The 107,071-nt window shown below is 43.2% G+C and overlaps 3 protein-coding genes across 5 annotated transcripts; all 3 read right to left on the bottom strand.

Moving 5' to 3' along the window:
- Nucleotides 1-38,522: 38,522 nt before the first annotated feature.
- ccna2 (cyclin A2) lies at nucleotides 38,523-45,166 on the bottom strand. Of its 2 annotated transcripts, none has more exons than XM_084331625.1 (8): nucleotides 44,497-45,166; nucleotides 43,795-43,957; nucleotides 43,540-43,646; nucleotides 42,912-43,135; nucleotides 42,394-42,598; nucleotides 42,142-42,255; nucleotides 39,777-39,910; nucleotides 38,523-39,533 (listed from the first exon to the last, which is right to left on the bottom strand). In XM_084331625.1, the coding sequence occupies exons 1-8, from the start codon at nucleotides 44,737-44,739 to the stop codon at nucleotides 39,482-39,484; spliced, it is 1,242 nt and encodes a 413-aa protein (XP_084187751.1). In that variant the 5' UTR covers nucleotides 44,740-45,166; the 3' UTR covers nucleotides 38,523-39,481. The 2 variants fall into 2 exon arrangements, with proteins under 2 accessions (XP_084187751.1, XP_084187750.1); XM_084331624.1 differs by having other exon boundaries at nucleotides 38,525-39,533; nucleotides 43,795-44,044.
- Nucleotides 45,167-48,433: 3,267 nt separating this feature from the next.
- bbs7 (Bardet-Biedl syndrome 7) lies at nucleotides 48,434-73,347 on the bottom strand. Of its 2 annotated transcripts, none has more exons than XM_084332544.1 (19): nucleotides 72,948-73,347; nucleotides 72,628-72,693; nucleotides 70,912-70,974; nucleotides 70,617-70,792; nucleotides 69,568-69,748; nucleotides 69,373-69,445; nucleotides 64,624-64,731; nucleotides 64,001-64,131; nucleotides 63,810-63,894; nucleotides 63,297-63,399; nucleotides 62,619-62,811; nucleotides 62,104-62,178; nucleotides 61,456-61,524; nucleotides 57,513-57,652; nucleotides 56,759-56,923; nucleotides 53,644-53,753; nucleotides 50,960-51,063; nucleotides 50,700-50,823; nucleotides 48,434-48,713 (listed from the first exon to the last, which is right to left on the bottom strand). In XM_084332544.1, the coding sequence occupies exons 1-19, from the start codon at nucleotides 72,981-72,983 to the stop codon at nucleotides 48,580-48,582; spliced, it is 2,136 nt and encodes a 711-aa protein (XP_084188670.1). In that variant the 5' UTR covers nucleotides 72,984-73,347; the 3' UTR covers nucleotides 48,434-48,579. The 2 variants fall into 2 exon arrangements, with proteins under 2 accessions (XP_084188670.1, XP_084188671.1); XM_084332545.1 differs by having other exon boundaries at nucleotides 61,456-61,521.
- A 1,512-nt stretch (nucleotides 73,348-74,859) lies between these two features.
- tmem33 (transmembrane protein 33) lies at nucleotides 74,860-91,998 on the bottom strand. Its single transcript, XM_084331630.1, has 8 exons — nucleotides 91,851-91,998; nucleotides 90,997-91,088; nucleotides 88,744-88,838; nucleotides 80,011-80,198; nucleotides 77,645-77,712; nucleotides 76,946-77,079; nucleotides 75,613-75,696; nucleotides 74,860-75,490 (listed from the first exon to the last, which is right to left on the bottom strand). The coding sequence occupies exons 2-8, from the start codon at nucleotides 91,066-91,068 to the stop codon at nucleotides 75,361-75,363; spliced, it is 771 nt and encodes a 256-aa protein (XP_084187756.1). The 5' UTR covers nucleotides 91,069-91,088; nucleotides 91,851-91,998; the 3' UTR covers nucleotides 74,860-75,360.
- Between the last annotated feature and the right edge of the window lie 15,073 nt (nucleotides 91,999-107,071).

The raw sequence follows: 107,071 nt of genomic DNA, 5'->3' as shown, positions 1-107,071 counted from the left end.
AGTTATCTCCCCAACACATTAATGGTTAAGGTTAGCATTTGGGGAGGGAAACCTGATCCCAGAGGGAAAACTTCACCCTATATAGAGTCAGACCTCCCCCTAACGACAATGTTACAGTGTGACGAACGAAGAAACAAACAAACTAACAAACACACAGAGATAGATCCATACAATAAAATGAAGGGGAAAAAACACACAAAAACAGATAAAATCAGTTAAAACAATAACACAGTGTATCAGGAAAATGTCAGAGAATACATTTTCAGTTTATGCTTAAAATCATTCCAGGGAGGCTGACTTTCCACGTACAGACTGTGCACGAGGGACCTTAACCTTAAGCCAGTCATTTGAGCGGGTTAGATAGGGTCCAACATTCCAATCTAGCATTGTTGCAATAATATAAGGTGGTAGCTTTCCCATAATGGCCTTACAGAGAAACAAATACCAATGATCATTACACCTCTCTGCCAGAGAAGATCAATCCACCTTATCATAGAGGACAGAGTGGTGAGTGTCCTAGCTATCATCACCAGTAATACATCTTAGGGCAGAATGATAGACCGTGGCCAGAGGTTTAAGAGTAGAAAGAGCAGCATTTCTATCAAATACCTCCCCATACTCCAACACTGATAGGAAAACTGCTTCTAAACATAGGGAAGCTGGCTCTATTTCTATAGAAGAAGCAACATTTTGTATACAATTAGCTAACAAGATCATCTATATGGTATTTAAACTTTTCATCAAGCCAGATACCAAGGTACTTATATTCAGCAAGCAAAGACTATATACCCTACAATAAAAAGTAAAACCAAGAGAAATACTCACCATCCTTCTTGCTGAAGAACCAACCAGATACAACTCAGGAGATGTGGAAAAGATGCTATAATTGTAATCATTGGAAATTGTATGAGAAATTAAAGCAGCTTTTTACAACAGCAAATTAAGTCAACAATTTACACACCACATACATTCAACTCCACAACATCAACAATGAGGGTACAAAATCCACCCTTAATGGTAACAAACCATGCATGCCTATGTTTTGTGAGGCTCAATACAAGACGGTCTTACCAAAAGGTATTTCCCTGCAGTGAAGTAAGGCCACGGCTGAATTGACTTTGAAGGTGTTAAAACTGGTCTCCTCTGTACACCAATTCCTCTGTAGTAATTGTGGTGAAGTCACCGGGGAACACTTATAGCTGGAGTGCTTCCCCTGTCCAAACGCAGGGTTATATTTCACCTGCTGTCCGTCAAAAAGAAACCGTGACCTCATGCAAACAGAACAAAGTCCTCTCACACCTGTTGATTCATCCGGGTATTGGCGTAAAAATGTATCCCGTGGGGTTTTCAAAGGGCATGGGATTCTTTTTGGGATAAGTTTGAGATATACCCTCCTTTAACCTTGTCAGGCCGTGCCATCAGCAATGGCTAAATCATCCTCTCCTCCAAGTTTGAAACATTTGTAAAGAGAAAGAGTAAACGGTGCATGAAAGAATGAAAGGGGCCGCCTGGGTGCCGTATGGGTTCTAGAATATCTCATGAATACTTTATTGCTTGAAGTCTGCGCTCTACACTTGGATGAAAAAACAAACTGCTGTGCAATTTGTTATCTGATTGACTTTGACTTTTTTGACTTTGGCATTTTCTTTTTCCCAGCGTTTCGTTTTTAGATCCTGGCATCTAAAGATAAGTCTATGTCAATGAAAGCTGAACAGGCAAAAGGTACACAGTGAAAATATTTGTTATACGCAAACAAGCATTGCTCTAAAATTAAATCTAAAGAGGCAAGGATGATGAAAGATAATTTACCATGTAAAGTCTATGTAAATGTCACAAGTTAAGGAAATCGAACCTGGACTAGTATAGGTTCCCAACAAAGTACACAGATACAGTGTACAACCATCAATTGCCAGAAGGGCCCTGCTAAACCGCCCTGGGCAGGCACATGCATACATAGACCTCAAAGGGTGCACCTGCCATTTTGCCTCCTTTTTTATAAATAAAATAAATACATTCCTGTTTGCGCACAGCCAGCTCTGCCTAACAGATATATTGATTGAATCAAAATATCAGGTCGGGAGATTGGTGCTCCGAATCCAGGGCGATGCCCTCTATGTGGCCAATTGGTATTGAAGTCCTTTGGGAATTGCTTGACACTATTTGCAAGTATTGTAGGGTCTATCTATGAAATGTGCCAACTAGCTTTCTTCAGCTTTCATTGGTACCTTTTGCAAGTAATGTGGGAAATCAGTGGAATATGGTTGAGTTCTTGTGTCGCATCCACTGAACATAGCCATCCCACTTCTATCTCTCTCTTTCACACTCTCTTTCTCTCACTCTCTCAGCCCTATTAAAGAAAATACATCTTCTCTTATATCATAATCAATGATTAAGATCACACATGTTGACTGGGGTTTTCTATAGGCATACAGGCTAATGGACTGTAAACAGTACAGTAACTGCATCATTTTGATAGTAGGCTTCTAACTTAATAACCATTCTACTGGATTGTTGTAGGGTATGCTCATAGATATTCATCAATCACCTACAGACCTGTGACCGCAGACAAGAAGGCATAGCAGGTCAATTAAAAATAGAATATCTAAGTCATTGTCATGCAGTGATGATACCATTTTGTCTGCTGGCTTACTTTAGGGTGCGCTGAAGGTCCTCATTAACAGACAGCCTACAGTGTATCTTGTCACCATCAGCTAATTTTCTTTTAGTTTTAGTTATTGTGGGTGACTGGGTGCGTGTGCGTGTGCGTGTGCGTGTGTGTGTAACCAGGCAGTAATGATACCATTTTGTATAATGGCTTACTTTAGGCTTCATTACTTAATTTCACAATTCTCTTATATACTCACATACATGTATATGCTTACTACATGTATCTATTCTATTCACATATATATTTGTGTTTCATTACATGTATATGTACATACTTAACAACTGTTTCGCCTGTTTTATAGCAACACTACTATCACCGACATCTAAGAAGGAAGATCCCCCTTGAACGGCCCTTCTCCCCTCTACATTGCCTGTGGTGCTTTTTTCCTATTGCTAGGTTTTTAGTGAGTTTTTCCTTACCTTCACATGGGGTATGTCTGGGAGTGTTGCATTCATTTATTTTACATTTTAAGGAAATGTAGGATCGAGGCCTCTGCCAAGAATCTTCACAAACTGCATGCTACCATGTCCTCCCTCCTCACCCCCCCCCCCCCACCCCCCCCTCCCTCATCTTTCTCTGCCGAAGACTTTGCGATCTTCTTTGAGGAAAAAGTGGAGAACATCCGCAGCTCCTTCTCCCAACCCCCACCCATTCCAAATGCTGAATCGAGAACCTCATCCTTCACTCTGTCATCTTTCTCTCCCATTACAGAAGCCGAGACCCTGACACTGGTAACGTCGAACCGTCCGACTACATGCCAGCTGGACCGGCTACCCTCCCCACTCCTCCAGACCATAGCACCAGACATCCTCCCATTCCTAACTGCAACCATCAACTCCTCACTCAACTCGGGGGTGGTCCCCACCTCCCTAAAACAAGCCAGAGTCACGCCCCTTATAAAAAAAACATCCCTGAACCCTACCGTCATAGGCAACTACCGTCCTGTCTCTCTTCTCTCCTTCCTTTCTAAAACACTTGAACGTGCTGTATCCAACCAACTTACTGCTTATCTCTTACAGAATGACCTCCTAGACCCTAATCAGTCAGGCTTCAGGACTGGTCACTCCACAGAGACAGCCCTCATTGCAGTCACAGAGGCACTTCACTTAGCAAAAGCGAAAGGCCTCTCCTCTGTCCTGATTCTCCTAGATCTATCTGCAGCCTTCGACACAGTCAACCACCAGATCCTCCTCGCGGCCCTCGCAGGAATGGGAGTGGCTGGCTCTGCGCTGACATGGCTGTCATCATACCTCAATGACCACTCCTACCAAGTGTCATGGAGAGGGACCCTGTCGGCCACCCGCCCCCTGCGGACGGGTCTCCCCCAGGCTTATTGCTTATTGACAGCGGAAGAGTGCGCCCGAGTGCTTCCGCTTTTCCCTGATTGGCTGCGACACGCCCAGCGGCAGGCGCGGCAGCCGCAGAGCAGAGCGGCAGAGCTTGCGGCATTATGTAGGCGTAATCGCCGATGATTTTCATTCGAAGGTTAGCTCACCTGGCAGCGCTGCGGTCCTGCGGTCCTGCAGTCTGTTGGTTACAAGTTTGAATCCCTTCAATTTTTTTTTTTTTTTTTTTTTTAACATGTATTCTTTCGCCGGTTAAGGTTAGGCATGGTTAAGGTTAAGGTTAAGGTTAGGCATTGTTTCGGAGTTGGTTAAGGTTAGAAGGGTTAAGTTTAGGCGCTGTTAAGGAGCTGGTTAAGGTTAGAGTTTGTCTTAGAGAATGGCAATATTCTTTCTATGGTTAAGGTTAAGGTTAGGCATGGTTAAGGTTAAGGTTAAGGTTAGGCATTGTTTCGGAGTTGGTTATGGTTAGAAGGGTTAAGTTTAGGCGCTGTTAAGGAGCTGGTTAAGGTTAGAGTTTGTCTTAGAGAATGGCAATAGACAGCCTATTTCCGCACTGCCGCTCTCTCGTGCTGCCGCGGTCACATGGTCACATTGTCACATTCTTGCACTCTTCCGCTGTCAATAAGCTACACGCGTCCCCCAGGGCTCGGTTTTAGGACCCCTTCTCTTCTCCCTCTACACTAAATCACTGGGTAACATTATCACGTCTCATGGCTTCTCCTACCATTGTTATGCCGACGATACTCAACTCTTCCTCTCCTTCCCTCTCTCGGCCTGTCTGTCCGACATCTCCGCCTGGATGACGACCAACCACCTCAAACTGAACCTAAGCAAAACAGAATTGCTCCACCTGCCGGCCAAATCCTCCCCCCTGACCGACCTTTCCATCACAGTCGAGAATGCAGCTGTGACCGCGACCCGACCGCCAAGAACCTTGGTGTTGTCCTCGACGACCAGTTGAACTTCTCTGCTCACATCGCAGCGACAACCAGAACCTGCCGATTCCTCCTGAGCAACGTCAGAAGGATCCGCCCTTTCCTGACAAAAGAAGCCACCCAACTCCTCGTCCAATCAACAGTCATCTCCCGCCTCGACTACTGCAACGCACTGCTCGCTGGCCTCCCGGCCACTGCCACTAAGCCTCTTCAACTCATTCAGAACGCAGCGGCCCGCCTGATCTCAAACCTACCGAAGTCGGCCCATGTCACCCCACTTCTTAGGGACCTGCACTGGCTCCCCATTGCTGCACGAATCCGGTTCAAGGCCCTCGACCTAGCATACCGTGCGGCAAAGGGAACCGCTCCCGCATACCTCCGGTCAATGGTCTCTAACTACACACCCTCAAGACCCCTACGCTCTGCATCTTCTGGCCGCCTCAGACCTACTCCTATCCAAGCTCCGGGAGGGTCATCAAAGAGAAGTCGCCTATTCTCAGTCCTTGCCCCACAATGGTGGAATGAACTACCCACCCCAGTTAGGACAGCCGAAACACGTCCAATCTTTCGCCGTCGACTAAAGACGCACTTCTTCAACCATTATCTGAATAAAAAAAAAAATCTAAATCAAATCTAACCCTAACTAACCGTACTGTCATGCACTTGTCCTAATAAACTAACCTACACTGTAGCACTCAACACTTTGATGAACATTGTTGCTCAGCTGATAGAGTTGTGCCCTTCCTGATGGCTTGTCGTACAGAACTTGTAAGTCGCTTTGGATAAAAGCGTCAGCTAAATGACTAAATGAAAATGAAATGAATTGTGATGTTTCTTCTTGACTTGTTTAAAGAAGACGTGTCCGGCCCATGGGGACATTAACTTGTGTTGTCGGGCCTTACAAATAAATTTGATTTGATTTTGATTTGAATAGTAATGATAGCAGTAGTAGTTTTAGTTGTTATATAAATACAGATACACAGAGCAATTACATTCTTACTTGCTTATAAGTAAGATGAGGAACAACAACAGTAGGCTAATAAAACAAACTATAACTAAAACAATAATAATAATAATAATAATAATAATAATAATAATAATAATAATAATAATAATAATAATAATAATAATAATAATAATAATAATAATAATAATAATAATAATAATAATAATAATAATAATAATAATAATAATAATAATAATAATAATAATAATAATAATAATAATAATAATACTGTCACGTACGTGGGTTGTTCATTATCATTATTGCCATATTTTTAACACCATGTAAACATCAGGTTAGTATATGTAGTATGTGTTATTTTGTTTGTGTGATGTGTGTCATCTCCTAAACCCTTTCTTCTTTCTCCCCTTCCCAGATGCCACTCGTCTCACTGATTGGGCTAATTGCACCTGCTCGAGTGCACCTGCGGGCAGTCAGTTGGGATGAGTGGGATATAACCTAGAGGCTGACACACATCCAGGGCGCCTCATTCTGTCAATTGCCAGTGACCAGAGTGGAGTGGGGTTTCCATTGTTTGCCACTGTTGTGGAACGATACTGTGCTTATTTACCACTTTGTGTGGACCAAGTGTGTGGACCAATTTGTGTGTTAATATATATATATATATATATATATATATATATATATATATATATATATATATATATATATATATATATATATATATATATATATATATATATATATATATATATATATATATATATATATTAACACACAAATTGGTCCACACACTTGGTCCACACAAAGTGGTAAATATATATATATATATATATATATATATATATATATATATATATTAGGGATGCTCGATATTGGCTTTTTTACCGATACCGATATTCCGATATTGTCCAACTCTTAATTTCCGATACCGATATCAACCGATATCAACCGATACCGATATATGCAGGGTTTCCCCGTCCAAAAAACTGAATAATTTCAGGTAACTAATAATTTCACTCGATATATATATAACAAATATTGTTATTGTTTTTTTTTGTTTTTAAACCGATACCGATATTTTCCGATATCACATTTTACTGCCGATATCGGCCGATAATATCGGTCGGCCGATAATATCGGACATCCCTAATATATATATATATATATATATATATATATATATATATATATATATATATATTGTTGGCCTCTGTGCCACTTCTCTACTTGAGTGAGTATTCTCTTGTTGGCCTTTGTGCCTATTTCCACTGAGTGTGGAGTGATACTCTACTGCCATTTTGCCATTGTTCCATTTAAGTGGAACTGTATATATATATGTATTTGTAAACTGTATGCCATTGCCACTTTGTGTGGACTTGTACCTTTGGTACGTTTTGCTGGGTGGTTCCCAGTACCAACCTCTGGCTGGTTGGTTAGTGTCTGTGGACGCTGATTTAGTTTGTTTATTTATACCTACCTTGTTTGTTCTCCCCTTACCCTTTTTCCCTTTGTGTGTGCTATGGGTTTAAATCCCCACTAAAATAAACATAATTTTCCCCTTGGGAAAAGCAGTGGGTTTCAAGTCCCGCTACAATAAATATAATTTACCTTTGGAAAACGCTTTGTTTATTTCTTGCCTGCCGGGACCAGTGCTTAAAGCACCTGACTGGACGGGCTGGTGTTCACATACAGCCCGCTCCAGGTATATTCTATATGGTCTTCAGACCTTTGTATGTGACATGGGGGCTCGTCCGGGATGACCTAGTATTTGGTCACGTGTGCGTGGTCCATTGAAGATGCTCAAAGAGAAGATGTTGTCTGGTTCTCCTCCTAAATCAACTGTGTTTGATTTTGTCTCCCGGTGTAAGGAGCGTCTCCACTGTGTGTCCTCGTTGGCTAGGGAAGCCCTCGCCTCTGCCCAGGGGGAAATGAAGGTGAGGTTTGACAAAAAGGCGGTGGGGCGGCGATTCCAGGCGGGCGATGAGGTGCTTGTCTTACTTCCGATGTCGGGGTCATCGCTCTCTGCCCGGTTTGCAGGGCCCTATAAAGTGGAGAGGAAAGTGTCAGACACTAATTATGTGATATGTACGCCCGAGCGGCGCAGGAAGACACGGTTGTGTCATATCAACATGTTAAAGAAGTATCTCACCCGAGCTGGTGGGAGTCCGCAGGAGGGGCAGGCTGGCAGCCCAGGAGCTGTTCCAGCTGTTTTATTGACATGTGTGAACCCCCTGCCGGATGATGATTTGAAGGTGCTGTCCGAGGGTCAGCAGACGGGGCGACTGACTAACTCCGAATTCATGAGTGACGTCTCTGCTCGTCTGTTGTACCTGCCCGAGTCACAGGGTAGTGATGTTAGACAACTGTTATTATCGTATCCAGTCTTGTTGTCTGATGTGCCTTCTAGAACGACCGTCCTGGAGCACGATATTGATGTGGGGAGTGCGAACCCCATTAAACAACACGCATATCGGTGTCCGGTGGTGAAGAGGGAGGTGATGAGGAAAGAGGCTCTGTACCTGCTGGAGAATGGGATGGCTAAACCTAGCCGTAGTCCCTGGAGCTCTCCTTGCCTTTTAGCTCCCAAGGCTGATGGGTCTCCCTGTTTCTGTACTGACTACAGGAAGGTGAATGCTGTAACGGTGCCTGACTCATTCCCATTACCCAGGATGGATGACTGCATAGACAGTATTGGTCCGGCTGTAGTTATCACGAAGCTTGACCTCTTGAAGGGGTACTGGCAGGTACCCCTGACAGAGCGAGCCTCGGATATTTCGGCGTTCGTTACACCCGACCATTTTCTGCAGTACACCGTCATGGCCTTCGGGATGAGGAACGCGCCGGCCACGTTCCAACGTTTAATGCACATGGTGTTGGGGGGTGTGCCTAAGTGTAATGTGTACTTAGATGATGTGGTGGTGCACTCTGACACGTGGGCGGAGCACATTGCTAACTTACGGGTGGTATTTGCACGTTTAGCAGAGGCGTCGTTGACCCTGAACCTCGCTAAATGTGAATTTGGTAAAGCCACTGTGACTTACTTGGGGAAGCAGGTGGGTCATGGACAGGTCCGCCCGGTGGACGCAAAGGTCACAGTGATCCTTGCATATCCAGCCCCTTCCACGAGACGCGAGCTACGTCGCTTCCTGGGAATGGCTGGATACTACCGTTGTTTTTGTACAAACTTTTCGGTGGTGGTAGCTCCCCTCACCTCATTATGTACCCCTATTGTGCTGTTTGTGTGGACCACGGAATGTCAGTGCGCCTTCGAGGCTGCTAAATCCCTCTTGTGCAGTGCACCTGTTCTGGCAGCCCTTGACTTTGCGTCTCCTTTTCAGCTGGAGGTCGACGCGAGTGCTGCTGGGGCTGGAGCTGTGCTGTGCTGTTGCAGGCGGGAGAGGGCGACGTGCATCACCCGGTTTGTTACTTCTCGGTGAAGTTCAAGCAACATCAGCTGAACTATTCCACCATCGAGAAGGAGACGCTGGCGATGCTCCTCGCCCTCCAGCACTTTGAGGTGTACGTGGGGTCCAGCTCCATTCCGGTGCTGATTTACACGGACCACAATCCGTTGGTGTTTTTAGCCCAGATGTACAATAGCAACCAAAGGTTGATGCGTTGGGCCCTGCTGGTGCAGGGCTACAATATTGTCATACGTCACAAGAAGGGCGTGGACAATATTGTGGCCGATGCCTTGTCCAGAGGGTAGGTGTTATGGTTTGAAACTGACCCCAATCGCACAACACAAGACAGGTATTAGAGTAAGCCAAAACAGGGCAATATTTATTAAATAACAAAAAGCGGCACAGTCCCTTTAAGGGAGAACACAAAAAACACAAGAGTCCATGAAATAAGAAACTGCGGCACTGTGCCTTTAACAGGCAAACAGGCTAAGGGACCAGGGCTAAGGGCCAGGGCTAAGTGTCAGGGCCAGGACCAGAGCTAAGGGCCAGGGCTAAGTGTCAGGGCCAGGACCAGAGCTAAGGGCCAGGGCTAAGTGTCAGGGCCAGGACCAGAGCTAAGGGCCAGGGCTAAGTGTCAGGGCCAGGACCAGGGCTAAGTGTCAGGGCTAAGTGTCAGGGCCAGGACCGCTTACAGGGATGAGGACAGGGTTATGACGGCGGAGGCCTGGCACGGGGACAGGGGCCCGACAGCGGAGGCCGGGCACGGAGATCCTCCTCCCGTCCCTACACCGAGTAGGGCTCTGCTGCTCAGGAAGGAATCCTCCTCGGATGCTGCAGACGGGCAGCGCAGAACAAAGGGGGTCCGAGGGGAAACGGGATGGGCACACGCCATCCTCCCGTGGAATACTAGGGAGCGACGACGAGCCTGGGTCCGAGGGGGAACGGGATGAGCACACGCCATCCTCCCGTGGAATAATAGGGAGCGACGACGAGCCGGGGTCCGAGGGGAACGGGATGAGCACACGCCATCCTCCCGTGGAATAATAGGGAGCGACGGCGAGCCTCACCCCAGGAACGAGGATCACGAAGAGACGCCTTCCTCCCGTGGAATCGGGAGCGATGGCGAGCCGGCTTGACGTCTGGAGTGGGAACACTGGAACCTCCCGTAGAGAATTAGAGAGCGAAGGCGGTGTCCCACTCCAGGCAAACGGCGACAGGTGGTGATGGCTGGCACGTCGTCTCACGCCGGAGACGCGGCAGGTGATGGTGATGTACAGAATACAGAACAAACACAGAGTCCAGAACACAGAACGACCCGACAAGGACTGGAGGGGAGTCTGCAACCTAAGTACTCTCCAGACCTGATTGCAAACTCCCAACAGGTGCGTCAAGGTAGAGGAACAAGAATGTCCAAGGGTGGGGGCTGTTGAGGAGAGTAGGAGGGAAAAAAGGTCCAGGGACAGGCGAATCCTCACAGTAGGTCTGGGGGTACTAATCTGATGTTGGTTGATAGGTAATAATGTTTTGCTCACCCAATAGGTTCGCTTCTATGGGGGGAGGTGTCACGTACGTGGGTTGCTCATTATCATTATTGCCATATTTTTAACACCATGTAAACATCAGGTTAGTATATGTAGTATGTGTTATTTTGTTTGTGTGTGATGTGTATCATCTCCTAAACCCTTTCTTCTTTCTCCCCTTCCCAGATGCCACTCGTCTCACTGATTGGGCTGATTGCACCTGCTCGAGTGCACCTGCGGGCAGTCAGTTGGGATGAGTGGGATATAACCTGGAGGCTGACACACATCCAGGGCGCCTCATTCTGTCAATTGCCAGTGACCAGAGTGGAGTGGGGTTGCCATTGTTTGCCACTGTTGTGGAACGATACTGTGCTTATTTACCACTTTGTGTAGACCAAGTACTGTGTGTTAATATATATATATTGTTGGCCTCTGTGCCACTTCTCTACTTGAGTGAGTATTCTCTTGTTGGCCTTTGTGCCTATTTCCACTGAGTGTGGAGTGATACTCTACTGCCATTTTGCCATTGTTCCATTTAAGTGGAACTGTATATATATATATGTATTTGTAAACTGTATGCCATTGCCACTTTGTGTGGACTTGTACCTTTGGTACGTTTTGCTGGGTGGTTCCCAGTACCAACCTCTGGCTGGTTGGTTAGTGTCTGTGGACGCTGATTTAGTTTGTTTATTTATACCTACCTTGTTTGTTCTCCCCTTACCCTTTTTCCCTTTGTGTGTGCTATGGGTTTAAATCCCCACTAAAATAAACATAATTTTCCCCTTGGGAAAAGCAGTGGGTTTCAAGTCCCGCTACAATAAATATAATTTACCTTTGGAAAACGCTTTGTTTATTTCTTGCCTGCCGGGACCAGTGCTTAAAGCACCTGACTGGACGGGCTGGTGTTCACATACAGCCCGCTCCAGGTATATTCTATATGGTCTTCAGACCTTTGTATGTGACAAATACATACATTATACATTATGTATACGATTACATTCATTAATAATGTAGTAAGTCAATTCAGCATTCTGATGCATGGGGATAGAGGCTGAAGGAAACGTTACAAAGCAATTAAACAGGATTCATTTGAATCACGCCTGCAGCGCAATGGCGAGAAAAGAAAATGAGAAGGAGAAGGAGCCCCCGGGGTGCCGCCTTCTCTGCTGCTCAGCCTATAAGCTTATTGATCACTTTAAGCAACTCATATGTGGTCTGTTGTCTCCACTTATGTCATGCTTTTGACAATAATGTAGACGTTGAGAGCTCAATACTGGAAGACAAATTGCAAAGGAGAGTAAGGGAGATGGGGAGAGAGAGAGAGAAAGAGAGTGAGAGTGAGAGAGAGAGGTTGATTACGAGGAAAACTGTTGCTGATTCCTAGTAACCACCAGAGATATATTTGGGTGTCGTCGGATGCTCAAGTCAATCTACTCAAGTCTATCTACATTATGCAGCCGAAAAAGGGGGGAAATATCTTGATTTGTAATGGTCCATGAGAGAGAGAGAGAGAGGGAGAGAGAGAGAGAGAGAGAGAGAGAGAGAGAGAGAGAGAGAGAGAGAGAGAGAGAGAGAGAGAGAGAGAGAGAGAGAGAACACTCACAGGAGAGAAAGAGGGAAAGAGCAAGAGAGCTAGTGCACATGAGAGGGTGGAGGAGAGGGAACATTTGTCTGAGTACGTGGGAGAACTGTGTAGGAGTCTAGTGTTTAAGGTCAGTCCAGCTTTAGTAGCATGCAGACAGGCATGTAAAGGACAAGCAACAGCCAAGCCCACAGCAGTCATCAAGAGAGAGAGAGAGAGAGAGAGAGCAGAGAGAGAGAGAGAGAGAGAGAGAGAGAGAGAGAGAGAGAGAGAGACTAATTAAGATTATGATGAATTGAAAAAAAGTATTCAGTGCCATTTATCTTTGGTGCCTGGTCCTGGGTAACAGGAGCCTTGGGCAGCCCAACCTATACGCTAAAAGGGGGAAACAAGGGGAGACCACAGAGGAATGCTGACATATACTACCTGTCATTTACCATAAAACCAACAACGGTGATTGGGAAAGAAAGGCACAAACAATGGAGACGAGGAACTAAAGTGGGAAGGGGTAATTAACCGAGCTGACCCCAATCAGCTAAATACAGCCGAAGGCGAAAATAGCCACACAGCCAAGCCCACAAGGAAAAATGTCTACCGTCAGAGACTGAGGTAGGGGAGACTGAGTGTGTACAGGGAGAAAAGCCACCGTGTGGGTTCTGCATCCAGAACCAATCTTCTCCAGTCTTTAGTAGGGAATATAGGTCAACCTGTAGGAGGAGAGCTGAACAAGTAGGCACATTTGTTCACAGTTCAATATCCAACACCAAGCAGAGGAGAGTGTTACTTAGCGTGTGTGTGGGGGGGGGGGGGGGGGGGGGGGGTGGTACAGTGGTGCTTGTTCCCAAGCCAAGTAGGCATTCCGTTGGTTTCTGCTCTGCAGTGGCTAGGTTGGGGGAAAAGAGAGTGGCCTTGTCGAGAACTGTTGCAGATGATGTAGAAGGGGAAACATCGGTGCAGCGTGAGACTTGTGTGTCGGAACTAGTCTGTCACTCCATATTGCCTTCCTGGTTTTATTTCCAAGTTTAGGCCCATGGTGTCACCATCTTCCTATAGGGTCAGGCATGAAAACACAGCAACCAATCAAAACAAAGCAGCCCCGCAACCTCCCTCCAATCAGTCTACTTACACAGACCAGCTGCCTCTCATCATAGCAATCAATAGCAATGTTCCTAGTGGGGTGTTCACACGCCTCGGGCAAACGGCAGTTCACACAGTCTGGTCAAAAACAATAAAAACACGGAAAATACAATGTCCACCTGTGACATAAACTTGAGAGGTTTGTCCAACCCCCCTAAACTCCAACGTACTCGTACAGTTTCATAAATAATTAATTGGAAGAGATGAAAAAGCGGCTCAATGTTTTTCCATAATGTCAGTCCTTTGTTGTCCATTGAACTGCTCCAGGCTACAGATTCGTAACACAGCACAGATTAGGGTGTGTGCAGTTCCATATGTATCACCAGTAGCCTATTAAATTGAGTGGTGCAGTGGTAAACTGTGGACTCCTGTTTGAGATCCCACCTGTAAGCACCAATATATCATGCACTTTGAATTAATAAATTTCCAGAACAAATATACCCTGTATTCATGTAGTTCACGTCAATCTGATACTACTTGTAATCTATACAGTGGATTGGAATAAAGATTTATATAAAAAGAAATATATATATGGGGAAAATCAGAGCCAGCCTCCAGCCACACAATGCATTTTTTAAGCTATTAAGTATTTTTGCTTATTTTTGTTTACCTCTTAATTAGGGATGTTCGATATTGGCTTTTTTACCAATATCCGATATACCGATATTGTCCAACTCTTAATTTCCGATACCGATATCAACCGATACCGATATATGCGGGGTTTCCCCCCCCCAAAAATCAGAATAATTTAAGGTAATTAACATTACATATCTCTTGCCGTGGAATTAACACAACATTATGCATACTTTTGACAATAAATAAAATAAGAATTTGTTCTTACTTACTTACCTGGGTAAATAAAGGTTAAATGTAAAATAAATAAATAAATAAATATTTTGAAAACAGATACCGATGATTTCCGATATTATATTTTAATGCAATATCGGCCGATAATATCGGTAGGCCGATAATATCGGACATCCCTACTCTTAATCTCTCTCTCTCTCTCTCTCTCTCTCTCTCTCTCTCTCTCTCTCTCTCTCTCTCTCTCTCTCTCTCTCTCTCTCTCTCTCTCTCTCTCTCTCTCTCTCTCTCTCTCTCTCTCTCTCTCTCTCTCTCTCTCTCTCTCTCTGTGCGCATGCGTGTGGATGGTGGGAGCGTTTGGTGAGTGGTGTGGTGCGAGAGTCTGAGGAGGTACGCGTGAGTCTTTCTAAACTTTTTCTATCTTTATGTTGTTTGTCAAATTGTGAATTGGACTGTCAAATTGTGAATTGGACTGTGGTTTATTTGACTGGCTGTGTGTTGATGGTGGGCTGGTAGCGTTGTCAGTGTTCGCCTGGGCAGCTGTCTGCTGTCACGGTGACATGGAGTTCGCACAGCTGACCAGGAGACATGGTTTTAAGGTCGCGCCGGCATTTCCGTGTTCAGTGGAAGAATGCAGTCTCGCTGTTGCAAGAATAGTAGGCGCTCCGGCCGTTAAGTCTGCGGCAAGGACGAACGGGGGAATTGTTTTCTTTGTGGATGATTTGATTAAAGTTAATCGACTGATAACGGACGGTTTGGTCATACATGATACTTTTGTGTCTGTGATGCCACTCACAACACCGGCAAAAAGGTGACATTGGCAAACGTTCCTCCGTTGGTGGGTGACGATCTTATATTAAGGGAACTCGCAGGTTTGGAAAATTGTAGCTCCTTAAAAAAATTTCTTCGGGGTTTAAGGCACCTGAACTACAGCATGTGTTTCTCACAGAAGGCAGACGTTCATCATAATGAACAAACGTGATGATGAGTTGGATCTTAATTTTAAAGTACTAATAGACGGGTTTGAGTATATTATTTTGCGTCGACACAAAACATGCGCTGTTTTGCGTGTGGAAGGGAGGGCATCAGAGACAAGCGTGCCCTGGGGAGGGCCGAGCAGGGGGGATATTGATGGGGAGAGTGCATTGAAGAAAGGGAGAGCAGCTTGGGGTGTGAATCGAGGGATTGAGGGGGGGGGGACAGGGAAAGAGGGGTGGTGGGGAGTTTTCTGAGAAGGTTATTGTACCAGGTAGGGGTGATAAGGGGATGGAAGAGTGGGTACGGCTGGGATTGCGGTACGAGGACAGAATGGGGGGGATGGAAATGTGGGGGGGGGGGGTAGAAGGAGCTTGTGTCAGCCGGGACACGTTAAATAGCCAGGTGGAGAGTGGAACTGTTGACGTACAAGGGACAGATGGACCTGTTGAAATACGAGGACAGATGATGGGGATGAAAATGAGGGGGGGGGGGGGTCGTGGCAGGAAGGATTACAGAGGTGGCAGGTGGACCTGTTGTAATACAAGGGATAGATGATGGGGATGAAAATGAGGGGGGGGGTCGTGGCAGGGAGGGTTACAGATGAGGGGAGAGTACCTGGGGTGGCTGTAGCTGTTGAGGCGACAGGGTCAAGGACTCAGTTGAGGGGGTCGGGGTGGAGGACGTAGAGGATATTGACATGGAAGAGGGGGACGGTGGGATGAAGGTTGTTAGGCAGAAGAGGAAGATTGAAGTAGTTGGGTTGTCAAGCTCTCAAGCTAAGAAGACAGGTGTGACGGAGGAACTCAGCAGTACACAGAGTAACAAGGGAGTACATGGGCGGAGATGTGTATTGATGATGATGAGGAATATGGGAGCGATGAATCTGTAACTTCAGATGATGTTTGCTATTCAATGGATGCAATGAACTGTTTTTACAGGTGACAAAGAACAGGAAGGGAGTAGAGGTGGAGAATTTTTTCCAGATAAAGATTTGTTTGTTTTGGCAGCAAGGAAACATATGAGGTTTAAAGGAGATGGTCGTTTTGTTGACACAGATATATACAGGATGAGAAAGATTGTGCAGAAGGTGCTGCGGGGCCCCAGTATGGTGGCGGATGGAGTGGAATCGGTGTAGTTTTGTTGTTTTATTTGTTTTGTTTGTTTTACCTTTTTATTTCTAAATGAGAGTTTTTTTATTGACGGGACTGGTGTGTTATCACTTAGGGCTGGACATTTCAAGGTGTCCCGATACCGGGGCGAGGAGGCTGAGACATTTTTTGTTCATCTCATGTACTCTTATACATTTGTGGAATTTTATAAAGACTGGGACTATGGAGGATTCAGAGACAGGAGCGGAGCGTATCGTTTTTATGCCCGATGGGAAGGCCACGCCATACTACTTCGGCAGACCTTTCGTCAGAGTCGTCATGGGGGATGTTGTCTCTTCCGTCTTTTTATGTTACCGGCACCGTTACCTTGTTCAAGGGTTGGAAGGTATGACTGTGGGGCTCATCACGTTCTACGCCGAAATAAACGGTTTCCTGATTCAGCCTCGGAGGATGATGGTAAAGCAGACTTTGCTGGTTAATTTTTACCCGATGTTCGGAATGGTTTTGTTTGTTTGTTTTGTTTTTTGTTTTGTTTGTTTTGTGTTGAGTTGTAGAGTATTTTTATTTTTGAACGTTTTGTTGCATCTTGTGCAGTTTTAGTAAAAAATTAAGTTTTTTATAAAAATCTAAAATCTCTCTCTCTCTCTCTCTCTCATGGACCATTACAAATTAAGTTTCATCCCTATTTCGGCTACATATAATGTAGATTGACTTGAGTAGATTGACTTGAGCATCCAACGACACACAAATATAGCTCTTGGCAACATCAGATCAGTTTATATATATATATATATTCATGTATGATATGAATCATCTCCCTGTGAGTGGATGTCTCGTGGTGATGACCGGAGTGGCGGACGTCCCGTGGTGATGGCCGGGAGGATGCGATCCTCTCTACGCCGCCCCCATACCTCACATGGATCCGTCAGTCATCAGCTCTATTTTTCAATCTTTCAAAATGTTCTTATGTACCCCAGTTGCTATTGCATGTACTTATTTGTGTTTCATTACACATGCTTACCAACTGTTTTGCCTGTTTTATAGCAACACTACTATCACCGACGTCTAAGAAGGGAGATCCCCCATTTGATTGATTGATTGATTGAAAAGTTTATTAACAGATTGCAGAATGGGTACAGTACAGTACAGGTCAATACATACAATTGTTAAGGGGATGCAGACCAGAGAAAGACTTTCGTCTTGTTTACATCAGGGTCCCCCATTTTCAATTCATCATAACATATATGACATACATGACATACAGATAGACAGTACTGCTACATCTATACATTTATGACATATCAGATTTGCAAATACAGTACTGTTTGTGATACAAAAAGAGTTTAAAACAGAGAGTATATACATTTGACGAAGAAACTGTACATTGGAGGAGGTTGGGTGGGTGGGGTGGGGTTGGGTTGGTGGGTTGGGGCTGTACATTGGAGGTGGGGGGGGGGGGTTGGGTAGGGGACACACACACATTTTACACTGTACATTGGAATACTGACAAAGCCTTACTTGGTCAGTTACTGTACAACTAGGTTAGGACATTTGTAGGGGCCAGTTTCGAATTGCAGTCTCACGTAGGTGTTTTTTTAGAGTGTTTTTGAAAGTGGGTAGTGATTCACATTCCTTTACAGCTTTAGGTAGGGCATTGAATGGCCCTTCTAAGGTTTCTCCCCTCCACATTGCCTGTGGTGCTTTTTTCCTATTGCTAGGTTTTTTGTGAGTTTTTCCTTACCTTCGCATGAGGTATGTCTGGGAGTGTTGCATTCATTTATTTATTTTACATTTTATTTTGGATTTCATGGTGTTTTTGTTTTGTTCTTGATTTATTGTGATGTTTCTTCTTGACTTGTTTAAAGAAGCCGGTTAACCTGCAATGGCCATGTTGGCCATTTCAGTTTTCGTTTTTGAGGACTGCATACTTTTTTTGCAAACCAAAACAACATACTTTATTCTTATAGCATTCACTTTTAGTGCTAACGTAATAGAGTTACATAGATCTGAACTTGAGTTGTAGAAAAACTTGCTACTCAAGTTTTTCTGTAGTAGTTAGTATAGTCCAGAAGTAGTATTTCCCCAGAAGGTGCTATGGCTTACATCCATACGGACCCATAGCCTGAAGCCTTATGTAGTACATGTCCAAATTTCATAAAGATCCATTCAGAAATGAGTGATTAGGAGTGATTTTGGTAAACTGTGTACAAAAGAAAAACGGAGTTTTCTAATAGACTTCAATAGACCTTTTTTCGCTCGTTCGTTTTTTTTTGTTTTTTAGATTCATACATCCCCACGTGGGGTATTATTGGAAAGCCACACTCATTGGAAAGCCACCTCCACAGTCATTTTCGAGATCGTATCTAGAGTCGGGAGTGGTATTTTGCGCAATACCGTGTACGTTGCACAAGCCTCAAATACCGGCATGTAACTCAAGAACCGCTGAACGGATTTTGTCGGATTTTGTCGGATTTTGTCGCTATCTACAGGCAACAAATATGCCTTCAATTCGATATACTGTATTACAAAATATGCACACCCGAGCCACTAGGGGTCGCCAAAGTGCCGGTGGGCAAATCGTCCTAAAAACGTCCCATATATGGGACGTCGCATGCTTGATTGATTGATTGATTGAAAACTTTATTAACAGATTGCAGAATGGGTACAGTACAGTACAGCTCAATACATACAATTGTTAAGGGGATGCAGACCAGAGAAAGACTTTCGTCTTGTTTACACCAGGGTCCCCCATTTTCAATTCATCATAACATATATGACACACACGACATACAGATAGACAGTACTGCTATCTATACATTTATGACATACCAGATTTGCAAATACAGTACTGTTTGTGATACAAAAAGAGTCCAGAAAGACGTGTCCGGCCCATGGGGACATTAACGTGTGTTGTTGGCCCTTACAAATATATTTGATTTGATTTGATCTGATTTGATGAATGATATGAGTCATCTTATTCTATATGAATAAGTTGATTTGGTCTTGGGATGGGGGGGGGGGGTCTGTGTATGGGGTGTCCAATCTATGTTCAATTAAATTCAACCAAACACAAAACACATTGATTTATGTGCCCTTTTGTAAAAGAAAGGTAGTGACTATATGATCTGATCTTTCAACTACTATGGTATCAATAAGAAATATTTTGGAAAATATTGAATGGAAAAACATTTTGTCTTGCAGCAAAGGAAACATCCTTATCACTTAAAGGTAGTTCTTAAGTTGTGTAATGCAACGCTGATGATGAGCTTGGCAAGAGTTTACTTGATGAACTGAGATACTTAATGAACTGTCCTAGACCAGTGCAGTAACATATACACTTTAATTACTTAATTACACTTGAATTACTCAATTTCACTTTAATTACCCTAAGTGCTGTTAGCTATTCCCCTTTAACATATGGCTAGGAAAGAAGAAAATAATCTCTATCCTTCATATTGAATTCCATGCTTTTTAGTATCCATAAAACATGGTCACCCGAAACATGTAGGCGTGTATTTTGAATGTTCCATAAATGAACTAGCTGAATAATAAAGGCTTTTTAAACAAGTTTGCTACCAGAAGAGCTGCCTTAGTGTTAGACGTTTTCTTCCTTTGTGATATTTGCAACTTCGTTTTGTTTGCTGTTTCTCCATAAAGCAGCTTTTTGTGATCCCCTTATCTTAAAATAAATTCAACAGGAGGCGTGTTGAATTGTGGCCCAAGAGGGCCTCCTGATAGGAGGAAGATGTTTTGATAGGAGAGGTGGAATCAACAGAGCATGGCTCTGGCTGAGGCCGGATCTCGCATGTTGCCGTTCCTGTCCTGCCCGCAAACCTTAATTAAAGTGAGCGTTTGTGAGAAGACGAGAGTGTGTCGGTGTCTCCAGTTGCAGCGGAGCTCTCAGTTTCATCTCGGGGCTCAGTTCAGTCACGTTGACACGAGGGGCAGATTTTTTGACACAAACAAGCACACGGCAACAATCAACAGCCATGCGGGATAAATGGAGATTTTCTTCCACGCGACTGAACATCCCTGATGCTGTCACAGACACAGAGGCCAATTATCTAATGATTCTGTTGTCTGGCATGGGTGGGTGGTACCCTGCGGTCATGTCGTCTCTACATACAGACACCTCCTTTCAGGTTGAGATTAGACATGAGCAGATGAGGTATCGGTTGTCGTTTTGATCGTGTGATGGAACCAGCGCAGGGTTGGCATCAGTTCACTTTCAATTCAATCAATTCTAAATCTGTATTTTGCTATGAGGCTCATGGAATGAACTCCAACAGTCCTTAACCCCTTAAGCCTGATCAGTCTGGTACTTTTTCAAATGTTGCCAAGAGTAAAGACCCTAACCCTATCAAAACAGCAGTCAAAGTGTATATTTTCAGCACCACGTTTGTTTACCAATGATGAAGTGTTATTAGCTAAATATGAGTTTATAAATATCTCGGGTTCTCTGCGCACTAAAACGGAAACCGGATGATTTCGACGCGAGGAAATAATGCGTCATGAAACCGTTGTAATCCTAAGAAAGAGGAGACCCAGGGCTTTCGATGGACATTGAAATTTGAAATATGAGATTATCAATATCTCAGCGCATTCAAACGGAAACCGGATGATTTCGACGCGAGGAAATAACGTGTCATGAAACCGTTCAATCCTAAAATAGAGGAGACCCAGGGCTTTCGATGGACATCGATATTTAATAAAACTACACTACCCAGCTCACACCAGCCTCTGTCAAAGCTGCTGGAAATATTCTATGCAAAAAATCAATTTCATGATTATATCTCACGGGTCGAACAAACCTGAATGTTATTGCCATGAAATACAACGTATTGTTTCTTTACCTTTCTGTGAACGTCACAAAAAAGAAATGCGTTGCAATCTGGTGAAAGATGCCGGAGCTATGGACATTATAGAAAAGTAACTGTACTTACAGTAGATTTCATTCACGTTCTTTGCTGCCCTGTAACGGGCGCCTGGTGGTACTAGATCCAGATTTATCTCTGCCATTGGGAAGAGGAAATTTGGCCCGATCCATAGATGTATGACTTGGCCACAATAAGGTAATTTATAGGCCTGATATTCTATATTCATATTTCAAAATGCATGTGTCCGGATGGCAAAATTCAGTACTGTATCTACAGAACCCCCTGTAAATCATCTGCTGTTTATTCATTTGTTTAGATTTGTAGTACACTTGATCTTAAGAAGGTGCTGAATGAGGTCAGTGGCAATTGTTCACGTCTGGTCAATGTTAGCATGGTGTTATTCACCGTCAAAGAAATGAAAAAATTCAAATATAAATTCTATTCTCCTTTGGTTCATTACTATTTACTCGGGCATAGTAACAGACACAATATTTCTGACACTGGTGATACATTTCCTGATGTCCATAGATGTCCCTAGATACCAAGAAAATGCAAATGGACCTTGTGGAAGTGGAGCAATCTTCCATTTGCTTGGGTATTTGAGTTCGAGTATTGGAGTATTAGAGTTCGCAGATACTGTTGTTAGCTTCATAGCAACCTTAGCTGATAGTATCGTCCCCACAAAAAAGGCGAGGGTGTTCCCGAACCAGAAACCGTGGGTGGACAGTACTATCAGAGCAGCTCTGAAAACTCGCACCACTGCTTACAACCTGGGCAGAGAGACAGGAAACATGGAAGAGTACCAGGCAACAGTCTATACTCTGCGCAAGGCTGTTAAACTTGCTAAGAGGACGTATGCTGACAAAATGGAGGCACAAATGGCACAGAATGACACAAGAGGCTTATGGCAGGGACTGCGGACGATAACTGACTACAAAGTCAGCGCCCCCTCAATGGGGAGCGACGACGCCTCTCTCGCGGACAAACTCAACTCCTTCTACGCACGGTTTGGGGCAAACAGTGGCGACGCTAGCTCACCGGCTAGTGACGTCACTGACGCGCCGGCTGTTGTGGAGGGGAGGGGGGGGGGGAGGGGGGGGCGGGGGCATCCGGGGCGGGGACGCTCTCTCATTGACGGAACACAGTGTGAGAAGAGCATTTATGCAGGTGAACACCAGGAAGGCTGCTGGCCCAGATGGGATAACAGGACGCATACTTAAGTCCTGTCCTAGCCCCTGTATTCACCACCATATTTAATCTATCCCTGGGAGAGTCAGTGGTCCCTTCCTGCTTCAAGTTGTCTACCATTATCCCGGTACCAAAGAAATCCTCCCCAACAGGTCTCAATGACTACAGACCGGTGGCACTCACCTCTGTGGCCATGAAATGTTTCGAGAGGCTGGTTAAGGATCACATTTGTGCCTCCCTCCCCAGTGATATGGACCCTATGCAATTTGCATACAGGCCAAACAGGTCCACTGATGAGGCGGTCTCCCAAGTACTGCACAGCACCCTCTCTCACCTAGATCGCCAGAAGGGGGGGCTATGTGAGACTGTTGTTCATTGACTACAGCTCAGCGTTCAACACCATTGTCCCCACCAGACTGGTGGACAAGCTGATCGAGCTGGGTCTGAGCTCCGCTCTGAGCGCCTGGATACTGGACTTTCTGAGTGAAAGGCCCCAGGCGCTCAGGGTGGGGGGTCAGACCTCCAACACCATCACCCTGAGCATTGGGTCCCCCCAGGGCAGTGTTCTGAGCCCCCTGCTGTACTCACTATACACACATGACTGTGTGGCCAAGTTCAGCTCCAACTCCATAGTGAAGTTTGCGGACGACACAGTGGTGGTGGGGCTGATCTCGGACAACGACAAGAAGGCCTACCGGGAGGAGGTTGAGGTACTGGAACGCTGGTGCCAGGACAACAGCCTGCTCCTGAACATTGGTAAAACCAAGGAGCTGATCGTGGATTTTAGGAGAAGACAGCAGGACACACACACACCACTGAGGATAAACGGGGCTACCGTGGACAGGGTGAGCAGCTTCAAGTACCTGGGGGTCCACATCTCAGAGGATCTGACATGGACAATACACATAGACTCAGTAGTAAAAAAGGCGAAGCAGCGCCTCTACCACCTGAGACAGTTAAGGAAGTTCAGAGTATCTGGGAAGATACTCCAGTCCGTCTACTCCGGAGCTGTAGAGAGCATCTTGACTGGAAACATCACTGCCTGGTATGGAAACAGCACGGCACAGGACAAGAAGGCCCTACAGATAGTGGTACGCTCAGCCGAGCGTACCACGGGTATTGCACTACCACCCCTGCAGGCAGGGCCGGACTGGGGAAATAATTCATACCGGGAGATATAACGCGAAATATAGCCCCAATCAGGCCACTTTTTAAGCGGGGGGTCTGGGGGTCCCCCACCAGGAATCTTTTTGTTACAAAGACTTAATTTCCTGCATTCTGGTGAATTTTAGTGCATGTGAATCACAAACTAATGAGCCAACAATTGCTTAGTACAATGTACTGTTATGGACCTCAAATAAAACTGTTGTGGCACTAGCAATGCTACTCTCTCCACCTTCAAAAAGAAAAAAGCAAGAGCACAACATATTTTTCTATTTACTATTATAATACAGTTAACCACTCTCTCCTGTAAGGGCCTTTCTTTTTCTTTGTTTTATCCCTCTCTCCTCCACCCTTTCTCTTTCTTCCACTGTCCATCTTGACATCAACGTTAATTGACTTTCGCTCTACTGTATCTCTCCCGAGTCCCTCACTACCTGGCTCATTGCCTGGCTGTTATTCTACATCTGAGTGCCGTCTGCCATTCCATTCGCCGCCTCCGCTGTCAATCAGTTGTATCGCCTGGTCCCACCTCCACCAATCACAAGCGGCAGCATGGCTCCATTGTGTGTGTGTGATCCGCGTGAGGGAGAGAGAGAGTCAGATAGTTCTCCAACTCTGTCGCAGACAGTGAAATCCTGGTTGTTCCCCACCCACCTAGGTTATCTAACTATCGCGCCGCGCCGCCGCCACAACTAGAAACAATGGCCTGGCAAAAAAATTATAATAATAATAAAAAAAAGATTTTATTTTTTTTATATTTTTTTTTTTATCTGTGCAGGCCAGGCCACGGGAAAACTCCCGGTGCTCCCGATGGCCAGTCCGGGCCTGCCTGCAGGTCCTATATAACAAGAGGTGCAAATCCAGAGCCTGCAGAATAATGAAAGACCCTCACCACCCCAACAACAGCCTGTTCAAGCTGCTGCGGTCAGGCAAACGCCTGTGAACACCAGCAACTAGGACAGAGAGACTTCGGCTCAGCTTCTTCCCTCAGGCCATCAGAGCCTTGAACACTGAACTCTCCACACACAAGCACACATGAGCACACACACACTCATTCTGCAGACGCTCACACTTATGGTCACTTTACAAAAGGAAAGGTCACTTTAAGAATAGTATAGTATAACTTGAGATTGTATAATATAGCATTGTATAGCACTGTACATAAAGACCCAGTGCCTCATCCGTAGCTAACAGTGTATTGCACTATCACAGGACCTAGCATGTCCTACCATGCTCTGTAAAAACTCATGTACATCTACCGATATGCCCTACTTTGATTACTTGTATTATTGCACAATGTCGTTCTATTGGATTTTTATTATATTATTATTATTGTATTATGCACAATCGTTGCGGGCAAGACCCCCCGCATTTCATTGTATACTTGTATGCCGTGACAAATAAAACTCTTGACTTGAATTGTATGTACTTTTAGGCAGATTTTCTGAAAATATGGCTAGGGCTTTTAGGCTGATTTTCTGAAAATATGGCTAGGGTTAATGACATGACATCTCTCCATGGGGGAACGACAAGGACAGGATGATTTATTTTGTTTTATTTAAAGTTGTTGTCTTCTTTCAGATTATTCACACGTCTTAGTAAAATGTAATGAATGTAGCATCATGAGTTATTAAGTCATTGTCTTTTTCCTTTTTTAGACTTGGGTATCTTTACTATTCATATATATTCCATATTCCATTTGGAATGGCCTTGATGTAGCAATAAAAACAAGTAATACTATTGAAATGTTTAAATGCAGATATAAACAGGAATTCTTGGACAACTATAAGTTAGAGGAGCTTGAAAATAACGTGAACTAGTATTTTTGTAATTATTTATCTTTTGCTGTAGTGGATAGGTTTATTATTTTTTTATATTGATAAATAACTTGTTACATATTAATATGATATTGTAAGGAAGGGGCAGGACCAGATAAGCTTTGCTTCTTTCTGTCCCTTCTTGAACAAAACCATTTGTCTTGAGCTATGTTGATTATAGCTTCCATGTCTAGGAAGATATATTTTATTTTATTTGTATTTCATTTTATTTAGTTTTTTATTTATTTAGTTTGTTATTTTTTGTTATTACACATTTGTGTGTTTATGGTTGTTCGAGATAAATAAAGATCAAATATATACCACTGTGTTATCTCTAGCTCTGCACAGGTTTCAAACAGGTTCTCGTTTTAATACCTCATAAAAGGCTCGGCCATTGGGAAGAAAGAGGTCACTAATGGATCCCATGACAGTGTGTGTTACTGATGGGACCATCTTTCACCCGCCGTGTTTACACTGAACAGTGTCACGGTGGCTGATGATGGGATCTGGGCAGCCCTGGAGGAAATATGCAGAGAGAGAGAGAGAGAACGTTAAGGTGACAAATGTCTTCTGCCACCACTTGGTCATCTGCAGGGTTTAATAAACCACCCATGTGACCTTTAGCACTTCTTCTAACACACACACACTCAGACACACTCACACTCACACACACACACACACACACTATACGCACACACACATGCACGCACACCTGCACACACATGCACATACACACTCACACACACACACATACCCCTCCTCCGCTCTCTTAATCACTGCCAGGTTTTTGGTTGCTCTGTAGATTCCCTGTAGTGTGAATGCCACAGTGCAGTTGAGGTGATGAAATGCGGAGCCAATGAAAACACAGATGTGGGGGAGTTGAAAGACAATAAAGTAAAAATTGGATAGAAGGAAGGACGGAACCTGTTACTGCTTACCTGAAGAAAGGCAAGAGAGAATGGAGTTGTATGATTAAATGCTTGTCATTATTCCTACATAACATATATTACATACATGACATACAGATAGACAGTACTGTTACATCCAGACATTTATGACATACCAAATCTACAAATATACAGTACTGTTTAAGAGTACAATGCCTGTCATATAGACCCTGGCGTTGGAAACTCTGATTAATAGACAGAGTTTCTAAGAAGAGAGTATATACATTATATACATTTGAAAGTATATACATTTGAGGGGGAAGAAACTGTACATTGGAGGCGGTTGGGTAGGGTAGGTGGGGGAGGGGGGGGGACTGTACATTGGAGGGGGTTGGGTTTGGACATTTACAGGGGCCAGTTTCGAATTGCAGCCTCCCGTAGGTGCTCTTTAAGGCCATGGTTAGACTAGTGTTTTTGTGGCGTTTTTTTATACGTTTTTGAATACGTTTCATGTCCCTATTACACAGAAATGCGTTTTTTGGCGTTTTTTTGTGGATACGGCTGAAACGCTAAATTGTTTTTGCGTTTTGGAGAACCGCTAAAAAACGCGCCGACAACAGCGTGTAGTCTGCACGGAGCCGTTGTTGCGAAAACGCCCATGCGCAGTAGATACCATCTGCGTGCCCTTCCGGTGACAGCAGAGCTGTCCCAAACCAAATAGCTGCAGCTACTATGTGTTGTCAAGTTATTGTTATAAGGACCCCAGTCCAAGCTACAACAGTCTGCATTCCCTTAACAATTGTTTGTATTGAGCCGTATTGTATTGTACCCATATGCAATATGTTAAATAAAGTTTACATCCATTCATTCTGCTAGCATTACCGATTGGCACTGCCACTGGATAACATGAGCTAGTGTTAGCCATCAAACCCTGTTAGCTCAAAGCTCCTCTTTCAACTTAACAAGCATTAAACAAAATGGCCCAGTCATCTATTCACCTTTGTTTAATACACACAGCGTTGTTTATAATGTTATCTAACCACTGATAGCTCCCGATATCATCAGTTTGGTGCTGGCTAAGTAGCGTGAGCTAACGTTAGCTTCTAGCCACAATGCTATACTGTTATAATGGCAAATTCCATTGACGTTAGCATGCAGCTAACAATGCTACCGATCTTTTTTTAGACTAAACTATCCGCTCTTGGTGGTCACTTGTGTTGATGTTAGTTTTGTTTCATCAACAAATGACAGGCAGAACACACAGTGAATGTATCCGTTTTGTTTATTGCACTTTTATTAGGCTTTGCTGAAAAATAATTGCTGCATTGAGTAAATAGGCAAGATGGTGGCGCGGCATAGGCGCCTGCCTTGTTGACATTTTCTTTGCTGGAGCTTCCAGGAAGTGTATTGGCACATTCAAGTTCTGATTGGTTGAAATTGCCTTCATGTTTGCCACCTACTGCCACCTACTGCTTTGGCAGTGTACTACATCAGTGTGCTCAGGTGACAAAAACGAAAAAAAAACGAAAGTGTGACTCGAGGCGCACAACGTTGCGGCGAAACGCATATGACAATGATACGAAAATGAAACGAAAGGTGTAACCGCAGCCTAAGAGTGGTTTTGAAGGTGGGTAGTGATTCACATTCCTTTACAGCTGTGGGAAGGGCGTTCCACATTGATGTGGCATAACTGCGAAACATGTTTAGTCCCTTGTTTGAGCTGAATCTGGGTTTAACATGATTTGTGGAGCTCCCTCTGGTGTTGTGGTCGTGGTATTCACTGACCTTTGGGAAGTATTTTGACATGTACATGGGTACCTTAGTGGTGTAGTCGTGTATCTTGTATACCAGGCCCATTGCAAGTTGCTGTACTCTATCTTCTACTCTAAGCCATCCTAGGTTGTCAAAGTGGGCAGGGGTGAGGTGGGTTTTAGGAGTGAGGTTAAGCAGTAGTCACACCAGTTTGTTTTGTGATGTTTGTAATCTTGTTTTTAGTGCCTTTGATGTGCTTTGGTACCATGAGGTGCAGGCATAGTCGTAGTACCCTTGAATGAGTGCTCCCGTTTCTTCAGGGTATTCTTCTTTACCAGAGAGGAGATCCTGTACAAGAATCATGTTCGTTGGTTGACTTTTTTGATTACATTAGTTGCCATTTTGTCACAGGAAAGATTTGCCTCTATGGAACCCAGGTATGTAATTTCATCTTTGCTTGTGGCAATATTGTCACCCACTGTAACAGAGAAGCCGTTGGTCTTGCTGAGTTTGTTATTTGATCCGAAGGGAATGGACTCCGTTTTGCTCAGGTGTAATGATAGTTTGTTATCAGTTTGTTATGCAGTTACAGGCTGATGACATGTCATTTGCATAAATTAGGAACAGTAACGGTCCTAAAATGCTTCCTTGTGGAACACCGCAGCTCACTGGGAGGGGGTGGGATAGTGTACCGACCGTTTACCTCCACCATCTGTTCTCTCCCCTCCAGGTAGGATTGCATCCAGCTCACTGATGTGCTATCAAAGCCAATTGCTTTTAGCTTGTCAATCAGAATGGAGTGATTGACAGTGTCGAAGGCCTTTTGGAGGTCCAGCATGACCATGCCACAGTATTTGCCTGCGTCCACCTCTTGTTTGCTGTGGTCGTTCAAATATAGAAGGCATGTGTCAGTGGGGTGGGATGTTCTGAAGCCAGATTGGAATTCGTAAATAAATTTAAAAAAAATCCCCGGAAGGTACTTTTCGACCTGTTCGTATACTATTTTTTCCATGACTTTCGAGATGGAGGTAAGAATAGAAACAGGGCGGTAGTTGCCTGGGTCCAATTTGCTGCCCTTTTTGTGCGCAATTTTGAAGTCTTTGGGTACGTGTCCCTGTTTTATGGAGAGGTTTATTATGTGTGTGATGGCTGGGGTGATGGCGACTGCTGAGTCTCTGAGGAATTTGGAAGCAATGTTGTCATGGCCAGTGGCCTTGTTAGGTTGGAGGGCGCTCAGTTTTTTGTGTACCTCAGCTGTTGTTACCATTTCGAGTTTGAAATCGTCATTGTGGACCCCTAGGTTATAGTAGTAGGATGTGTTCTACCCCAAAATGCCCTGAGTGGGAGGGTAGTTTGTTTACCAGTGTTGTGGCTATGTTTGTGAAGAAAATGTTTAAGTAATTGGCCACATCCAGCTTGTCTGTGATGAGCGTGTTTTCTGTCTTTATGTTTGAAAATCTGGTTTTAAGTTTTTTACTGCAGCCTAATTGATTATTGAGTAATTTCCAAAGTTCACAGGGTTTATATTTGTTTTCCTCAGTTTTGTCCAGTTCTTGGTTAAAGGCCTCTCTAGAGTAGGTTTTGAGGTCCCTAGATGTGACTGTTTTGTGACAGCCGGCCTTTTGCTTTAGCTTTTTGTGGGTACAGAATATCATATAATGATTTCTTAACCCGCATGCTATAACCCCTTTACTGGAGATCTTGGACTTGTCAGAGGTCAGAATGAGATCAATGTCTGTGTTGAGTCACACACTTGTGTGGGTTGTGTGATTAGTTGGCTGAGGCTGTGCAGATCACAAAACCTACTGAAGGATTTGGATATGGGTGCTTCCTTATGTTGCATATCCATGTTCCAATCCCCAATAAGAATATTTTCTACATCCTCAGCTCCAGCTAAACACACATCCAGAGTATCATAAAAGCCATTTTGTTCTGGCGGTCTGTAAATTGTGCCGACTAAAACAGATTTAGCCCTTCCATATACTTTTCCATCACATCGTCATGTTAGTTGAAGTATCCCCCCCGACAAGACCTTTGCAGTCTGCAGCGGTTACTTGGTAGAGATCTGTTTGTTGTTTACGAGGTACTGAAACGTTGTACTGAAACATTTATCAGTGTGAAACAAAACATGCGCATTCATTATTTCAAAGAAGCCTCAAGGCTCCGTTCAAATATGGTGATGCGGTTTTTTCGGGGAGAGCTCTCCTGCAGGAGGGCCGGTCAATATCTATGGAAATGGACCCCCTCTCCATTTGGGTTGAGATTAATGGTCTGACTTTATTGTCCACAGGTCATCGGCTGAGAAGTAAGTTGTCCACAACTTTTGAAATAATGCCGTCCCAGCTCAGCATTCAATACCATAGTCCCCTCCAAACTCATAGCCAAGCTCAGGGACCTGGGCTTGAACTATGACCTGTGCCAGTGGGTCCTGGACTTCCTGACGGGCAGACCCCAGGTGGTAAGAGCCGGCAACTGCACCTCCTCATCCATCACGCTCAACATAGGGGCCCCCCAGGGCTGTGTTCTGAGCCCCCTCCTCTACTCCCTGTACACACATGACTGCGTAGCACAGCGGAACAACAACACCATCATCAAATTTGCTGATGACACAGTAGTGGTGGGCCTGATCTCTGCCAACGACGAAAGGGCCTACCTGGAAGAGGTAGAGAACCTGTCACAGTGGTGTCAGGAGAACTGCCTCTCCCTGAACGTCAGCAAAACAAAAGAGATGATTGTGGACTTCAGGAGGTCGGGGGTCAAGGACTACAGCCCCCTCAGCATCGACGGGGCACCAGTTGAGAGAGTGAACAGTTTCAAGTACCTCGGAGCCCACATATCCGAGGACTTGACATGGACCACACACATTGACAGTGTTGTGAAGAAGGCACGACAACGCCTCTACTTCCTCAGGCGCCTAAGGAAGTTCCAAGTCAGTCAGAAGATCCTTAGGAACTTCTACTCATGTACAATAGAGAGCATCCTGACCGGCAACATCACCTCCTGGTTTGGGAATAGCACTGCACAAGACCGTAGCAGACTACAAAGAGTGACACGTTCAGCCGAACGCACAATTAGAGGGGGGCTTCCCACCCTCCAGAACATTTACAACAAGCGGTGCAAGGGGAAGGCTAAGAGAATTATTAAGGACTCGAGCCACCCGAACAACTGCCTCTTTGAACTGCTGCCGTCAGGCAAGCGATACCGGAGTCTTATGGCGAGCACAGAAAGACTCAGAAGGAGCTTCTATCCCCAGGCCATCAGGCTGCTAAACGAACAATAATCGCTAAACGAACAATAATCACTATGCAACAACCATCAAATGCACACAGCACACACACCCACACGCACACACACACTCACTCAAACAAACAACACACTGCAGCACCCACTCTCCACACTTTAGATCACACAAACACACTTACACTTTATATTTATTGATAAAGGATTTGCACTACAACTCGTACACCTACTGTGAATTGTACCTAAACTGCACCTCGTCCATTTATGCCTTGCACTATATAGTATTGTATATTAGTACACTGCACAGTATTGTATATTGTACGGTAACTACGTCTACGAACATTGTACATATGTCTAAACTGAACACTGTGACCTCTTTTTTTTCTCTAATTTTTACTATGTTTTTATTTCATACTTATCTTGTCATGCACAGTCTCTGGAGCGCAACAGTAAGAAGCATTTTGTACAAAAGTATTCTGTACTTCTGTATGACAACTATTAAAGAAACTTGAAACTTGAAGCACGGGTCATGAATATAAATGTCTCATTGATTCTCATTGAGGCTGAGTCGTTGCTCCAACAACAGGTGGCAGTGTGCAGGGCCACTGGCTGGCCCCCGGAGACTGGAGGTTCAGAAAGCAGTGTTCTGTAGGGGTTGGGAACTTGGGATCAACTCACGTTCAACTGAATGAACTCAGTATCATCCGATCTATTCACAAATAAGTGAGAATGAATGCTCCTCCATCATCAGCAAGTCAACAGCAATTTCTGTTCAACATTTCAATTTCAATCGAATTTTCAATTAAACTAAAAGATACTTTTATTTAAACTCAAACGGCAACTGAGGTTTCCCTCATTTACAGTCACGTCGAGTGTACATACAGAAATAAGCAAAAAAAATGAAACAAAGAAAAGGCATATAAAATCATAACATGAAGACAACAAGGCAAGGCAAAAGTAAGGATAACAAATCAATTAAAACACAAACAATGGTTGGAGATCGAGGTTTTAAACTTTGCAATAGAGGGGAGAATCTCTTTAAAAGCCATGTACAATAGAATTGATTAGATTAGATTAGATTCAAATGTATTGTCATCATACAGCACAAGGAAAATAAGTTTGGCATCCAACCAGAGTGCAAATGTAACAGTAAAGTGCAATAGTAATATACAATGTAAAGGTGGTTAAACTGGGTGCAAAATATACAAATCAGTACTACTACGTGTAGTGCTAATCAGATGTTTGTACAGAGTTGTATTATATAATGGCATTGGTTTGCTATGTCATATAACCATCCTGTGTCCCACGGAAGCCTAAGCTTGTTGTTGTTGTTGTCTTGTAGTCAAATAGTGGAAACAACTGAGGAAACAAATTAACCTTTTAACACAGAGGTTGGACAGCTATTGATCAGCCTCAGTCCAGTGCCTGGGAAGACGGCTTCACCACTGGCCGAATGGGGGGAACTGAATCTAGGAACTGCACAATAACCGTGATAGTGAATAGCACAATCTCTGGATGTGTGAAAAATGCAGTATATGTGTACAAATGCTGTATGTCTGCATAGTAGACAGGTTATTATTTTTAGTACTTAACATAATACTTTACCCCTTGAGTTACAAATGCAATATTTGTGAATTATTAGTTGATTAATCAGTACTTTCCCCAAGTTTGAGATAAGATAAGATAAGATATTCCTTTACTGATCCCCTTTGGGAAATTTAGGCAGTGGGGGAGGGGGGGGGGGGGTTACAGGTATGGGCAGGTAATTGAGGAAAGACATAAATAATATAGTCAATCAAATGCAATCTGAATATGGAAATATGAGAAAAATAAACATCAGATGAGGGTCTGTATGCCCTATCGGTCATGATATATGTTACAGTAAATATAGGCAATAAATAAATAAAAATGATCCAAATTATATACTATGAGTGAAAGTAAACTGTATACACATTTTCAGGTGAGGGTCTGTACCCTAACTGGTATAATATGTTATAATCCGTGCAGGTTTTTGTGGTTAAGATTCAGACACACGTTTAGTGGGGGACCCTGATGTAAACAAGACGAAAGTCTTTCTCTGGTCTGCATCCCCTTAACAATTGTATGTATTGAGCTGTACTGTACTGTACCCATTCTGCAATCTGTTAATAAAGTTTTCAATCAATCAATCAAAGACATTCCTAATAGTTCTCAAGTTCTGCAGCCGTAATTTTTCCAGCTGCTGGCAGCAGTCCATGCCCCCAGTTGTGGAGCCACTGGCACGAAGGACAAGGCGGTTAGTGGAGTGTCAGGGGGGGTATGAGTATGTGGCTGACCGTACAACATAAACCAGTGGTAAGGAGATAAAACTATTTCAGTGCAACATAAACCAGTGGTAAGGAGATATAACAATTTCAGTGCAACATAAACAGTGGTAAGGAGATAAAACTCTTTCAGTGCAACATAAACCAGTGGTAAGGAGATCAAACTCTTTCAGTGCAACATAAACCAGTGGTAAGGCGATAAAACTCTTTCAGTGCAACATAAACCAGTGGTAAGGAGATAAAACTCTTTCAGTGCAACATAAACAGTGGTAAGGAGATAAAACTCTTTCAGTGCATCATAAACCAGTGGTAAGCAGATAAAACTCATTCAGTGCATCATAAACCAGTGGTAAGCAGATAAAACTCTTTCAGTGCATCATAAACCAGTGGTAAGGAGATAAAACTCTTTCAGTGCATCATAAACCAGTGGTAAGCAGATAAAACTCTTTCAGTGCAACATAAACCAGTGGTAAGGAGATAAAACTCTTTCAGTGCAGGCCGTCTGGGTAGTGTAGGTAAAAGCACTTGCCTACCACCGCAGAGACCCAAGTTAAATTCCCGGTAGCGGTACTTCTGTCTTGCTCATACATTCCAACTAACACAATTGGCAGTGTTTGCAGGTGGGAAGCTGGTGGGGTATGAGTCCTCGTCGTTGCACTAGCAACTCCTACTGGTTGTTCGGGGTGCCTGTTCAGCAGGGAGGGGATCTGGCAAAGATAGCATGAACTTACGTGCACGTTACACTCTCCCAGTGAAATTCCTTGCTGTCAAGTGAAAAGAAGAGGCTGGCAACACCACATGTATCGGAGGAGAGACATGTGGTAGTCTATACCCTCTCCAGACTGACCAGGACCCTGACACACATGACTAAATTGGGGAGAGAATGTGAGAAAAGGGAAAAGATAGCAATAAAAAAAACTATTTCAGTGCAACATAAACCAGTGGTGGGGAGATAAAACTCTTTCAGTGCAACATAAACCTGTGGTAAGGAGATAAAACTCTTTCAGTGCAACATAAACCAGTGGTAAGGAGATAAAATTCTTTCAGTGCAACATAAACCATGTGGTAAGGCGATAAAACTCTTTCAGTGCAACATAAACCAGTGGTAAGGAGATAAAACTCTTTCAGTGCAACATAAACAGTGGTAAGGAGATAAAACTCTTTCAGTGCAACATAAACAGTGGTAAGGAGATAAAACTCTTTCAGTGCATCATAAACCAGTGGTAAGCAGATAAAACTCTTTCAGTGCATCATAAACCAGTGGTAAGCAGATAAAACTCTTTCAGTGCATCATAAACCAGTGGTAAGGAGATAAAACTCTTTCAGTGCATCATAAACCAGTGGTAAGGAGATAAAACTCTTTCAGTGCAGGCCGTCTGGGTAGTGTAGGTAAAAGCACTTGCCTACCACCGCAGAGACCCAAGTTAAATTCCCGGTAGCGGTACTTCTGTCTTGCTCATACATTCCAACTAACACAATTGGCAGTGTTTGCAGGTGGGAAGCTGGTGGGGTATGAGTCCTCGTCGTTGCACTAGCAACTCCTACTGGTTGTTCGGGGTGCCTGTTCAGCAGGGAGGGGATCTGGCAAAGATAGCATGAACTTACGTGCACGTTACACTCTCCCAGTGAAATGCCTTGCTGTCAAGTGAAAAGAAGAGGCTGGCAACACCACATGTATCGGAGGAGAGACATGTGGTAGTCTATACCCTCTCCAGACTGACCAGGACCCTGACACACATGACTAAATTGGGGAGAGAATGTGAGAAAAGGGAAAAGATAGCAATAAAAAAAACTCTTTCAGTGCAACATAAACCAGTGGTAAGGAGATAAAACTCTTTCAGTGCAACATAAACCAGTGGTAAGGAGATAAAACTCTTTCAGTGCAACATAAACCAGTGGTAAGGAGATAAAACTCTTTCAGTGCAACATAAACCAGTGGTAAGGCGATAAAACTCTTTCAGTGCAACATAAATCAGTGGTAAGGAGATAAAAGTCTTTCAGTGCAACATAAATCAGTGGTAAGGAGATAAAACTCTTTCAAGGCCATAGATCCATAAGCTGATGCGCCACTGTTACTGCCCCCAGCATTCTCATGTCGATATTAACCTTTTGTCATGGGTCTCATTTGCTCTCTTGACGTGAACATGAACAGCTCCCTTCGTGTTTTTAATTTCCTCAATAGCCATCCCCTCCATCCAAATGCAAGATGAGAGAAGTGCAAATTGCCTTCCTGAATGCATTGCTTTAAAGCTGCAGTAGGCAACCTGAGAAATTAGCAAGCGTTTACCTGCCCAGCAGAAATAGAGCAAGCTCTGCAACACTAACATCTGATTGGCCAAGTGGTGTTCCTATAGGGTCGCATCAGAAAACTAAGACCACGTGTTCTTCGTCAAAGGTACACACATTGTGCAAAACCACCTGCCAATCAGAGGCTGGGAAATATATATATATTCAGCTTAGAGCTGAATGGGGAGTCTGCGGAAAACCTTTGTTGCATGGGCATGAAAAGTGATGGGAGTCGGAGAGCTTGTTCTATTTCTGCTGGGCAGGTAAAATCACTCTTGCTAATGTCTACTGCAGCTTTAATCAGAATGAATCACCAGCTCCAGACCTATTCTGGTTTTGTGCACATTTTATTCTTAGCATTTGCTCTTTACTCTGTGATCTAGATGTCATATGAGTGGCTATGAATTTTTTTTTTTGAATTGTGTAGAGGAGTAGTGGCTCTTAGTGTCAGAGTAACAGTATTTATTTCAGTGTGTAATGGATGACAATCCTACAATTCTAAATCCATAAATCCCAAATGCGTGCCTGTTCAGAGAAGAAACCATAGTACTCTTAAATAAGAATATGAACATTTATTTTATTCAAACCTTAAACCAATGTGAAGGCATACATCTGGGGAAATATACATTTGTGTCATCAAAGCACAATCAAATCACAATCCAATAACATTATGTGCATGATCACCTGCAAGGCACGTTGAAACCTTCCTCAGAAAGCATCCTTCAACAAGCTCTAGTCCCAGTCTTTTGGCATGTGGAGACAAACTGTCCCCGTCTCACCCATTTCCACAGCACATAATGGTACCCGTGGCATGGTCCCAGTCTTTTGGCATAATATGGCGACCGTCCTCGTTTCAACCAATTTCACTGCTGATAATGACCCCTGCGTGAGCAGCGGCCGGGCTGCAGGGTGGAGTTGGCCACGGAGTTCCTGAGCTGCTTCAGGAGCATCCAGAGGAGGAGAGTCATGAGCAGAAACAACACCAGCAGCATCCCCACGTAGAAGCTTATGTTCCATCCCCAGCCCAGCGCCAGGGGCAGCGAGGTGGACGCCACCAGGAACCTCCTCGGGGAGGGCATGGGGTTTAGTCAGAGACCCCCTCTCTCACAATGGGCCATGACCGGAGGGCTTCCCAAAAAACTGGACCTTCAAGGGTTGGACCGTGGAGCTGTGAGCCGTCTTTGTATTAGAAATCCATGCACGGTTGGCTATGTGATAGAATTTCCCCTTGCTTCCATGGTTCTAGTCATCTCACGGTGTGTTGTCAGTGATGGAGATCAGCTGTAGGGAGGAGGGAGTCCATGGTCTCTAAGCAGTGCATTCCTGTGAGGAGAGAAATCTGAAATCTCTGTTGCCGAGTTCTCCACTCCCTCCTGTCAGACTCCTTGAACAAGCCAGACTCCCAATTTATCAGAGTACAGAGCGAGGGGGTGTGAGAGAGAGCGAGAGAGAAAGAAAGAGAGGCCCCCCCTCAAGGCTATTGGTTAGCAGAGGAGTGGGGAACAGAAAACATCAATGCAATTCATTTGGTCATACATCATGATTTGACAGTTTAATTCCACATGTAGGCAACAAATAATTAGGTTGTCCAATAACACACTACTTGTGTACATTAGATAGTACATAACATTTCTCTGACGAAAAGAGACTTTTTTAGGTTCATTGCTATGCAAATAGTTATTTGTATTTTATCGTGACAGTAACGGACATTCTTTCCTCGTGTAATAGAATACAAAGAAATGTTAAAGAAATATGCATGTACATCAACCAGCGTCCAGTTTATCAAATTATCACATTGAGAATTGTAATGTGACAAGGCAACATAAATATTTGCTGTGAAGCATTAAATATATAAATAATGTTTATTTGCTGTAAAGTATTGAATAAACAGTTTTGCTGATGCATCTTTTCCAGGGAGAATGAATTCATTACTCAACTTCACATGAATTTAAAGACTCCTTACCAGGGACATTCATGGTTTAACTCAAAGGACAAATCCATGAGCATATAGTATAGTTCTGTTCTACCCATCAATAAAAAAAAATATTGTTAATGTTAATAACATTGTATTATGTATGTATGTATTGTATTGAGCTGTACTGTACCCATTCTGCAATCTGTTAATAAAGTTTTCAATCAAACATGGCAGACAAGATAGTTTCCATTAATCTACATCTCAAGGGGAAGGCAGCCTCGGATCAGATCAGGTTTCATACAAACACACTTCCAAGGTCCCAAGACATCAGTATTCCAAAAACACTTCCATGAACAATAAACTTGTCAGAGTTGAAATGTAATTAATTTGAAGAATAGCTCATTAGGAGTTTTATTTTTGGATAGTTACAAATACTTTCAAAAGTAGCTACAGCCCTGCAACCATTAGACTGCAAATATATTACTTTACAAGGTAGTTCCATAATATACCCGTTTGTAATTTAAGCTGGATGTCGTAGTAGTTGACAAGTCAATCACTACTTGTGTTGCAAAAATAATCAAGCCTTTTATGACAAAACAGTACACCAATTAAGCTTTAAAGCATTTTAACAAAGAGGTAGTTTGAGAATGTTACATGTTGATAAGGCCTCAACAGCAGTAGTTTGCTGCCCCCATGTGGCTGAAACAAGACATTGAAAGATGTAGAAATAAGCAGCAAACAGCCATTTAAGAATGAACCTTTAAGTTTATTTACAAAAGCCACACTTTTACAGAGCAGAAGATACCTTGATTGATAAAAACTACCTTTTAACGAGGCAAGTGATTGGAAAGTACAGATAAAATATCAGTTATTTGTTCTGGGGGGCTATGCCTCTCCAAGACCATAACTAGTATAAAAATGTGCTGATGAGATCACTTTCATAGAGCCCTTATAAAATAAATTGGGTGCAAAACCCAAGACAGTCGATGTGGGTCTGACAGAAAATATTCACAGGATCTCCATGTTAATAGCTGGGAGAAGAGTACAAAAAATAAAATTAAGCCTGCTGAGAAGATGAGATTTCTTGATGAAAAGCAGTTTAGCGGCAAAGTCATTAACTCTTTCACTTGTTAAGGCCCCGTTAGCCACTGCCCCTTCTGGTAGCTCACGGGAAATGCACTTTGTCATAGATGCGAAGCTTATTTACAGTGTGCCGTTTACAGACCACTAGGTGCTAGTTTGTCTTGTGATGGGGGGGGGGGGGGGGGAGAAACGGGACAAAGACAAAGATTCATGTTGCTTGATTAACTAGGTTACAACGCTTGGGGTTGCATCAGGCATAAACGCAGCAATCCTTCAGGACTGCACATAAAAATACAATCACATTAAACATTCACTAATTGTCCTCTCCCTAAAAGGAGGCTAGTGGTGCAGTTATTGAAACGCTGGCATTTGAGACACTGTAAAAATATATCTAAAGGTGCAGGAGGAAAATCCTCCAAATGGACACATTTGTAAAAAAAAAAGAAAAAATATATATCTAAATGTGTTGGGAGGAAAATCATCTGTATGGACAGAAGAAAAAAGTATATATATAAGAAATCAAGTCAACTGCAGTTTCCCAGGAGGCTCGATGAGAGAGACTTCGTGGTATCTGAGAAGAAACAAAGTACAATTAAAAAAAAATTCCACCCCACATGGAGTTGACCCAACAAGGAATGAGTAAATATAAAAACAGAATGTTGGAAAATGAGCCATTACTGGTAGCAGCAATCCAATTTGTATTAAGAAAAAGCCATTTCAAATGAGCACTTCCAAACCCACCCACTAAAATGTCAACATATTACTCTACAGCCAACATATGGATTTCAAGTAATATTATTGGCAGCCCACTTACTTTGAGCCCTTGTACTTCTCCCTGACGGACTGCTGTGCATGCTGAGCGGCGCTGAGGTAGATTTGGTGCAAATCCTCTATGCATGGCATCAGGTCCTCTAGGGCATAGCCCGTCATTTCTGACAGGGACTTGGGCTACAGGAAAAGAGAAAATACATGAATACACCCAATTGCCACTGGGAAAGTTGTGGGAAAAGTTTCCAAATTAAAAAACGAGTAATGCAAATGGTATATTTTTGGGTAAACAGCTCTACAATCCAGCAGCAATGACCCGATAGCACGGTTAGTAAGATAGACCTCAGTATCCAATCACTGACCCTCTGCAGTTAAACAGAAAATCACCTTTTTTCCCCTTCCAAGTTTTGAACTGATTTCCAGAGTGATATCACACCATGAATACAGAACATATGAATTAATGTTGAGTTTTTTTCAAATGAAAAAAAAACCAAGAGTAAAGACCCTAACCTTGTCAAATTGTATATTTTCAGCACTACATTTGTTTACCAATCATTTTAAGTGTCATTTGCTAAATGAGTTTATAAATATATCAGCGCAGCCGACGGAAACCGGATGAATTAGACTGAAGTAAAGCAAGCCGTGTGTAGTCTTATGAACGAGACCCAGGGCTTTCAAATCTCATAAAGAACTTTTTATTTTCAGGATCACATCTTACGGGTCGAACAAACCTGAACGTTATTGCCATAAATAGGGGCGGGGCAATTTACATAACAAAAAAAACTATACGTGCAGTAGATTTCATCACGGTTTTTGATGCCCAGGTGGTACTAAATCCAGATTGAACTCTGCCATTGGAAAGGAGAGATTTGGCTCCATGCATATGGTAATTCATAAGCCCGATATTCTATATTCATATTTCAAATTGCATGTGTCCGGATGGCAAATTCAGTACTGCATCTACAAAAACCCCAGTAAAGTCTGTTAGCATGGTGTTATCTCCTGTGGTTAATTACAATTTACTCAAGCCTAGTAGACAATATTTCTGACACTGGGAATACATTCCCTGAGATCCATAGATACAAAGAACATGCAAACAGGCCTTGTAGAAGTGGAGCAATCTTTTTTTTTAGCTAATTTTGTGAAAATATGGCTACAGTTTAAGGGGTTAATAGTTGACTCATTTAATTTGATACACATGTTTGTTATGACATAAAAGATCTCCTAGTACACATATGTATAAATGAGGACAAATGTAAATGAAAAACCATTATCCAATCAGGAGACACATCTCCAAAGTGGGGAGCAGGAAAGATGGACTTGCACGTAAAATCTTTTTCCACTAACTAGTTAAAATATGTTTGACAAGTTTAAGATACCGGAGACCTTCTCCTATTTGTACCTAGGTAACTTAACTGAGGAATTGGTAGGAGACGGATATTTGATAAAAATATTTTTAGCAGCAAGTAAGAAAGCGATCACGCGTCTCTGGTATCAACAAGAACCTCCAACAAAAGAAAAATGGTTGGCCATTATAGGTGAAATATACACAATGGAAAGACTTTCTTTTATTCTCAAATTACAGGAAGAGAACGGTTTGAAGTACTGGGAAAAATGGGACTTTTATATGTTAATTAAGACAACCAGTGGATGATGTCTAGTTGTAAAGAATATTCACCATACCTATAGGGAAAGTAAGAGAATTGAGAACTCAGCATGTGAAAAGTATATTTTTGTAAAGTGACACTAATAATGCAGCCCGGGATTGTGTTTGTTATGTCTTGTCGTTTGTGATTGTTTGCTTACTGTGACATTTTTTTAATAACGTTATAAAAAATATATATATATATATATTAGACAAGAAATGGGATGAAATTGTTAGATCTTAATTAATATTTAATAGGGATGGGTACCGAATTCGGTACTTTTGAGGTACCGAATCGAAACACGTCGGTACTACCGAGTATCGATTAAAGTGATGGAGATTTTTTTAACCTTTTTTCTTTACGTGTCAACGTTCACGCACAATATATGCTTACCTAGGATTTGACTTTCAACAACAAAGCAGTCGGAGCAATGGCAAGCCGAAAACGGTCGAAATTGTAGTTATTTGAAGTTTGGATTTTTTTTTACGACTTGAGGTAGGTAAATTAAATTTCTTGAGACTAAATTACAGAAAAAAGGTACCGATTCACAGGTACCGTATCGGTTCAAATGTGAAGGTACCCATCCCTAATATTTAATCCAAAATTGTTTACAGCTCCTTTAAGATTACATTTGAAACTAACTGCATCCACACTGATGGAACAGTGAATATTCAGTTGAAATTAGCTTGGCCACAAGTAAGAGGAAAGACACCAGATTGCGTATCGCAGTCCAGAAAACACATTATATCACCACATCAGACATACCCATGAGCCACCGGTGATTGTGTGATTCGCCACAACGAGGGCTGCAGCGGCTGTCTGTGATGGTAGGTATTTCAGGAAGGGATCGGAATCAACCAGACTGAGCTCACCCAGGAACTGGGAAGACAAATTTACTCACTTTTAGGGCAGTCATACAATACACAAATGAAAATGTATTCTGATAAGTCTGTAATGAGGGAAAGATATGGCTGGCATTTTCCCACCCCACTCCATGAACAGAAGACGTGAGCTCACCATGGCCAGGCTCTCCACCTGCTTGTTTGTAGACTGCTGCAAGAAGTACTGCGTGAGAAACTGGGTGATGGTGGGAGAAGCCAGATCAAAGGAGAGCACTTTGAGCACCAGATGCTCCATTCTCAGCACTTGCTTCTTGGTGTAGGTGTCGTCTGTGATGTAAACGAATTCCGCCACCTCAGGGGGGTAGATCTCTTCGAATTTCCTGCCATAAGGAGGGAACAAGGAGTATATTTAACTCAATGACTCCCAAAACATATATATATACACAACGAGCTATGGTTTTCTGCTTACAATATCTGAAAACGGTGCATACGCTTTTAGGAGAGATTTAATACTCAAAAAAAACAAAAACATGGGCCATGCCTTTAACTACCACCATAACCGTATGTCGTGAAAGGGTTAACATTCTGTAGTGCGGTTGTGAAAGTGTTAACCCTTTTGTCGTGTGGTAGTGAAAGGGTTAAGTTAAAGGCCAAATCTAGGCCACCATTAGGGAAAGTGGTTGAGACACTTACGAAGCCAGCAGCATGGCAGCAGTTCCGACCAGCTGTAGCTTCCCCCTCAGTACAGACATGGACGAGAGGAAGCGATCAATGTAGTTCACCGCCAAGTACAGAGTCTCGTTCTGGAGCTTGTACTCCTCTCCCACCTCCACTAGCCAGTCCACCAGAATGGCCCTCATGCTGTTGGTGATATCTGGCTGCTTCTTCATGTAGCCTGCTTTTGGTCTGAACTTGACCTGTTGGGGAAAGGATATCAGTTCATGGACAAGTCAAGGCAACGACAGGACAAGTTTAGATTGGGCAACAGAAACAGTTGCTTAACAGGTCCGGTGACCATTTTCTGCAAATACCAATGCCTGGAGGCAGAACTTATGTTAAACTGAAATTATACAATACAGTCATACATGCATGCCTTAACATGCAAATGCCAATAAATAAAGTGATAGCATGGGGCAGTCTTCCTCCCACACCTTCAACCCAACCCAGTCCAAGTAGTAATTCATTGTGAAGCCTGAATGTATCCCCTCTGAAGTTCATGTACCGACAGTCTTGCGGAGAGAGGTACTAACCATAAGGCAAAGCCGGCACCTCTACCTTCTAGGTTCACTTTCAGCACGAGAGTCCATTCATGAATTCTCACCTCCATTTCCCGCAGGTAGGTGTGAATTTCTGCAGCGTAGTCAGAGACCTCGTTCACGTTGGCAGGCTGTTCCTCTCCCTCAACCACAGACATGTCCATGGGAGAGTCTGTTAGGGGAATGAAAAATAATATGCAATGAGATATTTTTCCAAACGCATGTTGTATCTTAGGTCATCATGTCACAGATATTGCTAAATTAAGGCAACAGAAATGTGTGCCACCTGTAGTCCTGATGAAGGAGCCACCAGTACCTACCAAAGCAGACATCCATTACTGGTGGTACATCCAGGGTGGAGAGGGGCTGCCTGAGGCAAGTCATGGCAGGATTGAGCTTCAGGGGAGAGCCCCCTGTCGTGGGCTTCGCTTTGGGGGCCACATGCTTCTTGGCGCAGGCACCGTCATGCTCATCCACATGGATCTGGAAAGCAGGTTGTTTAGTTGCCACTTTGTCATTGCTTTTGCCAGACTCTTCATTTTTACAAGACAGCACCTGTGACGAGGAACCCTGGAAACAATACAATATTTCAGTGAGTGTTAAGAATGTAGGGTTGGATTTCACTGTATGGAGATTAGTCAGATAGACAACAACAGTCATAAAAGTGATGGCTACACTATTAGCTTCCAATATGGCGGCAACTGTGGACCAAGACAATGATTATGTTACAAAAGTGCATCTTCCTAGTAAACAGTACAACTCTTGACATCTTAAAATGGCGGATAACGTGGAAAGGAAGTTCAATAATGTCAGAATCACAGTAGCATTAACGCATGTCAATTTAAAATAAGCTAGCTTAGTTAGCAGCCTTCACATGACATGCATGGGGGAAATGCAATAATGAATGAAATCATTTCACTGAAAGGAAAGCAGCAGACATGCATAATTAGCTTAACGTTAGCCTAGACTGGGTCCAAGCTAGACAGTTAGCTGCTAGGCTAACATGAGCCACAACCACCAACCTGTTTCGTGCCGCGCTGCTGGTTCTGAGGTCTGCTGCCCTGGTTGTTCTGCTGCAAGGATTTCAGAACATTTCTGGCCCCTTTAGGAGCTACGTTCTCCTGGTTCTCCGTGGCTTGTTGAGCGGCTCGGGGCTTCGTGGTCCCCCTCAGTCTGGAGAGCATGTTCTCTTGGTTGTGATATTCAGGCTGAGAGGAGGAATCAACCGCGCTTCCTTGTCCACGATTCGCTCCGAGTCCCGACATGTTCTCTCTCCAAACAGTCCACAAACTACGTCCCACTGGCTCACTTAAACGTTACTCAAGTGCTGTTCTGTGGCTTTTTAATGTAATGAAACAAACCGTAATGAACAACGTTAAGCGGCTAATTGAGCGGCAGCTACGAATGTTACAACAAGTTAGACTAGCTAGCACTAACTGCTAGCCGGGGAGCTAACAACGCTATCACACTCAACCCACTGTTGAGATGGCAACGTCCGTCGGGGATGCGATTTCAAAACTTCACATTCAAACTCGGCACAATGAGCCTCTACAGTGTGATATATATAAAGGTGGGCTAAGTAGTCATAACGGTTAGGAAGTTTTCCAAGCGAACAACCGACGTACAGACAGTGTAGCAGCTTACTTGGCAGCAGCGTCCCCGGGTCCCTTTACAACAACAGACGTGCAGCAGAGTTGCATCTTCCCAGTTCAAGTAGCCCGCGACTATTGAAACGGACCAATCAGAGGCGATGTTGTGAATGACGCGATTAGTCTACGGAAGCCGAAAAAGCGCACAACTGCTGTCCGATGGACAGACAATGCCAATTCAAATTCGGAATCACAAGATATACCGTAGTTATGTTTTGGTTTGTAACATTTCATGGACATTCAAATTATACACAGTACATGTATAGCTTTGATTTGTCCCTGTACACTGTTTTTATTTGTATTCTATTTTATTTTTATTTTTATATATAGATGCACAAAATGCATTGATTGATTGATTGATTGAAAACTTTATTAACAGATTGCAGAATGGGTACAGTACAGCTCAATACATACAATTGTTAAGGGGATGCAGACCAGAGAAAGACTTTCGTCTTGTTTACATCAGGGTCCCCCATTTTCAATTCATCGTAACATATATGACATACATGACATATAGACAGTACTGCTACATCTATGACATACCAGATTTGCAAATACAGTACTGTTTGTGATACAAAAAGAGTCCAGAAAAAAAATAGTATATACATTTGACGTAGAAACTGTACATTGGATTGGGTAGGTGGGGGGGGGGGGGGGCTGTACATTGGAGGTGGTTGGGTGGGGGGGGGGGGTTGGGTAGGAGGGGTGGGTGGGGGACACTGTACAAGCAAAACTGTACATTGGAATATTGACAAGACCATACTTGGTAATTTACTGTACATTGGAGGGGGTTGTGTTAGGACATTTACAGGGCCCAGTTTCGAATTGCAGTCTCCCGTAGGTGTTTTTTGAGAGTGTTTTTGAAAGTGGGTAGTGATTCACATTCCTTTACAGCTTTGGGTAGGGCGTTCCACATTGATGTGGCATAATTGCGAAACGTGTTTAGTCCCTTGTTTGAGCCGAATCTGGGTTTAACATGATTTGTGGAGCTCCCTCTGGTGTTGTGATCGTGGTATTCACTGACCTTTGGGAAGTATTTTGACATGTACATGGGTACCTTGGTCGTGTAGTGTATCTTGTAGACCAGGCCCATTGCAAGTTGCTGTACTCTGTCGTCTACTCTAAGCCATCCTAGGTTGTCAAAGTGGGCAGGGGTGAGGTGGGTTCTAGGAATAAGGTCAAGCAGTAGTCTGACCAGTTTGTTTTGAGATGTTTGTAATTTTGTTTTTAGCGCCTTTGAGGTGCTTTGGTACCATGAGGTGCAAGCATAGTTATGCATAGGGAGCTATGCATAAAGAAATCCGATGCTTACATAACTTCTCGCTGAGAAAACTGCCAGAAGGGAATACAGTGTTAACGTGAGCTAAGTTATACAATATCACCCAAACTAACATCTGCCTATGATTCAACACAGATTACCTGGCGATTTTGACAGCTGGGTTTTGTCAGCTAACGTTAATAAAACGACGTGTTACGTGGAAACACTCAAGCCAGGTCGGTTATAGCAGGTCTGACCTGGTCAATTGATTGATTGATTGATTGAAAATTGTATTAACAGATTGCAGATTGCACAGATTGCATAGAGAGTGAATGTACAGAATATGTTTGAAACCGTTTTTATATTAGCTTTAATATCCTTCTATTTTTTCCATTTTTTTCCTGTTTCTTTTCTGGCTTAAACATCTAGCTCAGGGACTACACCTGAAAACTATAGCAACCCTGCTAATGTTGGCATATTTACAGTTTTTTTTATCTGTATTTGATTTGATTTGATTTGAAATCTTTATTTCGAACATGCAATGAATACAAACAAACAATAACAAAAGCAAAACACAACTCAATCTACATGTTCGAAAAGGAGTAGGAAGAAGTATACACTTATTTAATCCTACCCCTTTTCCACTACTCAAATGAGTGTACTATTTTAAAACATAAAAAAAAAAAAAAATATATATATATATATATGCAAAACAAAAAAACAAAAACTATATATGTAAAACATGAAAGAAATAAAATAAAAATGTAAACACCCGTGAATATCAAGTCCCTTCCTCATCCCTGTACCTTGTGAACATCATTTCCTTATAAATCAGTTTGAATTGTCTCATGTTTGGACATTGCTTTAGCACCACATTTAGACTGTTCCACAGTTTCACTCCACATATCGAGATGCAGTGTCTTCTCATGGTAGTGCGTACATTTAGCACTTTTAAATTGTGTTCTCCCCTCAGATTATAACCCCCCTCCCTATCAAAGAACAATTCTTGAATGTTTCTTGGAAGTGCACGACTTTTTGCTTTATACATTAATTGTGCCGTTTTAAATTCCACAAGATCAATTAACTTCAATGTCTTTGACTCCAAAAACAATATGTTAGTGTGATCACGATAACCTGCAATGTGAACTATCCTTATGGCCCTTTTTTGGAGTATAAAAAGTGGTTGTAGTGTAGACTTATAATTGTTTCCCCAGACTTCAGCACAGTAATTTAAATATGGTAAAACTAGTGAACAGTAGAGAATGCAGAGTGATTTTCTATCCAGAATGTGCTTTACTTTACTCATGACTGAAATGCTTCGTGAGAGTTTAGATTGGACATATTAATTTATAAATGTATAAACTGTTGATTAATATGCACTGTCCCTCAAATAAACTGAGTAAACTAAACAAAGTCATTCAGAAATGCATCACAGGCGATGATTATGGTTACATATTATATTATATACACTGTATTCTTATTTTATTCAAATGTAAATGGTAAATGGTGCATTTATATCGCGCTTTTATTCATTATTTATATAGTGCTTTACAATTTTAGTACAATTGTGTTTCTCACATTCACCCATTCACACACCGACAGCAGAGTCAACCAGGCAAGGCTGCCCGGGAATCGAACCGGGAACCTTCCAATTACCAGACAACCGCTCTACCTCCTGAATCACTGTCATGTCGCCCCAATGTATACATTCTACTACATCCTGCACAATTGTACAGCCCTATATTATATTCTATTGTATTTTTATTCTAATTTAGTTTATATATTCCATTTTATTTTACTTTAATTGTCTGTTAATGTTGATGCACCAAACGATCAAGACAAATTCCTTGTGTGCAAGCTTACTTGGCAATAAAGACCTTTCTGATTCTGATTTCTGATTAATTCACAGTCTATAAGACTTGATATTGAATGTTAGTCTTTATTATTAAGAGATACTGCAAGATATTACTGCAAAAAAAAAAAAAAAAAAAGATGATCATAAAAACGTGAATAGAATACACTCAGATCCTATACTAAATGATTTATGGACTGAACAGTAATGAATGCTAATATAACCATGACATTCATAATATAGCTAACAATATCTTACATTACAAACACAAAACTATAAAGAGTTTCTATTTACAATAGAATACAAAAGCTATAACAATAAATAATGTCTTCTGATCAATTTGGTATTAGGCCTCATTGAAAAAATCCATCAGAGAATTCAAGTCATAGTTATCCAATATCTCTAACAGCAAGGAGACTTTTGTTTTCACATTCTGGCCTTTGAACTTGAATTTGTCGATGAAGAGGTCAGTTATCATACCTATAGGTGGGAAGAAACACAAGTTAGAGCTATAACAAATGTCAGATTTTTAACAAAACTTAAATATTTAAGTTTGATTTCATTGCCTAGCTTAGCGCAAAATAATGGAAGCTGATAAGGACCACTAGTCTAGCTGTTGGCCAAAAACACCTCTCCCAGAGTTTTAAGCTAAGGCTAGTGGTCTGTATCCGCTTCCATTCATTTGTGCTAAGCTAGGTTAGCATGCAGTCGGATAGCTTTCTACTGAACGCACAGAGAGGAAATTGGTATCTATCTTCTTGTCTGCCTCTGGAGAAGACGGTAAAGCGCATTTCCCATAATGTCGGTGGGTTCCTTAAACTGAACGTCATCAGTGTTAACAGTGTTAGACCTCCCTAAAACAAGCCAGAGTCACGCCCCTCATAAAAAAAAAAAACCCTGAACCCCACCGTCATAGGCAACTACCGTCCTGTCTCTCTTCTCTCCTTCCTTTCTAAAACACTTGAACGTGCTGTATCCAACCAACTTACTGCTTATCTCTTACAGAATGACCTCCTAGACCCTAATCAGTCTGGCTTCCGGACTGGCCACTCCACAGAAACGGCCCTCATTGCGGTCACACTTCACTTAGCAAAAGCGAAAGGCCTCTCCTCTGTCCTGATTCTCCAAGATCTATCTGCAGCCTTCGACACAGTCAACCATCAGATCCTCCTCGCGGCCCTTGCAGGAATGGGAGTGGCTGGCTCTACGCTGACATGGCTGTCATCATACCTCAATGACCGCTCCTACCAAGTGTCATGGAGAGGGACCCTGTCGGCCACCCGCCCCCTGCGGACGGGTGTCCCCCAGGGCTCGGTCCTAGGACCCCTTCTCTTCTCCCTCTACACTAAATCACTGGGTAACATTATCACGTCTCATGGCTTCTCGTATCATTGTTATGCCGATGATACTCAACTCTTCCTCTCCTTCCCTCCCTCAGATATCCACGTCTCTGAGCGGATCTCGGCCTGTCTGTCCGACATCTCCGCCTGGATGACGACCAACCACCTCAAACTGAACCTAAGCAAAACAGAATTGCTCCACCTGCCGGCCAAATCCTCCCCCCTGACAGACCTTTCCATCACAGTCGAGAATGCAGCTGTGACCGCGTCCCCGACCGCCAAGAACCTTGGTGTTGTCCTCGACGACCAGTTGAACTTCTCTGCTCACATCGCAGCGACAACCAGAACCTGCAGATTCCTCCTGAGCAACGTCAGAAGGATCCGCCCCTTCCTGACAAAAGAAGCCACCCAACTCCTCGTCCAATCAACAGTCATCTCCCGCCTCGACTACTGCAACGCACTGCTCGCTGGCCTCCCGGCCACTGCCACCAAGCCTCTTCAACTCATTCAGAACGCAGCGGCCCGCCTGATCTCAAACCTACCGAAGTCGGCCCATGTCACCCCACTTCTTAGGGACCTGCACTGGCTCCCGATTGCTGCACGTATCCGCTTCAAGGCCCTCGACCTAGCATACCGTGCGCAAAGGGAACCGCTCCCGCCTACCTCCGGTCAATGGTCTCTAACTACACACCCTCAAGACCCCTACGCTCTGCATCTTCTGGCCGCCTCAGACCTACTCCTATCCAAGCCCCGGGAGGGTCATCAAAGAGAAGCCGCCTATTCTCAGTCCTTGCCCCACATTGGTGGAATGAACTACCCACCCCAGTTAGGACAGCCGAAACCCGTCCAATCTTCCGCCGTCGACTAAAGACGCACTTCTTCAACCATTATCTAGACTGAAATAATAATATATATATAAAAATAAATACTTTAACCCTAACTAACCTTACTGTCATGCACTTGTCCTAATAAACTAACCTACACTGTAACACGCAACACTTTGATGAACATTGTTACTCAGCTGATAGAGTTGTACCCTTCCTGATGACTTGTCGTACAGAACTTGTAAGTCGCTTTGGATAAAAGCGTCAGCTAAATGACTAAATGTAAATGTAAATGTAAGTACCATAAAGTCTCTCGAGGTGTGCCGGTTGCTTCTTGTACTCCTCCTGGAGAGAGGCAGACTCATCTAGAATACTACGATACTCAGGGATGAGGAAGTTCGCATTCCCCTCATGAACCTGGAGCTCCTACAGAACATAAAGAGAGAGAAACAGAGAGACAAGGGGGGGGGGGGGGGAGAGAGAGAAAGAATGTCAACAATGGTCAACGGTCTATTGCTATAACTGGCAAAGGTTTATGATGATGCATTAAACCAACACTTACTTTCAATGCGTCGATGAGCTGCACCTTTTTAGCCAGCAGCAGTTGGTACTCCAGCTTTGGGTGGATCATCTTAAGTGTGTGGCTCACAGATTCATCACTGATGTCTAAATATCAAATAAATTGTGTCAATATTTTATTTACAAGTTAGTCCCATTGAAATCAAGCATGTCTTTTACAAGTGTGACCCCTGTGAATATGGAAAGAAAAACACACACATCCAATAGACTTTAACCCTTTCACTGCCACACTACCAGAGGGTTAACCCTTTCACTGCGACAATACAGATGGTTTTCACTGCCACACGACAAAGGGTTAACCGTTTCACAACCACACTACAGAAGGTTAACCCTTTCACTGCCACACTACAGACGGTTAACCGTGCTGGAATAAGAATTTGCACGTGACAGGAGGGAGCCCGCCAAACTCTCCGCTGCAATAGATTTACTCACAGTGGGAAATAATGCGAGAAAGAAATACCAGCACAGTGATCCAATGACAACGATTCATTATTTTGTTCATTGAGCAAATATATACGGCTCGGGAAGCGAGTGGGAACTTTGCTACAGACACCAGTCGTCATCTCTCGCTTGATTGATTGATTGATTGAACATTTTATTAACAGATTGCAGAATGGGTACAATACAGTACAGCTCAATACACACAATTGTTAAGGGGATGCAGACCAGAGAAAGACTTTCGTCTTGTTTACATCAGGGTCCCCCATTTTCAATTCATCATAACATATATGACATACATGACATACAGATAGACAGTACTGCTACATCTATACATTTATGACATACCAGATTTACAAATCCAGTACTGTTTGTGATACAAAAAGAGTTTAAAACAGAGAGTATATACATTTGACGAAGAAACTGTACATTGGATGAGGTGGGGTGGGGGGTTGGGTAGGTGGGGTGGGCGGGGGGAACTGTACATAGGAGGTGGTTGAGTGGGTGGGGTGGGGAGGTGGGTGGGTGGGTAGGCGGGTGGGGGGGGGGTAACTACATTGGATTATCGAAACCTTACTTGGTTCCAAGAAGAGGGTCTTGTGTATTATTGGGTTAGGACATTTACATTGGAGGGGGTTGAGTTAGGACATTTACAGGGGCCAGTTTCGAATTGCAGTCTCCCGTAGGTGCTCCTTGAGAGTGGTTTTAAAAGTGGGTAGTGATAGGCGGTCAGGTGGCGTAGCGGAGATTGCGTTCGTCACCAACACCGGAGACGCTGGATTCGCCTGTTCGAATCCAGCTCACAGCTCCGGCGTTGTCACCAGCTTGGCTGGCCGTTCACACTAATACAATTGGCTGTATTAGAGGGTGGGAAAGCTGGCGGGGTGGGTCCGGGTCGTTGTAAACAGCGACTCCTACAGTTCGGTCGGGGCGCCTGCTCAGCGCGGATAGGATCTAAGGGGGGTAGTGTGATCCTTCCACACGTTACACCCTCTCAGTGAGAGTCCGCGCTGCCAGGTGAAAAGAAGCGGTTGATTGGCTAGACGTGTGTCGGAGGAAGCACGTGATAGCCTCCACTCTCCCAGACCGACTGTGGGGGGTAAGTGCGCATAATTGCGAAACGTGTTTAGTCCCTTGTTTGAGCCGAATCTGGGTTTAACATGATTTGTGGAGCTCCCTCTGGTGTTGTGGTCGTGGTATTCACTGACCTTTGGGAAGTATTTTGACATGTACATGGGTACCTTAGTCGTGTAGTGTATCTTGTAGACCAGGCCCATTGCAAGTTGCTGTACTCTGTCGTCTACTCTAAGCCATCCTAGGTTGTCAAAGTGGGCAGGGGTGAGGTGGGTTCTAGGAGTAAGGTCAAGCAGTAGTCTGACCAGTTTGTTTTGTGATGTTTGTAATTTTGTTTTTAGCGCCTTTGAGGTGCTTTAGTACCATGAGGTGCAAGCATAGTCGTAGTAACCCTTGAATGAGTGCTCCTGCCAGAGTCTTCAGGGTATTCTTGTTTACCAGAGAGGAGATCCGGTACAAGAATCTAGTTCGTTGGTTGACTTTTTTTATTACATTGGATGCCATTTTGTCACAGGAAAGATTAGCCTCTAGGATGGAACCTAGGTATGTAATTTCATCTTTCCTTGTGACAATATTGTCACCCACGGCCACTGTAACTGAGAAACCGTCGGTCTTGCTGAGTTTGTTATTTGAACCGAAGAGAATGGACTCTGTTTTGCCCATGTGTAATGATAGTTTGTTGTCAGCGAGCCAGGTGCAGATTTTGCTGAGTTCCGAGCTGAGGGTTTTTTCAACCTGTAACTTGTTCTTGTCAGAGACCAGCAGGGCTGAGTCGTCCGCGAACAGGAACAAGTTGCAGTCACAAGCTGACGACATGTCATTTGCATGCGCTGACGTCAATTTTAATTGAGAAATCGCTAAAACTGTCCAAAAATGGAGGTAGGGAGCGATTGAGAAAAAGAGGGGTTCAGGGTTCTTCCATGATGGTTGTGATGGTTCCTGTGGCAGACAGACAGATGGGCAGACAGATGGACTTTATACTAGCTGCTTGGTTGCAAGTAAAAGTCTGCCTTTCAACACAGTTAATGGGAGTGACCTCATTACATATGAAAGCTCGCCCCAGGAATTTGACTTCAGCTCCCCGAGCCCTCTTGCTAGTGGTCATTTTCTTGCAAACTGGTAGAATTACGACAATGAGTGTAAATATAAACGTACCATAAGAGATGTTTAGGTTGATTTTCCTTTTGGTGGCCTCTTTGGAGAGGACGTCGTTCAGGATGGAGATGGTAGAGATGTTGTCCGACTTGAAGTGGGCTTCCCCTTTACTGAGGAGATAGGAAGGACACACAAAGAAGGAGGAAACTCAAGTAAATGTGTCTTCCCGAATCTCAAATGACATATGTTTCACTAGGTGTGTGGAAGATCTGATGAACACCCACAAGATAGTTTTCTTTCACACAAAAAAAAAAAAAAGAACAAAAGAGTTTGCACTTAGGAGATGTATCACAATAAAATGAAAGATAGACACTAATTTACAACTACTGCTACTATAAGGTTCTTGAATTCTCAACATTCTGAGAAATAAAATTGCCTATTGCTAACGCACTAAATGTATTTGGCACGGAAGAAATGGAAGGGCTTGATGTGTAATTCTATTGCTGAAGGACCGTACCAGTGTCATTTTCACTTCTAGCCATTACCTGTCCTCAACAAATTTCATGTGCGTAGTAGGTGTATGAAGTGTATGTTTTGGTAAATCTCAGCCTACATTTCACACTGCCATTGATGTTGAAAAGGGTTGAAATATGCTCCATGAAAGCTTGATAGTCGCTATCAATGTAATTGACCCTTTACTGTATTGTTTATTTTCACTAATGTTACTGTATTACTCCGCTACAAGCTACTCAAAACAAGCACACCGACTGAATGCGGATGTTTGACATGCAGGGCTTGTAGCACTGTGTTAGCTCAAGTTGGTTTTCAGAAGGATGCTTTACTTATGCCCAGGGGCGGACCTTCCTACAGGCGATATAGGCGGTCGCCTAGAGCGCCACCCAGAGAGGGGCGCCAATTTTTTTATTTTTTATTATTATTATTATTATCTTTATTTTTATTTTTTATTATTATTATTTTTTTTGTGCAGTTTTGGCCCCCCCTCTATATCTGCAACCATTATTCTAACATAAGGGAAAATTAGCCAAAAATCTAAAACGGTCAGTCGGTCTGAGCCTCAGCTTTAGGTGTTCACAGTCAGAACATGCTAGAGCACTGTGCATTGATGGGTATCGGTCAAGTGTTTATAGAATTAAGCGTTGAGGAAAGAAAGACTAACGTTAGAGAACTATGAAGAGGCAAAAGCCATCCGGCCATCCAGTTTAAAAAGAGAAGAAAAGAAGAAGATGAGAAATGTGCCAAGGTGAAAGGTATGCAATTTTGTACAACTTCCAAGACCTGCCACACCAAGAGCTGATGAAGCAAGCAGAGGCACTTGTACACACCTTAAACCATGGAGGGCAATCTGATTTGGATGGGAAGGAGCTGGCTCAGGAGTTGGACAATTTGATGTGATTGATGACTTTGCAGCGAGGAAGGCCAGAAGGATTGCACTGTAAATGGAAACCAGTAGGAGCTACAGGCTAACCTTGAAGTGTGATGATAGGGAGTGGAATGTAAATAGTTCTTTAGACAAAGTGAATTTGTAATTTTTATTTATTTGTTTGTTTATTTAGCATATTATATTTTGATTATATATGTGTAACATATTTTACAATACATAATTTTCTTTTAAAGCAAATTTGCACGTTATTTTATTGTTTGTTATTATTATTATTATTATTATTATTGTGTGTTAGCTAAGTTGTTTATTTGTTTTAATTCTTTAGTGTGCACTTTACATTTATTCTTAGCTCTTGTTCTTGCTTGTAAAAAATAAAGGTGCAGTACTTTACTGTATAACTGTTAACCCTTTCACTGCCACACAACGGAGGGTTAACCCTTTACTATCACACAACCGACGGTCGTGAAAGGGTTAACCTTCGGTGTATTGTCGCAGTGAAAAGGGTTAACCGGTTGGTAGCGCGGCGATGTTTAGATTTTTTTGGGGGGGGGGGGGGGGGGCTCAGACCGACCGACCGTTTTAGATTTTTGGCTCATTTTCCCTTGTTAGAATTTTTTTTATGTAAAAATAATGGTTGCAGATATAGAGGGGTGCGCCAAAACTGCGCAGAGCAGTAAAAAAAAAAAAAAAATTTTATATATTTGGGGGGGGCGGACCTAGCCAAATGTGCTAGGTCCGCCCCTGCTTATGCCTGGCAACTTTGAGGTCCCATGGGGTATTTCTTACACTCCTTTTCAACATCAATGGCAGGTTGATTGGTGTTCAGTAAGGTAAGCTGATATCAGCTGGAACACACAATACATCTACCAAAAACTACATCAGGGGCAATCACCAGTAATGGTGATAAGTCAAAATTAGACTGGTATGAACCTTTAACCATCAGATCTATATATTCATGCATACCAAACAACTTCAGTTATCAGCCCAGGCTTTTATTTAGCTTCAATCATTGAACACAACCAGCCTGTATTTGGAAGAGGCTTCTACCGAGGCCAGGCTTTTCATTACTTTCACAAAAAACATTTGCCCTGTAAATAGTTTCTAATATTCAAACCAGTATGAATATTATCACATATCAGGGACACTGTGCTCCATACAAGAGAGGCCAGACCAGTACAACTTGCCTTTGAAAAATACTTTCACGGTCAGGAGGAATAGAAGGATGTTGTTCTCGGAAAGCTTCACTCGGTTAAAAAGAGTTGCGTTCAGCTCTAGGCTACGAATGGTGAGTAAATTACAGGCCTGCACTATTTTTGTAGGCTAGGTGACATCATGTACTGATTGATTATTTAGTGTTGCTGCACCATGCTGTGATGTGGTGTAGTGTTAATTAGCCACCGTCACTATCCTTGGCACTGAATTGTTACACCCCGTTACCACCATGGAGAGAACAGCTGGGCTTTTTTCTCTTTCCGTGGAGACAGCACGAGGGATGGTCGCTGTGTACGTTGTGCGGGTGTGTTTGGACGATTTATGGTAGCTGGTCTCTGTATTTGTTATATAATTTGGGCAAGTTTGTTCCATCTGAGAGAGAAGAGAGAAATGTATGGCTGTTGCATGTCTAATAGAGACCGGCCTTATATATATAGGCATACTGAATATCTATTAGTCATATAACCCCCCCTGAGGGATTAATAAAGTACACTCTTACCTAACCTTATCTTAACCACACAACCTACAAAAACAATGGACCTAGGAAGTCTTTGTGGTTACCAGTATGTGGCCTCCAGCTGTGTGCTGAGGAAGGTGTTTTGAAAGTGGAAGGTGATGCTCTCTCCAGCTGGGGTCTTCTCAGGCATCTCTGGCAAACAGAACACCACCCAGGAGTGGATCTCAGCAAAGCTGAACTGACCAACAAGACTGAGTGTGTTCATAGGCCTGAATGAGGAGAGAGAGAGAGAGAGAGAGAGAGAGAGAGAGAGAGAGAGAGAGAGAGAGAGAGAGAGAGAGAGAGAGAGAGAGAGAGAGAGAGAGAGAGAGAGAGAGAGAGAGAGAGAGAGAGAGAGAGAGAGAGAGAGAGAAGGGTGTAAAATAAAAGCAATGCATGTGTCCATTCAGGTTTCATCTGCAAAATGTCTGCAAGTCCCACCTGCCATAGTTACTGTTGCTGTATTTGAAAAACATTCAAGATGAACGCCACTATCATCTGCCGCAGTAAATGACCACAAGAAATTAAAATAACGCTGCCTTTGACACATTCAAGACAGTGTGTGTCAATATTACAAGTTCCCCAACAACACCATTTAAACAATCTTTCCCCCTTAATTTTCTTAATCTTCAAGGACCGTAATGTAACATCAAACATTCCCTCATCGTCTGACGTGTCAGAGCAGCAGTGACTGGATTGGTGGATCCGATATGTCAATCGCAAAAACGGTCAATGGTTCTCCTCCTGTCACGTGGGAAAGTGGTACCTGATTTGATTTGATTTGATTTGCCTCAGTGATGATATTGTCTCTCTCTGTACCTGTCCTGGTCGATGGCGTGTGTTCGCTGGTGGAGGGACAGTGGTTTGATCTGGTACTGTCGGACCTGGCAGGTCTTGGGCTGCAGCCGGGGCGTGATGTAGGCCTGCAGAGTGCCGTACTGGCCTTCGATGGACCTCACCTAGAGCCACACCAAAAAAACACCACATTATCCCTGTGCAGTGTATGCACTAAAAATGGTAGCTAATAATTTGTTTGCCCCTTCCTGTGATGACGTGGTGTTTCATATGTGGCATAATAAGGGTATTATGGAGATCTTTATTCAGACAATATTTTTGTATCATTTGCCCAACTATCAGAAAGATTTGACCTCCCAGAAAGGCATTTATTCCGCTATTTTCTAATTTGGCACTATAGAGTTACCCACAGTTCCCAAATCATCCCCCCCATACATCCTTGATGACTTCATTAAATTAAATCCAACTAAAAGGGGGGCTGTGTCTGAAATATATGACAGAATGATCGACATTAACATCTCATCTGTGGCTACTCTTAGAAGTTCCTGGGGACAAGATCTGGAAGCAGAGGAGCAGTGGGAGGCAATATTAGACCTTGTTCATTCCTCGTCGATATGTTCTAGGCATGCACTCATTCAATTCATATTTGACATTGCACACACTGACTAAATAAATGCAAGATTATCAAAACCTTTTCCTGCTATTAGTCCTGTAACATATGTAAGCAGATCCCTGCAGACTTGATACACATGTTCTGAATGAATGAATGAATGAATGACTTTTATTTATATAGCACCCTTCACAGCACGAATGCACAGGGTGCTTTACACTACAGCTCGTATTTAAAAACAAAAACAAACATCAGAAATAAATGACAACAACAACAGACAGCAGTTAAAAACAGTGAAACCAGATAAAATAATAGAATAAAATAATTTAGATAAAATCATCAGTCACTAATTAAAAAACAAAACTATAGGAACAGTGAGGACAAGAAAGAGTGCCTATGTATGACCAAAAGCCTGTCTAAACATATGTGTTTTTAATTGTTTTTTAAAAGAGTTTTCAGAGGGCGCAGTTTGCAGGTCCAGGGGAAGAGCGTTCCAGAGCCTTGGTGCCGTCACCTCGAAGGCTCGATCACCCCTTGTTTTTAGCCTGGACCTGGGGACCACCAGGAGGTGCTGATCGGCAGATCTGAGTGAGCGGGTGTTAGTGTAGGGATGGATGAGTTCAGTGATGTAGATAGGAGCCTGACCGTGGAGTGCTCTGAAAGTAAAAGTGAGGACTTTGAAGTGAATTCTATAGTGTACCGGGAGCCAGTGCAGGGAAGCCAGAATGGGAGTGATGTGACATGATTTTTTTGACCTTGTGAGTAGCCTGGCTGCAGCATGGTTCTGGCCCTGTCCTGCTCTCACCAGCTACTGGACAGACATTTTTAATACATTCAAAGGAATATTTGATAGAAACTTTGACATGAATCCTCTTACAGCTGTCTTTGGGCTTCTGTCTGAAATGGGAACACCCAAGGAGATGTGAACTGTAGTGGCCTTCTCCGGGGGGGCGACAGTGGCTCGAGAGGTAGAGGTTCCCGGTTCGATTCCCGCTCCTCCCGGGCAGCGTGTCGATGTGTCCTTGAGCAAGACACTTAACCCCTAATTGCTCCCGATGAGCAGGTTGGCACCTTGCATGGTTGCCTCCGCTGTCGGTGTGTGAATGTGTGAGTGAATGTGTGAGTGAATGGGTAAAATGTGAGTAAAAGCGCTATATAAAAAAGCAGCCATTTACCATTTACCATTCTCCTCTCTTCTCTTCTCCTCTCTCCTCTCTTCACCTCTCTCTTAGCTAGACGTTTAATATTGCTGAAGTGGAAGCATGTATCCCCACCTCTACAGGCTCTAAAACTGGGGGGAAATAAGGTTCTCATTGAAAGGATCTTTAGCCAAATTTGAGAAAACTTGGAGACTCTTTATCACCGACACACAGACCCTCATACTTGCAGGGGAGTGACGTGGGCCAGAGTGCAGGGGAGTGACGTGGGCCAGAGCTTAACTTTCTATTATTCTTGGTGGCTTATTTGTGTTTGCTTTGTTTGTTTGTACTATAGTATCGTCTGTTTATTTATTGAGGCTGGGGGATCTTGGGCGTATGTTTGTTAACATTTTCTGTTCAGAATGTTAATTGAGAAATTCAATAAACAAATATATATAGTCTGCTCTATGTTTTCAGAGGGGTGATATTTTCACAACTCGTTAGCTGTATTAGGACTGTGAGTTGGATTGTTGTAAATATGCGTAGTAAAAATACTGTGTACTTTCATATGACTTTATTGATGATACAACTACAAATACATCTCCAGCGTAGATCTATACATTTTGAATTGCAGCTGGTTATTATTCTTCACCACACACTTGATGACGACCTTCAGCTTCCCTAACATGGAATGTTAGTCTTGTTGACATTCTTCATCGTAACCATGGTGACATTCCATGTTAGGAAAACTGAAGGACAAGTGTAGGACAGTTCGCCCACAACGGGACAAGTGTCTGGTGAACAATAACCACAGTATCCCTGAAAGCCTGAAAAAATGGTAAATTAATGGAATTTATGGACTGACATTTTCAGAGGGAGATAAAGATACAAAATGGGGCTTCATAGTCACTGAAATGGATGTCCACGTCCTTGGACTCTTGAAAAGCCTTGAAAAATGTGTCCAGAGCAACTTACAAGTTCTGCACAACAAGTTAACAGAACTATGGCCTCTAGTCATCTTTCTTCTTTTTTTGATCCACTTTTTCTCCTTATTTTCTATTTTTCTCCCATCCCAATTTCACTGTTTCCAATTCTCCCCTCCCCTGTCTTGAACGTTGCTCGCATAATGCCCCCCACAGGTCGGTCTTAGGGAGGATAGAAGCCTTGCATCACGTGTCCCCTCCGGTACACGAGGAGGCAGCCTGTCACATCTTTTCACCTGCCAGCGCGGACTCTCATTGGCGAGGTGTAACGTGTGGGAGGCTCACACTACCCCCGCCATTTCCTGTCTCTGCTGTGCAGGCGTCCCCCAACCGACCTGTAAGAGTCGCTGTCCACAACGTCCAGATTACCACCCATCGACTTCCACCCGCTGACTCTGCCAATTGAGCCAGTATGACGGCCGGCCCAAGCCGGAGGCAATGCCGACAGCCGGATTTGAACCCGGTGTCTCTTGCGTTGGTGACGAGCGCAATGTCCGCTGCGCCACCCAGCCGCACCTCTAGTCATCTTTCTGTCCATTACTGTTACTCTTATTCTTTTTGATGTTTTATTTGTCTTTTTGTTGCTTTGGAAAGCGCCCTTGGGTTTCATGAAAGGTGCTATATAAATTATTATGTGTATATATATATTTAATTCATTCATTATATGAAAGTATTATTATTATTATTATTATTATTATTATTATTATTATTATTATTAAAAAGGCCATGATTTTAGGGCGGCTGGGTGGCGCAGTGGGCAAGGCGCTCGCCACAAACGCAGGAGATACTGGTATCGAGCCCAGCTCTCTGCGTTGCTTCCGGCTTGGCCGGCCGTCGTACTAACACAATTGGCAGTGTTAGGGGGTGGGAAAGCCGGTGGGTGGGTCCTGGTAGTTGTAAACAGCGACTCCTACAGTTCGGTCGGGGCGCCTGCTCAGCGCGGATAGGATCTAAGGGGGGTAGTGTGATCCTTCCACACGTTACACCCTCTCAGTGAGAGTCCGCGCTGCCAGGTGAAAAGAAGCGGTTGATTGGCTACACATGTGTCGGAAGAAGCATGTGATAGCCTCCACTCTCCCAGACCGACTGTAGGGGGTAGGTGCGCAGCGACCAGGAATTGGGAATTGGCATAACGACTAACATTGGGATGGGAGAAAAACTGAGGAAAAAGGAGGGGGAAAAATATCAACAAAAAAAAGGCCATGATTTTATTCCAGTTTTGACGTAGCTCTTACCTTCAGCTCAATCCTGGTTGTATTAGCCTGACATCTGTACGTGGCCAGGAGGAAGTTACCACTGGGCTGCTGAAAACAATGACATGGTCAGTCCTCTGTGGAGCCTGAGCAGCGCAGGGCTCATCGATGTATCCAGTGTTGTAGTCGAGTCACTAAATCTCGAGTCGAGTCTCGAGTCCCCAGTGTTCGAGTCCGAGTCCAAGTCCGAGTCACCAAAGAAGAGCCTGAGTCGATTCCGAGTCGAGTCCCCATTACCCTAGTCCGAGTCCGAGTCCAAGTCATCAAGGTTGAGTCCGCTCCACTCTGGCAGTCAAAGAGCTGACATACAAATAAAAAAGGTCTACATTAAACATGAATGACACAGCGGTCACCGTTTCAAAGGGAGTTTATTTACTTTGTGACAAATGCACTAGCCGTCAATATCTTATGCCAAATGATTAGGGCATATCATTTTTTTATTATAAATAACTATTTATCAATTAACAAGTCCGAGTTCCGAGTCCGAATGCAGTCAACGCTCGAGTGCAAGTCCAAGTCCGAGTCATCAGTGCTCAAGTCCAAGTCGAGTCACAAGTCCTGAAAATCAGTCCAGGACTCGAGTGCTACAACACTGGATGTATCTGTACGTCTCTTTGTCAACATGCTCACCTCTGAGTCACATTCACTGAAACTCACAACAGCTGAGTTCTTATCCACATCCAGCAGGTCTATTGGCACGTCGCTCTGCGGGAGAGATCAGTCATGAGGTTTATCTCAACAGCTCTTCTACATTATTATGTGAAGGTGAAAGTTACATATCTGTATACATACCTGTATCTATATATATATGTATATATCCCACACCTACTCTCACTAGTTATACCACTCGTCAGTATGGCTTACTATTAGTGTATTTATACCTGTATCACTGTACATAATAATACTCTACATACATCAGATTAGCATATTTACTCTGTGGCTTTGTTATATTTATTACATTTAATCACTGTACATTGCTATTGCACATTACTGTTACATTTGCACTCTGGTTAGATGCCAACTTCTTTTTGTTGTACTGTACTTGTGCTGTACGATGACAATACATTTTTAATGTAGTCTAATCTAATCTAATTGTATACAAGTTCTAAAACCCATAGGGTGGTGGTGATAACCGTCCTCTGTACCTGGAGCAACAGATTGTCAATGGCAGTCTGCACCTCCAGGGTGAGACTGTAGCTGGCGTCGTCCTGGCAGAGGGTGAACTTGTCGTTGACGCTGAACACGGGCACCGCAGAGACCGCTGTGCTGGACTGGGACGTCTGCTGGTATTTCTCTCGCCCCTGGCCAACTTTCATCTGCAGCTGGTCCAGCTCTGCCCTGGGACGGGGACATATTCAGATTTGAATACTACCGTGTTGTTGTGGGTACTGGGGCAGGGCTGCTTCCTCTCCGTTGATTAGTCAACTAATTCATTGTCAGGGTCTTGGTAGACTATTTTAGTACTTTTTTATGTTGTTGTTTTTTTGTTTTATGCTGCATAAGTTATTAGTCATTACTGGACAATTATAATCAGATCTCTGGCATCACAGACATATTCACAATATACTAGATGAGCACTACATTTTTAAGGTCTTTCTGCGAGATCGCCTTCATTAGCAGGAGGACGAAATTGTGGGATACATATCAGATTTGTAAATTAAATCAAGTATCTAATTGGTTGATAATATTCTTCAGTAGAGGACTGCTCTAATACATAGTTCTAAAGAGGAATTTCAATGGAAATGTCCTCATTATACCAATATATCAATAAACTCTACAACGTTCCTTCACATAAATGAGTGAATATTAAGTCGTGTTGCTACCTGAGCGCAGCCACCTTGGACTGGGTCTCCTTGCTCATCTTGACCTCGTCTCCAGGACCTGCCTCAGCCTGCTGGGGCTCAGTGGTCAGACCGGTCATCCATCCTGGAACAGACACCATTACTGGTACTTTACTGTACTTTTATTGTACAAAACAGTGTAAATCGCAGGCAAAGATCCTATTCCTGCCTCTCTCTCTCTCTCTCTCTCTCTCTCTCTCTCTCTCTCTCTCTCTCTCTCTCTCTCTCGTTCTCTCTCTCTCTCTCATTACTGACGCAGAGTCAGGTGTGGGGGCGAGCCCTGGGAGCAGTTGATTGACATCTGGGTGCTGATTGCTTCACCTATTTAGACCTTCTGGCTCAGATGTCATCATGCTGCCAGATTCAGTCGCAGTTCTTCGCTCCTTGTAGTTCATTAGTATAAAGGACCACGGCATGGCTACATTGTCACTGGCAGAGTGGATACATGGTACACTAGACTAGATGCATTGTTAGGTGAGAGAATTACAGTCTCACCTGTATAGGTGGCCGTCAGCACCTCGTCGTAGGTCTCCTTGCCCACACAGCCTCCCTGGATGGAGGTGACGCTCTCAGACAACACCTGGAGCAGGACACGTGTGAAACCGCAACAGTCAGTGAGAGGACACAGCATCGCTGCTGGTGTGAAATAAAGGGTTTGCGTGCGCTCTATCTATTCGTGGCCTCACATGCTCGAAGCGTAGCGTGAGCTCATTAGAGCTGTCAAAGCCGTAGACCTCCACTGTGCCGTCGTCCCTGCCCACCAGGATGTCACTCACGCCGTCTCCAATGATGTCATATGTGTCCATGCAAAGAATACCTAGTGGGAGAAACCAAGTGATATAAGGGTTACATCTGAGTTATGTAATATAAGGGTTAAATCAGAGTGATATAAGGGTTAAATCAGAGAGTTCTGTGATATAAGAGTTAAATCAGAGGGTTCTGTGATATAGGGGTTCAATTAGAGAGTTCTGTGATATAAGAGTTAAATCAAATAGTTCTGTAATATACGGGTTAAATCAGAGGGTTCTGTGATATAAGAGTTAAATCAAATAGTTATGTAATATACGGGTTAAATCAGAGAGTTCTGTGATATAAGAGTTAAATCAGAGAGTTCTGTGATATAAGAGTTAAATAAAATAGTTCTGTAATATAAGAGTTAAATCAGAGGGTTCTGTGATATAGGGGTTCAATCAGAGAGTGCTGTATAAGGGTGAATCAGGATAACAAAGAACAGCTGAATGCAGGCTCTGTAATGGTAAATAAGGAAGCTAACAGTGCTTTTATTTCACTCAAAAGAGGACAACAGTACCTCCCTTCTTTTTCTCATTGTCAATCTCCCATTTGGGCACAGCAGAGGACTCTCCAATCTGGACCAAGCCCATTTTGCCATCTGCAGTTCCATAGAGAATGTCCTCTCCTACAGAGAAATGGGGTAGTAGTAGTAGTGTGTTAGTTGTATTTAGCATCAGTGTCAAGTGTCACACTCTCCAGATGCGCATCTGAGACATTTGCCTGGTTTGCTAGATCGGAGCGTTTGAGTTATCGAGAGATCAAGATGAGTCCAACTGGCTAAACAACGTGACACTCAGAGGATGTTTGGCCTCTCTCTCTCTCTCTCCCTCCCTCTCGCTCCCTCTCTCTCTCCCTCCCTCTCTCTCTCTCTATCTCCCTCTCTCTCTCTCCCTCTCCCTCCCGTTATCTCGATCTCGCTCTCTCCCTCCCTCCCTCCCTCCCTCTCCCCCCTCTCTCTCTCCCTCTCCCTCTCCCCCTCTCTCTCCCCCCCTCTCTCCCTCTCCCCCTCTCTCTCTCTCTCTCCCTCCCTCTCTCTCCCCCTCCCTCTCCCTCTCCCCCTCCCCCTCCCTCTCTCTCTCTCCCTCCCCCCCTCTCTCCCTCTCAACACACAAATGCACAAGACAGCTGCATTGGTTAACAGAGAACATTAATTATCTGACGGAGGAGGAGGACTAGAGACTAATCATAATGCTTGTTAGCAGATGTGGGGTTTCGTTATGCTATGCCTTCGTAGGGAGATCATGGAGACTGTGATATTCTTACAAAAGCCACATTTCATTTCTATTTCAAATTTCTACAGGAATAGGGGGACACCCGTTTTTTTGTCTGCCTACTTTTAACGTCTAGCCAGGACCAGCAATCCCTCTTGGCCTGGCTCAGTTTGAACGCCGATTTTCATGGGGGGGGTGTCGTGTTTCTCTTCTACAGATTTCCAGGAATGGGCTTATCAAGAACTATCTCATTTACATTAGGAGCAGGGCGGGAGTGACCACCCTTTTTTAACAGCCCACAACATGACAAATTGGCGCATGACAAAAGTAACCAAAATAGCAACAGTCATTGATGTGCTGGTGGCAGGGGGAGATGTAGCAGGTCAAGCTACTGCTGCTCTACCTAACTGTGCCTATGTCACCGCTGAGCAGTGCCTACCTAACTGTGCCTATGTCACCGCTGAGCAGTGCCTACCAAACTGTGCCTATGTCACAGCTGAGCAGTGCCTACCTAACTGTGCCTATGTCACAGCTGAGCAGTGCCTACCAAACTGTGCCTATGTCACAGCTGAGCAGTGCCTACCTAACTGTGCCTATGTCACCGCTGAGCAGTGCCTACCTAACTGTGCCTATGTCACCGCTGAGCAGTGCCTACCAAACTGTGCCTATGTCACAGCTGAGCAGTGCCTACCTAACTGTGCCTATGTCACCGCTGAGCAGTGCCTACCAAACTGTGCCTATGTCACAGCTGAGCAGTGCCTACCAAACTGTGCCTATGTCACCGCTGAGCAGTGCCTACCAAACTGTGCCTATGTCACAGCTGAGCAGTGCCTACCAAACTGTGCCTATGTCACAGCTGAGCAGTGCCTACCTAACTGTGCCTATGTCACCGCTGAGCAGTGCCTACCTAACTGTGCCTATGTCACCGCTGAGCAGTGCCTACCTAACTGTGCCTATGTCACCGCTGAGCAGTGCCTACCTAACTGTGCCTATGTCACCGCTGAGCAGTGCCTACCTAACTGTGCCTATGTCACCGCTGAGTTTCTCAAGCCTCCGTCGACTGAAGACCCACCTTCACTCTACTATGACGGAACAACGCCTCAACCACCTGCCTTTCATGCTACATCCACAAACAGTTGACCCATGAGTTGGACCTGACTAATATTTGTTTTACTGTCTTAAGACAATAATAACAAGGATGAATTCTGAAATTGGGCGTAGTTCCCCTTTAACTACAATTTGCAGTCGTTGGGTGATTTAATTACATTCAAATCTGAGTAGCTTTTCAGTAGTTCACTACTAATGAAGGTTGTTAATTACAAACTATTTATTATTTGTTTATTTAGACGGGACAGAGCATATTAACACAACCACCGCCGGAAACGCTTTACAGCGTTATTGCCCGCCATTCGTTGACCGCCAGACCTCGCTGTACAGCGTTATTGAGATCAATATTTCATCATTCATAATTCATATATACACCCGCGACACTCCAGCTGGACCCTATAGGTGACGGCAACGACGGCTCAATACCGCCGCCTGGTGGATGGTCGGGCGAGTTACACTCGACTACAGGATATGGCTGATGTGCGTCGATTAAATTCATCCAGCCGTCAGATATCGTTGCATGACTCCCGACAGACACAATGTACATAATGGATCGCTTTCTAAACTTAATAATCTATATGATTTCGGCGTTTATTGCGACATACAAACCGGAAATGGACCTAGGCGATCGACGTCGTATACCTGGGATCTTTCACCGCCAGTCTCTTTGACCCACGGTAAGAGGACACTAACGTTATTTTCAACCCAATTGTGAGTTTCCTTGTTTGCAAACCATCTGATCAATATATCCACCCATACTACATAAAGCATTTACTGACGATCGGGGAATTATAAACGACCCGCCCCCCCCTTTCCTCCACGCATGATGAAGCATAATGTATACCGATCATATACAGTTTAATTCTTTAATATAGCGTGTATAGGGGGGAAACAGCAATCAATAATCTATATATGTGTTTAGGCCTATAACTCACGTTCTAGGAATTACTGCAGAAAACGATAAAAACATACTTATATTCTAGAAGGTATTTTTGTATGAATGAAAAAGTATAACGTTCCCACATCCTGAACGATAGATAATCGTTGTTGAATGGGCCATAGTAATGTCAATATAGCAATAACATTTTAAAAGTTATAGCCCTGCAAAGAAGGTGAGCCACTCCATAGACTTATAGCGCTGGCAGACTGGGTACAATGATGGGTACAATGCCCGGCGGGCAATGTGTTAATGGACACTACAAATAAATAAATACACTGGATTTAGCAAGGATGCTAGTTTTCATCCGCAGTCTCCACACAAAACATAAAAACTAAACAGGCAGGCAGTGAAGCATATCATGCTACGAGACAAAGCATAAAAACATACTTACAAAAAAATAAGTACAAGGTACAACTACACACATAAAAATAGAAAAGAGACGGACGATGCATACATCACAGAGGTAAGGGAAATAATTAAAACACACATCAAACAAACAACCAAATAAAATGACAATGTATGTAATACATGAAGCAAAACAGTCAAATTACAGTTAAAAGGCTGGGTGACAGTTGCAGGTGTGTGCAAACAATTATGCGATATAGTTAAAAGTAGTGAGGGGAGTCTATTTGTCCATTGATCCCCATTTGTCCATATGTCCAATTTGTCCTATTTCCCTAGAAATGTAGCATTTACCTGATTCCACCTCAATAGTTGCTCCCTATCCTCCCCTTAAAGGAACACGCCAACATTTTGGGAAATTAGCTTACCGTCTTCTCCAGAGAGAGACAAGGAGATAGATACCAGTTTCCTCGCTGTGGTTTCAGTAGAACGCTATCTGGCTGCATGTTAGCCTAGCTTAGCACAATGAATGGAAGTGGACAGTGACGGGTAGCCTTTGGGAGAGGTGTTAGTTGGACAATGCCTAGGCTACCCGTCACTGTCCGCTTCCATTCATTGTGCTAAGCAAGCTAGGCTAACATGCAGCCAGATAGCTTTCTACTGAAACCACAGCGAGGAAACTGGTATCTATCTTCTTGTCTCTCTCTGGAGAAGACGGTAAGCTAATTTCCCAAAATGTTGGCGTGTTCTTTTAAAACACACCCTAGGACTGCCTAAGTGAGGATCGGCCTGCCCTGGTCCCTAAATCAAACACACCCACACTCTGCTGTGTCAGTTCAGCGCCAGCTATCTAGTTGAAGCCTCTCGCTCACCTAGGGCATGGCCATTTTAACGAGGGAGCCCTTTCTCTCATTAAAATGTAATCATCGTCGTATATCACGTTAATTTCTCATTTGAACTCGTATTGAGTGGGCCACAGGAGGAGCAGCAGCGGTGCAGAAATGACTTATGGACGGCCCTTGCATATTGGAATTGATGAAAAACATGGAAAGTCTAGCTTATTATATACATAGTTTTTTTATTTGCTGTGCAGTAGCTTATTCTGGACCTTAAAGGAACATGCCAACATTTTGGGAAATTAGCTTACCGTCTTCTCCAGAGAGAGACAAGAAGATAGATACCAGTTTCCTCTCTGTGTGTTCAGTAGAAAGCTATCTGGCTGCACGTTAGCCTAGCATAGCACAATGAATGGAAGCGGACATGGCCGGTTAGCCTTCGGGAGAGGTGTTAGTTGGACAATGCCTAGGCTAACCGGCACCGTCCGCTTCCATTCATTGTGCTAAGCTAGGCTAACGTGCAGCCAGATAGCTTTTTTGAAATGTTCTTGTGACCTGCAACAGGGCAGCTTTCAAACCAGATATAGTGGACAGACTTGTCTTTCTTGCCAGCTTGCCCATTGGAAGACCATCTCCTCAATAAACAAATGAAAAAATAATAGAAATAGAGTCTGTATATTGTTTAAAACAGTGCTGTATGTATTATTGGACCAAGGATCTTTCAACCCCAAAGGTTATCCACAGCCGCATATCTTGAATCAGTTTTTTCCCTGTCTACTAACATAGTTATGGTTGGGAGCCGATTAGAGAACTGATACCAGATCCCTTACCTTCATCTCCGCTGTACAGTTCCAATACAGATGGGGGACCAGGGACTTCGAAGTCATATGCGAGTGCTGATCCCTAGGAAACACCACAACAAACAATGAAAAGGGGCGGGACTTCCATTCACAAATGTTGGGCCAAAACAAAACAAGTCTGTTGTATGTATGAAAACGGCTATGGAGATCGTGGCCTCAGTCCACCTGTAAGACTCTGAGAACTCTGTCTTGGCACGCCAGGACGGGGACGATGTGGCTCTCGCTGCGGAGACACGTGATGTCGTTGATTTTGTCCCCAGACAAGTAGTAGTTTTGGTCCTTGCAGTCACAGTAGTGGTTGTAGATGTAGCTTGCACAAACGAAAAGGTCTGCGCCTGAGACGTGCCTGTGAAATACATTACCAACAAAACTCAGAACAGCAGACGGATGAAGGCCGTACAACTCAGAGTCAAATAAACTGTACATAAATCACTTTCCTCTTACGAGTCACTGATTTACAGTAGAGCTGATCAATAGGACTGAAATATCATAATGCAACATTTTCAACAGTTTAATCATATCTGGTGGCATTTACCCCCAATAAATAATTCTACAATGATTTTATGTATTTTTCTTACGGTATAACTTTCATTATACCATAACTATCAGGGTTACAGATAAGGTAAATTGCTAGGGATGGATATAGGGAGCCATGTGTGTCAAAAATCCCTTGATGTCGAGCAGTTTTGACTAAATGAAACAAGTTAGATCTTTCTAATGGATTCGGTCTCAATCCTTTTTGTGCAATGACCCCAAACTAATGTTCCAAGTCAAAACCCAATTCATAAAACTTTTACTAGTTACGCTGCTGGCCAGTATGACTTACTAGTACCATCGGGTCTTTATACATGTATCACTGTACATATTAATACTATGTATCACTCAGTAGTACTCATTTATATATTTTATACCTAGTTTAATCACCTGTATATTGTATATTGCTGTTGCACTTTACCGTTATATTTACAATCTGGTTGGATGCTAAACCTATTTTCGTTGTACTGTACTTGTGCTGTATAATGACAATGAATTTGAATCTAATCTAGCCTGAATCTAATGTTCTAAATCAATACCCAATCCATAAAACAAATGTTCTAAGTCAATACCCAATTCATAAAACTAATGTTCTAAGGCAATACCCAATTCATAAAACTAACTGCAATCAACTTTGACCTAATAGAGAGACTGGAATTGAGAGAAGTGGGGGCGCGTACATGGCGTTAATGCTCTCAGTGAGGTTGGCTTCGAAGGTGAGGAACTGTTTGCCTTTCTTGGTGTATCCTCGGACCTCAGAACCAGAACACACAAAGATCTTCTCCTGAGGTGTTCCCTGGGCCCCTCCCAGATCCAGTCTTGCTATCCTCTGGCCAGGGAGGGTTTTGAACACAGGCTGTAACAGATAATCATAGGCTTCTTGTCAATTCACACGTTTAATCAAAAATGGTTGCAACCCCTTTCCTTAGTGTGTATGACAATAAAAGAAAAGAGATGTTAAAAACAGATACCTACCACTGCTTCGCCCTTCTTCATTCCAAAACACGTGAGTACACCATCGTGATCAGCAATAGCAACCTGAAACACAGACACTATAGTCAAGATTACGTGTGAAACGTAAGAAAACTAAGAATGTATGAAAAACATCTTGGTGAAGATACTCAACCTAAAGCACTGATACAAGCTCTAATCGTTATACTGTCATCAACCTACGCTCATTGATAATGAGTAACAAGGGATTGACTTGTCAATAGCAGCTTGACAATACCAAATACTGCGGCATGGTCATGCTGGACCTACAAAAGGCCTTCGACACTGTCAATCACTCCATTCTGATTGACAAGCTAAAAGCAATTGGTTTTGATAGTCTATCAGTGAGCTGGATGCAATCCTACCTGGAGGGGAGAGAACAGATGGTGGAGGTAAACGGTACCCTACCCCCCCCCCCCCCCTCCCAGTGAGCTGTGGTGTTCCACAAGGAAGCATACTAGGACCGCTACTGTTCCTAATTTATGCAAATGACATGTCGTCAGCTTGTGACTGCAACTTGTTCCTGTTCGCGGACGACTCAGCCCTGCTGGTCTCTGACAAGAAAATGGTCTCCCGATGGTCTCTTTTTCAAGTTACAGGTTGAAAAAACCCTCAGCTCGGAACTAGGCAAAATCTGCACCTGACTCGCTGACAACAAACTATCATTACACCTGGGTAAAACAGAGTCCATTCTCTTCGGTTCAAATAACAAACTCAGCAAGGCCGACGGCTTCTCAGTTACAGTGGGTGACAATATTGTCACAAGGAAAGATGAAATTACCTACCTAGGTTCCATCCTAGAGGCAAATCTTTCCTGTGACAAAATGGCATCCAATGTAATAAAAAAAGTCAACCAACGAACTAGATTCTTGTACCGGATCGGATCTCCTCTCTGGTAAACAATAATACCCTGAAGACTCTGGCAGGAGCACTCGTTCAAGGGTACTACGACTATGCTTGCACATCATGGTACCAAAGCACCTCAAAGGCGCTAAAAACAAAATTACAAACATCACAAAACAAACTGGTCAGACTACTGCTTGACCTTACTCCTAGAACCCACCTCACCCCTGCCCACTTTGACAACCTAGGATGGCTTAGAGTAGACGACAGAGTACAGCAACTTGTAATGGGCCTGGTCTACAAGATACACTACACGACTAAGGTACCCATGTACATGTCAAAATACTTCCCAAAGGTCAGTGAATACCACGACCACAACACCAGAGAGAGATCCACAAATCATGTTAAACCCAGATTCGGCTCAAACAAGAGACTAAACACGTTTTGCAATTATGCCACATCAATGTGGAACGCCCTACCCACAGCTGTAAAGGAATGTGAATCACTACCCACTTTTAAAACCACTCTCAAGGAGCACCTACGGGAGACTGCAATTCGAAACTGGCCCGGTAAATGTCCTAACCCAACCCCCTCCAATGTACAGTAAATGTCCTAACCCAGTAATACACAAGACCCTCTTCTTGGAACCAAGTAAGGTTTTGTCGAGATAGATGTAGCAGTACTGTCTATCTGTATGTCATGTATGTCATATGTTATGATGAATTGAAAATGGGGGACCCTGATGTAAACAAGACGAAAGCCTTTCTCTGGTCTGCATCACTTTAACAATTGTGTGTATTGAGCTGTAGTGTATTGTACCCATTCTGCAATCTGTTAATAACATTTTCAATCAATCACCTTTTGGGTCGCCTTCTTTCCCACTGCTGGAAGGAGTCTCATGGTTTTCTGGGATGTAACACCCACCTGTGATAATGATAATGTAATAGATCATGTAATAGAGGAGGCGGGACAAAAAAAAGACAAGCTGAGAAGCATTTATTTAACTTGGTTATATCATGTTTCAATTCCATGTCATTATAATGATGCAAGTGTGTAGGCTACAGTAACCTAATAGCAGGATAAAAATGCTTCTTGGTTTAGGTGAAATGGCAACATAGTTGATAACATAGGCAAATTTGACGTGGCCATGAACGAGGAACGTAACTATTGCTACTTACTTGCATGTAATCAACTCGATTTAGTTGTAGCTCCATCTTCTAGACTGAGAGATGCCTAAGCGTGGTGTGTGGTGCAATATTCAAGTATGCACGTTATGAGGCTACATTCGTGATCCTATTTGTTTATTGTATGAAGTCGCCATTGATTCAAAGCTAACGTCAGTCAGGAAACAAATTATTGAAAACGAGAAGACACAGAGAGATGGTAGGATTATCCAGGGAAAAGAGATTAGCTAATGTTAGCTGGAGAAGCTAGCTAGGAACAACGTTAATCTGGTTGGCGGAGATGGACGCTAAACGTAACGCTAGCTAACAAATTACCAACATTACCAAGCCAGAAAAATCTCAAGTAAAAGCGCACGGCAAATCCGTATAATTCATTTTGACGTTTTATTGCCAAAAGCCAAAAGCAACACACGCGAAAGATGAACACAGTGGATGTTGTCAATGACAACAGTGAGGCTATAACAAGCTTCAAGACTATTGGATGAGAGTGGACGTCCCAAAAATGTAAACTAGACTTGGATTCGCTCATCGCTTGCTAAAAGACCCACCCTCCTACGTGGCCCTGTCTCTATTGGCTACGCCTGTACGTCACAGAGTTTGATAGTGGATTGATTGAAAACTTTATTAACAGATTGCAGAATGGGTACAGTACAGTACAGCTCAATACATACAATTGTTAAGGGGATGCAGACCAGAGAAAGACTTTCGTCTTGTTTACATCAGGGTCCCCCATTTTCAATTCATCATAACATGACACACACGACATACAGATACAGTACTGCTACATCTATACATTTATGACATACCAGATTTGCAAATACAGTACAGTTTGTGATAGAGTCCAGAAAAGAGAGTATATACATTTGACGTAGAAACTGTACATTGGAGGTTGGGTGGAACGTCGTCCAACACTCTGCGTAGGAGAATGTTTGATTGAAAACTTTAATTAACAGATTGCAGAATGGGTACAGTACAGCTCAATACACACAATTGTTAAGGGGATGCAGACCAGAGAAAGACTTTCGTCTCGTTTACATCAGGGCCCCCCACTGTTAAAGACTACCCCACCACCACCCATATATTATAGCAGATGGACATGATGGATAACAGAAATTGAATGATAGAAATATGTCATTGTTTTACATCTATGAGATAAGACAAAAGGCGACGGATTTCCCCAGCCTGAATCGCCCACTTCTGCACCATTTTCAAAATTGTTATAATTCAGATTCAGTTCAGGCGATTCGGGAATCACTTGAATTGAATAAGTATTATGGAATTAGGAAAACAGCAAAAGTGCACAACTAAGGGGGCTGGATTCAAGCTATAGAATGTTCCGGTAAAGGGTTGATTAGCTATAGCCAATTGTAATATTGATCATAAATGATCACCATAAAGAATGAGATAGTTGTTCACATTTGATTGATTTAATCGAGGTTTTTATTCTGGTTATACAAACATGGTTTCTAAGTAAATAAGGACATTTAACATGGCAGATAATTAGGACATGCAATAAACCAGAAAACTACCAAAGCCACAAATGAGCAGAATTTAATGCAAATTTAAGACATTTCCCAGTAGAAAAAACATGTTCAGAACGCAGCGATGCCTTTGAAAGCAGCAGTCTTCCAATTCACTGAAAAAGACATGCATGGTGTGGTTCATTTCAAACGGAAATCCTTGTTCCTTCATACAGGCTTTAAAAATACAGCAGATATCTGATTCTCAATTCAAAACCACACCTACCTCTAACATTGCGTTTTGAAAAAGTGAGTTGATGGCATGTAAGGAACGCATTTAGTGTTAAGACAAATCAAAAAAGAATTAGAGGATGTGGAAATTCACAGACCATTGGTGGTCCATAATCACTTTGAAAAAGCACAATTATAAAAAAGAAAGAACATAGTACCCATGTATAGCACATTTTATTAATTTAAATTACTAATCTCAGAAAGTTATTTTTGTGATAGAATAAGCATTTTCCATGTATAAATAAAATGTCATAAAGGAGAGACCGAAGACATTTACCATCATAGGGTAAAATCGCTATGATAGACGGTCAGGGAGTGTTCCTTTTTTCATGAACATGAGAGTAGGGGGTGGGGGGAGAGGAAAAGGAAGGGAGAGTTTCCAGAGGTTTGGGATGTGGCCATTTCGAGAAAAAATATGATCAGCAGGGTTTCAGTGCATCGCAGGCTGGTCCTCCACTGTAGTAGACATACAGAGAAGCAGGAACACAGACTACATGTGTAACATTCACAGAGTTCTCCCCTGTTGTTGTCAACAACACCCCCCCTCCTGCCCCCCCGACCCGAGGTGACGTCACTCCACTCATGGTGGTGGAGGGGGAAATAATAACAATAATATAATAAAAACAAACTATGTTTAAAGGAGAGAGGGAGTTAAGTCACACCCCGGTGGGGGCCAGGCGGCTGAGGAAGGAGATACTGTTTAGGCACATTTTCCTGAAGAAAGCAGGGCAGACGGGCTTATTGATGAAGTGCTCGAGGAGGATCCGCAGCTCTGTGAACAGGGTGCTGGGGAAGAAGGAGAAGACATGAAAACGTAAATCATCCACAAAGGGGAATTTGTGCTACATTGCAACGGTTGGAAGAGAATGTACAAAGGCAAAAAAGAAAAATGTGGAAATTCTTGTTACCGGCAATATGGGTTTCTTCTGGAGGTATAGCGGAGGGTGAGGAACCTGTAGTAGATGAAAGGCTGCAGCAAACTGCCCTGGCCACTGTAGACACAGAACATGAAATCAACCACTGCAAATCACTGTAAACTACTGAAGGGTGTTCCATACCTTATTTGGTAGATGACTTGATGAGATTAAAAAGAATTCTTATGATGCCAACAATAAACACAGGCGAATTGAAAGGTCTTTCACATGGCTTATGACAAGATTGTAAAAAAGCATTTCATTCTTCAGAAATCAAGCTATTCTTGAAAGCAGGTTTAGCAACAGTTATTCATGGCTTATTAAGACTGCATGATGGCTTTCACAATGGCTGTTGTGCCAAAAGTAGTTCCTAGTTTACACCAACTCCACATGGCCACTAATTTCCACTACCTTGCCGTCCCGTGCCAAAATCTGTGCTCCCACTTTGTTCAGCTTGTTCCACTGTGCCAACTGACCCGTGCAGAACAGCACCTACCTGTGCTAGATCTTAGGCACTGCACTGGGGCAGGTACTAGGTACTATCCTGCTATCCATGCAGCAATTTGATACTGCAGAGTGCAGACGTCGATTGGTCAATGGAACACAAAAACGTTGTGCCGTGTTCATGGTAAGGTCTGTGGCAACACTTGGAAAAGTGGATTAGTGAAACTCATTAAGAAAATGTATCAATCGAGTGATCTATGTGCAAAAAACAATAACTTTTTTTTCTCAGCAAATCAATATTGTGCTGTCAGAACAGTTTCATGTTTGTAGGTCAAGTATCTAAAGTTGGCTATTGGCCATTTTAGCACTCATCTCGTTATTACCAAGGAAATGCTTTGAAACTCGTTAAAAGAAGTTGGTCAATCTAGTGATCTATGCACAAAAACTATGCTGTTTTGGGCCAACAACATTGTATAAAACTAGTTGTATTTATAGGTGAAGTAATGTTATTTCCAACATCCACACACTCACTACACACTCAGCCAGTCCGTCTCCGGGAAAAGATAATAAAGCATGGGGGACATTTCTGAAAACATTTCAGGCAAGAAGCAGGACATACAATGCTGGATCTTAACTCACATTTGATCGAGTCGCATTGAAATGATTAAGTGAAAGATGCGAACGGAGGCAAACGGATGTTCACTAGAGTTGAAAATATTCCTGTCTTCCCTCTTCCGCTCTCTTTTTGCATTTGACAAAATAGCTAAGGTTAATCCAAAACCAAATGCCCACGAAAAAGTACAGCATAGCCTGAACCCCCTCCACTGTGTTGCGTCTCATGAAATGTGAGTAAATTGCTATATTTAAATTAACATATACATACGTGAAGAGCATGAAGACTGTAGCCGGCATCAAGAATATCTCATTGCATGCAACGAACTTGAGGATATTCTGCTGATTCGCGGTCAGCTTGTCCAAGAAGTTTCTAATGAAAGCCAGGCTGTTGGGGCCCATGGACTGCAAGGAGGAAGTTTAAAGACAAAAGTCAGAACTGCCAGAAAACCTTACAATTATTGGTAAATTACTGAAGGGAAGTACCAAGGCTAGTCCAGAAAGGATAAATAAATGTGCTTTAGTCAACCAACATCCTGTAATATGCATTATAAGACCCTCCAGGATTTCACAATAACAAGGATTTGAGCAAATTCAACCAAACCCTTAAAAAATTGAGACAGCTTGCAAATGTGACCAATCACTGATATATTTCTGCATAAAATGTTCAGGCTGCTCGCAATTTTCTGGCCGGGTTAGCATAATATTTCCACAGATAATGTTTGCAACCTTGCAACAGTAGTGAGTGACAAGCAACAAACTTCATACTCCATCCCCAGCAGGGGAACTCAGAAAAAGTGAAAAGCTTAAATATTTTGAATATCTATTATATGTACTTTGTAATATGTACACATTAATAAAATTACGATAAAATACATAAATATAGTACTTATGGCTATAACATAACGTACAATATGTACCTTTTTCCTGTGGTCAATTAGTACATATTCATTTGACTGTACACACTTACATCAAGGACCTTCTTTGTGTAGGCGGTTGCATGAAGCAATGAGAAGAGGAAGACAGGGAATATGCTCACTGGAGATGACGGTTAAGGCTTAAAACAGGAATAAAAAATGGCAGAAATATAACACAGCAAGCATAGATAAACAATAATATCAGGATTCTACAGCACAACATTTTGAGTATGCTGCCAACATATGCTGCCAACATAGCGAAAAGAACGACCGTACTAAAATCTTCAAAGTAAGGATGGGAATTAGGCGCAAATAATGCTCCTAAATGTCTTTCCTGTGCTCCTGATCACAGATTCGTGGGGCACTTCCGGCTCAACAATAATAACCAACATTAGTAACAAACACTAGTAACCAGACACTAAAACCTCAAGGACTCTTAAAAGACTCGAGTGCCAGCTATTAGACGAAGCCACCTGTTGCGATGCCACCAGTAGATATAGGGATCCGTCACCTTGTTTGTAGAGCTATAAAAACTATATTCTATATTATAGCTATGGATACAATATATATCAAACGCACATAGCACACACATCCACACGCACACACTCACTTTAAACAAACACACTGTAGCACCCACTCCACACACTTTATAGCACACACTCACTTTAAACAAACACACTGTAGCACCCACTCCCCACACTTTATATTTATTGATGAAGGATTGCACTACAACTCGTACACCTTACTGTAAATTGTACCTAAATTGTACCTCATCCCATTTCTGCTTTGCACTATATAGTATTGTACATTAGTACACTGCATAGTATTGTATATTATATGGTAACTCAGTTACGTCTATTCTGCATCGAACATTGTACATGATATGTCTATACTGAACACTGTGACCTCATTTTCTACTTCTAAATTACATGCTATACTATGTTATTTGATACTATCTTGTCTAGCACAGTCTCTGGAGCGTAACAGTAAGAAGCATTTTGTATGAAAGTATTCTGTACTTCTGTATGACAACTATTAAAGAAACTTGAAACTTGAATACCATGGTCATTTGACAGTAAGAACCTTCCGTTCAAGATGCAAAAGAGAAATAATTTTTCCATCCATACGTTCCCGTTTTATACCGCGGTGAATATGAGTGTTATTTCGGAATGATCCGGGCTAATTCCTGGGAGGCTGGTTATAGCCCGCAACGTGTATTATACTAAATCCATTGGCGTTTCGTCCCTACACACGCTACAATAAAAAAATCAAATGCATATGATAAGTATTATGTTTCATGATGAATGCATGAAAGGGGGGGGGGGGGTCGTTTCTGATTAATTGATTGCGAATAACGCATTAGTTATTACCACAACATAGGCTGATCAGGGGGATGGCTATGAAAACAATGCACGATCAAGCTGAAATTGACATCAAAATGTTCTTCCCTGTGGCCGGTGGGATTCCAAAAAGAATATTCCAATTATTTGATCGCCATCTGGTAGATTGTATGTCCATTTGGTCCACGATATAATCCACCACAGCATATGGTTCGGGGGTCCCGAAAAAGATTCAATGCGATCGGGTGAAGCTCTTGATCCACCATTACTAGAAAAGAGCGCCCGGAGCATTTTCAGTGTAGCACTCTCGACACTGCCTAGTGCCTACTAGCAGGATCTGGCCGGTACTGCACCTTCGGAGTCCCAGTATGCCTTTTACAGGCAACATACAACTCCCTGACATTGAATAGGGTATTAAAATGGAAAAAAGGAAAAACGACACTGAATGACTTTTCTCGTCTTTGGCACCCAAAGTGTTAACATCACTGAAAGACCTTTCAACCCAAACTAGTAAAGTTATACCTTATCAAACTTAACAGATTGGGTGCCGTTCACGTAGAACTACGTTTCTGTCATCCGACGGTTGAGTGCCGGAAACGTAGAACTACGTTTTTCTCACGGTACTTCTTTTATTCGCTATTGCCATTCATAATTCAGCGGGGCACCTTGTGCATACTGTTCTGAGTGTGTCTGAGCTGGCAGACGGTCTTCCACGTCTTTTTCCTGGAATTACTCGGAAGCACCCAAACAATTTTCATATTCAAAGCGGTCTAAAACGGAAATGTACGGATGAAAAAATTCTGTTTTTTTGCACATTGACTGGAAGCAACTCACTGACAATCGACTGCGTTATTAGACCCATACTCCCATAGCTATAATATAAAATATAGGTTTAGCTCTACAAACTACAACGTTTACATGGGGTTAATGGACGGCAAGGCCAGGTCACTTCCCGGAAGGGGCGTGGCACTCAATGTGTTAATAATTAAATATGTCCCGTCAATGATTTGGAAGGATAATTCTGGTTATTGTCAACACAAGACAATAGATTTCAATTGCCTTTGAGGATGAAAGGATACTTGTGATGGGGTAGGAGTTGACGAGGATGAGGGAATACAGCAGGTAGTGGCAGCTGTCTTCTTGGAGAGCCTGTGCCAGGAAGGCTCTGCTGAGCTGGAAGTGGGGGAGCCTCTGGTGTAGCCTGAGAGCACTGGTGAGGGCGTTGGCCAACAAAGCCCGCTGGTAGAAGTTGGCTGCTGCATGGGACCTGCAACACACGAGAGACAGGGATATGTGCCAGCATTTTCAAGGTGCTCAAAAGGCTGTGCGGTTGACCCGTCTCAAACAGCGGCCGCGAGAACACCTGTGAGCTCCCCTCCATCCAGGGTAAATACAACGGACGGTGTGTCGGCAAAGACACAATCATCCCAACCACAAACGGTTTCAGCTGATGCCATCCAGGAAACGGTACCGCAGCCTCAAGACCCGGACCAGCAGACTCCGGGACAGGCAGTCAAGAATCATGAACAAATGACACTAACAGCCTTGAAGTGTGCACTAGCTTAGGGATGTGCATGATGATTACATTTAAAACGCCTCTGCAGCCACTAGTCTACACCGAAAATATTATTTGGTTAAACTATTTTGACATCTATTTCTTTTTTAAACAGCTGTATATTTTGATTTGTGCATTATCAAACATGACTGCTCTTGAACACCTCCTCCTCCGAGAAGCACCATTTGGAAAATACGGTCGAGTCCACCATTTAACTTTAGGGGTGGAACAGTTCACAGAAATCACAGTTCAGTTCATACAGTTTTTGGTTCAGTGGGGAGAAATTCCATTGCCAATTCAAGAAGATATATAAAGTTTTACCTTCAATACATTAGCTGAAAGAATAAGGAAGACATACTTTTCCATTATCAATTATAGGTGGCTCTCATAAGTGCCTTTTTCCTCATGTGTAATCAAGCGTTGTGAGCAGTCTGGTAACTTTGCTCTGGCAGGCCTGTACGCTGCGATGATATGATCGCGAATTGCCCCTTTAATTGGCCGTTGCGATTGGTAAATATTATCTGGGGGCGGGCTTGCGAGTAGTGCTTTCAAGCCTTGCATTCGCATTTCACTCCTAAATTATCCAATGCGTGTGATGACGCCACTCACGCGAGCTGTCAGTGCGACACAAGAATCTGTCGGCAATGAATGAACTTACTGCGATCACCGATAGCCTGAGTGAAAAAAAAGATTTGCGCGGAGTGAATCTGGGTCACGCTATATACTTGGAACTTGTAGTCTATCGTGCGATTAAAGACCAGGTCCCTATCTGCGTAGTCTATACATCCAACACCAAATCCCATAATTCCTAGCGAAACGAAACTGAATATGGCCGCTTCCTTTAAATAATAATATGGCTCTTGCTCCGCAAGAACAACGGAGTGGATAATGGATATCAGTCAATTTTATGACAACCACGTCCGATGTGGAGAGATGATAAGATGATGATGATTGACGTGATGATGTGATGATTGATTGACGGGGACACGGAAACGTCTAACGTTCAGGATCAGCCATGCATTACGTGAGTACCCCACTATTAGGACGTGAAATACTGTCTACTTAAATTGACACCGCGGATCAATAAAGTATCAACCTATCTATCTAATAATGAGACGATATGCAAATAATATAATACTAATAATTGTCGGTTCCCCGTATATGAAATGAAATGACTGCTGGTAAAATCACTGTTTATTTCTCGTTTTGCATAGTATTACATTCCACTTCTATAAACAATCAAAGTCCTACCGTAAGAGCCTCATACGGGTCAATTAAACCTTTTTTATTAGTCTTTCCTTCGAGCTAAGTTGGACTGAACATTTCACTGTCAAAAGCGCAAATGTAAATAAGGTTGCGTTGCAACAGTTTTCAAAATAAAGGTCATATATACAAATACCTCTCAATTCTTATAAAAAAAAAAGTCCCGGATATACATAAACATTAATTGGCATAGATCTCTATAAACGGCCCAACACATTGATCACTTTAGGCATACACTGAAACCAGTAACATCACAAATATGAAGCAGGTAATTACCCATACAAATAATAAACCTTTCATGAGGTTATTTACAATAATAATAATTCATTTGATTTCTAAAGCACTTTTCATTGTGAAACAAATGTATGCAGAGTTTCTTCTCCTCCTGATTAATGGTGTGTGTGTGTTGTGATGATCTCATTCAAGGAGCACTACACAAGCGCGCGCACACACACACACACAGTTTGTTGTTTTTGTTCTATTAGTGATTTACACACTCTCAGTTGGTTCATTATAAAAGATACAAACCTGAAAACAAACGCACTTAAATGTTAAATAAAAGGACCACAGTAATGAGGCAGGAGGAACATATTTTTTTTAATAATGGTAAAATTGTTATTAAAAAATTTGCCCCTAAAAAATATTTTTTGCCCCTAAATTTCTCATTTAGGGGCAAGTGTGCCCCTAGTGAAAAAGCTTAGCGTACAGCCCTGTCTGGAGGTCCATCCCTCTGTTCAGACCTAGAAGTGTCTAGGTCTAGAACTATATGTGGACCTGTTGGATAATTCCTTGTGTCTGTTCCAAGTTTGGAGATGACCCGCTGCTGATGTTATGCACTGAAATAACAACAAAACTGCTGCATTCAGTTTGCTATAAATAACATTAAGGACTTAATTATGGATTTTGCCCTGTCGGAATCTATATACAGGGGTTGTTTTGTGTGAATACGTTGGAGAGAAGGGGTTTATTTTGCCTTCCCAGATCTCGCGTGCTAGTAACGGACTGAGGCAAGCAAACTGGCCCATAACGTTAAATGTATTTATGGTCACATAAACCTCAGTGTGCAATTCTCACACTCAGTCGCTGTTTAATCCCATCTATCGTAGAGACTAAACTAAATCTGAAATGTGCCTAAACAGCAGACTTAAACGATACTGGAGAATATTATGTGATATAGCTCGTCTTGTCTACTTACCAGTAGCCCATAGCCATTTCTGAGGCAAATTAATTACTAATGTTTACTGAACTTAATATTCCTTATGAAGAATAAGGAATATTAAGTTCAGTAAACATTAGTAATTATGTTCCATGACAGTAAATTAAAATAGTCAATGGCCAATTACAAAAGCACTCCATACACACCCCAGGAGTGATGCATTAGGCTACAGCAAAGGGTTTCACTGTACCAAACTTACCAAAGTAAACCGAACCTTGGTGGTTGAACCCAATGATTCTGATTTTTTTTTCTTTTTTCACAAACCATTCCATCCCTATTTAACTTACATGGAACGCTTCAGCAGAGGTACACTGTCGTCTATAGATTTAGCAAAGAGTCAGTCCACCATTAGGCCTTTCACACCGGCAGGGCTCTGTGCCGGTGCTGGTTACCGAACCTAATCTCGAACCGGCCGGCGAGTTCACAGCGGAAATAATTGGTTCGGAACGTGAAAAATCAGTGCTCAGCTGGAACCGAACATTTTTGTTTTTTTCATTGCGAACCGTGACATCGTCAGTGGGCGTGTCATATTCAAGGCTGTGAGGACAGCGAAAACGGCGAACAGCAGAGGTTCTGCATTGCACTCGATCGATCCATTCAACAGGAAGCGATTTGCGACTGATCTCAAAATGAGATTAGATTCCAGTGTATTGTTATTATACAGCACAAGTACAATACACCATCCAACCAGAGTGGATAAATAAATGCTCCAGAAATAAATATGCGTGGAGAAAGGCTTAGTGAGCCTCAGCGTGCAAGCACACACGCAAACACACGTACTGTCGTACTGTATACATTCTAAATGAATCGTTCCAGCAAAGTAGGCTTCTATTATTCTAATGACTTGTTTTATTGGGTATCATAGTAGTAAGTCCTACTGTAGAACATGACATATTAGCATGACATCTAGGGGTGTAACGGTACGTGTATTCATCCCGCGAATTTACGGTATGAGCGTCATGGTGTGGTACGTGCAGCCATACAAAGAATACGTCTCATACCACTAGGTGAAACTAGGGTTGCACATTTTACAAATCTATGCTCAATATCTTTACTTTACACTGGCTTACATTGATCTTTAACGTTGAATATTAAGCTTGTATTGCCAAATTTAGATAAAACGTTGAAGCTTGTAAACGCAAGCACGATGACAATCTGACAGAACAAATAACAACGCGCAGTGCGCACTGACCCTCTGCACTGCAGGCTGTTTCTCCCCTCCTCCTCCTCCCCTCCCCTTACTACAGGTGTCCCTAGCCATGAATGAATTATATCATGTTTGTAACACAGCAGGGTCATTACAATTTTACAGTTTTCTTTCGTTTTCTTGTTCGCCCAATAATGTTAACGAATGGAAAGACGCACACCAAGTTGGTGTGTCACCAACACACACGCCAACCTTCTCCCGCGGACATTCTCTCACAGCTGATAAAAGAAATAAAATAAAAACCAATACATACTGATCATCTGAGCTCCTCTCCAGTTAAACTGCTACTGTGTTTAAATCCAAAATATTGATAAATCCTCTGCCATTGTGTGACATGTCATCTGTTCTCTAGTCTTCAGTCTCGGCTTCACGTGCCGTTAAATCCGCTCTACAAGTGAAACTGAAACTTAACAAGCCTAAGTTGTTAAGGGGGCAGTAGGCAATTAATTTACTCAGTGGATGCCTGAACACAGAATGACACCAGTATCACTGACTACCACGGCAAGCCTATAGAAAATTATTCTATTTAATAATAATTATTATTGGCGGCTGGGTGGCGCAGCGGACATTGCACTCGTCACCAACGCAAGAGACACCGGGTTCGACTCCGGCTGTCTGCGTTGCCTCCGGCTTGGGCCAGTCGTCATACTAACTCAATTGGCAGAGTTAGCGGGTGGAAGTCGATGGGTGGAAGTCGATGGGTGGTAATCTGGACGTTGTGGACAGCGACTCCTACAGGTTGGTTGGGGACGCCTGCACAGCAGAGACAGGAAATGGCGGGGGTAGTGTGAGCCTCCCACACGTTACACCTCGCCAATGAGTCCGCGCTGGCAGGTGAAAAGATGTGACCGGCTGCCTCCTCGTGTATCGGAGGGGACACGTGATGCAAGGCTTCTATCCTCCCTACAACCGGCCAGTGGGGGGCATATGCGAGCAACGTTCAAGACAGGGGAGGGGAGAATTGGCACAGCGGGTAATTGGGATGGGAGAAAAATAGAAAAAAGGAGAAAAAGTGGATCCAATAAAAAAAAAAATATATATATATATATAATTATAAATATATAATAATAATTATAAATATTTTTCTCTTGTTGTACCGAACTGTGACACCAATACCGAGGTATGTACCAAACCGTGGCTTCTGTGTACCGTTACACCCCTAATGACATCTGATTTATTAATGCCAATACTGAACGACTATGGATTAGGTCGCTTTCACATATAGTTTGGTGGACTCTGTGCGATTCGGGGGGGTGAAGTTGCAACATTGTTGCATTCTTCATTTGGTTCGGTTTGCTTTCACACTGCAATTTGTCAAGTACACCAAACGTTCTGAACAATGTCACACGATCAAAAAGGGCGCTCGTCTATTGGATATATATAGAATCCCAAAAGCAGGCTTTGGGGACAGCTCTACAGCGCACAGACATACATTACACACACCACATTATTCTGCGAAGCAGCCCAGCGCACACACCACATTATTCTGCGAAGCAGCCCAGCGCACACACACACCACATTATTCTGCGAAGCAGCCCAGCGCACACACACACACACGACACACCACATTATTCTGCGAAGCAGCCCAGCGCACACACGCACCACATTATTCTGCGAAGCAGCCCAGCGCACACACACACACACACACACCACATTATTCTGCGAAGCAGCCCAGCGCACACACGCACCACATTATTCTGCGAAGCAGCCCAGCGCACACACATACCACATTATTCTGCGAAGCAGCCCAGCCCAGCGCACACACCACATTATTCCCCGGAGCAGCCCAGCATGCAGACATTATTCTCATATATTGCTGAAATGCTGACGCAGTTTTTTTACTTTGATGCAACATTGGTCGACTGAAGCTCATTGCCATCATTCTCTCGCTAAACAACTTGTACACCTCGTTGTTTTTGTGAGTGGCCACAAGCAGCTGTTTAATTAGCTCGTCTGACCATATTTCTATCAGGGCTAGGGCTGGACGGTATGGTCTAAAATGTATATCACGGTATAATTTGAAGTATAGACGGTAACGGTATATATCACAGTATATTCATTCATCTTAAAATGTCTATATAAATGCTTCTGAAGGGGTAAAACACTGGTATGGCAGCTATTACTGTACTCTTGCATTACTAGGACATATTTCACAGTACAGAGGTATTTTAAGAACATTTATTGTGCAAAACCTTTTCTCAAGTGTCTGCTGGCAGGAAACGCATATCTTGGATTGTGTTTTGACCACGTCTATCGACAGTTTGAAAAGGAACCAGGTCCTTACACAAGTAAACAGTGACAGCGTTTGTTATGTCGGTCCACCGCTGGCTTTTTTTGTCATTGTTGAAACAAATAATAATTTAAAAAGATTCTGTTACAGCTGCTGACCTAGTATATACTATAGCTAATGTCCATCAATATATTCCTTTGGAATGAAATAGGTTCAAGAATCGAATCAGGATTGTTAGCAGAGAGAGAGAGAGGTAGAGGGAGGGGAGAGAGAGAGTGAGAGTGCTAGGAGTGGAGCCAACGTTAGGTTGCTGAGGCTACATCAACAGGCTGCTAGGAGTGGAGTTAACGTTAGCTTTCTGAGGCTACATCAACAGTTAACATTACTTAAGATTTTAGCGCGACATGGGCATTCCAGAATGGCGAGGATGCAAAGCATGTTAGACCATTGGATCCGTCGCAGTCAGAGTTTACATTACACATAGAAACTGCGCGACTCACAAGAGAAGTTGTCACACACAGCTGTGTGCAACGCAGGGCTGAGCTCAGTTTGCTTCTAGAATTGAAGGTCCGCTCTGTTCCGTGTCTATTATGAAATGACACTTGCGCGTTGACACGCCCACTATGCAAAGCATCGGTGCTCCTAAATAATGTGTCCAGTTCACACATCTATTTTTATGGGCAAATACAAGTGAAATAGTCGCACACTCGCACTGTAAAGCCCTGCCTCAGCAAGCTAACGCTAGCTCCACTCCTAGCAGCCCCCTCCCTCAACACTGTGGGAGGGGGGAGCGTCGTTGCTAGTTTAGAGTTGCTCTACCGGTCACAAGGTATAGTCAAAATCTATACCGTAGCGCAAATTCATACCGTTTTATACCATATACCGTCCACCCCTAATCAGGGCTTTTACCTCCTCATTCGCCCACGTCTGTCCACGAGACATGTTCCATGCGTGCTGTTTTGCAGTGCGCGCCGCAGTGTTTGTCTTGTTTCCTTCTACTCAAGATGCACAGTTTATCGGGTCACTTCCTATATTTGGTCTTGCGTTTGGTCCGATGAGCATTCACACCACAAAAGTACGCACCAGGGTTCACTTGGAAGCGAACCGAGACCTACGTTTCCAGGCGGACCAGAGTTCGCTTTTTTGGTCCGCACCAGAGTTTGAATGAGCTTTCACACTACCCCAAACCTCACGGACTATCCAAGGAAACGAACTCTGGTGCATTTAAAGCGGACCAAACAGCTCTGGTGTGAATGTGACCCAACAGTTGCAGTCAATGTCGGACCCTTTAGCTCAACTGGTTAGTGCGGCTGCCTGTGGATACTATGGTCCCAGGTTCAAAATCGCTCAGTTACACACGTTTTTTTTCTCATTCATTTATGCATTTATTTATTTCTGGAGCATTTCTTTATCCACTCTGGTTGGATGGTGTATTGTACTTGTGCTGTATAATGACAATACATTTTAAATCAGATCTCATCTTGAGATCGCTACCTGTTGAGTACATGGTGCAGATGCAATGCCGAACCTTTGAACCCGTTTTGCACACGGCACATTTTGCCACTGTTGTGTTCATATGGTTGTGTTGTGTTTACTTCCGCCTGGTAACGCCCCCCCCCCCCCCCCCCCCCCCCCCGTTGATGACGGAGGACGGTGAAACGTTGGTTCTGCTTAAATAGGTGTAAACGCAGGCTGGTTTGTCCGAAAGCACCAAGGTTCAGAGACTGCAGAACTGAGCCGGAGCTTGAACCAGAGCCCTGCCGGTGTGAAAGTACCCTATGAGTATCCAAGTTCAAACTAGCATTAGCTAACTAGTGCAGCCTGGCCAACTGCAACATTAAAGTTGAACAGAGTTGGAAATATCTGCAGCTGAGAACAACCACACACCATTCAGATTGGAAAACAATGATACCAACTTTGATTATATGTCTGTACTGTGAGTTTGTGGAAATTACTCTCAATTTCAGTGGCGGCAGCTCTATTGTATTACTGATACTTCCCCATTTAGCCTAAGAATTTAAAATAGATTTCTTATAGTCATTAGGCATGTGTCAATGGTCTTACTGAAAACAGTGTTTTTGATGAGCATATTAGGCCTGCCAAAATCAAAGACCGTTGACAGTCTGGAATGATTGTGCATATTGTATTGTGTGCGATGACTGAATAAAAAAAAACTACTACTATCAGCTTATACTGAATATTCAATTACTCTGATCGTGAGCAAAAAAGCTTGATCGGGACCCTAATTGGTACCAGACTTCTGTCCATTCCATTGTGTATAATCTCATTGTTGGGATAGAGACAGAAGGTATTGTATAACACAGCTATAAAGTGCACTTACCCCAAAAGTGGCAGAATGAACATAACAGAACAGTAGACAGTGAAGAGCCGTGACAGCCACATTGCCGTCTCCAATTTGTTGGCCAATAAAAATTGCTGTAAAAGAAAAAAGGAAATTCAAGGGGTTTATGTGCATTAAAGGATGCGATATGTAATGTACTGTAATGTGTGACTGTATGCGATTGTGAACTATTGCAAGTTAAGCTTGTGTGCTGATTTAGCTAAACTGACATTCAAGACACACTTGTTTGGTTGTTTGTTAGCTGGTCTACTCTAACACTACTACGCTCTACCGTATAGTATGAGGTTGGGAGAAAACAAATGCGCGCCCAATCGGGCATGACTGTAAGGACGTGAGATTACCTTTTTTTGGCTTCGTCACACTACCTTGGTCGCACTGATGTTTGTAAAGTAAAGTGCAAAAGGTTTATAGTCCCAGATCTCAAACAGAGCTACACAATCAGACACCTGACTGGAAGGTAACCATTAGGAATTAAGGAAACCCATAGGAAACTTATTTTGGTATGGCACTGCAGTCACACTATTGATTGATTGAAAATTGTATTAACAGATAAGAGATTGCAGAATGGGTACAATACAGTACAGCTCAATACACACAATTGTTAAGGGGATGCAGACCAGAGAAAGACTTTCGTCTTGTTTACATCAGGGTCCCCCATTTTCAATTCATCATAACATATATGACATACATGACATACAGATAGGCAGTACTGTTACATCTAGACATTTATGACATACCATACCAGATCTACAAATATACAGTACTGTTTATGAGTACAAAAATAGTCTGACACGAGAGTATATACATTTGAGGGGGAAGAAACTGTACATTGGAGGAGGGGGGGGGGGGACTGTACATTGGAGGTGGTTGGGTAGGCGGGGGGAACTGTAAATTGGAGGAGGTTGGGTTTGGACAGTTACATCCAAATCAGTGCTGGCCCTGGGATTATAACCATTGCACTTTACAACCGATCGACTGAATATTGCAACTTGGTGCCAAGGAATTGTAATGACAAAGCAGACAAAGTGATTTCACGTCTTAACATTACATTTCAACCCGATTGCGATCATTCATTTTCTGGCCTATGGTATTTTCTCCCAACCTCATACTGTTGAGCATAGTAGAGGTTGGGTCTACCGGCTAGTCACTTGGATGATCGCTTATTGCATAAGCTGACAGAACTTGAGTAGGACTAGCATTGTGAACCCGACTCTGTGCTACAGGGACTGTATAGTCGGGAAGTGGTTCAAAAAACTGTAGAATCGTCTCCAAAAAAACTCTCCATGGACAGTCAAAAGCCTCCTTTTGGGAAATAAAATATAATAGTCCATAATGAATTGTTTGTTCACCAGCTGTGTGTTTTTTGTGACCACACTTCTAATTGTATGATAACTCAACTTGACGCACGCACACTATGACAAAATAATGCCCAACACCTGGGTTGTTTAGCTGTTTTGCCAGGTGTAGGGCATTATTTTGTCATAGATGTCAGGTGTAGGGCATTATTTCATCATAGATGTCAGGAGTAGGGCATTATTTTGTCATAGATGCCAGGTGTAGGGCATTATTTTATCATTTTGTCGTAGTCAGGGTTATGACATTATTTCATCATAGATGTCAAGTGTAAGGCATAATTCTGTCATAGTTGTGTAGGGTAGGGTATTATTTTGATGTAAATTGCCAAGTGTAGGGCATTATTTTGTCAGTGTGCATGCACCAGGTTTGATTGATTGAAAACTTTATTAACAGATTGCAGAATGGGTACAGTACAGCTCAATACATACAATTGTTAAGGGGATGCAGACCAGAGAAAGACTTTCGTCTTGTTTACATCAGGGTCCCCCATTTTCAATTCATCATAACATATATGACATACATGACATACAGATAGACAGTAGGCCTACTGCTACATCTATACATTTATGACATACCAGATTTGCAAATATAGTACCGTTTGTGATACGAAAAGAGTCCAGAAAAGAGAGTATATACATTTGACATAGAAACTGTACATTGGAGGAGGTTGGGTAGGTGGGGGGGGGGACAACGACTGTACATTGGAGGTGGTTGGGTGGGTGATCAGAGGCACGGTCACAAAAAGAGTAAACAATTTCTTATGGAATAAAAATGTTTGAGTGAACTGCTTCCCGACACAGTCCCTGGAGTACGACTTGATTTATATTCTAGAAATGTTGTGATCAGTGGGGACAGTTCAACCGGCTGCTTACTCACCACAGGCCCCAAGCTGGGAGGGGGAGGAGGAGGAGGACTCCGTTGCTCGGTCTGCTCAGCATCATCAGACATATTTGCGAATGTGTGTTGCCCTGTTAAAGAGACACACAATCAAGTACAAGTGTATATAATTAGGGGCATTTCTTCCTGTCAGCCTAGAATGCTAAGAAAATGATTTCCACTCGTCAGTCTCAGATGTTCAGAGAATGATTTCAGTGACATCAGGATATCAGTGATTTAAAGCAGAGTATCACAATGGCAGTAGGATGACACGTTTAGTGTAATCTGACTCACGCTGTTTTAGTGTTTAATTATCTGAAACCTAGGAGTAGAAACCATCCCATTACGTTGTGATGAGACAGGGGGAATGGCTTTGGTCTGACCCTGTAGCTAACGTTAGCCTTAGCAAGCTCGCTAGCTAATGCAAAGAATGCTAGCTTATATGTCCATTTAATTGAGTTGAAACTATCCAGCCGGCTATAATAACTTAGCTAACTGGGGGGAACGAAAGGTCGATCGAGAGTAGGTAAAAATGCAACGATAATAACACGCCAAGTTTGTTAATCAAGCATAGCTTTGAACGCACTGACATGTCGGCTAACGTGTGCTACACCACCAGTGCTATGCTAGTAGTGTTCCCAGTCTAGAATATTCTCTACCAGCTAGTGACTCTGTGCAAGAAGCTAACGTTGGCTAACAACATGCTGTACCTACCGACTACCGTAGGAAGCTAGGCTACTAACACTAACGTTAGAGAGAGAGAGGAACTGGCGAGCATACAGCGTTAGCTACATAAAACGGCTCAATCAAAGCTGGTTATATATGCAATATTTATAATGCGATGGTCTCTATACCTTAATATCACTAAATAAACCGTCGGGTTTTCTCTCTTGTTCGCCGGTGAGATTCTCGTGCGTCGATCCACTCAAATGAATGATCAGCTGACCTTCTTGCGCCACAAGGGGAAATGTTATCGCGATGGCTGCTGCTACAATACTACTAGAAGTTGTCTGTTGTTATTATTAAAGAAGGCCATATCATCCACCCCCCATCTCTGGAGAGATAGTTTGGTTCCCAAGGGGAAAAAATGAGAGGGATGATGAGACCGATCCTGGGACATCCGAGCTCACTCAAATCACACAGTTAAAATTGTTCACAGAGTCAAGAAATTGTTGCAGTTTGTCCGACTGTACATCGAAAGATGAATGAATGAATGAATGAAAACTTTATTTAACAGATTGCAGAATGGGTACAATACAGTACAGCTCAATACACACAATTGTTAAGGGGATGCAGACCAGAGAAAGACGTTTGTCTTGTTTACATCAGGGTCCCCCATTTTCAATTCATAGTGACATCTTTCGAACAGACGTTCGAACCTTATTATAAAAATTATTCAATTTTTTTAATAATTTTTATATATATATATCCTCAAACTAAATCCTCAATTTGAAAAAAGTGATTAATCTGATTAAATTAGTATTTTTTCTTTTATTAAATCAACTTTCCAGCCCCCTGTCAACTGTCAAATGATGTCAACTGTCAACCTGAATTAACATTCAGTATTCAAGTAGAACAGCTAGCTAGCCGTTGTGGACACTCACCTTTCCACAGCTAAACGGTAGGCAAGGCACCTTGGTTGAGAAATGCAGGCTTCAATCTATGTTGTTTAGTCTATCTGTTCGGCAACTGTCAGCAGTGTTCAGTTCAGAATGTTCTATTATGATATCATACTGTGCCATCACAAATGTTCTAGAATGTTTGATTATGACATCATACTCTGACATCACAAATGACAAGAAGCCTTCCGTCGACTCCTTCAGACATTAAGCACCCCACAGTCCAAATGGAATGATAAAAATAAATATATAATAATAATAATACTTTTTTTTTCCCAATTTTTTTTTCATAGTCGACAAATTTCAGCCAATCATAGTCGACTATCCAAATCCTTAGTCGGGGACAGCCCTAATATTTACCAGAGCTTGTTGCACCATACAGCATTTACAAGCAGAGGTGGTTTAGTGATAGTGCCATCCAGTGGTAAAAGTACTACAAGAGAAAAGTCTGATCTGCTAATTTCGCCGTCGACTAAAGACTCACTTCTTCAACCATTATCTGAAATGATAAAAAAAAAAAAAAAAAAAATCTAACCCCGACTAACCTTAATGTCATGCACTTGTCCTAATAAACTAACCTACACTGTAACACGCAACACTTTGATGAACATTGTTACTCAGCTGATAGAGTTATACCCTTCTTGCTGTCTTGTCGCACAGAACTTGTAAGTCGCTTTGGATAAAAGCGTCAGCTAAATGACTAAATGTAAATGTAAATTTATGTTAATACTTGGAGAAGTAAATAGTTGTCTGACAGCAGTGGAGGCAATACAATATTATGTAGGTACCTTGCATTCAGAAATACTTGAATCCCTTTCATGTCATGGGGCAACTTGATAATTGAGTGAGAAAACACTTGTTTAAAATACTTTTAGATTTGTAACCAGTTGTATAAATGTAAATAAGCACAGCACTGGTGGCAATACAATATTTGAAACGATGCATGTACCTTATGTTAAAGTTATGTGATGTATACGATTGCATGTAACTGTCTAACTGTTTCCACAAGAGGGCGCTATAGGCGGAGCTATTGACGCTGGCGCCAGGTAAAAGGGTATTTAAGGGATGTTCCCTCCCTCTCTGTCTCTTCCCACCTACCTCTCACAGAGAGAAGGTCTCATCTACTGTGTACCAATGTGATAATAAACTACGCCGATTAAAGGCTGAAGTGAGAGGACCTTGTCGTCATGATAAGTTATTGTTGCCCCATAGCTAACTCTGTCAACAGGTTATGGGCCCAGATCACGCAGGGGCGAAATAATAAGGGTAGCAAGTTTAGCTAAAGTATAGGCTAGTTTAGCACCGGGAGCACCGCGTGGCTAAAGCTAAGCTAACGGGAGCTAAAGCTACGCCTACCACCAAAAAGGGATGGCGACCAAAGGAAAGCAAGCTATAACACTGAAGAAGGAATACATATTTCCGAAACATGTTTGTTTCAGGCTGCCATTAAATTTTGAACCTGAGAGTGCTGGTCTGGCTTCACTGCTTCTTTTATATAATACTTAATGGGATTTCAGCACCCAGTGTCGTATCTTGAGAGCGCGGTCTAACTTGACATTTGACCAAAGGAAAGAGCAAATGGCCCTCGTTCAACGGAAGAGCAGAGGACTATGAGCTCTGGGAAGAGTGAATGTTGTGCTGCATGCACGGTGTGGGACTGAAGACAACGATCTTGCCGGCCCCCACGGGAGAAGTAACGTGAGCCCTGGACACCAAGCAAAATGCAGACGCATACTGCGAGTTAGCACCACTGCTAGACGACACAAGCTTGCGGCTGATATTCCACGACACTAAGGACAAAGGCCGAGAGAGCCTGAAAGTGTTGAGAGAACATTATATTGGACGGGGAAGACCCCGAATCGTATCCCTCTACATAACACTAACCGCGCTGAAGAAGGCGCACACCGAGACTGTGACCGAATACGTCATCAGAGCTGAGCAGATCATTACGGCGCTTAAGAGTGCAGGAGAAGCACCAAGCGATGGACTAATGATGGCGATGGTTATGAGAGTACTACCGGAGCTGTACAAACCGTTCACACTACTGGTGACACATGGTTCAGCGGACATGTCGCTGGGAGAGTTCAAGGCCAAGTTGCGGAACTTTGAGGCCTCAGAAGACACACACCCAGTCGCCGCGGAGGCGGGAGAGAGGGTGCTGAAGGCCCGGGCAGCACAGAGAGAGAAGACTAGACCCACGACGGAGCTGGCGTGTTGGCGATGCGGAGAAAATGGGCACCGGAAAGATAACTGCACAAAGACTGTTTGGTGTAGCTTCTGCAAATCCACGGGGCACACAGACAAAGTGTGTAGAAAGAAACGCGACCATAGCGCACGGTACACGCATGGACAAGATGGCGGCTGTGGACAAGATGGCGAAGACGGTGGAAGTGAGACGAGTCAAGACGACGCCCGGAGAGTAGCGGGACGAGAGGACTTCATCTTCGGGGCGCAGACAGCGTACGTCACCCAGCCAACGCAGCAGCAGCAGGCCCACCTGTCTTTGCATAACAACAGCCCATGTCGTCAGGTGTGCTCAAATACATAGCACCCCTCCCCTCAAAGTTTGGTGTGATTGCCATGAAATGCAACAGCATTGCTTGGTGTCTGTGAAATATCTGTCTATGACCTTGTTGTATTTAAAAGCCTTAGGCTGTTGTTTTATACATTGTAGATAATAAATAGCGCAATCTCTCTCTCTCTCAACGCAGTATGCACGTTCCGAGACTCACGCAGCGTTATGACTTGTCATACGTGAATTGTAGAAACAACTCACCAAAATTGAATATTTAAAAAAAATTAAAATCTACGAAGGGGAGGGGGGGAGGGACCCCCCCTTCGACCCCCGCAACTTTACTATACGTTGCACCGGACGGAACAGCCACCCTCCCTCTTTGCCATACCTTGGCTTTTACTGAAACAACGCCACTGACCACGCCCCCAAATGTGTCCCCTCCACCATTGAAAACAAAATTACGCCCTTGCACAGGTCTACATCTCCACAGCCACCACTGCCCTTCCCCCCACCTCCCTCACCACCTTCCTTGAGGACATTAGGAGCTGGATGAGCAGAAACTTCCTGAAATTAAATGGCAGCTAAACTGAGGCCCTGCTCATCGGCTCCAAATCCACCCTCACCAAATCACAAAACACCCCAGTTCCAAACATCACCATCGACGGCTTCCCTGTACCCTTCTCCCCCCAAGTCAAAAGCCTCTGTGTCATTCTGGACGGTTCCCTCTCCTTTGCACCACACATCAAATACACCACCCGGTCTGCCTTCTTTCACCTCCGTAATATCTCCAGACTCCGCCCATCCCTGTCCCAATCAAATACAGAAACCCTGGTCCACTCATTTGTCACATCCCGGATCGATTACTGTAACGCTCTCCTCACCGGCCTTCCCACCAAACTCATCAACAGACTCCAAATCATCCAAAACTCTGCTGCTAGGATTATCATCCGCACAAACTCATCCCACCACATCACCCCCGTCCTCATTCAACTACACTGGCTCCCTGTGCACTACCGGATTGATTTCAAAAACCTCTTACTCACCTTCAAAGCCCTCCACAATCTAGCCCCCACCTACATCACTGACCTCCTCCAAGATTACACCCCCTCCCGCACCCTCCGCTCATCCTCTACTGGACTCTTATCCATCCCCAGCTCACGCCTCAGTACCATGGGTGCCCGAGCATTCAGCTGCTCGGCTCCCAGAATATGGAACTCCCTGCCCCCACACATCCGACAGTCAGACTCACTCTCATCATTCAGATCACAATTGAAAACCCATCTGTTCAAACTCGCATATTCATTATAACCTCCGTCACTGCCCAATACCCCCTGCTGTTTGTTTGTCTGTTATTTTAACTTCACTGTTTTTTATAATTCTTGTTGTTTATCTTATTATTTTCTTAACCTTGTCTTTTAACTGCCTTGCTTACTGGGCATACTCACTATAACTGCACCCTGTGTGCCACTGTTTTATATTTCATACGTTTACATTGTTTGTCTTGTTTTTAACTCCACTGACACTTTTGCCAAGATCATTGTTTTAATCTTGACTGTTCTGTTTTTATGCCCTGTAAGGTGACCTTGGGTGTCTTGAAAGGCGCCTCCAAATAAAATGTATTATTATTATTATTAGACCACCAGTTGCAGTAAAGGGCTAGAATGCGCCCTGGTCTCATCGGAAGTGATGGTAGTACACCAGAACTTCCTAGAAAAAAAAGGGAAAAGGAGAGTTGTAATGTTGTATATTGTATTGTATGTGTGACTGTTTACTGCCTCGCAGTGTTATATTGCCTGGTATGGTGGGAGGGTTTTGTGGCGGGTCTGGTGGGTAGTGGGCCACGGCATGCACATGTAAATGTTTTAGACTGTTGGTTGGATGCTAGGGGAGGGAGTTCATTCCTCTGGACGAGGAGCTTTGTGGGAGGGGGGTACGGGTACCCGGGGTAGTGTAGCAACCCTAGTTATAGGACCAACAGGTTATATGTGGATATGTGGGTACTGAGTGGGGGGTTTAACCGTCAATCATTCATGGCCCGCTAAGCTTGGGGCTCCTTGTGTGTTTGATGAAGGTACCCTGGGGTTGGTGCGTTCATGGGTGAGGGCCGGGGGCTAAGGGGTGGAGAGAGCAGCACACCTGGGAGCACGGCCTCTTGGTGTCTGTCTGTCGGACAGGGAACTGAGCAGCATGTACCTGACGTACTCATGGGTAGCGTGGGCTATGGTCAAACAATAGCCTGTACAATAAATAACTGTTTCCTGTGGAATACCGCATGGACATTCGACTCCCTGCTGGCGAGGTCACTACAGTATTTATTGCTTCAAGGCACAACAGGTGCGTAGCCACACCTGCTCCCTGGTCTAATTCGCTTGACCCAGGCAGGTGGCTGCTTCCATCAATGCTCCTCGCCTACACCACAGACAGCAAGCAGGATGTTGCCTCTATGCCATAGAGTGGCTATGAAATGTCCAAGAAGAGAGTGAGACTGGGAAAACACACCTCAGACTCCCAGACCATCAGCACAGGTTCCCCCCAAGGATGTGTTCTTTCCCCTCTTCTCTTCTCCCTCTATACCAACAGCTGCACCTCCAGTCACCAGTCCGTCAAGCTCCTGAAGTTTGCGGATGACACCACCGTCATTGGACTCATCTCTGTCCACATACAGGTGGGAGATGGACCATCTGCTGACCTGGTGCAGCCAGAACAATCTGGAGCTCAACGCTCTCAAGACACTGGAGATGGTTGTGGATTACAGAAGGAACCCAGCCCCACTCAACCCCATCACTCTGTGTGACTCCCCAGTGGACACTGTGGAGTCCTTCCAATTCTTGGGAACAATCATCTCCCATGACCTCAAGTGGGAGCTGAACATCAGCTCCCTCCTCAAGAAAGCACAGCAGAGGATGTACTTCCTGCGGCAGCTGAAGAAATTCAACCTGCCAAAGACGATGATGGTGCACTTTTACACAGCCATCATTGAGTCCATCCTCACCTCCTTCATCACAGTATGGTACGCTGCAGCCACGGCCAAGGGCCAAGGACCACGGCCAAGGACTCTGGCATCAGGCTGCGGTCCATCAGGGCCAACACTTCATGCCACAAGAACAGTTTCTTTCCCTCTGCAGTGAGCCTCATCAACAAGGCTCTGGACCCTCACTGACACCCCCCCCCCCCCCACTGTGTTACATTAACACACCCTACTGGACTATATACTTTCCCACTGTATTGTTACTTCATTCTAACTAGTGTATATAATTGTATAATTGACCACATCTGCCCAGTTGCACAGCCCTGGCCTACTCCTATTCCTATTTTATTTTTACTTATAATTGTACTATATCTATCTATTGAGCTATATTTAATTTAGTTTATATCCCACATAATTTTATTCAACCTCTTATATAGTCATACAGCCCTGGCCTATATTTAATTTCATAAATATATTATTCTATTGTGCTTAACTTAGCTCATATGTCCTTTTATTTTACTCCACCACTTTATTGTATTATCTGTCTGTTAATGTCTGTCCGCTAATGTCGCACCAGTAACGTCCAAAGCAAATTCCTTGTATGTGAAAAGTATACTTGGCAATAAAGACCTTTCTGATCCTGATTCTGATTCTGAAGGAAACTACCCCCGAGTCTGCAAGAGTGGTGGCGGAAGATGACTGGCTGACACTTTGAAGGGTCATACACCAGTAGCGGCTGCTGGTTCTCTCTCCACTAGGGGCGCTATACCAAAACATTTTGCAAACATGTACAGTACCACGCAACCGACTCATGGCAAGACGTGAGCGATTCGACTCACGCTCACGGCAATGAATCGGCTCTTATGAACGAGTCGCTCAGCTGTTACTACAACAACACACAACCAGTCAAATAAAGTATAGTCTAATTCACAACTTGAAACACAATATATAAATAGAAAAGTTAGAAACAAAACTCGCTCCGTCTCCAAACACACGCAGATCTCTCCCTCTCTCCTTCTCTCTCTCACACACAGCGCGACGTGGAATCGATTCGTTACACAATCAGACCTATTATATACCAAGAATAACTTCAGTATGAGTACAGGGCTGTACACATATTTTGCATATTGTTAAACGAGCCAAGGCTAGCTATTAAACTATCGATATGAATCGAAAATCTGGGACCCTGATGTAAACAAGACAAACGTCTTTCTCTGGTCTGCATCCCCTTAACAATTGTGTGTATTGAGCCGTACTGTATTGTACCCATTCTGCAATCTGTTAATAAAGTTTTCATTCATTCATTCATTCATTCAAACATAGACGATATTGAACAAGCCATAATCCACGTATTTTCAATCCAAAAGAAAGAGAGAGAGAGAGAGAGAGAGAGAGAGAGAGAGAGAGAGAGAGAGAGACTCACTGTTTAGTTGACACGTCCAGGGCAGGAGGGCTTGCCTTGATAAAGTGTATAATCCACTGTTGATGTATTCCAGACCACTGTCCACTGTGTCCAGACTGCATCCGCCATATAGCTTGTTAGCCAAGTGTTAGCTTGTTAGCAGTTAGCACCACACAACACAAGTACTTCATTCCTTTGTCCATTTCCGCGTCGAACAGACTGCAAACTACCTGGCGTTCTATCGCCATGCTCTAAGACAAACTCTAACCTTAACCAACTTTGAAAGAGTGCCTAAGCTTAACAGTCTAAAGAACTTGCAGTCACGGCACGCTCTAAGACAAACAGCTGCATCTCACAACAACACAACTATCTCTACCACCAACGGACCAACCTAGGAATAAGCTAGAATTGGAACATTAGAAATTGGATTCGGCCAATCAGAGATCGTCTCTGTGAAATTCTGCTACGGAAAAAAATACTGGCGTCGGCCAATCAGAGAGCGTCTCCGCGAAATGCGGCTACAGAAATTCTTGACGCTACTGGCTAGACCGCTTCAAATCGCGCCCGGATTCCAACATAATAGTCATATTTCAACGCACAACACATTACGCACTGATTGGCTGCGACGGATACAGCGATCAAACCGTGACGCGCACTCAGAGCGCTATCGCGTCTAGCCCGGGCCGAGAAATACAAAAAAATAATAAAAAAAAAGAAAAGTGAGTCACTTCCTGTTCAAGAAAACGAGTATTTATTTTTTTATATAATAACGTTATATTGTGCATTGGAAACACAAACATACTTAAAATGAGTAAATATTATTAATTTTAAACATGTTTATATTATTTATAGGGCTATAAAACTAAAAACTAAAAACGTATTTTTCTTGTTCTCTCATATAACCAGGGTAGGGCCTGAGGGGGGGCGGCGCCCGAGCGCCCCTAGTGGCGAGCCTACACAGACAACCAGATACATGAGCAGAGGGTAATACCTCCAGACTGTGCCACTATTGACAATTTGGATCATGGACGCTTAATGTTACACGCTTGTCTCTATGCCGCCATCATTGTTTTATGGAGAGCAAGTTAAACTGAATCTCATCCTTGCAACATCAGCACTCTAAAGGCACAATGGAGTTGTACAATCCACTCTGCATTCTAAAAATTGCCAATTTTTTTTTTTACTTTACCCTGCTTTACCGTCTTTATTGTCAGCTAACTGCTAGCATCTGTATCCACGTCATTCTCGTTTCTGCCAATCAACTGGCAGGAACGAGAACACGTCGCTGCAGATGCTAGCAGAGCCATGACATCTAAATTATGAGTGTTTACATTTCGTTCCTCTTTTAACCGACATTTAATCAAGCTCTTCGTATTAAAGAGTCCATGCCCCTGGTTCCAGGCCCAACAGATGCAGCTTCAGGCATAGCAGCCCTGTCTCTTGTCGTACAGAACTTGTAAGTCGCTTTGGACAAAAGCATCAGCTAAATGAAAAAATTTAAATGTAAATGAACCAGGTCCAGCCCTACTCCCAGTCCCAACTGAAGCAGGCGAGCAGCATTGTGTTGAATGATATAACATGTCAGTTGGCATAATTGCAGGGGGTCTTGCAAGGCACTTCTGCCTTTCCATTTTCACGCGGCTGCGTCACTAGTTGCCTTACAAGGAGCTCTGGAGGCGTTGTTTTGTATGCAAATGACCTAGATGGGAACTCGCTTTCGAGTTTAAGACATGGTGTCATTCCCCAAGCAGATGTCACAGGTGCGACCGTTTGAGCCACTTAAGACATATTACCAGCACGTTGGGGACTCAGAGTGAACTTGTCATTGGGTCTCATTCCCGAACGAATTTACGACAAAAAAATTCGTCTTAGCCAGATTTCGGCCCATTTAAGACATATTAGGGCTGGGAGTGGGAGTCCCCAAATTTTCCTGAGATCAGATTTGATCGTGACTGAGAGCAGATTTAAGAGTGCTGAGGAGCACTCTTAAATCTGCTCTCAGCCACGATCAAATCTCATGATTGATTGACTAATTTAAAATTGTATTAACTTGACAGACTGTGTTCTATAGTGATTCCTTCATGTCAACGCTACAGGCCTCCTTGGAATTAATTACTTAATCATAATTAAAATAAATATGACAATATTTGTACGATAAGAAATTACGCATTTGATGTCGGAAAAATAAATAATATGGATTCATCTGATCACAGGGCTGCTGGATTAACCATATCTGAACCGCTATTTTGGACAAATGTATAATTACTTTAATTACTCAGATATTCAAACACAATTATGCAAGTACTTATACTGTACGTAGGGCAGAGCATATAGTATCTACTAAATCCTAATGAATATGGTGTAACGGTACACAAAAACCACGGTACGGTACGTACCTCGGTTTTGAAGTCAAGAGAACTCTTTGGAAAATATTGGGGAATGAGACCCACTGTCTGTAAATATTGTACAGTAATTATTGGACTACAAGAGAGTAAAGGTGTTACGGTTTGGTAGGTGTGTTGGACCCAGGTGCAGTACAGAACTGATAGACAACGAGAGGCAGGTGTTGATTCTCAAACAAAGGGTTACTGCTTTATTGTATTGATTGATTGATTGAAAATGTTACTAACAGATTGCAGAATGGGTACAATAGTAAAGCTCAATACACACAATTGTTAAGGGGATGCAGACGAGAGAAAGACTTTCGTCTTGTTTACATCAGGGTCCCCCATTTTCAATTCATCATAACATATATGACATACCCGATCTACAAATATACAGTAAATGGCTGCTTTTTTTATATAGTGCTTTTATCCAAAGCGCTTTACAATTTGTTACACACATTTTACCCATTCACACACCGACGGCGGAGGCAACCATGCAAGGTGCCAACCTGCTCATCGGGAGCAATTAGGGGTTAAGTGTCTTGCTCAAGGACACATCGCCACGCTGCCCGGGAGGAGCGGGAATCGAACCGGGAACCTCCGGATTGCCACACGACTGCTCTACCTCCTGAGCCACTCTCGCCCCCACAGTACTGTTTATGAGTACACAAAGAGTACTCATAGGGTATCTGGTCCTCGGGCAGCTCACACTAATCCTTGAGGAAAGGATAAATAGCATCAATGCTCGCTGTTCCCCAACTTCCGGCATCGCATACGCAACAACTTTTGTTCCAGAAGGACAACTGCCAAAGAACGGGTCTTCTAGAAGTGGCTTACTGGATGCAGGATTGGAAGATTCACGTCGATCTTGACCAAAAGCGTATTTTCCCACCAGATGTCCTGCTGTGTCATGTAATTACCTGCCAGGTGTATATAACTACCATCTTGAATGTATTTCCATTGCTAGCCATATCACTGAAGAAGGACATAGTCCGAAACATGTCTGTTTCCTATTCAGGCTGCCATTAAAAACATTGAACCTGAGAGTGCTGGTCCGGCTACCCTGCTTTTTGATATACTCAACTTTATGGGACTACAGCACCCAGTGTCAGAATTTGAGAGCGCGGTCTAACTTGACTATATAATCACAGACCAGCCTAATCCTGTGGTCAAACTCCCTGGAATTTGGTCCATCGTCGAGCTAACTGTTGGAGGCTGCAGTTGGTGAAGCGTACAAATGCAAGAGGCTGAAATATGCAGAGCTAGCAACCAATGCAGTACAGTGCGACTGGAAAAGACAGGTGTTCCCTGTGGAAGTTGGCTACTGAGGGTCTTGAAAGATATCAGTCATAATCAGCCAGTATCACCTCGTCACCTGTGTTCGTGAAGTTTCTGCGTTGTGTTTATCTCTGTGATAAACTGTTTAATCCCCGTTAATGCTATCTGTAATCAGAAGAATTCGACACTGGCAAACGTGGTACCTTTCTTGGAAAAACGTTGTTTATTCCATAAACATAGCCTCTGTACCAGATGGAAACACTGTTCTGTAATGTCCTTGAACAGTCTTTGAAGGAAAACTAAATTCATTATTCTCCACCGTCTCTTCTCTCATTAGTCCAATGGTTCTGAGGCCTCGTCGTAGCCAACAACCATTCCCTGTTAGCCGAAGCTAGCGATGACATGGCATATTCCCTTCCTCCCCGCGAGGGGAGGAGGGACCGTTTCAAAGTCTCTGATCAACGCGTCTGCTCGCCTGTGCGTCATGCCTCAATCTAATTTACCCCGGAAGGAACTCCCATCTCATAACGTCACCCCCTAGCAACGGGCCTGCCCCCTCTTCTCGTTACTACGTGACACGCTACCATGGCAACGGCTGGTCACCTTTAACACACTAAACGTCCGTTTCTATCGATGTCAAACTCTCCCTAGCTCTGACCAAACCTGCCTCCACCAGTGCTTATCAGTGTTTATGTTAACAAGCTGCTGATGACCTCGGAGCCCAGGGCTCTATTAGAACTGGCTTCCCAGTCTAACTTGAAAACACACACCACTAAATACTGTCCTCCTCATCTGAGATCTAATAGCAGATGCTGTCACAGTGTTAATTTTGGCAGCTATTTTCATTTTAGTTTTAGTCCTAGTCATGTGTCAAGTGCTCCTTTTTCATTTTCATCATATTTAGTCATCTTCATTTATTTTTCGTTTAGTCAGTTTTAGTCAACTAAATGTCTGAGCATTTTAGTCTTAGTCAGTTTTTGTCTCAATTTTGTCTTTTTTGTTTTAGTCTAGATTTTGTCGATGAAAACTGAAATTGTTGTCTATTTTTAGTTAATGTACAAAAAATATATAAATTATAAAACTTTTTTTCTTTTCTTTTTTACAGCTACTGTTTTATATATACTGTTTTTTAATAATAACTAGAAAGAGGGAGCTCCAGTAGCTCACCACGTACCGCGAGTGCTATTTCAGCGCCGTGGACAACCGCGCTCGCGCGGATCTGGGGCTGAGCGCGTTCGAATCCCGGACGGCAGCCGTGCCTTTCCCAGAGTGTCTTTCCCCCCATCTGAACCCTTTCAGCCTGCTTCTGTCGGTCGAACTTGACCAAGTATGAATGCGACGAAAAAAGCGATAAACGCTAAAAAGAACCAGCTGACTGGTCAAAGTTTAAAAAAAATAATAATAACTAGAAAGTAATGGTATTTATTCAACAACAGGTGATTGTATATAGTATTAGTATCATTAAAAGTTCTATGCTCAACTATGAAACAAGGTGTTAATAGCGTCAAATAGTGCATTAATGAGTATAAAACATACACAGTCAGAAACAAGACAGGATATTATTTTGGAAATAGCACAGGCGATTTTTAGGGTGAGAATAGGATCAGATGTGAGATTAATTTGGGTGCCAGCACATATATGGGTGGAGGGGAACGAACTGGCGGATAAGTTCGCAAAGGAAGCAGCTAATAAAATTTAAATAAATCTGGATGTGAGTTACAGCAAGGCAGAAGTTAAGAGCATAATTAAATGTGAAATGAAAAAGAAGTGGCAGGAGGAGTGGGATAGAGGAAATAAAGGTAGGCATTTTTATAATGTCCAGAGGGCAGTAGGGAAAATGAGAGATGTGGTCAGAGGTACGAGGGAAGAAGTTATTGTTTCAAGAATGAGATTTGGACACACTGGGCTAAATAGTACACTTAGGATAATGGGCAAACATGAGACTGGTAGGTGTGAGTATTGTTGTAGGCAGGAAACAGTGGAGCATGTGTTAGTGGAGTGTAGCAAATACAAACAAGAGAACAGAGACAGATCCTCAAAGAAAGGTTGGAAAGAGACCACATCAAGCTGGAGGTGAGAGAAGTGTTGCGACTGAGCTAAGGGAATGTGGGGTACAGGGCCATTTTTTTTTCTTCTAAATAGTACAGGTTTGAGTGGTAGGATATAGAGTAGTTAATAGTAATTATCATGTGCATAATCCATCTAGATCCACACTCCATTTCAGTAGGTGGCGTAATTAGGTGCGTCTATACTTTCCGTAGCCGCATTTCTGCAGACCCCTCTCTGATTGGTTGAGCGAAGCCCCATCTCTGATTGGTTGAGCGAAGCCCCTCTCTGATTGGTTGAACGAAGCCCCTCTCTGAGCACAGACCATCGCTATAGTACGCCAACAGCCTGTACGTTAATGCCAAGCAAGCAGTGCAAAAATGCTTCCGCATTCGTCACCGCACGCTAGTGCGGTAAAGCGCCCTTCTTTTCAGACAAATGCTACCGTGCGTGCACCGGCGGCGGCGTGCTCGCTCAGGTGCGTGCGTGCGCCGGCGTGCTCGCGCGAGGTGCCCGCGCATGCGCATGAGATCCCGCCTTGGTTGGAGCTCAATATATATAAGTCACCGCCTCTTATTCACTATCTGGCACTAGCTCAATTGGCAAGGACACATGGCTGTGGATCCTATGGCTTGTTTGCTGGCGAGTTCGAATCCCATCGAAAATATTTTTTAACGTGATTTTTTTTTAACGTGTATTCTTTCGCCGGTTAAGGTTAGGCATTGTTTCGGAGTTGGTTAAGGTTAGAACGGTTAAGTTTAGGCGCTGTTAAGGAGCTGGTTAAGGTTAGAGTTTGTCAAAGAGAATGGCAATATAATTTCTATGGTTAAGGTTAGGCATTGTTTCGGAGTTGGTTAAGGTTAGAACGGTTAAGTTTAGGCGTTGTTAAGGAGCTGGTTAAGGTTAGAGTTTGTCAAAGAGAATGGCAATAGACAGCCTATTTCCGCGCGACCTGGGCGCTGGGCGGCGGAAAATGAAAGGCGCATTACTGCATGCCACTACGGTAAGTTTTTGCACTGCTTGCTTGGCATAAAGCTACACGCTTCCCAACAGGAGTAAAGTCTGGAACTGTGTCGTAGCAATCCGAAGTGACATTGACCACCAGCCTCTTTCTCTTAAGGCATTAACTGGGTTAATTAATATAAATTATTGTTATATTGTAACTGTTACACATTGGTTCCGAAACATGTATGTTCCAGGCTGCAATTAAAACTTTGAATCTGAGAGTGCTTGCTTCCTGCTTTCTTCTAACTGTCTAGTTAGGCATTAACCTGTTCCACCCCAGGTGAAAATCTGCATAAAATGTATACCTAGGTAAATGGAATATTGCTCCACTTCTACAAGGGCTATTTGCATATTCTTGGTATCTAGGTACATCTATGGACCTCAGTGAATGTATTCTCAGTGTCAGAAATATTGTGTCTATTACTAGGCTTGCTTAAATTGTGATGAAACAAAGGAAAATATGAATTATGATTTTTCTTTTCATCTTTGACAGTGAATAACACCATGATAATAATGACCAGACTTAAAAAACTGCTACTGACCTCGTTCAGTACCCTCTTGAGATCATGTGCACAAAAAATCTAAGGAAATTAATAAAGGGAAGATGATAAAACCGAAGGTTCTGTATATACAGTACTGAATTCTCCCATCCGGACCAATGCAATTTGAAATATTATTATAGAATATAGAATATATGCTTATACATTACCTTATTATAGCCAATTTGCACATTTATATATATATACATATAGTATCTTTCAAATGCCCGAGTTCAATTTGGATTTAGTATCACCAGGCGTGCATAATAACAGATACTGTACTGTACTGTACCCATTCTGCAATCTGTTAATAAACTTT

Source organism: Notolepis coatsorum (assembly GCF_963971535.1).
Source record: "Notolepis coatsorum genome assembly, chromosome: 16".
NCBI classification, from domain to species: Eukaryota; Metazoa; Chordata; class Actinopteri; order Aulopiformes; family Paralepididae; genus Notolepis; species Notolepis coatsorum.
Note: the sequence above shows the minus strand (reverse complement) of the source record. Positions and strands in the feature narration are given on the sequence as shown.

What these genes read in the sequence shown, in the direction of transcription:
- bbs7 (XM_084332544.1), bottom strand. Translation starts at nt 72,983, where the DNA reads ATGGAGCTACAACTAAATCGAGTTGATTACATGCAA. An exon ending in GAAAGAAGGCGACCCAAAAG is followed by an intron (nt 70,975 to 72,627) that starts GTGATTGATTGA and finishes TCTGTGTTTCAG; the next exon opens with GTTGCTATTGCTGATCACGA. An exon ending in ACTGTACAGCGGAGATGAAG is followed by an intron (nt 64,732 to 69,372) that starts GTAAGGGATCTG and finishes ATTTCTCTGTAG; the next exon opens with GAGAGGACATTCTCTATGGA.
- tmem33 (XM_084331630.1), bottom strand. Translation starts at nt 91,068, where the DNA reads ATGTCTGATGATGCTGAGCAGACCGAGCAACGGAGTCCTCCTCCTCCT. An exon ending in ACACAAAGAAGGTCCTTGAT is followed by an intron (nt 77,080 to 77,644) that starts GTAAGTGTGTAC and finishes TCCTCCTTGCAG; the next exon opens with TCCATGGGCCCCAACAGCCT. An exon ending in ACAGTCTTCATGCTCTTCAC is followed by an intron (nt 75,697 to 76,945) that starts GTATGTATATGT and finishes CTGTGTCTACAG; the next exon opens with TGGCCAGGGCAGTTTGCTGC.
- ccna2 (XM_084331624.1), bottom strand. Translation starts at nt 44,739, where the DNA reads ATGTCGGGACTCGGAGCGAATCGTGGACAAGGAAGCGCGGTTGATTCC. An exon ending in CCTACCTGCGGGAAATGGAG is followed by an intron (nt 43,136 to 43,539) that starts GTGAGAATTCAT and finishes TTTCCCCAACAG; the next exon opens with GTCAAGTTCAGACCAAAAGC. An exon ending in GAGAAGTACAAGGGCTCAAA is followed by an intron (nt 39,534 to 39,776) that starts GTAAGTGGGCTG and finishes GTTTCTTCTCAG; the next exon opens with ATACCACGAAGTCTCTCTCA.